This window comes from Loxodonta africana, chromosome 11 (genome assembly GCF_030014295.1).
Source record: "Loxodonta africana isolate mLoxAfr1 chromosome 11, mLoxAfr1.hap2, whole genome shotgun sequence".
In the NCBI taxonomy this organism is placed as follows: domain Eukaryota; kingdom Metazoa; phylum Chordata; class Mammalia; order Proboscidea; family Elephantidae; genus Loxodonta; species Loxodonta africana.
This window is the reverse complement of record NC_087352.1, coordinates 5,179,892-5,291,136: the sequence shown is the minus strand read 5'-3', so window position 1 is coordinate 5,291,136 and position 111,245 is coordinate 5,179,892. Positions and strand designations below refer to the sequence as shown.

Here is a 111,245-nt window from a genome sequence, read left to right as displayed (position 1 = left end):
CAGGAAGACTCCACAGGGGATGTGTGTGCTTCCTGGTGCACGGTATCAGGTGGTACCCAGTGTCAGTGTGTCCCACTATTAGGGAGGCAGATTTCTCCACCATAAAGGATATTTTCCCTTTTGCAGTTAGCAAGTAACCCGTGGGGTGATGCTTTGGATCCCATTCTCTGCCGGTATTTCCTCTAAAGGTTTGAGCATCTATTGATAATCCCTGCCTGAATCCATTACCATAGTTAGCATTTCTGAGCACTTACTTTGGCCCATTAAAAAATAAAAAAAAAAAACTGTTGCTGTCAATTCTGACTCACAGCAACCCTGTAGACAGAGTAGAACAACCCCATAGGGTTTCCAAGGGCAGGCTGGTGGATTCGAACTGCTGCCCTTTATGGTTATCAGCAAAACTCCTAACCACTGTGCCACCAGGGCTCCTTACGTTGGCTGGGAGCTTTATTTACAGTAACTAATGTAATCCTGGTGGTGTAGTGGTTAAATGCTTTGGCTGCTAACCAAGAGGTCAGCAGTTTGAATCCACTAGGCACTTCTTGGAAACTCTGTGGGGGCAGTTCTACTCTGTCCTGTAGGGTCGCTATGAGTGGAAATCGACTCGACAGCAGGGGGCTTTTGTTAACCTAATCCTTCCCATAGCCCCTAAAATGTTAGCAAGTGAGCTACCTGAAGAAGGTAAATTCCATTGTCAGTTCAACTCCTGTCTACCTTTAACCCCCCTCAACGTGTCCCCTCACTTTGAAGAAACGGTCTGTGCTTTTCCCACAACCCCTGGTGGCCTAGTGGTTAAGTGCTACGGATTCTAACCAAAGAATCACCAGTTCGAATCCTCCAGGCGCTCCTCAGAAACTCTATGGGGCAGTTCTACTCTGCCCTATATATGGTCGCTATGAGTCGGAATCGACTCGACGGCACTGGGTTTGGATTTTTCGGTTTTATTCCCACAACTGCTATTAAAAAGCCCTGCCATCCAGTGGTTTCCGACTCTTAGTGACCGCACAGGACGGAGTAGAACTGCCCCTACAGGGTTTCCAAGGCTGTAATCTTTACAGGAGCCGACTGCCACATTTTTCTCCGCGGGAGCGGCTGGTGGTTTGGAACCGCCGACCTTTTGGTTAGCAGCGGAACGCTTAACCACCGCGCCACCAGGGCTCATTTACAACTGCTTTAAAAGGACATGTTGCATGCCACTTTGAGCATTTTGCACAAATCGTTTAATTCTCAAAACAATCTCCAGAGCCAGACGCTGTTATTTCTCCGGTTTTAAAGATGAGGAAGCTGAGACTCTGGGGATTAAAACATTTGCCTAAGGTCACACAGCTACTTAGGGATTCCAGTCCAGGACTTCAGTGCAGGGCTTCAAACCAGTTGTTCCGGTTGGAACTTCTGCCGAGAATTCGCATTTTCACCCCAAATATACTGAATCAAAAAATCAAAATCTATATTTTAATAAAATCCCCAGGTGATTCTTATGTATAATAAATTTTGAGAACCACTGCTCTACCAGTGGTTCTCAGCATTGGTCACTAACCAGCAGCATTAGCATCGCCTGGGAACTTATTAGAAACGCGAGTTCTCAGCACAACTCTCAAGAGGTAGCCATGACGAGCCCCATTTAAAAAACTGTGTGTGGCTCAGAGAGGTCAAGCATTTTTCCAATGTCATGCATGAGTGAGTGGTAAGCCAGAATTTGCACCCAGGCCTAGCGTGCACACCCCTGTTGCAGCTGGGTGGGTAAGAACTCAAGGGCTGGGTTTAGCAGGCGCATGGGTAGGTGTGAGGGGCTTGCACTTCGATACGCAAAAGCCCCTCCCCGTCACAATCCCTCAGGGCAAATAGCCACGCCTCTTTCTCTCCCGCAGCCGCCGGAACATGCGCTCTGAAGCTAACCTCCCCTCCCTTCCAACCTGCCCCTTACAGGCTCCGCCCACCACCGCATAGGGCCAATCCGTGAGGTAGAGGGTGGGGCCGCCACGGAAGTAGGCGGGAGCTAAGAGGAGTCAGGAGTCTGGAGTTGTGAGCCGGAGTCAGAACCCCGTCTCCGGACCTAGGCGCCGGTTGCTGGAGTGGAGCAAGCGAGCGATGCTGCGGCCGCCGCTTCCTGATTGGCTGCCGGCGGCTAACTCTTCGTTCTGATTGGCAGCTGGTGAATTGGGTATGTAAATGAAGGGAAGAGACCGGGGGAGAGAAGGAGAACCGGCTGCGGGGTCTGTAGGAGGGTTCGATCCCGAGTCCGGCAGGTGCGCGCCGGGGCTGCCCGAGATCTAGATTCACGGGCCTCTACGTGTCGCCGGCCTGGCCTGGCCGGGTGAATCACGCCGCAGCCCGAAAAGGGGGCGGAGGCGCCGGCTCCCTGGCTCCGGCTGCGTGACTCACCCGCCCCCGCCGCCGCCGCTTCGGGAGGAGCTGCCTCCTCTGCCTTCCGGAAGCGAGTAAGAGGCCCGGAGGGCAGAACTGCCCGCCGGAACGGCTCTGGGGGCCAGGCAGGAACGAGAGCCCGGACACGGGGCGGTGTAAAGGGTCCTGGGTTCGGAGGGGCCGAAATCTCCGAGGGAATGCGGGCCTGGGCGCCGCTAGGGGGCGCCGGGGCCCCGGAGGCGGAGCCGGGGGTGGGGGCTAAATTCCTGCGGTTCCGGACTCCAGGGTCTGTGGGACAGAGGGAGAGGACCCAGTCTTGGATAGGATGGGGGTCGCTCTTAAGGTCCTGCTCGGCAAAGGCCCCAGGGATGGATCCTGCAAACTGCCTGAGTCAAAAAAGCAGTCGGGCCAGGGGTCCATAAATCCAGGGATCCACCTGGGGAGGGTCTGGGTCCTGAAACTTCTCTGTGACACCCGCCCCCCACGCGCTTCCACTCCCCAGTCAGGATTTCCCGGCAAGTCTTCCCCGCTCTGCATCTCAAATATATCCTGAATCGGTCAACTTCCTTCCGTGTCCACAGCCACCTTCGTTTGCCCCAAAGAGTTACAGCCGCCTGCCTGTGGCTTTTCGGGACACACACACTATTCCTTGCAGTTCCTGTGAGGATCTTCTGAAAACACCATTTCCTTCCCTGCGCACACCCTTCGCTGACTTCCCAACACACAAGGAAAGCCAAACTCCTTACCTTGTCTTATATGGCCGTCAGTGACCTGGCCCCTCCTACTGCCCCCACCTCATCGCCTGCCATCCCACTCCGTGTGCACCAGCCACACCAGTCTTTTTCAGTCCAAGCTTATCCAGCCTCCGGGCCTTTCTTTGCCCATGCTGTTGTTCTGTCTTCCATGGTTCTTCCATGGCTGACCCCTTCTTGTCTCAATTGTCACTTCCTCGAGGACCCTTCCCTGACCACCCCCTACCATGAATCTTTAAGTGTCTTCCTAGCACTATTGGTAATTTTCCTGTATTTGACACAAAGTAGGCATTCAGTAAACACCAGATTTAACTGTGTGAAACAACCACTTCTGTAAGTTAAAAAAAAGTTGGATAATGACCATTTTATATAGTTCAATGAAGAACTAAATAATGGTTATTTCTAAGAGTACTTGTTAATAAAAGTAATTACTGTGTACCAGTCACTGTTGTAAGCCTTTTTGTATCTCATTTAACCCTTAAAACTATGAGGTGAATACCATATGTGAAAAGTTCCCTAAGGTTAAGTGACTTAAGAGAGGTTAAGTGACTTGCCCAAAGCCACACAGTCAGCAATTGTCAGAGCCAGGATTTGAACGTTTGCTTTCTATAACTGAAAGACTCCTTCCTCCCCATAGACGATGCTGAGCAAGGGCTTGAAGCGCAAGCGGGAGGAGGAGGAGGAGAAGGAAACCCTGGCAGTCGATGCCTGGTGGCTGGATCCTGGTCACCCAGACGTAGCACAGGCACCCCCCACCGTGGCCTCCAGCTCCCTCTTTGACCTCTCGGTGCTCAAACTCCACCACAGCCTGCGGCAGAGTGAGCCGGACCTGCGGCACCTGGTGCTAGTTGTGAACACGCTGCGACGCATCCAGGCATCCATGGCGCCTGCGGCTGCCCTGCCACCTGTGCCCAGCCCACCTGTAGCCCCTGGAGTGGCCGACAGCCTGCTGGCCAGCTCAGACGCTGCCCTCTCAGCCTCTATGGCCAGCCTTCTGGAGGACCTCAGCCACATTGAGGGCCTGAGCCAAGCCCCCCAGCCCCTGGCCGATGAGGGGCCACTAGGCCGCCCCACTGGGGGAGCCCCGCCCAGCCTGGGTGCCTTGGATCTGCTGGGCCCAGCCACTGGCTGTCTGCTGGATGATGGACTCGAGGGCCTATTTGAGGACATCGACACCTCCATGTACGACAGCGAACTCTGGGCACCAGCCTCTGAGGGCTTCAAACCTGGCCCTGTAGAGGGTGCAGGCAAGGAGGCGACTCCAGAGCTGGACGAGGCTGAGCTGGACTACCTCATGGACGTGCTAGTGGGCAAACAGGCACTGGAGCGGCCGCCAGGGCCGGGGCGCTGACCCCCAGGGCTGGGAGGGTTATATTGTGGCTGAACTGAGCCTGGTGGCTGGACCAGCTCTCCTTGGACAGACACAGCTGGCTTCTCTGGTACAGACAGAGGGGCACGGGCCAGTTTGGAGAGACAAAATCCAGTCCTGGACAACTTCACATCCGTCCTCCCCTTTCAGGCAGGAGGGGGAGTCCAGGTTTGGCCCTAGTGATGGGTTAACAGGGCCTGGTGGTTGGAATGTGGGTGGACCAGGCCCAGTGCTGGACTGAATCCCCTGGGGTCATCGCCTGGGATACTTCTTCCCTGATGTGGGAAGAGACCCCAATTAGTTTTTGAAATTAAAACCAGCCCTGGGAAATCTCAAGCCTGTGTTTTCTTTGTGTCTGGGCTAGTGTACGACAACATTTACTGAGTATGTACTGTGTGCCTGGCACAGTTCTAAGCACTTGTCACGTGTTAACGCATTTGATCCTTATAACAAACCCATAAGATGGGCATTATTAATACCCCCATTTTACATACGAGAAAACTGAGGCTCCAGGAGGTTGTCACTTGAGGAGGTGGACTTCAAACTATAAGTTCTACTGCTTTATTGGTCCAGAAAGCAAACCATCTAGATCTGGTCACTGACCCCCTAGACCAGCTCCCCAGAACACACTCAGCCAGGTTTCTCTGATGTGCCTGTGTGTATGTGTGTGTACTGGGTGGGTGGGTGGTTGGGGCTCCCCAGGCCACTTTTTAAAATGAAATCTAGTCCCCACCTGGAGCCTGTGTGCCTTTGGAGGGCTAAAGAGGGTTTTCGAGATGGCCCAGAAATAAAAGCACGAGGCTGGATGGAGCCTCTCCAAGGAGCACGAACAGACAGCTCTCCAGGAAAATGCTGAAAGAAAGGGAGACTCCAGCCAGTTCTGAAAAAATGAAATCCACTCCCCCGTCTCACATCTCTCTTCCGGCAGGGGGTAGGATACCTGGGAGGCAAACTCCGAAATAAAGCCACCAGGCTAAGTGGCTGGACTGAGCGGCCCCCCAGGGGCAGGCCGTCGCGCTTTCCTTCTGGAAGAAACCCAGGCCCAAGGGAGCTAGGGCCACCTGCCTGCCTGTGGGACGGTGTCGTGCTGGCCGGAGCGCGCCGGGTGTCTGCGGCCGCCCCCGCGGTCCAGCCGCATTCCTGGCCCGGCTGGGCGGGGCCGCACACTCAGAGGCCTGGCACGGGCCCCGGGCCGCGTCCTTCCTGGCGGCTGTGGGGGCAGGGCAGCGCCCGGGCGGAGGGGGCACAGGGACAGCTGGACGGGGGCAGGGAGTGAGTGCTAGAGGGCTGGACGGTGGCCTGAGCGCCCGGCTGACCCTTCAATAGGGGGAACGGCAGCAGGGCCGAAAGAGGGAAATCAAAACTGTCGGCCCCAGGAGCTCCCCTCTGGCCGGAAGCTTTAGGGAGGCTGAGGCTGGGGTGGAGCTGGGGCGACGGAGAGCTTCGGGCCGGCCCCTCGGGCGGGAAGGGGCGGGCAGAGTGGAGCTTCCTGGAGGAGCAGAGGAAGTTATGCCCATTTCTGGAAGTGGATGAGGCGGGCCGGGGAGGGAAGTGGAAATAGTCCGCAGGGAGCTGGTGCCCAGGCTGAGGGTCTGCGAGGCGCCTGACTCGAACCCTGGACAATGGCATTGATGATCACTTTGGCCCCGGACCCAGACCTTGGAAGCCTAGGCTGAGCTCAGCAACGCCCCCTGGCGCCCAGTCTGGGCACCTTCGGCTCTCTGGAGATCTGTCCGTTGGTCAGGGGTCATCGATGCCCTCTGTTTACAACATCTTAGGGGCGTATTTCTGATGGTTGCTGGTACCAGATTGGACGGTCCGTGACATCTGATGCAGACAGCCTGCCCATCTGTCAAGGATACTCCAGTCTTCCTCTGTGCCTGCCTGGTGCGTGAAGCCCTCTCCCCAGAGCTTTTGTGTACAGTTGCACAGGTTGCACACTGCACATGGGCTCCATATTTAAGGGGCTACCACGCATGTCGCAGGCACTGTACATTTTTGTATTTATTACAACAGCTTTCTAGCAGATGGAGGTCAAGTACCTTGAGGAAGAGGCATCTCTTTTGCACAAAAGCACCATATGGACTACATTGTCTCTGGCTCCTTCCCCCTGGTGCACTCAGGTTTATGAACAGCTCATGCCAGAGGACCTGACCATCCCTGACCCTGATGGCTGTGCAGGTCCCCTGGCTCTGATGCGCTCCTCCATGCTCAGGCTCGACCCCAGAAGGCCATGCCAGCCACCTAGGCCAGCAGATTCCAGAGCCCACACCATTCCTAGCTGAGCCCTGGAGCTGCTGTCGCTTTTCAGAGGGCCTCTGTGTATTCCTGCCTCATTCCACCCCCCAGGCCAGCTCCCCTGCATGGGCACTCACAGGGACTCCGGCCACCCATTCCTCTCCCCCAACACTTGAGAGAGCTGGTGACCAGCTGTCCTTTCCTCCCTTTCCTCTCCCCATTCAGCAAAGGTTTATCAAGTGCTTACTGTGTGCCAGGCCCTTTGTAAAAGGCAAATCAGTCTCTCCCTGCCCGTGTGCCCTGAGAATTTACCCCAACCCTCTGGGATCTGGACCCTGTGCCTTCCAAAGCTCACTTTCCACCCCTGTCCCATTCATCCGTTCAACGAGCATTTACTGAGCACCTACAGTGTGCAGTCCCTGTGCAGAAATCTAATGATGCTTGGAGATATTATCAAAGCAGTAAACCATATAGCAGTTTGCACTTGACAGCCAGACTGCCTGAATTTGAACCTCAGCTTGACATTTCTGTGGCTGTGTGACCCGGGCAAGGTACTTCTCTGGGCCTCTGGGTTCTTCTGAGTTAAATGGAATGGTAACAGTATCTACCTCCAAGGGCTGTTGTTCTGAGAAAGAAGAGCTAATAAAGCTTGGTGCATAACGAATGCTCAATACATGCTGCTGCTTCTTATTAAATAGCTAAACCCATTGCCCCATTCTGACTCATAGTGACCCCATAGGGTCTCCAAGGCTGTAAATCTTTACGGAAGCTGACTGCCACATCTTTCTCACAAGGAGCAGCTTGTGGGTTGAAACCACAGAACTCTCGCTTAAGAGCTGAGGGCTCTAACCATTGCACCACCAGGGTTCCTTATTCAATAGTTAAAAAAAAAATTACCATCTAATTGATTCCAACTCATAGCTACTCTGTAGGACAGAGTAGAACTGCCCCATAGGGTTTCCAAAGAGTGGTTGGTAGATTGGAACTGCCAACATTTTGATTAGCCGCCAAGCTCCTAACCACTGTACCACCAGGGCTCCTCCATAAAGGTTACTGCCTTGGAAACCCTATGGAGCAGTTCTACTATGTCCTACAGGGTTGCCATGAGTTGAGATCGACTCGAAGGCAACAGGTTAGTCTTTCTGGAAGCTGATTGCTACATCTTTCTCCGTGGGGCGGCTGGTGTGGGTTCAAGCTGCCAACCTTTCAGTTAGCAGCTGCGTCACTAGGGCTCCTTATTAAAAAGCCAAAACCAAACCCACTGCTGTCGACTCAATTCCGACTCATAGCGACCCTATAGGACAGAGTAGAACTGCCCCATAGAGTTTCCAAGGAGCACCTGGCAGATTTGAACTGCCAACTTCTCGGTTAGCAGCTGTAGCACTTAACCAATATGCCTCCAGGGTTTCCAGGCTCCTTATTAGATAACCCAAAAACCAAACCCATTGCTGTCGAGTCAATTCTGACTCATAGCAACCCTATAGGACAGAGTAGAACTGCCCCATAGGGTTTCTAAGGAGCAGCTGGTGGATTTGAACTGTTCATTAGCAGCTGAACACTTCACCACTGTACCACCAGGGATTCCCTTATTAAATAGTCACCTAAATTAAACTGCTACTACAATGAATACTTGAAGGAGAGGGAGCACTGTGCTCTGAAATCCTTTAATAGTGGTGTCTGACCCAGCCTGGGGGCATCAACCTTGGGGAGGGCTTCCAGGCAAAGGTGACTTTGGAACTGAGGGGGAGCCATCAAGTTGGGAGTGTGTTCCAGGCAGAGGGAACAGATTGTGCAAGGTTATGGAACATACCACCCTTTCAGGTATCTTAAGCAGCTAGGTTTGGCTGGAATGAAGAGCAGAGCAGTAAGCCATGGGGGCTGCAGGGACTGACAAGCACCAGGGCACCCAACACCCTGGATGGTGGGCTTTACTCCAAAGGCACTGGGGAGCCATGAGGTAGAGACCCCTCTGATTGCTGTGTGTGGATGAGGTGTAGGGGGAGACTGGAGACCAGGAGCCCAGTGGGGAGGGCGGGGGGGGGCGGGCCAAGGGGAGGGTAAGAGGCTGTGGGGCTGATGGGAGGGGTGGAAGAGGGGTCCAGGGCTGGCTCTAGCCGGGGGATCAGGGAATGGTGAGGCCACCTGTATATTAGTCATCTAGTGCTGCTATAACAGAAATAAAACAAGTGGATGATGGCTTTAACAAAGAGAAATTTATTTTCTCACAGTACAGTAGGCTAAAAGTCCAAATTCAGGGCGTCAGCTCCAGGGAAAGGCTTTCTCTCTGTTGGCTCTGGAGGAAGATTCCTTGTCATCAGTCTTCCCCTGGTTGAGGAGCTTCTCAGGCGCAGGGACCCTGGGTCCAAAGGACACACTCTGCTCTCAGTGCTGCTTTCTTGGGAGTATGAGGTCCCCAACTCTCTGCTTGCTTCTCTTCCCTTTTATCTCCTAAAAGATAAAAGATGGTGCAGGCCACACCCCAGGGAAACCCCCTTTACAATGGATCAGGGAGGTGACATGAGTAAGGGTGGTGTTACAATCCCACCCTAATCTTCTTAACATAAAATTACAATCACAAAATGGAGAACAACCACACATACTGGGAATCATGGCCTAACCAAGTTGATACATACATTTTGGGGAGACATAATTCAATCGATGACACCATCTCTGAGGCTGGGACCAGGAGGAGAAGCAGGTCTGGGGTTGGTCCTGGGGCCAGCGAGGGACAGAGTGGGTGCAGACACCCAGGGGAAGCATCCAGGAGGTGGCTGGATCTCTGAGACTGGAGCTCTGTGGAGAGGGCAGGGGAGCAGAACTGGGCATGGAAAATAAAGGATGGGGGTGAGGAGGACATCGGTTTCCCTTGCTGGCCTGGGTGGGGCCTGGCAGTGAGGCAGGGCAGGGCAGGCACTAGCTGAGCCTCCTGCTTGGCTCAGTCTGGGCCCAGAGAGGGTGGTCCCCGATGGAGAAGCTTCCACCTCCTCCCCTAGCCCCTCAGGATGTCCTGTGTTTACTGAGGTGGCCTTGGCCGGAACCAGGACCTGGTACCACCCCTAAACTTAGCTTCCCTGGCCACACCCCCTTGGGTGAAGGAAAGCAAGATAGAGACAAAGATAGAGACAGAGAAAGAGAGGAACACAAAGAGAGAGAATGAGACAAAGAGACAGAGACAAGGAAAAAGGGCAGAGACAAAGAGAGGAAGAGAGACAAAGAGAGACATGGACACACAGAGAGACAGCCATTTCTGATAAAAACTCACAGCAAACTAGGAATGGAAGGAACTTCCTTAACCTGACAAAGGGCAGCTACAACAAGCTTACAGCTACTACCATACTTAATGGCAAAAGACTGGACGTTTTTCCCCTAAGACTGAGAACAAGCAAGGATGTCTGCTCTCTGAGACAGGGAGAGAGAAAGAGAGTAAGCACCATCCTCCCTTTTCTCTTAGATCCCCAGCAGAGACAGGTGGGTTTTCTTCCCTGCTCCGGCCCTGGCCTGTAGCTCTCAGACTCTTTCCCCCGTCAAATGCTTAAAAGCTCAGCTCTGACTTCGTCCCTCCCACAGCTCCCCAGGACCCTATGGTTCTGTTTACCCCTGGGCCTCTCAGCTCCCCCTCACACACTCACATTAACCAACTTTTCAAGTGTGCCCACCCACTTCAGAGCCTTTGCACAGGCTGTTCCCACTGCTCAAAACACTCCCTCCTTCATCCATCACCCACAGTCTTGTATTAACACCTATGCATCCTTAAGGTGCCAGTTCAAATGTCACCTCCTCCAGGAAGCCCTCCTGGGCCTTCCCGATAGTACCAGAGCGTCAGGGCCCTCTTATAGACTGGGGTCCACTTTTGATGGCACTTAGCTCAGTGTGTAATTAGACATGTGTTTCTCTGATCGCTTCCTTAATGTTTGTCTCCCTCCCATCCCCAGACTGTGAGTCCCATGAGGGCAGTCATGGTCATTGCTGTGTCCCCAGCACAGCCCAGCACAGAGGTAGACACTGGAGGTATCAGTGACTGGCTGGTGAATAAATGTTAAATGAGGAAGAGATGCTTAGGAAGGGACGTGTTTGACCCTGGGGAAGCAGTTGTGAACAAGGACATGGTCTTTAGCTCCTAGACATCTCTTCATTATTTTAGTTGTTGTTGGGAATATACACTGAACATGCATCAATTCACCAGTTTCTACATGCACAGTTCAGTGACATCGATGACATTCTTCATGTCATGCAAACATTCTCCTAATCCTCCCCTATTAACATAAGCTCACTCCCCCCAAGGTTCCCATCTAATCTTTCGAGAGCTGTCGTTAATTTGATCCCATACAGGTAGTTCTTCAAAGAGCATATGCTCAAGGCAGACATTCTTTACTAGTTAAGCTAAACTATTGTTTGGTTTTAAGAAGACTTTAGGGCATATTTTTGGTTTAAGGTTTAAAGATTATCTCAGGGCAATAGTTTCAGGGTTTCATCCAGCCTCCATGGCTCTAGGAAGTCTAGAGTCCATAAGAATTTGAGATTCTGTTCTACAATTTCCCCCTTTTGATCAGGATTCTTCTAGCTCCTGGACATTTCATATGTGCTGAATTCTCTCTGGAGTCAGGTCCTTTGCCCACAATGTTCCCTCTGCCTATAAAACTCTTCCCTTCCCTCTTCTCTTACATAGCTTCCATGGGTCATTCAAGTCTCAGCTCAGATGTCCCTTCCTCCAGGAAGTCCTCCCAGACCCCCCCTTCCTAGGCTGGGGCAGGTGCCTCCTCTGGGCTTCCACAGGCTTCTGGGATACCCCATCAAGGTCAGAACCTCTTTGGTCTGTGTGTCCCCAGTCCTGACCCCAACCATTCTGGTTTGTCTCCCTGTTGGGTCTGTGAAAGCAGACCCAGGTTGTCTCAGTCACACTGTGCCCCTAGCATCATCCAGCCTGGGGCCGGGGAAACAACCAGGTGCTCATTGAACGTTTGCTGACATTGGATAAAGGACTGCTCTCTGTTTCCTCCTCCTCAACAGTCAGGTTTTAGCTCAGATGTCACCTCTTCCAGGAGTCTTCCCTGAGCCTGTCCCCCGGGCTGCATTTAGGTCTGTCAGGGTCCCCAGTGACCAGCAAAGGGCCTGGCACCAAACAAGGGTTTGTGAATGAATACATGAACAAATGAATGTTTGAATGAATCAATGAATGAGAGAGAGAGAGGGAGACTGCAAGAGGGTGAGGGTCTCCTCAGGCCCATCAGCAGCCTCTGGCCACGTTGTCCTGTCTACCCCTACAGGCAGGAGGGCTCTGGCCAGGTTCCAGCCACACCCCACCCCTTGGAGACTGCCAGGGCTGGAAGGCGTTTCCCACCGCTCAGCACATTCCGGCCTTCTCCAGCAGCCGCGAGTGGGCAGGGGGCATTTCGGGGAGAAGTGGGGAGGCCCTAGCATTCTGGGATTCTGCTAACCCGTTCCTGATCCCCTAGTCCCTTGGGAGTAGGCCCCAAGCCCTTGGTGAGGGGTAGGGGGCAGGTCCATGGCGGGAGCAGCAAGCTGGTGTGAGGGGCGGGGCTGCCGACTGAGGCAGGGGCCTGGTGCCGGTGCCTGGCTGGACAATGGGGCTGAAGCTGCTGACGCGCACTTTGGGGGTAATCCCCCAGCCTCCTCTCAGCCCTGGCCCCAGGCCTGGACTCAGAGTGCCCAGCGCAGCCGAGGCGGCGGCCGGGAGGGTGCAGGGGCATGTGGGGGTACTTGTGCTCCCTGTGCCGCCCCCCGGGGTCTGGTGAGTCAGGGTGAGCTGGGGACAAGCTGGGGGCCAGGGGATTGGGGTGAGGCCCACAGCGTTGGCTTGGGAGTTGGACAGGTCTGGGTTCAGACTCTCGGGTGGGTACCTTGGGTGGCTCTCTTACCCCCTTGGAGCCTCCTTATCTGACACAGAGGGGATACAAGAGCATAGTGGGCTCTTGGGGCTCTGGATCCTAGCTCCACCACCTCTTGGCTGTGTAGCTGCAACTTGGACATACTTCGCCCACCTTTCACCTTTGATTCCCAGAGCAGAGCTTTAGGTGCCCAGCATAGTATTTTGCACATCCTAGGTGCTCCCCAAAATGGCAGCTCCATTAAACAGAGAAGTGGAGCTCCTCCAGGCCTGGTCTCATTCAGGCCAAAAGCCCCTGGAAGTCTAGCCATGTCCCCTAATTTGTGTGAATAACAATAATACAAAATACTTGGGAGTAGCACTCACTCTGTGCTAAAATCAAGCCAAACCCGTTGCCGATGAGTTGATTCTGAAAGGACAGAGTAGAACTGCCCCACAGGGTTTCCAAGGAGCAGCTGGTGGATTCGAACTGTCAGCCTTTTGGTTTGCAGCTATTTCTCTTAACCACCGCCATCAGAACTCCCACTCTGTGCTAGGCACTGTTTTAAGTTTTTAGTCTGTTTTAACTGGTTTAATCCTCAACCCACCTGGAGGTAGGCATTTTTACAATCCCTGTTTAGAGGTGAAGAAACTGAGGCCCAGAGAGATGCCATGGCTTGCTCAAGGTCACATAGCCAGAAAGTGGCCAAGCTGGGATTTGAACTGGGAGATAGAGTGGAGGGAGCTTATCTCAGGGACCCCGGGAACCCACGGGGCCATGCCCGGGTCAGGGAGCCAGGACAAGGTGGTGATGGGTGCTGAGTCTCCAAGTACATGTAGTGACATGCAAACCCCTGGGGAGGAGCTCATGGTGGAAGTCTTAGACCAGGCGAAGGAGAGGTGGCTGACTCTTGGCTCCCTGCCCTCTGGAGGATGGATGTAGCTGGCAGAGGGGGCTGTTTGTTTCCCTGCCACCCACTGCCTGGTGACGTCACGCCCTGGCAGCCAATGGCTGGGGTCTTCCCCTCCTCCCTGTTCCCATTCCTTTTCCCCCCCAGCCTGGGGCTGGGACCCAACAGACGGACTGGAGCTCTGGAGGTGTCTGGAGGCCCAGCGGTAAGGAATCAGCAGGCCGGTCCTCTTTGGGCCGGGCTGAGAAGTGGTGGGAATGAGATCCAGGGTCCTGGGAGGTGCTGGGAGGGTGCCTGCAGCTCAGGAGGAACAGGCTTTGGAGCTAGGCCCAAATTCCCATCTCTGGTTCTGTAGCCTTGGGCAAGATACTCCACCCCTTGTGCCTCCATTTTCCCATCTCTAAAATGGGATCACAGAGGCCCCCTCACAGGGCTGGTGTGAGAGTGAATGAGTTGTTGCTTATAAAGGGCTGGGGCAGTTGGCTGGGTTGGGGCAGGTTTTCTAGGCCCTGGAATAGGGGGCTGCGCCGGTTGCGCTGCCTGAAGTTCTTCTTTGGTGGGGGAAAGTGGGGGTCACTGGGGAGCAAAGGCTGGGCATGAGACAGAGAGGTAGACACTTCCCCCATATACACCCTGTTGCTGTCAGAGACTAAAGAAAACCAAACTCTTTGCCGTTGAGTCTATTCCAATTCATAGTGACCCCATGGGACGGGGTAGAACTACCCTATAGGGTTTCCAAGGCTGTAAATCTTTATGAAAGAAGAAGCAGGCTGCCACATCTTTCTCCCACGGAGTGGCTGGGTTCAAACTGTTGACCTCTCAGTTAGCAGCCAAGTGTTTAACCACTGCACCACTATGGCTCCTATGAGAGACTAATCCACTGCTATCGAGTTGATTCCAACCCATAGCGACCCTATAGGACAGAGTAGAGCTGCCCCATAGAGTTTCCAAGGAGTGCCTGGCAGATTTGAACTGCCGATCTCTTGGTTTGCAGCCCTAGCACTTAACCACTATGCCACCAGGGTTTCCTGTCAGAGACTAAAAAAAAAAAATTAGCTTACTTTAATTGAGCACTTACTATATCCTGGGACTATTCCAAGTGCCTTAAGTCTGTTGTGTACTCACAAATCCTTGCAGCCACTTTTATTGTCTCCATTTTACAGATGAGGAAACTGAGGCCCTGAGAGGTGAAATCCCTTGCCTAAATACTCATACTAAGGAAGTGCTGGAGTGGGGATTTTAACTGAGGCAGCCCAAGGCCATTCCCTTAACTTCCAAAAAAAACCAACCAAATTCACCGCCATCGATAGAGTTGAGTCGATTCCTACCATCCAAGACAGAGTAGAGCTGCCCCACAGGGTTTCCAAGGAGCGGCTGGTGGATTCAAACTGCCAACCTTTTGGTTAGCAGCCATAACTCTTAACCACTGTACCAGGAGGGCTCCTAACTCCCTCCCCACCCAGTAAATGGCCTCAGATGGTGTCCAGTGGCCTGGGTGAGTCAGGTGAACCCCCCCCCCCCCGCAACTCCCATTGCCAAGGGCACCAGATCACAGGCTCTGAGTGGGGAAAATTCCCAAACGAGGCTGGCAGCAGCCACTGTGGGGAAGAGGGCACAGAAGGCAAACCCTGGGGATTCCTCAGCAGGACCCAAGCCCCAGCCCCTCCCCCCAGCCACTCTGAAGGATACAAGTGGCATCTGAAATAGGTAACTGAGCTGTACCTGCCCCAGAGAGCTGTGGCGAGGATTTAACGAGGGCGAAGGCAGGGAAGGAGCTTAGCACATAGTAAGAGCCCCAGAAACGGGGATTGTGAGGGTTCTGGGAGCTCAGGCATGTACCAGGCCAGTGCCACAGTATGCACTCAAGAAATGGAGCACCAGGGGGGCTTCCCCTACAGGCCTTCCCCAAACACAAGCCAGGGACCCTCCCCCCAGCAGTACGCCCACTCCCTCTTCTGCCCAGTGGGATGGGCAGAGCTGGGAACAGAGAGTGCCTGGGGTGGGGTGGGTTTCCTTCCGAAGCTGCCCCCACCCCACCTCAGAAGCTGGGAAAGTGGCTCAGGAAGGCCATCGTTGAGCTAAATATAACCTGGGGCTGGGCGGCTGTCCCAGGGAGGGCTGAGGAAGGAGGGCACTCTGTCTTGCCCTGGCCTGGCTGAGCTTCCGGGGCCAGGCTCTGGGTGTGACCCCTGCTGCCTGAACCTCGAGCAGGGCGCTTGTGGCCCAGGAGACCCCCTATTCTATCCTATCCCCCCCACCTCCAAGTGCTAGGTTTCTGCCACTCCCAGCTCAGGAAGCTATGGTGTGCCATGGTCCTGGTTAAAGGGACAAAGAGTTAGCTTTTCAGACCTGGGTTCAAATCCCAGCTTTGTCACTATGAGTCTCTCAAAGCTCATTTACTCATCGTAAAATGGGGTCCTGTGAGACCACATTCGTAAAGTACCTGCCCAGTCCAGGGCTGACACTGACAAGGCCCCTCTAAGGATGCCTCTTTCTGGCACCCCCAGCCCCTGCTGTCCAACCCCGCGCCTGCCCCTGCAGCCCCACTGGGGTTACCCCAGTGCCCAGAGTCTCCAATACAAGTTATGTGTGGTGTAGGGATCAAGGTTTTTTTTCTGTCCCTTCCTGGCTGTGTGACCCTGGGCAGGTCACTTCCCCTCTCTGAACCTCAGTTTCCACAGTCACCACATCCAGGGTGATTTTGAGGCCTGTGGGTCGCAGCACAGGGCCCAGTTCAGAGGAAATACTCCAGACGTGGGAGCTGGCCCCAGAGAACTCTGTGCCATGCTTGGAGGGGCTGGGGGCTCAGAGTGGTAGCGGAGGAAGATACAGAGACCAGGACTCCCTAGGAAACCCAGGGAGGACCCCTGGGACACGGTGGGGGGCCGGCGGGTGGAGCGGGTGCAGCAGAATGTTGTGGGGGGTCCCTGTGTCCTCTGTCCAGGTCGGTAAGGGAAGACTATGAAGGGCCATTGTGTGGCTGGGGGTGGGTGGAAGCGGGTGGAATGTGACTGGGCACAGCAGATGGACCATTGTTTGGGGGAATGTGCCTCGTGAGGCCTGACCTTTCCCTGTGGAGTGGGGGCTGGCAGGCTGGCATGCCAGGTGGGGGCCGGGGGGGCAAGCCCTGAGTCGGGGAGTGGGGGGGGGGGGAGGCAGTATCCGTCGCCATTTCTCCAGAAGGACCTGGAGGGAGGCTGTGTGTGAATCCCAGCTCTGCCTCCTTCTCACTGTGTGGTCGGTCTTGGGCCAGGTCCCTTAGCCTCTCTGAGCCTGTTCCCTCCTCTAAAACGGGGAGAGGGTCTTCTGTGGTGAGGCAGAAGGTCTTAACCCAACCCACTGCCCACTGCTGAGTCAATTTCAACTCATAGCGACCCTATAGGACAGAGGAGAACTGCCCTATAGGGTTTCCAAGGAGCAGCTGGTGGATTCAAATTGTCAGCCTTTTGGTTAGCAGCTGAACGCTTAACCACTGCACCAACAGGGCTCCGGTCTTAACCCAGGGACTAATAAAGAGTACTCACTCAACACCCATTGTGATTATTATTACCTGTATAGGGGACTGGAGCTTTCAGACAAGTCCAAGTCCCGGCTCAGCCGTCTGTGACTTGGGCAAGTGACCTCTCCTCTTTGAGCCCCAGTCATCTCCTCTGTAATGTGCTCAATAATAGTGCTGACTTGACAAGGCTGTTCCGAGGCCTATTACATGCCGTGATGCCTGTGGGGCACTCGGCCCAAGGTCATGACCACAGGACGTTCTTAGTAATAACAATAATGGCAAGTATTCATAAGTGCTTACCATGCGCCAGGCAGCTTGTATTTATTAACTCGTTTGACCCTTATGACAGCCCTGCAAGGTAGGTGCTCTCATTCTCCCCGTTTTACAGATAAGGAAACTGAGGCACAGAGACGGAGGTGGTTTGCCCACTGGGAGTACACGGGAGTGGCTGTAATTATTTTATGGTGAATTTGGCCCCCCCGGGTCAGCCAAGGTGGGTGGGTGTGGAGGTTCTACTGCCAGACAGGTCTAGTGTCCATTCTGACTTTACCATGTGCTGTGTCACCAGAGCAATGGCTCTCAGGAAGCAATGGGGGTTGGGGGGAGGGGGGTGAGCCGATAATACTGTTTGTGTTATTCTTCTTAGAGCCCCGGACTCAGGAGGCCCAAGGAGCACGGGGTGACCCTGAGGTAAGCACCGGCTGATGCCACACGCCCTTACCTGCCTGCCCCTGGCCTGGCTGGAGCCTCATGCCCTGGTCTCTCCCTGGCAGGCAGCAAGACTCCAGAGGAAGGGTGTGAGCCCTGCAGACGGCTGCACGGCACCCCGGGCTGGGCTCCTGCTAGGAGGGGGTGCCTGCGCCCAGGCAGCGGTGAGAGCGTAGTTGGGCTGGGGGCCCCTTTCCGCTTCCAATACCCACCCTGACCTCACCCTTTAAGCCCAGCCTCCAGCCCATCCTCTCCTGGCCTCAAGCCCCCATCCCTGTGCCCCGCAGGCTCAGAGGCAGCTGCTCCATGCAGAACTGAAGCTGGTCCTGCAGCAGAAGGGGGAGAGGAAGCAGGAGCCTGGGGCCTGCGTGACTCCCAGCAGCACCATGGAGGCCAGGAGCCGCAGTGCTGAGGTAAGCAAGACCACCCCTGTGATGAGGGCTTCTGGGGCCTGGAGGGGGGCTGGTAGTGCCAAGACACAGGTCAGGGCAGCAAGGAGATACTTTTCGGCTTCTCTGTGCCTCCATCTGCTTATCTGTGAAATGGGAATAGCAACAGGGTCTATTTCATGGGTCACTGTGGGGGGACAAGGAGAATAATAACATATGTAAAATGCTTAGCACAGTACCTGGCATAGTCTAAGATTAAAGAAACTAAGTCATTGGAGCATAAAGGAGTTAAATTAATGCACTGAAGAAAATCCAGCAGAGATCCTTCATCAAGAAAGGCAGTATGGCGTAGGGGTTAAAGACCTGGGCTGTGGACACAAGGGCTCAAAGCCTAGCCATGCCACTTCAGCTAAGCAGCCCTGGGCAGGTGACCTCACCTCCCTGAGCCTCGGTTTCCCCATCGGTGGAATGGGGCAATGGTCCCCACTTCAGGTGTTGATGACTCACACTTGAGTCATCTGCATAGGGCCTGGCACCTAGAAAGCCTCCTTTCATGCTAACTGCTGTCACTGTTACTATGGTAGACTATGGGCATTGACTGGGTCCTAAGTATAGCAGGTACAGAGTGGACCTACTTTTTACAGGAGCCAAGCTGGGGCTGGGGGAGGCAGGCAGATGGTAAAGCTCTAGGAATGTCACTGCCTACAGGATGGCCTACGGGCTCTGGGATCACAGACCTGAGGTCAAGGCCCAGCGGCTTAACTTGCTGGGTGGCATTAGGCAAGTCACATCACTTCTCTGGGCCTTAGTGCCCCCCTGTGTGACCGCTCAAGGCTGTGGGGAGGATGAAACGAGATGCTACACACACAGCCCAGGGCCTGCTAAGCAAAGCGTGCTGGTGACAGCCATGTTGCTCCCTGCTATGATTCTTATTTCTCTTCCCACTTTGCCCCCACCCAGCCCCTTAGTCCCCCCAGGGCCACTGCTGTGGAGCATCTATCTAACCCAGACCTGCCTTCCCCTTTCCATGCCCTGGGCTCAACTCCTGGGCCTGCCTGGATGCCGGGCCCATTACAGCGACTCCTCAGATTCCCACTGCTTCGAGTGTCAGCTCACAATCAGAGACCCCTTCCAGTACACCCATGTCACTCAACCTTACAGCGGGCAAACAGGCCCAGAGAGGGCAAGGTTCTCCCCCAGAGGTATACAGCAGATTGAGGTTCCAGATGGATGTGGAACCCAGGTCTCTCACTGCCTCTTCTGGGAAGCTGTGATGTGAACCCCAGCGTGCTGCTGGGCCAGGGCCAGGTCAGCACCATTTACAGTAAATGCCAGGCATGCCACGTCTGCTGGTCCACCGTTTATTACCCACGCAGCCCCCTTTGACTGGATTCCCTCTCCCATGGGCGTTAGGCAGGTCTTGGGGTCAGAGCCCACAATAGTGCACAGTGTCACACACATTCAGGCTCCACTGAGGCCAGTCTCCCCCCTCACACCCCATCCCGCACCAGAAGGCCCTTTCCTTGGAATCTCATTCTCTCCCCACCCCTTGTTCTGCTGTCACTAAAGCCCTTCCCTATCGCTCAGTCTGCCTGTGAAATATATGTCCCCACCCTTTCTCTCACCCTAGCTCTGCACAAACACCCTGGCCACACCCCTCTCATATCTTTGGCACCCTTCCATACTCCATTTGGAGTCCCTAGGTCGTGTAAATCGTCAAGCGCTTGACTACTAGTCAGATGAGTGGTGGTTGGAACCCACCTAGAGGTGCCTCAGAAGACAGGCCTGAGGACTTGCTTCCCAAAGGTCACAGCCTTGAAAGCCCTATGGAGCAGTTCTACCCTGCACACCAGAGGTTGTTATGAGGCTCAGTTCACTCCACGGCAACACGGACATACCTCATTTGGCCCCTCTTCTTTGGCCTGGTTCTCTAGCTCCATCGTCCCAACCAGCCCCGCCTCTTGAGAGAGCACAGCCCTACCCCTATCTGGCCCTGCCTCTCTGACTCATCTCAGCTTCCCTGTTGTTGTCAGGTGCCCTCCAGTGGGTTAGGAGGCATAGCGACTCTCTGTACAACAGAACAAAATACCGCCCAGTTCTACGCCATCCTTACAATTGTTGCTATATTTGAGCCCATTGTTGCTGCCGCTGTGTCAATCCATCTCGTTGAGGGTCTTCCTCTTCTTCGCTGACACTGTATTTTACCAAGCGTGATGTCCTTCCCCAGAGACTGGTCCCTCCTGATAAGCAGTACAAAGTAGATGAGATGAAGTCTCACCAACCTCACTTCTAAGAAGCATTTTGGCTGTACTTCTTCCAGGACAGATTTGTTCGTTCTTCTGGTAGTCCATAGTATATTAAATATTCTTCGGCAATACACAATTCAAAAGCATCAATTCTTCAGTCTTCCTTATTCATCGTCCATCTTTCACATGCATATAGAGCGACTGAAAATACCACGGCATTAGTTCAGGCTCATCTTAGTCCCCAAAGTGACATCTTTGCTTTTTAACACTTTAAAGACGTCTTTTGCAGCAGATTTGCTCAATGCAATACATCCCTTGATTTCTTGACTGTTGTTTCCCTGCGTGTTGATTGTGAAGCCAAGTAAAATGAAACCCTTGACAACGTCAATATTTACTCTGTTTATCCCTCTAGCCCCCCCTCCCCCGCCCGGCCCCTTCTCTTCGACTCCGCCCTTCACCCCGCCCCTTCCGACGGTGGCCCTGGGGGCTCCGCAAGCCCCGGGCGCGGCCAAGCGGTTGAACGGTTCCTCGGTCGGAGCGGCCCACGCGCACGCTTAAAGGGGAGATGCACGAGTGGCTGGGCCCAGACGTCCTGCCTGAGCCACGCCAAGGGGCATGTGCCCCGAGGACCCCTTTAAGAGTCGTTTTTAAGCGCGATGGCGGGCTCTGGGCGAGGTCCGGCCCTAGTGTCCCATGGCGACCCCTGGCGGCCCTCTACAGGAGCTGAGGAGGGCAGAATTGGTGGAGATCATCGTGGAGACCGAGGCGCAGACCGGAGTCAGCGGCATCAACGTAAGCGGCGGTGGCAAGGAGGGAATCTTCATCCGCGAGCTGCGTGAGGACTCGCCTGCCGCCAGGAGCCTCAGCTTACAGGAAGGTGGGCGGGGCTGGGGGTTGGGGGCCGAGTCTGTCCCAAGGGGCGGGGCCGTCCTGTGGGGGTGGGGCTAGGAATCAAAGTTGCCTGCGCCGGGAGCTAGGCTGAGACTGGTTTCCGGGCATATGGGCGTGGCCTGAGATCAGGAGGCGGGGCTAAGGACTTGGGGCGGGGTTTTGTGCGCCAACATTGTATTGTGATTGCTCAGAGCCGGCTCTCGAGAGCCATTGTTTGGGTTTGAATCCCAGATTCGCTATTTACTAGCCCGTGCTTTCTGAGCTTGTTATCTCTAAAATGCGAATAATTCTAGTACTTACCTCTTAGGGTTATGACGTGGATTAAATGCGTCAGTATTTGAAAACACTTAGCATATACATAAGTCGTTCATCGTAAGCACTAAGTGCTAGTTACTGCTTTTGTAGTTGGGACAGGAGAAAAGGGGGTGGAGTTAACAACTTGGACGAGGTTAGGAGGGGAGCTTAGAGATGTTTTAGGAAAATGGATGAGGCTGATGTGATTTATTCATGCAACAATTATTTATTAAGCACCTTCTTTTTCCAGACATAATTCTAGGTGCTTGGGCTGCAGCAGTGAACAAAAATGACAAGAAATTTAAGCAAAAGTATAGAATTAATTGGAAGGTGATATGTGCTACAGATGCCAGGAGGGAGGCTACATTTTTAAATATAGTGGACAAAGAAGGGTAGAAAGGCCCAAAGGAGGTGAGGGAAGAAGCTATGTGGCCATCTGGAAGAGCGTTCCAGACAGAGGGAACAGCTGGTGCAAAGTCTTCTTCAAGGTGGGAGTGTTCCGGGCTTGTTGGAAGAATAGCAAGGAAGCCAGTGTGGATGGAATAGATTTAGTAAAGAGGAGAGTAAGAGATGAGATCAGAAAGGTAAGGGGAAGGGCAATTTTTAGAGGACTTTATATATAGGTGTTGTAGGGTAAAAACATCACAAAATTTAGTAAAGCAAAAATAAATTTTTATTCTGCATATATTCAAAAAGGCAAAAGTGGGAAGCGGACAAGCATGCTGCCCGAGCTCATGTCTGCCCGAGTCCAAGGAATATTACAGAATAAGCAAGAATGGGAAAATGGACAAGCATGCTGCTAGAGCCATGTCTGTCTGAGTCCAAGGAATATTACAAAATCATCAGTATATATTAACATTACAAATGGGTAAAATCATTGAAAGGTTCACCTTTTCACCAATTGGCTAAAAACTGTTCGATCAATGAGTCTACATTTTGCGTCATCTTTTTATTTTTAAAATTTTTTATTGTACTTTAGATGAAGGTTTACAGGACAAACTAGTTTCTCATTGAACAGTCAGTACACACATTACTCTGTGACACTGGTTAACAACCCCACGATATGTCAATACTCTTTCTTTTCAACCTTGGTTCCCTATTACCAACTTTCCTGTTCCCTCCTGCCTCCTAGTTCCTGCCCCTGGGCTGGTGTGCCCCTTTAGTCTCGTTTTGTTTTATGGGCCTGTCCAATCTTTGGCTGAAGGGTGAACATCAGGAGTGACTTCATTACTGAGCTGAAAGGGTGTCCGGGGGCCATACTCTCAGTGTTTCTCCAGTCTCTGTCAGGCCATTAAGTCTGGTCTTTCTTTTTGGGTTAGATTTTTTTTACATTTTTGTCCACTTCTGCGACCCTCTACTGTGATCCCTTTCAGAGCAGTCAGTGGTGGTAGCCGGGCACCAACTAGTCGTACTGGACTCAGTCTGGTGGATGCCGTGGTAGATGTGGTCCATTAGTCCTTTGGGTCAGTCTTTCCCTCATGTCTTAAGTTTTTTTCATTCTTCCTTGCTCCCAATGGTGTGAGACCAGTGGAGGATCCTAGATGGCCACTCACAGGCTTTTAAGGCCACAGATGCTACTCGCCAAGGTAGAATGTAAAACATTTCTGTTATAAACTATGTTGTGCCTATTGAGCTAGATGTTCCCTGAGACCATGGTCCGCACAGCTCTCAGCCCAGCAATTCAGTCCCTCAGGGAGTTTGGATGTGTCTCTGGAGCTTCCATGACCTTGCCTTGTGCAAATTGTGTTGGCTTCCCCATATTGTGTACTGTCTAACCCTTCATCAAAGTTACCACTTATCTATTGTCTATTTTCCATCCCCACCCCTACCCTCCGTGGTAATCATCAAAGATTGTTTCTTTTTGTGGGTAAACCTTCTCATGAGTTTTTACAGTCCTTTTGTGATTGACTATTTTACTCAGCATAATGTCCTCCAGGTTCATCCATCTTATGAGCTGCTTCACAGATTCATCATTCTTCTTTATCATTGCATAATACTCCATTGTGTGTACGTACCACAGTTTGATTATCTAGTCATCTGTTGATGGGCATCTAGGTTGTTTCCAGCTTTTTGCTGCTGTTGAATCATCTTAATAATCATTGGTACCAAAACCAAAAACCAAACCCAGTGCCGTCAAGTTGATTCCGACTCATAGTGACCCTATAGGACAGAGTAGAACTGCCCCATAGAGTTTCCAAGGAGCACCTGGCGGATTCGAATGGCCGACCCTTTGGTTAGCAGCCGTAGCACTTAACCACTACACCACCAGGGTTTCCATCGTTGGTACAGGTTTCAGTAATGACAGAAGGGTCTTCGTTGGTCCAACAAATTTCCTATTCACTAAATGCTAATAGAAAAAGTTAAGAGTGGAAAATCCTTTGTGTTCTGTTTGATTGGTTTATGTGAAAGGTTTCCTAAAAGATGTTTTCCAAGATCAGGGCCCAGTTGATGTGTCCTTGTGAGTCCAGCTCCAGCTAGGTCACATTCTAGGACAGGGAATAATGGCTCCAATATTATCTCCTAAATCATAGGTCATGATGAGGATTTTGGTTTTTATTCTGGGAGGGTTGTAAGCAGAGGGACATGAACTGACTGTGTTGAAATGCTTCATTAACAGTAGAGTGTTGGGAGCAGAGAGACCAACAAGGAGGCTAACTACTGTGATTATTCAGGAAAGAGATGATGTTCAGGACCAAGGTTTGGGTTCTGAATGTATATGAAGGGAGAGCCTTCAGGACTGGATATGTGATGTGATGGAAAGAGAAGGGGTCAAGGATGTGTCCAGGGATTTTGACCTGAGGATGGAGTTGGTAGTCTTGCAAATGGGAAACATGGGCTGGAGCTGATTTGGAGAAAAAACAGGAGTGCGGTTTGGGTCTTGGAAATGAGAGGTGTCTCTTGGACAGCCAGGCAGAGATGTGGAGGGCCAGTTGGATATATGAGTCTAAGGTAGAAGGGGAGAGTGCTGGGCTGGAGAGACAGACTTGGGAGTGGTCAATATATTTAAAAAAACCCCCAAAAAACCAAACCCATTTTTGTCAAGTCGATTCCGACTCATAGTGACTCTGTAGGACCCCGTAGAACTGCCCCATAGGGTTTCCAAGTAGCGGCTGGTGGATTTGAACTGCCCACCTTTTCCTTAGCAGCTGAACTCTTAATCACTATGCCTAAACACCTGAATCCGGATGAGCTTCTCAAAAGAGTAAGAAGATACCATGTAGATGGAGAAGAGGCCTGAGCCCTGGGGCACTGTATCTTTAAGAGGTCAGGGAGACGTGGTGGAACCATCCTAGGAGACAGAGAAGGAACTGCCAGGAAGGCAGAAAGAAAACCTGAGGAAGTGGCAACTTGGAAGCCAAGTGAAGCAAGTGAATGAAGGAGAGAGACTGAAGTTGGGTCAAATGTTGAGTGGTCCAAGCAGGTGAAGTCTGGGACTTGATTATAGGATTTAGCTATGTGGAGGGCACTGCGGGGGGGACCTTGAGAGGAGCAGTTGAGGTGTGTGTTGGGGGGAAGACAGAAGTGTGGTTGGAGCAAGGTCAAGAGAGAGGGGGAAAGGGGAGAAGTGGGAACAATACTGCTAGATGAGTCAACGCATTTTGCTGTAAAGGTGAGCTGAGAAAGAGGGAGAGTGAGGTCAAGACACTTTTTTTTTTTTTAATGGGAGAAGTAATGGCATGTTTTTACATTGATGGGAATAATGTAAGAGAAAGGGGCAACTGCTGATGAAGGGGAGAGAGGAAAGAACTGCTGGAGGACGTCCCTGAGAAGGCAGTGGATGGTTGACCTGAGCTAGGGATTAGGGACAGGAAGGAGAGTGGAGTAATCGTTACAGGACCAGGGGGTTGGGTAGATGGGGTGGGAGCTTCTAGAAGTTTCCTTCTGATTCTGTTTTCTCAGTAAAGGAAGCAAAATCAGCAGCTGAAATATGAGAATAGGGGGGGAACGTGCCCTGGGGTCGCTCCAACTCAGTGACTCTATAGATTGGGAAAGGGGTGTGAAAAGGTTGGGGGTGGTGCGCGACCTGAGTGGGCGTGGCCTTGTTCTGTGGTGTGGGGAAGAGGGGGCCCTAAGGCCGGGGATATTTGCGGCTCCGCCCTTTGCTCTGGGTGGGCAGGGTGGACCCAATTGGGGTGGGGCCTCAGTGCCCTGGCTCCAAGGACATGGGCGAACCAGGCCTGGGTGGAGCTGGGAAATGCCCAGCTTTCCGCCTCCACCTTGCCCACAGGGGACCAGCTGCTCAGCGCCCGCGTGTTTTTTGAGAACTTCAAGTACGAGGACGCTCTACGCCTGCTGCAATGTGCGGAGCCCTACAAGGTCTCCTTCTGCCTGAAGCGCACTGTGCCCACTGGGGACCTGGCGCTGCGGCCCGGGACTGTGGCTGGCTACGAGATCAAGGGCCCCCGGGCCAAGGTGGCCAAGCTGGTACGCGTGCTCAGCCCGGCCCCGGCCCTGGATTGTCCCGGCGACCCCATCTCTGCGCCGTGAGCCCCACTCCCCACCACCGTGGGCCAGTATTGTTACTAACCTCACCGCTAATCTCACCTTTCTGCCTCTGTTCTCCTTCCCTAAACTCTTCCCTGGGGAGGAGGGTCCCACTGTCTCCAGACTATGGCCCTCATCCATTTCGGAGAGGCAGCCCTACCTAGTCCTGAACTGGGGTACTGGGAACCACAGAGGCCAGGTTCAAGGCTGAGTGTTACTCACTTGCTGCTGAGTGACCCTCAGCAAATTTCTTTCCCTCCCTGTGCCTCAGTTTCTCCATCTTTAGAACGAGGGTGTTGGAGAACATCCTGGGCAGAAACCTAGAAGTCTTGGGTCCCGGTTCCTACATGCCCGTTGACCCACTGTGAGATTCTGAATGAATGCCTTTGCCTTCCTGGGCAGTAATGGGGAAATAACAGGCAGGAAGTGGGGATGGTGTTTTGGGGGACAAGACCCTCTCACCCAACACATCCCCGTCCTGGTACAGTACCAGGTGGGGCTCCCCCTGTCCCACTGCCTCCCGCCTTTCTCCTCTCTCCCCAGAACATCCAGAGTCTCTCCCCTGTGAAGAAGAAGAAGAAGGTGGTGGTGCCTGGGGTCATGGGGGCCCCTGCAGACCTGGCCCCTGTTGACGTCGAATTCTCCTTTCCTAAGTTCTCTCGGCTGCGTCGGGGCCTTAAAGTCGATGCCGTCAAGGGCCCTGTCCCAGCTGTCCCCGCCCGCCGGCGCCTCCAGCTGCCCCGGCTTCGGGTACGAGAAGTGGCTGAGGAGACTCGGGCAGCCCGGCTGGCCGCTGCCGCTCCTCCCCACAGAAAGGCCAAGGCTGAGGCTGAGGTGGCAGCGGGAGCCCGCTTCACAGCCCCCCAGGTGGAGCTGGTGGGGCTGCCAGGCGTCGAGGTGGGTGTCCCCCAGGTCTCAGCCCCCAAGGGGCCAGGGGAGGTGGCTCCCTCAGCCGTGGGGATTCAGGTCCCCCAAGTGGAGCTGCCTCCTTTGCCTTCACTACCTACTCTGCCCACACTTCCCTGTCTGGAGATCCGGGAAGGTGCTGTGGCAGTGACGATGCCCACTCTGGACGTGGCAGCACCTACCGTGGGGGTGGACCTGGCCTTGCCCGGCACAGAAGTGGAGGCTCGGGAAGAGGCACCTGAGGTGGCCCTGAAGATGCCCCGCCTCAGTTTCCCCCGCTTTGGGGCTCGGGCAAAGGAAGTTGCTGAGGGCAAGGTGGCCAAGGAGAGCTCTGAGGCCAGGGTGAAGGGGCCCAGACTTCGAATGCCCACCTTTGGGCTGTCTCTGTTGGAGCCCCGGCCTGCTGCCCCTGAAGCTGTGGTCGAGAGCAAGCTGAAGCTGCCTACCATCAAGATGCCCTCCTTTGGTATCGGGGTGTCAGGGCCTGAGGTCAAGGTGCCCAAGGGGCCTGAGGTGAAGCTCCTCAAGGCGCCTGACATCAAGCTCCCGAAAGTGCCCGAGGCGGCCCTGCCCGAGGTGCGACTCCCGCAGGTGGAGCTCCCAAAAGTTTCCGAGATGAAAGTCCCAGAGGTGAAACTCCCCAAGGTGCCGGAGATGGCTGTGCCCGACGTGCGGCTTCCAGAAGTGCAGCTGCCGAAAGTCCCCGAGATGGAGGTCCCTGAGATGAAACTCCCGAAGGTGCCTGAGATGAAGCTCCCTGAGGTGAAACTCCCCAAGGTGCCCGAAATGGCCGTGCCCGAAGTGCACCTCCCGGAAGTGCAGCTCCCGAAGGTTCCGGAAATGAAGCTCCCTGAGGTGAAGCTCCCCGAGGTGAAGCTCCCCAAGGTGCCCGAGATGGCCGTGCCCGACGTGCGCCTCCCTGAAGTGCAGCTCCCGAAAGTTCCGGAAATGAAGCTCCCCGAGGTGAAGCTCCCCAAGGTGCCCGAGATGGCTGTGCCTGATGTGCGCCTCCCGGAAGTGCAGCTCCCGAAAGCTCCGGAAATGAAGCTCCCGAAGGTGCCCGAGATGGCTGTGCCTGCAGTGCGCCTCCCGGAGGTGCAGCTGCCAAAGGTGTCCGAGATGAAACTCCCCAAGGTGCCCGAGATGGCCGTTCCGGATGTGCGCCTCCCAGAAGTGCAGCTGCCAAAAGTCTCAGAGATGAAAGTCCCCGACGTGAAACTCCCCGAGATGAAGTTCCCGGAGATAAAGCTCCCCAAAGTGCCGGAGATGACTGTGCCTGATGTGCCCCGCCTGGAGGTGCAGCTTCCAGAAATGCCCAAGGTTCCAGATGTCTGTCTTCCGAAGGCCCCGGAGGTGAAGCCGCCCAAGGCTCCAGAGGTGCAGCTCAAAGGTGCCGGGGCCGAGAACGCTGAATTTGGCCTCAAGATGCCCAAGATGACCATGCCCAAGCTGGGGAGGCCAGAGTCCCCGCCACGAGGCAAGCCAGGCGAGGCCGGCACTGAGGTCTCGGGGAAGCTGGTGACACTTCCCTGTCTGCAGCCAGAAGTGGGCGGTGAGGCTCGCGTGGGTGCCCCCTCCTTCACACTGCCCTCGGTGGAGCTGGACCTGCCAGGGGCCCTTGGCTTGGAGGGCCAGGTGGAGCGGGCAGAGGGCCCTGGGGTGGCAGCAGGGGTGGGGGAAGCAGGCTTCCGGGTGCCCTCTGTTGAGCTTGTCGTTCCACAGCTGCCCACAGTGGAGGTTGAGGAAGGGCGGCTGGAGGCAATGGAGATGAAAGTCAAATCCTCCTCCAAGTTCTCCCTGCCCAAGTTTGGACTCTCAGGGCCAAAGATGGCCAAGGCGGAGGCTGAAGGGGCTGGGCGAGCCACCAAGCTGAAGGTATCCAAGTTCGCCATCTCGCTCCCCAAGGCTCGGGTGGGGACCGAGGCTGAGGCCAAAGGGGCAGGGGAGGCAGGCCTGCTGCCTGCGCTTGATCTGTCCATCCCACAGCTCAGTCTGGATGCCCATTTGCCCACGGGCAAGGTGGAGGTGGCAGGGGCCGACATCAAGCTCAAGGGCTCCAGGTTTGCCCTGCCCAAGTTTGGGGTCAGAGGCCGGGACACTGAGGCTGGAGATCTTGGGTCAGGGTCGGCCGAGCTTGAGGGTAAGGGCCGGGGCTGGGATGGGAAGGTAAAGATGCCCAAGCTGAAAATGCCGTCCTTTGGGTTGGCTCGGGGGAAAGAAGCAGAAGTCCAGGGTGGGCGTGCCAGCCCAGGGGAAAAGCCAGAGTCCACAGCCAGGCATCTTAAGCTTCCCGAGGTGGAGCTGGCCACGCCGGGGACCGAGGAGGAAGGGCGGGCTGAGGGGGCAGCAGCTGTTAGCCGGGCGTGGCTGTCAGGCCTGCAGGTCTCCACGAGCAGGCAGGTGGGCACTGAGGGCCAGGAGGGGGCGCCGAGGATGCGCTCACTGGGCATCTCCCTGCCCCAAGTGGAGCTGACCAGCTTTGGGGAGGTGGGACTGGGTACCACCTCAGGGCAGCAGGCTGAAGGTACAACCCCTTCAGCAGAGGGCACAGCAGGCTACAGGGTCCAGTTGCCTCAGGTGACCTTGTCCCTACCTGGAACCCAGGTGGCCGGTGGTGAGCTACTGGTGGGTGAGGGTGTCTTCAAGATGCCTGCTGTAACCATGCCCCAGCTTGAGTTGGATGTGGGGTTGAGCCGTGAGGCACAGGTGGGCGAAGCAGCCACAGGCGAGGGTGGGCTGAGGCTGAAGGTTCCCACGCTGGGGGCAGGAGCTGGGGCGGGGGCAGAGGGGACTCAGGAGCAGTCTGTAGGGGCCGAGCACGCCTTCCGCCTCTCACTTCCCAACGTGGAGCTCTCACCACCCACCGTGGGCAGCCACGCCGAGTACCAGGTGGCAGAGGGCGAAGGGGACGCCGGGCACAAGCTTAAGGTGCGGCTACCCCGGTTTGGCCTGGTGCGAGCCAAGGAGGGGGCCGAGGAGGGAGAGAAGGTCAAGAGCCCAAAACTCAGGCTGCCCCGCGTGGGCTTCAGCCAGGGCGAGGAAGCCGCTGGGGAGGGCTCCCCCAGCCCTGAGGAGGAAGAAGAAGAGGGCACAGGGGAAAGAGCCTCAGGGCGTCGAGGCCGGGTACGCGTCCGCCTGCCCCGTGTGGCCCTAGCTGCCCCTTCCAAGGCCTCCAGGGGACAGGAGGGCGAGGCAGTTCCCAAGTCCCCTAGTGGGGAGAAGTCTCCCAAGTTCCGCTTCCCCAGGGTGTCCCTGAGCCCCAAGGCTCGGAGTGGGGACCAGGAGGAGGGTGGGTTCAGGGTCCGGCTGCCCAGTGTGGGGTTTTCAGAGACGGGGGCTCCAGGTCCCACCCGGATGGAGGGGGCTCAGGCTGCTGTCGTCTGAAGCCCCTGGCAGAGGAAACTCGCCTCCTGTCCCCCCTCCCTGCCCTCCCTCTGTCTTGTATGTGAGATAACCAGCACTAACTCTGAGAGGGTGGGAGGGGGGTGACTGACCAGGGCGGGGCGGCGGGCATGAGTGCCTGTATCTCGGCCACACCATGTGAATAAAGTAATCCAGAGGTAGCAAGTGTCTGGTCTCTGTGTGTGTTGTGGGGCGGGGCGGGGAGTGAGGAGGGTGGGGTGCGTGGAACAAAAAGAGCCCCAGAGCCACATAAACCAGAGACTCCATCGGCCTGAGACTAGAAGAACTAGATGGTGCCCGGCTACCACCTGACAAGGAACACAACAGAGTGTCCCTGACGGAGCAGGAGAAAAGTGGGGTGCAGAACTCAAATTCTAGTAAAAAGACCAGACTTAATGGTCTAACTGAGACTGGAGGAACCCCAGAAGACATGGCCCTCGGACTCTCTACTAACCCAGAATTAAAACCATTCCTGAAGCCAACTCTTCAGACTTAGACTGGACTATAAGACAAAAAATGATACTCATGAAGAGAATGCTTCTTAGTTCCAGTAGATACACGAGACTAAATGGGCAGCTCCTGTCCGGAGGCCAGATGAGAAGGCAGAAGGGGATAGGAGCTGGCTGAATGGACATGGGAAATCCGGAGTGGAAAGGAGGAATGTGTGGTCACATAGGGAGAGCAACTAGGGTCACATGACAATGTGTTTAAATTTTTGTATGAGAAAGTAACTTCAGCTGTAACCTTTCACTTAAAGCACAATTAAAAAACAAAAACTAGGTGGCCTTAAAAAAAAAAAAAAAAGAGCCCCGGAGGGAAAGTTTGAGGGGGACTTGAGCCTGGCTGGAGGGGAGCCTTTGGTATAGGGGGGACAAAGGCCACCCCTGGTCTAAGAAGATTCAGGGTGACCTTGGGATAGACTGGGGTGGGAGGCTGGTCTAGCCCTTCATCAGAGCGCAGCTGTGGGACCCCTCTGTTGGGGAATCCACATGTCCTAGGGAACTCAGTCACCCTGGGACAGGCCCCAGGGGCCCTAAGAGCAGATCGATACCCACTGTCCTCTTCCCGGCACCTCCCTGCCGCCAAGGGCGCCTTCGTGCAACCTGGCCTTCCACTTCCAGTCTGGCTGGTTTGACTGCCCATCCCAGGCCCCACCCAGGTAGGCCCCTTGTGCCCCTCTCCAGAACTGTGGGCTCAGAGCCTCCACCCTTGACACCTGGCTGCCTCTTAGGATTAGGCACCAGGGTCCTTCAGCCCCTGTCAGCGCTGGGCCTCAGCTGCCTCCCCACACCCCAACTAAGGATCTCAGCTGCTAAGCCCTCACCAGGGCATCCAGACACCCCCATGGGTCCCTGCCACACCCCTGACTGGACTAAGAAGGCATGTTCTCCAGTTCCAAATCATCTCTCCCCCACATCTGTCCTTCCCACTCTCTTCAAATCTTCTGTCCTCACCCACCGCCCCCCCATCCCAGAGGATGAGGCCCCGGCCCTTGAATCATCACAGACCCCCCTACTCAGACCTTTCTTTATGGGGCACACCCCTCCCCAGCCCACCAGCATTTCGGGGCATCCTCCCACCACAGCCCAGATCTGTCAGCAGTGGCCTCTCTGTGGCTATTCTGGGAGCTCCCTATCTCCCTGTCCTGCCTTCTCAGGGACCTTCGTCCTGAAAATTTCCACTTTCTTCTTAAGCTCCTTGGGCCCTCAGGCCCTCCTGGCCCCATCCACCGTCACACCCTCCCCGGGCTTCCGCTCCTCACCTTTGTGCTGACAACTCCCAAGTCCACGTGGGATCCGATGGCCTCCCAAATGCCTCCGCCAGGATGTCTCCTGGAAACTAGGAGGTTGTGTGAGCCAAGCTCCGACCCAGACTGCTCGGAGTCAAAGTCTGTCTCTGGCATCCTGTTGAGTGGCCATACCCACCCGTCGCCACTGAGTCAATTCTGACTCATGGCGACCCCATGTGTTACAGAGGAGAACTGCTCCACAGGGTTTTCTTGGCTGTAATCTTCACAGAAGCAGATCGCCAGGCTCTGGGTGGATTCAAACCGCCAACCTTTAGGTTAGCTGCTGACTGCACACTGCTTGTGCCTGGGTGACCATAGGCATTCTCAAAACTTCTTTGTGCCTCAGTTTTCTCTTCCATGAAATGGAACTATTGAAATTAGCTACATGAAAGAGAAGTCTCTGGTTCTTACTAGTATGTTTGTGAGGATTAGATAATGGTTGTAAAGCACCCAGTATGTGGTTAAATGTTTTGGTGTTAAATTTCCTAATCTGATCTCAGCATCTTCTCTCTCAACCTGTTCCTTGTCCGCCGCCACCCCATCTCAGAGACCACAAGCCAGAGCTCTGGGCCTCTTCCTGGATGGCTCCCGCCTTTCTCCCCAACTCATCAGTCCCGCAGCCTGTCCTCTTGGCCTCCTGAGTGTCTCATCCACCTCCCTCTTCCTCCCTCCCCAACCTCACCCACCTGAACCCTGCCCCGGCCTCCTTCCCAGCCTCTGGGCCTGCACACTTGCCCCCTGTCTTAGTCATCTGGTGCTGCTATAACAGAAGTACCACGAGTTGATGGCTTTAACAAAGAGAAGTTTATTCTCTCACAGTTCAGAAGTCCTGATTCAGGGTGCCAGCTCCAGGGGAAGGCTTTCTCTCTTTGACCTCTGAAGGAAGGTCCTTGTGGTGCATCAGTCTTCCCTGGGTCTGGGAGCATCTCAGGGCAGGAACCCCAGGTCCAAAGGACATGCTCTGCTCTTGGTGGTATGAGGTCCCCATGTCTCTCTGCTCGCTTCTCCCTTTTCTACCTCAAAAGAGATTGGCTTAAGACACTGCCTAATCTTGTAGGCCTCATCAATGTAACTGCCGCTAATCCATTTCATTACATCATAGTGATAGGATTTACAACACATAGGGAAATCACATAAAATGGTGGACAATCACATAATACTGGGACTCATGGCCCAGCTAAGTTGATAGATATTTTGGGGGGACACAATTCAGCCCATGACACCCCCTCCAACCCACCCCTTCTTCCCAGAGGAGTTTTTTGACACTCAAATCTGACCCTCCCCTCCCTTGCTCAAAGCCCTACCATGGCTCCCCAGTTTCTCAGAATAAAGCCTAAACTCCTCAGCTGGGGACTCAAGACCTTGTACAACCTGGCCCTGCCCAGCCACATGGCAGCCACCAACTGTGGCGGGTGTTTTCTAAACATAGACTTATACACACAAATGCTTTCAAGCCTCTGTCCATGCCATCCCTGTAGCCAGGAAAGCCTGCCTTTCCTCACTTCTGTCTGTAGGTACATACCGTACCTGTATGCCCAAGGTCCACATTTGTTCATCTCTCTCAGTCAACCCTTCACCTGTCAGCCTCTCCGGCGTTCCGCTACTGCGTGGGGGAGGGGGCCTGCCTGGTACCCCCCCCCCCCGCCATTCCAGCCAGGTCTCCAACAACAGAACCAGAGCCACTCAGCAACGCTGGAACTCATTCAGGGAGGCCTGGCGCCCCTCATCCCAAGCCAGGTGGGCTTCGGGGGAGGGGTGCAGCCCCTGGCAGACTCGCAGTTTGGCCGAGGGGGTAGAGGGGTGCCAGGGAGCCGGGGGCGAACCTCGCAGGGGGAGGCACGAGTGCGGTTGTCTTTCCCCCATTGGGGGGGCCCCGGGGCCGGCGGCGGGGCGGGAGGCCTTGGCGGCACAGCCTGTGGGGGTGGGGTGGCGGCAGGGCAGGGGCTGGCACGGGGGGCACCATGGCCACCATCCAGTCAGAGACCGACTGTTACGACATCATCGAGGTGCTCGGCAAGGGCACCTTCGGGGAGGTGGCCAAGGGCTGGCGGCGGAGCACGGGCGAGATGGTGGCCATCAAGATCCTCAAGAACGACGCCTACCGCAACCGCATCATCAAGAACGAGCTGAAGTTGCTCCGCTGCATGCGAGGCCTGGACCCCGAGGAGGCCCACATCATCCGCTTCCTCGAGTTCTTCCACGACGCCCTCAAGTTTTACTTGGTCTTCGAGCTGCTGGAGCAAAACCTCTTTGAGTTCCAGAAGGAGAACAACTTCGCACCCCTCCCTGCCCGCCACATCCGTACGGTCACCCTGCAGGTGCTCAGAGCCCTGGCCCGGCTCAAGGAGCTGGCCATCATCCACGCTGACCTCAAGCCTGAGAACATCATGCTGGTGGACCAGACCCGCTGCCCCTTCAGGGTCAAGGTGAGTGGCGCTGCCCAGGGCAGTCACGTCCCTCCTTCTTGTCTTCTCCCAGCTTTCTGAGGCCCTGGAGTCATCTCTTGGCATTGGGGCCTCCCTTGTCCTCACTCCTGGCACGGAGGTCTCGCCAACCCTGTCCGTGATGCCTCTCCCATATCCCGGCTCCAAAATCCTATCTCCCCATCCCAGACCTGAGGTCACCCCTGTTCCCTGTCCCAGCCCTGAGGTCTCCTCTGTCCTTGTTCCCTTCTTATCTCAGCTCCTTTGGCCTAGTCCTGGCTTGTGGGGCTGACATTCTCGTGGGGGAGATAGCGTTCCCAAGAGAAACGAGGAAACTGTTGCGTGTGAGTGAGGAGGAAGGATAAAGGAGGGAAGCAGGAGGCATGGGGAGAGGGTAGTGGTGTGTGGGACTTGGGACACGATGGTCAGGGAGGCCTCACTGAGAAGGTGGCCTTTGAGGGAAGTCCTGGAGGGAGGTAGCCATGCAGACATCTGGGGGAAGAGCCCTCAGGCGGCAGGAACAGCCAGTGCGAAGCCCCTGAGGTAGGAGTGTGCCTGGTGTCTGTATCTGAGGAAGAGTGAGGAGGCTAGTGTGGCCGAAGCATAGTGAATGAGGGGAGTCGGGGAAAGGATATCAGGGAGGTGAGGGGGCTGGATCATACAGGGCCTGTGGGTTCTGGGGGTACTTTGGCTTTACCCTGTGGGAGATGGAGCTGCAGGAGAACGTTGAGCAGAGGAGGGAGGTGATGTCCTTTGGCTGTTCCCAGGTCCCTCTGGCTGTGTGGGGGGCGGGGTGTGGGACCAGTGAGGAGGTGACAGAACTAGTCCAGGCGGGAGATGAGGGTGGACAGGACCAGAGAGAGGAGTGGGAGGAGGAAAGCGGGCTGGATTCTGGGTAGATTTTGGAGATGGAGACAACAGGATTTGCTGAAGGATCACATATGAAGTGTGAGAGAGGAAGAGAGGGCTCAAGGGGGACTGAAAGGCTGTCGTCCCGAACAACTGGGAGGGTGGCAGTGACACTGCCCATCACGGACAGCTTTGTTCAACATTTACTGAACACCTGTGCTGGCCAGCCACCAGCCCCCGGGTTCCCTTTTCCCAGTCCTGACCTCATACCCTGCCCACGCCTCCCCCGTCCCTGCCCGACCCCTCTGCTGATGGCTCTGTCTCTGGTGGTTGGTATGAACTAGGAGCACCATGAGGGCAGGCCTGAGGCCATCCGAAGCACTGCCACGTCCTCAGTATCTCTCCCAGTACAGTGCGGGGACACAGTTAGTGCTGAATGAATGTCAGAAACACAGAGACAGAGACAGGACAGACCAGATCATTCTGCCCGAGAGACGGAAAGACAGAGACCCCAGGACGGGGAGACTCCCACAAACACAGTAGGAGACAAGACAGATCCACAGCACTTAGCCATTGTTGGCACCACTACCGTGTTTGTGGAATGAATGAATGAACGTTGACTGAGCGCCCAGGGTGGTTCAGCCCCTCAGGGGTTCAAGCCCCGGCAGTCTGGCTTCAGAGTCCAGATTAAAAACGATCTCGTGATGCTGCCTTCTGCAAATGGACATTGAGGGATAGCTGAATGAAAAGCAGAGAAACTCAGAGAGGCAGCTGAGGCAGGTACGGAGAGAGAGTCGCGGAGATTCGGAGCAGGAATGGCAGACAGTTCCACCCAGAGGTGTGGGAGAGACAAAGGCTTTCAGCCGTTCCGTGCTAGCTCAACAGGTGTTCATCATCACCTGTCATGTGCCAGGGGCCTGTGGTGGCTGTTACCAGTGCTTGAAGATGAAGACAGGAGAGGACCTGGGCTTTGGGGACACACAGCCTTTCTAGTGGGTGGGTACAGAAACGGAATCAGAGAGAGACACTGAGAGATGAGAGACATCAACAAGCTACGTAGAGGCAGTTGTAAAGAAAGAAGGAGAGAAAGAGATACAAACAAGAGACAAAGAAATAGAACCACAGGTATGTAAGCCCATTCACTCAGTCAGTCACTCCTATTGCGTCCCTGCTGTGCACCAGGGACTGTTCGATTCTGATTCATAGCAAACCTATAGGACAGAGTAGAACTGCCCCAAAGAACTTCCAAAGAGCGGCTGGTGGATTCGAACTGCCAATCTGCCGGCCTTTTGGTTAGCAGCCGTAGCTCCTAACCACTGTGGCACTGGGGTTTCAGAGGAATAGAACACGGGATGGGAAGTTGAGGGTGCAGTTTTTGAGAGGATGGTCAAGGGGGGCCTCATTGACAAGGTGACATTTGAGTGAAGACCTAAAGGAGGTATGGAGGGAGCCATGTGGATATCTGGGGAAGAGCATTCCAGACAGAGGGAACAGCCAGTGCAAAGGCCCTGAGGTGGAAATGTGCTTGCTTGTTCAAAGAATAGTGAGAAGGCTCATGTTGGTTAGGGCAGGGTGAGCGAGGGGGCAAGTGGGAGGAGATGAGGGGTAGGGCAGATTGTTGGAGACTTGAGGACCACAGTGAGGACTTTGGCTTTTATCACAGGAGGTGGTAAAAGCCACAGCAGGGTTCTGAGCAGGCAAGAACGTGCTGTGACATGGGTGCTCACAGGATCTCTCCAGCTGTGCATGTGGAATGGACAGAGAGGCCAGGGAGGAGGCTCCTACATTAGTGTAGGCAGGAGACCATGGTGGACAGGACCAGGGAGCTGTGGGTGGGATAAGGAGTGGACAGATTCCGGATCTGTTTAGAAGGTGAAGCCAACAAGATTTGCTGATAGACAGGGTGTGGGGTGAGGGAGAGAGGGGTCCTCATCCTCACAGGCATAAGTTCTGATGGAGAGACACAGAGATGGAGTCAGACACTGAGCCTGACACACAAACCAGAGACAAAGGGAAAGACAGACAGAGAGACATAAGCAGGAGATACAGACTCATGGATGCAGACAGACAAAGCAAGTGACAGATGCAGACAGACACTGGTGAGAGAAGCCAGAGCAGGCTGTGATGCACTGCCACTGCCACTCACCGGTGCCAACTTGCCTGCCTGCCCACCTACACACAGGTGATCGACTTCGGCTCGGCCAGCATTTTCAGCGAGGTGCGCTATGTGAAGGAGCCGTACATCCAGTCTCGCTTCTACCGGGCCCCTGAGATCCTACTGGGGCTGCCCTTCTGTGAGAAAGTGGATGTGTGGTCCCTGGGCTGTGTCATGGCTGAGCTGCATCTTGGCTGGCCCCTCTACCCGGGCAACAATGAGTACGACCAGGTGCGCTACATCTGTGAGACCCAGGGCCTGCCCAAGCCCCACCTGCTGCATGCTGCCCGCAAGGCCCACCACTTCTTCAAGCGCAACCCCCACCCTGATGCCACCAACCCCTGGCAGCTCAAGTCCTCGGCTGACTACCTGGCAGAGACCAAGGTAGGGGGGCAGGCAGGTGAGGGCAGTCAGCATGGGGGTGCCTCATAAGAAAAATCTAGATTAGACCTTCGTGGAGGACCAGAAGCTTGGAGGTCAGCCATGGGAGTTGTCACAGCAAGAGAGATCTGGGCGAGACCAAAGGTGGGACTGATAGTTTGAAGGTCAGCTCTAGGGGCTGCTGCAGCAAGACAGATCTGAGTAAGATTTCAGGGACTGAAATGTAGGGGTTGGAGGTAGAGGGGCTGCTGTGAGAAGGTGGACGTGTGGGTCATAGCAAGAGGGTTCTGGGTTATACCACAGAGAAAACGTGAGGTCTGGGGTTAAGTGTGAGAGTTGCAACAGAAAGAGGGATCTAAATGAGACTCCAGGTGGGACTGGAAGTTGAGGGAAGCCTCTCAGCTACCTTCCTGGCTGCTGTCATCAAATCTGTGCAGCAAGGAGTCTGGGTCAGACAGCAGGGAGGACTGGAAGTTTGGAGCCAGTGGTGGGAGCTGTCACAGCAAGAGGGATCTGGGTGAGATCAAAGGTGGGACTGACAGTTTACGGCAGCTCTTCTGACAGCTCCATGGCTGGGGGTTATCACACTCTAAGGTAGCAAGAAGGGTCTGGTTTTGACTACAGGCCCAGGCCTGGAGGCCTGGTGTCAGATGTGGGAGCTGTAGCAAAAAGGGATCTGGATTTGACTCCAGACAGGACTAGGGGTTTCAGGCAGCCCCTTTGCTAACTGCTGGTAGGGGCTTGGACACGGCTCTGGGGAGGACTGGCCAGGGGTGAGGTGTGGAACTTGGTCCATGAGAGCTGTGGGTCAGACAACAGGAGGACTGAAGGATGGCCAGGTTCTCCTACTTCCTGCAGTAGGAGGAGAGATCTGGATTAGACTAGAGACGTGTGGGCCTCCCAGCAGCAAGAGAGCTCCAAGTAAAGTCACGGGAAGAACTGGAAGTCAGGGTGCAGGTGTGTGGACTTATAACAACAAGAGAGCTCCGGGAAAAGACTGAAAGTCAGGAGTTGTATGTGGGCCCCATGATGGCAAGAGAGCCCTGGGCCAGCCCAGGGGACAGCCTGGAGGGCAGGAGTTACATCGGGTCCCACAGCAGGAGTGGATGTGGCCTCTACCCCGTGCCCCTTGTGCCCTGTCAGGTGCGCCCGCTGGAACGTCGCAAGTACATGCTGAAGTCACTGGACCAGATCGAGACAGTGAACGGCAGTGGGGCGGCCGGGCGGCTGACCTTCCCAGACCGTGAGGCACTGGCTGAGCACGCTGACCTCAAGAGCATGGTGGAGCTGATCAAGCGCATGCTGACATGGGAGTCTCATGAGCGTATCAGCCCCAGCGCGGCCCTGCGCCACCCCTTCGTGTCTATGCAGCAGCTGCGCAGCGCCCACGAGTCCACACGTTACTACCAGCTCTCGCTACGCGGCTACCGTCTCTCCTTGCAGGTGGAGGGCAAGGCTGTATCTGCCATGGATGACGGGCCACCCTACTACCGGCTGGCTGAGGAGGAGGAGGCCGTGGGCCTGGGCAGTGCGGCAGGCAGCGGGCCCTTCTTCCGTGAGAAGGCACCAGGCATGCAAAGGGCCATCGACCAGCTGGACGACCTGAGTCTGCAGGAGGCGGGGCGGGGCCTGTGGGGTGAGACCCATGTGGATGTGGTCCCTGACATGCTGGCCCCACTCAAGGCAGCTGGCCCTGGCCGCCGGGTGCCTGACTCTGGCCCTGAGCCTATCCTGGCCTTTTACGGCAGCTCCCTAGCAGGCCGCCACAAGGCCCGCAAGCCGCCCACAGGCTCCAAGTCCGACTCCAACTTCAGCAACCTCATCCGGCTGAGCCAGGCCTCGCCGGAAGATGAGGGGCCCTGCCGGGGCAGCGGCTGGGAGGAGGGAGAGCGTCGAGGGGCCTCCGCTGAGCCGCCTACCATCCCGCAGCGGGGCGGGGATGGGCCCGACATCAAAGACCTGGCCATGAACGCTGAGGTATGCCAGGTGGTGGGCAGGTGGCAGGTGGTTCTGGGACCAGGGCCTCCCCCAGGGCTCCAGGAGGGGGGCACAGTTAACCAGGCCTTACCTGCCATCTGTATTGCACTGTGTGCCGCTGGCTGAGGGTTCAACACGCACTAACCCACATTCAGGATGTGATAAGGCTCAGCACGCACCACATTCAGGATATATGGCTCAGCACACACTAGCCACGTTCAGGATGTGATAAGGCTCAGCACACATTAACCCACATTGGGGAATAAGGCTCAGCACACATTAACACACTGAGGATATGACAAAGCTCAGGACACATTAAGGTCTCAGCACATACCCGTTTAACCCCAGGAGGAGGTGATGAGGGTTCAAAACATGTGAGATCACCCTCAGGATGTGACCAAGTGTCCACTGGAACAGGAGGGCATGCATGAAGGGCAGGCCGGTGGTACTCGGGGCTAAAGGCTTCTTGGCTGATGGCCCTCTCTTCTTCTCCCCAGAGGGCAGACCCTGAGCTCTTTGACCCCAGCAGCTGTCCTGGGGAATGGCTGAGTGATCCAGACTGGAGCCTGGAGGGTGTCAGGGGGCCACAGGCTCAGGGCCTGCTGCCCCACCACACCCGGGCCACCAGCTTTCTGCAGCATGTTGGCGGGCACCACTGAGGGTGCCCCACCCCTGCCCATTGCTGGAGTGGCCTTGACTGGAGTGGCATCCTCTCTTGACCCAAACTGCTCCTCAGAGCCACCCCCAGAACCCGCAAATTATTCTTCCAGAAAGATAGTTATCCAGAAACTCCCTATTCCTCTTGCCCATGGCACATGCCTGCACGTACCCGCAAACACTGGAGGGCCTTGGGGTCAGGCCTGTGGCCCCTCGGCCAGAGGGAGGCGGGAAGGGGGCCGCCCCCTGCTGGCCCCGAGCAGGCTCCCATCCTGCTGTCTCTGCCTATTTCAATAAAGAACTGTTCAGCATCCTGCCTCACACCTGTCCTCACTGCCCCGGGCCTGGCCTGGCCCTGGCATGGGATTCCAGGCGGCTGTCATCAGTGGAACTGAAGGGAAGGGCTGTGCTCAGCGCACACTAACCCATCCCCTAAGCTTGTTCAGTGCCTAGCATGTGAGATCTACCTTCAGAGCATTCTAAGTGTTTAGCATGTACTAATCCAAGGTTGCCTAATGCTGAGGGCTCGCTGTCAGTTACACTGTCCTCGCTATGTGCTACGAGCTTGGTATGCACTCATTCATGCTTGGACATGTGAAGTGTAAGTTCACTTGCATGCTTGGTGCACATGCCAATGTTCAGCACATGCTATCCCACCCTTGGGATATGGCTGGGAACATGCTGAGTGTGCAGCACACGCTAACCCACGCTGGCTGCTTGACCAGGGCTCAGTCCATGCTAGGCCATGTGGGTCAATACACTGTGGGCTTGTGTGCGCTGCACACTAAGGGGTCAGCACACACCAGTCCACACAGGCCACACACTGAGTGCCCAGGACACGCTGGTCCACACAGGTCACATGATGAGTGCTCAGCACATACCAGTCACATGCTGCGCTCAGCACACTCCAGTCCACACAGGCCACATGCTGAGTGCTCAGCACACTCCAGTCCACACAGGCCACACACTGAGTGCTTAGGACATGCTGGTCCATACAAGTCACATGCTGAGTGCTCAGCACATGCCAGTCACATGCCGTACTCAGCACATTCCAGTCCACACAGGTCACATGCCAAGTGCTCAGCACATGCCAGGCACACACTGTACTCATCACACTCCAGTCCACACAGGCCACATGCCGAGGGCTCAACACACAGTGGTCCACACAGATCACACACTAAGTGCTCAGCACACACTGATGCACACAGCTCACATGCTGAGTGCTCAGTACACGCCAGTCACATGCTGTACTCAGCACACTCCAGTCCACACAGGCCACATGCTGAGTGCTCAGCATACTCCAGTCCACACATGCCACAGACTGAGTACTCAGGACGCACCAGCCCACGAAGGTTACATGCTGAGTGTTCAGCACACGCTAGTCACATGCTGTGCTCAGCACACTCCATTCCACACAGGTCACAAGATGAGTGCTCAGCACATGCCAGTTACACACTGTACTTAGCACACTCCAGTCCCCACAGGCCATGCAATGAATGGTCAGCACACGGTGATCCACACAGGCCACATGCTGAGTGCTCAGCACACACCGGTCCACATACTGTAGTCAGCACACTCCAGTCCACAAGGCCACACACTGAGGGATCAGCACATGCCAGTCCACACAGGCCACATGTTGAGTGCTCAGCCACACCAGTCACATGCTGAGCCCTCGGCATTTGATCTCAGTGGGCTGGCAGGTATTGAGCCTACTCAGATCAAATGCTGAGGACTCAGCATACACCAGTCTACACAGATCACATGCTACGGACTCAGCACATGCCAACCCACACTGGTCACACGCTGAGGGCTCAGCACATGCCAGTCTGCACGGGTCCTATGCTGACCGCCCAGCACATGCTAGGCCAGCAGGTCACCACAGTGTGCTCAGTACACACCAGTCCACACGGGCCACATGTTGAGGGTTCAGCACGTCAGGCCACACAGATCACACCTGAGGGTTCAGAGCGCACTAAGCTGTCCCCACAGAGGCCCATGCCAGCTTTCCCCTGGGCCCCAAGACGCTATGTCACCACTGCTCAGGCCCAGGCTGTACAGACAAGTTATTTACTTAGTATTATAATCTCGGACCCTTCTTGCCCTGGAAAGGGGGTGGGCCAGGGGGCTGGGCCCAGCATGCATCCCCACTTCTTTGGGGGTTGATCCCTCCCCCAGCTCTGCTGGGTCCCACGGCCACAGTGTCGGGCCAGTAGGGGTGGAGGTAGAGGTGGGAGAGCAGCGGGGAGCCTGCAGGGGCCACAACAGGGCACAGAGAAGCAGGAGCATGGGGACAGGGGCCTGGACCCAGGACACTTGGGTCCACAGGCCTGGGCCTCAGAGCAGGCGGCAGGCGTTGCCCACGCTGTCAGCCGAGGCGTCAAGTTCATGGCTGTAAGGGGAGTCCCAGTCCCGCACAAACACGGCCTCCAGCTGGCTCCGCAAGCCGCCCCGCCCATTCTGGGTCACCAGCAGTGAGGTGCCTGCTGTCTCTGTGAAGTAGCTGCCGGACCAGTTGGAGGTTCCTATGGGACGGGGGGCAAAGAGTCAGAGCCCCGTGGGGGTCGCCGGGCCCTGGTGTCCAGAGCTCTCCCTGTCCCCTCCGCCCCTTCGGCGGTCCTCGGGCTACTCACCGATGTAGGCAGCACGTTCAGTTACCATGTACTTGTTATGGCTGACACGGGCATATGGGATCCGGGCCTGGGTCTCGTCCGCAGGAACCACAAAGAGTTTCTGAGTGGGGAGGGAGAATGGGGAAGAGCATGAGACGCTGGGTGGGTTGAGAGAAGCCCCAGGTGTGGCGTGGGGTATGGAATGAAGTCTGTGAGAACGGGGACTCAGCTTTTTCCGCAGAATCCTCTGGGCAGAAGACGGCCTAGTGGGGTGGCAACTCAGTAAACACTCACTGAAAGGGAGGACTGAGTCGCCTCATATGCCACCCTCTTCCCTCTGGAATGGCTACTATTCACCCCCCAGATGTCCCCTTCTCAAGAAAGTCTCAGGCTGGGAAAGGTGCTTCCTTTGGGCCCCTCCGTCCAGGCCCCGACCCCCTCAGCCTCTGTCTCCCCTGTCCTGGCCTGGCCCGAACCCCTCTGTCTGCACTTCCGGTCTCAGCCCGACTCCTCTGCCCCATAATCTCCCCATGACGACACGGCTTACTCTGGTCTCTGGTCGTCCTTGTCAGGTGACCCAGGAGCTCCGTGAGGGCCATGTCCCAGCACTGCCTACACTGGGACTGAGGGGTGAGTCTGGGGCAGGCGCTTACCACCTGGATGTCCAAGTGGGTGTGGTTGTCACGCAGAGCAGCCAGGGAGAGCAGGAAGGCCCGCATGGACAGCTCCGAGTGGCCCCAGCAGCTGACCAGCAGGCGCACCTTGACGCCCCGTTCATAGGCGGCCCGCCGCAGCCCGTCGTCAACAGCTGGCCAGAACCTGAGGTGGCGGATGTGAAGGGCACTTTTGTCCATAGCCTCACCTTCAGCCTCAGGGCCAAACCTGGACCCTGCTCAGCTTCTGAGAGCCCCCGAGCCCTCCATCTCTGGCTCCCAGTATCTGCCTCCTTAAACCCCACATTCTATACACCCCATTTCTGCCACCCGGCTCCCAATGTGACCATTGTCTTGTCCACTGCCCCCAGAAAACATTCTTCGGCTTCCCAAGCCCTACTATCCCCCGTCTCTGGCCCTCAGCCCCTCCTTCATATTGCTGATCAGAAACCCCCAACCCTGCTGCCTCAAATCGTAAGACTCTCAGCCCATCCCTGTGCCCCAAACACCAAGCCCACACCCTGTTTCCAGCCCACGCTTCCTGCTTGGCACCTCCTAAAACCCTCCACCCCCACCTCACGCCTCCAGTCCTTCACCTTTGCCCTTATCTCCAGTATTCTCATCCTCTCCTCTGACCCCCCGAAATGTCACCCCTATCTCTTAGTAATCCCACCCCATTCCCGTCTCAAGCCCCCAGGTCTCTTCTGCGTCTTCCAGTGGTCACCCTGTCCATCCCCATTCCCCGGCCCCCCTTCCGGCTTTCTGAGCCTCATCACTCCTTGTCCTGTCTCCTCCCCGTCCTGAGCCCTGTCCATGCGCCTAGTGGCACCTGCGTGGATGAGAGAACTCCATGGTGGGCAGGTAGTTCATGACTGCAACGTAGATGAAACTGCGGGCGCTGTCCACCACGTTGAGCAGAGCCTTCAGGTCTGGGGTGCGACCACTTGGACACAGTGGTGGGGGTGCACTCTGGGGGTGAGGAACAGTCACAACAGATGCCCTGCCAAGGACACTGTCACAGCGGACCCCGTGTTTGGACAGCTCACTTCAAGCTGGGTCCTGTGGAGCTCAGAGTCCTCAGGCTCCATGAAGGGGAGGGATAATTGCCTTGTCCGTCTCACAGATGAGAAAACTAAAGCTCACACAGGGTAAGTGACTTGCCTAAGGTCACAAGCTGGTACATGGAGCCAGGATTTGAACTCAGGCTGTCTGGTTCCAGAACCTATGCTCTAACCAGGGGGTTCTCGACATACGGCTCCTGGTCCAGCAGCACCAGCCTTCATCCCTGGTCCAGCAGCATCAGCCTCACCTGGGAACTTATTAGAAACACAAATTCTTGGGCCTCACTGCACACCTTGTACTGAATCAGAATCTCAGGTTTTAATAAGCCCTGCAGGTGATTCTGGTGCATAGTCGAGTTTGAGAACCTCTGTTCTTATGACTTTCTTTCCCTGACTGGCTCACAGCCCGCCCCCAGTGGGAATGCCTCAGGTGCCCAGCTGGGCCCAGATCCCTCAATCCTCATGACAGCCTGTGGGGTGATAAGCGTTGCTACCAGACCCACTTTTCAGATGAGGAAACTGAAACTCTGAAAAAGGAAGTGGTCGTAGGGAACCCTAATTCCCTGTGAGTCTCGAGATTCTTACAGTAAAGGCTTTCAATGAATCATGCATGCTTCCCTGTGTCCACGCCTTTGTGCTGGGCCTTCCACAATGACTCTGGGCCTGGCTGTGGAACTTGCTCTGGCCAGTGAGTCATCAGCAAATGTGATATAAGCAGAGGCCTGAAAAATACTTGTGTATTGGAGTCAGCCTTCTGGGCACACAGCTGCCACCTGAAGCAGCCAGGGCTAGCCTGCTGGAGACGTGTGCCTCAGCTAACAGCCAGCACCAATACCAGACGTGTGAGCGAGGCCCTCTCAGACCAGCCGAGCCTGGATAAGCCATGTTCCCCACCCAACTTCAGAACAACAACAATAAGAAGAAAAACAACAAACATTCGCTAAATGTCCCATTACATGAGAATACCTGTTGTGGCCAGATGACTAGAATCACAGGAATGACCCAAGTGGCAGCTGAAGAACCTCCCAGCTGAACCTAGCCCAAGCTGTTGACCCACAGAATTGTGAGCAAATAATTTTTGTTTTAAGCCATTAAGTTTCAGAGTGATTTGTTGTGAAGCAATAAATAACTAGACATTCCCATTCCTCACATTTCTACTTTTAGGGAACTCCATCAGATAATTTCTGGCCTCTCTTCTCTACACCTCCTCCCTCATTCCTGCCCTGGGGAGGGAGCATGACTTTGGGGTACGTGGGAGAGGTTAGGAAGAAACTGGGTAGGCAAGGGTTCCTCAAGTACTGCCCCCATCTCTGCCACTTCTTAGCTGGAGGATTTTGGGCAAGTCACTTTGTTCCTCTGTACCTCAGTTTCCTTATGTGTAAACGGGACAAAAATAGCACCTACCTTCCAGGGTTGTGATGAGGATTAAATGAGCAGATCACCCAGCAAAGTATATGCATGCAGTAAGTATTCAATAAGAGCCAGATATTATTACAATTATTAATGATAGTAACATCATATATTATAGTTATTATTATTGCAAAGATAGCAGAAATAGCAGACAGGCATGTCCCGGCCAAAGCAGGTATTTTCATGTGATGGGGCATTTAGTAAGTGCTGTTTGTCCTTAACGCAGTCAGTGGCTAACCAAAAGGTTGGAGGTTCAAGTCTACCCAGAGGTGCCTCAGAAAAAAGGCCAGGTGATCTACTTCTGAAAAATCAGACACTGAAAACCGTATGAGCACAGTTCCACTCTGACACACATGGGGTTGCCATGAGTTAGTCGACTCAATGGCAACTGGTTTTTTTTTTTTTTTTGGTTGTTTTTATTATTATTGTCATTGTTTGAAGTTAGGTGGGGAAGATGGTTGACATTTCATGGAGTTCCCCTAAACAACACAAGTCTACCTGTCCTGTGTTAACAGCTGCAATGTGGCAGGGCCAGAACTCAAACTCTTCTCTATCTGGGATTTTAATTATTCTATCAACCTTCCACACTGGGCAAGATCCAGAGCTCTGGGGACCAAGGGGTACCCAGGCTGCCCACCTCAACAGTGAAAATATCCACAGCCAGAAACAGTAGTTCCTCGTCTAGAGTGCTCAATATCTGCCATGAGCAACAGCTGGCGCTACCCAGTAGAACTTTTTACAGTTTGGAAATGTTCTACACCTGCGCTGTCCGACACGGTAAGCCTCTAGTCACTTGTAGCTATGAAGTACCTGAAATGTGGCTACTGCAACACAGGAACTGAATTAATTGTAGTCATTTGGGTTAAATTTAAAGAGTCACATGTGGCGATACTGGGCAGCACAAGGCTAAACCAATGGCTTGATGCACATGAACCCAAGTGGACCTCACCCATTCGCCCTAAGAGATTGTGAATATCAGGATAGACCCATTTTCTAGTCAAAACTAAGGCCTAGGGAGGTTGAGGCATTGCCCAGGCCTCGACCAAACACAGTGACGGGGTGACGGCCAATGGTCAAGACATGCCCTCCCCACCAGCCATTGGGCAGGGAAAGATGAAAGCCGTGAGTCATGGGGTGTGGCCAGGGTGTGGCAGGGCCCCCCTCCCCAGACTCACTGCCAGATAGGCCAGAGCAGGGGTTCCGTTGAGGCAGATCTCCATTGGTGTCTCTTGATTGTAGCGGGTGTCATAGGCCCGGGGCCAGGGTGACGGGATGGAGCTGCCCGCCTGGCCCAGGAACCAGTAGGCCTCGAAGATCTTGGTCAGGTCACGAGCTAGGCAGCTGCAGTTGTACATGACCACGCCCAGCTCCTTGACCTGTGGAGGGCAGTGCTGAGATCAGGTGTAGTGGCCTGGTGCCCACAGATGTCAGAGACACCCCCAGCCCCTCCGTCTCCACACCCCACTGTGACTCAGTCCACACCCCTCTCTCCTCTATCTGGGTTTTTAGTTGTTCTATCAACCTTCCATGCAGAGCTAGGTCCAGAGCTCTGAGGACTGATGGGTACCCAGGCTGCCCACACCAACAGTGAAAATACCAATAGCTAAAAACAGTAGTTCCTTGTCTAGAGTGATCAACATTTGCTGCGAGCAACAGCCAGCACTACCCAATAGAATTTTATGCAGTGATAGAAATTTTCTGCATCTGTGCTGTCCAATATTATAGCCTTGGTCTGGCCCCCTCTCTCTGGCCCTCGGTCTCCCCTCTTCTCTGCCCCTCTGTCTTCCTCCCCCTCTCTCTGGCCCTCAGTTTCCCCCCATTATGGATTGAGTTGTGTCCCCCCCCAAAAAAAACATGTGTTGTAAATCCTAACTTCTATGCCTGTGGTTATCTCATTTGGGAATGAGTTGTCTTCATTATTTAATGAGGCAGGATTAGTGTAGGTTGAGTTAATCTCTTTTGAAAAAGCAAAGTAAAAAAGCAGAGATAGGGGAGGAGAGATGACAAGCTAGGTGAAGACTGCCCAAGGGAAGCAGCTCAGAGGAGACAAGGACCTTCCTCCAGAGGTGACACAGAGAGAAAGCCTCCTCCTGGAGTCAGCACCCTGAATTTGAACTTCTAGCCTCCTAAACCATGACAAAATAAATTTCTGTTTGTTAAGGCCATCCACTTGTGGTATTTCTGTTACAGCAGCACTAGAGAACTGAGACAGAATTTGGTACTGGGAGTGGGGTGCTGCTGTAACAGATATTTGAAACGTGGAAGGAGTTTGGAATTGGGTAATGGGTACAGGATGGAAGAGTTTTAAGGTGCCTAATAATAAAAGCCTAGATTGCCTTCAAGAGACTGTTGGTAGACTTATGGATGTCAAAGGCAATTCTCGTGAGAGCTCTGAAGGAAGTGAGGAGAGCCATAAAGAAAGTCTCTGTTGTCTTGGAGAATATATATGGGGCAACAGAATGTTGCTAGAAATGTGGATGTTAAATGTGCTTCTGGTGAGACTTTAAAAGAAAATGATCAGTGTGTGACTGGACAATGGAGGAAGGGTGATGCTTTTCAGGCAGTGGCAAATAACTTGTCTGAATTATTTTCAAATGTTTGGAGGAAGGTAGAACTTGTAAGTGATGAACCTGGATATCTGGCTGAGGATATTTCTAAGCAAGATCTTAAAGGGGCTGCACGGTTTCTCCTTGCTGCTTATAGTAAAATGTGAGAGGAACGGGATGAACTTAAAAATAAACTGTGCAAAATGAAAAAATAATTAAAAAATATGGAAAATTCTGTTGTGCAAACTAAGGACATGTGTCCTGGAATATTCACCAAGGATGTGGTTACACAATATTTTGTTAAAGTGATTAAGCCTGTGGCTGATGGATCTAACCAACTACAATGGCAGAAAACCCATCAGCTTAGACTGAAAGGGGACAGTGAAAGAAAGAAGGGAAAGAATGCTGTCTGACTCCTGGAATTCTACAGTCAGGAAACAGGTCAAAGGAGCTACATCTGTTGTTCTCCAAGAAAAGAAAAGGACCAAGGACCATCCCTGGAGCAGCTCGAAGATCAGAACTGTTGGAAGCAGCACTGGAAGCAGGGCCTTCTCATTTTCAAAGGGTGGGGCCACTGTCTCCTGGATCTCAAAGAGTGGAGCCAGAGTCTCCGAGGTTTCAAAGAGTTGGATCTTCACTAACTCGGTTCCAGGGTGTGGAGCTGCTGTTAAGTGTGCGAGGGGGATGGGACCGCTGCCCAAAACTGAGGGGGTGGGGCTACCACACTCAAGGGACAGAAGAATAGGGCCTGCCAGGACTGACAGGGTGGGGTTGCCACTCAGATGGACTAGGAGAATGGGGCCAACCAAAGCCAACAGAGCAGAGGTGCTGTCCCAGTGGGCCTAAAGATGAAGCTAAAGCCCAGAGCCAAGGGGCCTCCACCCAGAATTCAGACAGCATGGCCACCACCTAGATTCTGGAGGGTGGGACCCCTTGCTACACATGGTTCCAAAGAACAAAGGATTATTTTCAAGCCTTGAGAGCTATTGTAAATTGTTCTGCTTTGTTTTGGACTTGCTGGGTGCCTGTTATCCCTTCTTTCCCTCAAATTTTTCCCATCTGTAATGGAAATGTCTACATTGTGCCTATTCCACCATTGTACTTGGGAAACAGATAACCTGTAGTCTAGATTTCACAGGTTCACAGATGAAGAGAAATTTTGCCCCTGGCTGGAATATGCCTGAAGTCTCATCCATAATTGATTTAGATGATTCAGAAGATGAGATTTTGGACTTGGAGTGGATTTAAGACTTTGGGGATGATGTGATGGGGTGAATGTGTTTTGCAGGTGACAATGACATGCATATGGTGGGCCAAAGGGTGGAATGTTATGGATTGAATTGTGTCCCCCCAAAAATATGTGTCATAAATCCTAACCTCTACGCCTGAGATTATAATCCCTTTTGGGAATGGGTTGACTTTATGTTAATGAGGCAGGATTAGTGCAGGGTGCGTCTTGAGTTAATCTCTTCGGAGATATAGAGGAGATTAAACAAGCAAGGGAAAGCAGCAGAGATGGGGGAAGAGAGATGCCAAGCCACATGAAGATCCCCCAGAAGCAGAAGCGCAGAAGAGACAAGAACCTTCCTCCAGAGCCAACAGATAGAGAAAGACTTCCCCTAGAGCTAGCACCCTAAACTTGGACTTCTAGCCTTCCTAAACTGTGAGAAAATAAAGTTCTGTTTGTTAAAGCCGTCCACTTGTATTTCTGTTATTGCAACAGCAGATAACTAAGACACTCCCTCTTAGAAGGAAAAGTCCTGGGATGGACATGAACTTGACTGACTCAAGACAGACTAAAATCTGGAGTCAAGTTTTTGAAAAGCAGTTATTCCAAAAGTTCCTGGGTTCCTGAAAGGGTATATGCTGTTGCTTCTCCTTGCTACCCTTTATTGAGCCAGCTCCAACTCATACTTAGGACTCAGCCAGACTGTGCCAGCTATCCTCTGGGCGCTCACAGTCCCTGGGGTTCCCTTGTCCCTCTGGTGGCAAACCTGTCTCCCCACTGGAAGGGAGGACAGGCACCAGGGATGTCTCAGTCACAGCTGTATCTTCAGCATCTCCCCACAAAGTTGGTGAGATTAGAGGCGTGGGAAATATTTGTCGAATAAGTGAATTAATGTCCTCTTTCACATCACTGATTAAACTCTTCCTTCTTCCCGGTCTCATGCTAATTCCCACTGATCCTTCAGGTATCAGATCAGTTATCACGTCCTCTGGGAAACCCCTCCCTGATACCCCAGGTTGGGTCAGATGCCTCTTCTTAGCTTCCATAGCCTTCTATGTTTCCCTGTCCTGGTCCTGACCCACCTGCCTGTGCCCTGGTATCTCAGCCGCAAGGCCCCTGCCCATGCCTCCCCATCCTCGCCCACCCTTCTATGTCTCCCCCATCCTGGTCCCAACCCCTCCTCCTGCGCCTCTCCTGTCCTGGCCCTGACCACTCTGAGATGTCATGTGTGGTGACAGGCCTGTCTCTCCCATTGGACTGGGAGTTTCAAGAGATCCATCTGTTACCACCATGTTCCCAGCATCTCCCAGGACAGGGCTGGACTTGGAACAAGCACCAGGGGATGAATAATGAAGGTCAAATGCGTGGACAGGGTCTTGAGTGCCCTGTGGAGGGGCCAGCAGCTGCCATCAGGGATTGGAGGGACACCCAGTCTCCTGTGAGCAGGGGAGGGCAGTAGTGGGCTGGATTCAGAGATATTTAGGGGTGTGGCAGGAGGCAGGAAGAAAGCCATTGCAGAGACTGGGTAGACAGGACTCTGAGATAAGGAGGGAACAGTGGGAAGCTGGGTGCCCTGGGAAGCAGGCAGTGGCCTAGAAGGGCCAGTGGGCAGAACTCAAGCAGACCTGGGTCAGGGAGCGCCAGTCCATGTTGGCACTGCCAAGGTAGAAGTGGGTCTGGTCCACCACCCAGAACTTGGTGTGCAGGACGCCATGGGTCAGCTTCTGCATGTCCACCATGCGAACCTGGGCACCTGTGACGGACAGGGGCAGTGGGTGGTTGTGTCAGGGGTAGATGTGGCCTGTCCAGGCCCTGCCGTCCTGGCTGCCCCCAGCTCACCACTCTGTAGCAGAGTCTGTAGGTCAGCCTGTGGCTGGGGTCCATTGGGCTTGCTTACGGCTATGCGGACCTTCACGCCTTGGGGTGCCAGGGTCTGCAGCTGCCGCAGGACCTCCTCGCCCTGGGGTAGAGGAGAGCTTCAATGGGGCTCGGCCAGCTCGTGCCCCAGTCCCACACGGCCTCCCCACAGTGTTACTCTGAAGTTGGGCTTCAAGATTTGATTAGAGGTGAGCCTATTTGACACTGAGCCAGAACACCTAGGGACGGCTTTACAAGTTAAGATCCCAAATACCTTCTCTGTTTTAAATACCGGCTCCTCTGAACCCTCTCCCCACAACCCCCAGAGCCTCCCTGCCACTCCTCCACCTCCTGGGGACCTTCCCAAGATCCAGCATGCTTTGCAGGATGCTGGGGGCAAAGCTCAGGCTGGGGGTCCAGGAAAGCATGGGGTGAGGCATGACCACGCCAATAGTAACAACCAACAGTTCCCTGACACTACTTTGTGTCAGGCCTGTTCTAAGGCCCTCAGGCCTGAACTCAATGAATTTTCACACAGCCCTGAGGCAGGCCTGACTACAGTCCTGGCGGTGCAGGTGAGAAAACTGAGACACCAAGAGCTCGGTGGTGGAGCAGGGTTTGAACCCAGACCGTCTAACTCTGTCCGTTGTGGGAGCCCATGCTGTTCTGAACTTTAGGAATTACATTTTCAGACAATGCTCAAAGAGCCCTGCGATGCTAGTAAGCTGTAAACCCACTGCTCACAGAAAGAGGCAGCAGAGGGAGGGAAAAAGGAAGAAGGAAAATCATTGTGCTTTACGATGGAAGGAGTTTTCCACCTAAGCTATTCCTTTTCAAAGCCTGATGCATTATTTTGTTTTTTTAATTCTGTGTGAGGAACTGAAACAAGGATGTAACAATAGCAAGCCCTTGTAATTGACTGACCCTGTGCTAGGGAAATGGGTTAAAAATTGCACCAAAACCAAAAAAAAACAAAAAAACAACCAAATTTGTTGCCGTTGAGTTGATTCGGACTCATAGCAACCCTACAGAACAGAGGAGAACTGCCCCATAAGGTTTCCAACGAGTGGCTGGTGGATTTTAACTGCCAACCTCTTGGTTACCAGCCAAGTGCTTGACCTCTATGCCACCAGGGCTCTAAAAATTGCACAGATGAGCCCATTTCATCCTCATCAGGGCCCTAAAGGGCAGATGCCAGAGACTTGCCCCGTTTTACAGATAAAGAAAGGGAAGCCCAACAGGTGACATGAACTCACACAGCTGGGAAATGGTGGCCTGGCTTCACACTGGGCTGTTAGTGGCTCTGCTCTCCCATTTCTCTGTGGAAGGGGATCAGGGCTGCGTGTGGGTGGGCAACATCTGCCAACCTAATCCCTCGTAACCAAACCCGCACCCTGCCGCCATCCTGAGGCTTCCAGATGACCGTGATAAATGCCCTGGGGCCAGAGGGCCGTGTGAAGACAGCTGCTTCCAGACACCTGTGTCCAATCAGCTGTGTGAGCGAGGCCTGCTTGTCTCCTGGGCTGCCGGGTGCATATCCCCCAGCCCTGCCCCTGTGCCTGTCAGGGCCCAGGCAGCCAAGTACCTGCTGGGCAGAGGGCTCCTGGGTGTGGGTATCATTGTTGGTGAGGGTCCAGTAGAAGGAGGCGATGTCCAGGCTGCTGTGGGCACCGGCAAGCAGGCCCAGCCAGGCCTGGGTGGTGGAGGGGTTGCCCACAGAGGTGTTGGGGAAGTCAAGGCCCTCGGGAATGCTCTCCACCAGCACTGCTCTGGAAGACAGGGATGGGAGTGCACGTCAGCCATAGGGGCAGAGGTCTGCCATGGCTGTGGATGGAAGACGAGGATGGAGGTGCACGCCAGCCATAGGGGCAGAGGTCTGCCATGGCTGTGGATGGAAGACGAGGATGGGAGTGCACATGTGTGGCTGTACTCAGGATGCTCCGTGAAAGACATGTGTGCGTCCACAGACACAGATGGGAGACTGTGGCTGTGACGTCTGTGCCTGCCTGTCCGCAGATGTGGGCAGAAGGTCCTTGGTGTGTGTTCATGGATGTGGATGGAAGATGCCCCGTATGTCAACAGACGTGGAGGAAAGACTATTTGTATGTGTCTAGGTAAAGACTTTTTTCCTCTAGGTGTGTACTGGAGTTCCCAGGTGGTGTAAACGGTTAACATGCTCGGCTCAGTTGGAGGTTCGAGTCCACCCAGAGAAGCCTCAGAAGAAAGGCCTGGTGATCTACTTCCAAAAGATCAGCTATTGGAAACCCTGTGGGGCATTTCTACTGACACTCATGGGGTGTCAGAGCGGGAGTCGGCTGATGGCAACTGGTGTGTGTGGACGTGTCTGTCCACAGACGTGGGCGGACGACTACGCGTGTGGCTGTCTGTGTGGACGTGTCTGTCCACAGACGTGGGCAGACGACTGCGCGTGTGGCTGTCTGTGTGGACATGTCTGTCCACAGACGTGGGCGGACGACTGCATGTGGCTGTCTGTGTGGACGTGTCTGTCCACAGATGTGGGTGGAAGACTGTGTGTGTAGTTGTCTGTGTGTATCTGTCTGTACATAGATGTGAGTGGAACATTGTGTGTGTGGTTGTCTGTGTGTACAGGTCTGTCCACAGATGTGGGTGGAAGATTGTGTGTGTGGCTGTCTGTGTGTATGCATCTGTCCACAGACGTGGATGGAAGATCGCCTGTGTGGGTATCTGTGTGTATCTGTCTGTCCACAGATGTGAGTGGAAGATTGTGTGTGTGGCTGTCTGTGTGTACGCATCTGTCCACAGACGTGGATGGAAGATCGTGTGTGTGGGTATCTGTGTGTACGTGTCTGTCCATAGATGTGAGTGGAAGATTGTGTGTGTGGCTGTCTGTGTGTACATGTCTGTCCACAGATGTAGGTGGACGACTATGGGTGTGGTTGTCTGTGTGTACGTGTCTGTCCACAGATGTGGGTGGACGACTATGGGTGTGGTTGTCTGTGTGTACGTGTCTGTCCACAGATGTGGATGGGAGACTGTGTGTGTGGTTGTCTGTGTGTACGTGTCTGTCCACAGATGTGGATGGGAGACTGTGTGTGTGGTTGTCTATGTGTACGTGTCTGTCCACAGATGTGGACGGAAGACTGTGTGTGTGGCTGTTTGTGTGTACGTGTCTGGCCACAGATGTGGATGGAAGACTGTGTGTGTAGCTGTCTGTGTGTATCTGTCTGTACATAGATGTGAGTGGAAGATTGTGTGTGTGGCTGTCTGTGTGTACAGATCTGTCCACAGACGTGGATGGAAGATCGTGTGTGTGGGTATCTGTGTGTATCTGTCTGTCCATAGATGTGAGTGGAAGATTGTGTGTGTGGTTGTCTGTGTGTATCTGCCTCTCCACAGATGTCAGTGGAATATGCTACTGGGGCTGCCATGGGAACACATTTGTGGAGGGTGGCCACGGAGGAAGAACCTGTGAGCTTGCACTGTGGACTCTGTGACGTTCTCTGTCACCATCACTGGGTGTGGCTGAGTGCAGGCCCTGCTCAGTGCGTGTCTGAGCGTCCCTGGTGAGGGCGGACCCCTCCCCCCACCATCTGGGCCTCCTCCCACTCACTCGCAGGGGTCGTAGCAGGGAGCTGGGCGCTGGTTGGGCCCGAAGAGATGCAAGTCGCCGTATTCCCATAGAAACAGCTGAGTCATCAAGGCACCGAAGCCCACAACCGCCAGGATGAGGACCAGCAGGACCCAGCGGGCTTTCTGTGGGGAGGGGAAGGTTATCAGCCAACCCTAGAGGGTGGCCCAGCCCCTGCTGAGACAGACAGTGGGTGGCAGAGACTCCTACCTTCTCTGCAGCTTTCCACGCTTCAATCTCATTCATTGGCAGCTCGTTCGCAGGCTCCTCAGCAGGCACCTTCAGCTGGGGGAACATGGCGTGGGAGATTGTGAGGTGGCAGGGGGTTGACAGGTCCATTCGGGGGAAGTCCCCCAAACCTCCACTGTGCTCAGCCCCTCCCCACAGCCCCCATCTGCCTACCTCCTGGTACATGAGCTTAGGCTTCATCATGCCGGGCAGCTGGGGGATCTACAGAGCTGAGGCGGGAAGGTGGGTGTGTCAGGGTCTCCAAACTGCAGGGGACAAAAGCTGGGGCTGGGTGGGGTGTTCCAGCCTTTTGGAAGATACATAGGGGGAGGATCAGTCTTGGGACTCAGAGGGTGCACTGGGTCTCCTCACCCGTGATCACAAGGGGCCCTGGCAACACGCCCGCCACCCTAAAAGGAGGAAGCTGGTCTTTGGTCAGCAGATCTTTTGAAATCCTTCAAAGTCTAATCTCTTGAGGCTTTCTTCACATCACTGTGCAGCGCCTGGTCTGCCCCCCTCCCCAGTCCACCTTGCCCCCTATTAGCGCCTTCCCTTAGCCCTCTTCTGAGCTCTCATCTAGACATTCCCCAAAAGGCAGCTCTGGATGGGGTCCGTGGAGCCCCAAATCTTTGTGCCGGGACTGCCCAAGTGGCATTTTTCAGGTGGCTCTTCTATCCACATTCCCAGGTACCCACCAGACAGTTCAGACCGGGAGCCCGTGACCATCGGGGCCACCCCGCCAGCACCCAGCCCGATGCCAGTACCCCCCGACCCCAGAGGGGCCTCGGTCTTACTCGACAGGCGGCAGCTGCTACCGCGACGGAGCCCCAGCTTCTGCCCCGACCGGCTGAGCCCAGGCTGGAGGAGAGGGGGCGGAGCCTACAGAGCTCCGCCCACTGCAGCGGGGAGTCTGCGCAGTGCGCGCAAAGCCGGCCGCGCTCACCGCAGGGAGGGGGCAGGGGTGTTGTCCCCGCTGCGGTCAGGTCAGCTTGGCCCGGGTCGGGGGAGTACTTGGCTGGGCAGGGGCTTTACCGCATCCTACCTGGAAGCCTCCGGGTTGGACAGACAGACCACAGAGAAAGAAAAAAGGGACCCCCTCCATATTCCCCCCGGCTAAAAACCTTGTGAATTTTGGTACCATAGACATGCGCTACCTAATCAAAAATAAATTCATGAATAAAATTAATTTTCGAAAAGTTTATACGATAGGATGGAGAGAGCAAAGTTGAATGTGATGTACAGATGTAGCGATAAAATCAACAGAAGACGCAGCCCACGCTATGGGGAGTGGAGAGGAGCGGAGGAGAAGGCGAAGATGCTGGATTTTCTGCTGGAGCCTGTTTGGACCACAGTATTTTTTTTTTTTTTTAAGCCACCTGGTATTTTCATAGGGATTTAAAAAGTTTTATTTTTCTATTTTTGGAGATCTCGGCTTCTGGCTGGAGGGATAATCAGGGGCTCCCACCTCCCCATTCCATATCTCCCAAGCAGAAGTTAAGACTACAGCTGGAGGAATAAGTTGGGGACTCCCCTTCCCCAATTTATGTCAAGGACACACGGGCTAGACACTCCTCCCCCCCGCTCACACATACAGGGGCGGGGAGTCCACACCTAACTCCACAAAAAGAACGTTATTGAGAAGCAACAGTGTTAGAAGTGGTTGCTTTGAGAGAGTGGGGTGTGTCAGGATTGCTTTTTCACTGTGAGCCTTTTTTTTTTTTTAATTGTGAAATATAAGCTACTTAAGGTCCCTGGGTAGTGTAAGCAGTTTGCTGTCTCGACTACTAACCTTAAGGTTGGTGGTTCAAACCCACCCATCGGTGCCAATGAAGAAAGGCCTGGAGATCTGATTCCATGAGGATTATAGCCAAGAAAACCCCATGGAGCATTTCTATCCCGAAATATGTAGGGTTGCCAGGAGTCAGGATGAACTCGACGGCAATGGGTTTGGTTTTGGTTTTGGTTTATAAGCTACCTACAGAAATGTATAGGAAAACATCTGTGTAGGTTAAAAAATAATTATAAAGCAGACAAACGTGTTGCCATGTCCCAAGCTTTGTCACTTTTAAAAAGGAAAAAAATTGTGGACATGCATTACTGCGATTATGAAAAGATTCCAAAAGGGAGCTGAGATCTCCCTTCACTTCAAAATCCAGCCCATTGCTGAAGGGGTAATTTGGAAGCCCCTCCCACCAACGTCCAATTCCAGATTGTCAAGGACAGACCACACCTTTAGTGGCGTGGGGGAGGATATTCTACAGGCTGGGAGGGGTGTGCTTCTTGGCAGAGGTGCCCCCCAACGCCAGCGAGGAAGCAGAGCTTAAGGACCAGCTTGGGCATCACCATAGAGCCCCCTGGGGATTTTAGAGCCTCTTACTGCAGGGAGACAATTGGGGGAGGATAAAATGGATCCAGCAAGAAACAGCAGTAGACAGAGTTTATTTAAAACTCCAGAGGTCACCAGGAAAAACCGAAGAGAAAGTCTTAGAGGTGGCTGACCACACGGTTGTGGGGTGGGGGAGGAAAGGCATGGGGCAGGAAACATGTGCTTTTTATTTATCTGAAGGCCTGGGTGAGAAGTATTTCATTTAAGAATATGGGTTCGGAGCAACAGAGATGTAAAATTAGAGAAGCCAAGATAAATAAAAACAAAACTCAGGGAAAGGTGGAGCGGGGAGGTCTGAGGGAGGGGACTAAGAGGCCAGACAAAGGGGATGTGGTGCTAGGAAAAAAATAAATGGATTTTATGCAAATTGTTAGCCACCTTTTGGCTCTCAGATTGTACAGTAATTACAGGTCTGTAATGATGGTTATTTTTTTTTCATTACAGACCTGTAATCACTGTACAATCTGAGAGCCAAAGGTGGCTGACAATTAATGATGGTTAAGCAGTGGTTAAGCATACGGCTGCCAACCAGAAGGCCAGCAGTTCGAATCCACCAGCTGCTCCTTGGAAACCCTATGGGGCAGTTCTACTCTGTCCTATGGGGTTGCTAGGAGTTGAAGTGATTCCATGGCAACGGGTTTAATTTTACTTTTTGCTATATTTTTATCAAGGCAATCCACTTAAGGCATTTGAAACAAAAACTAGTACTAGAGAGGTGGTTTAGGCTTGATTGGCGATGCAGTTAACACTGTGGGTTCTGGAGCCACATACCTTTGTTTGAATCTGCATTGCCGCACTTATGTGGCTGTTTGACCTTGGACAAGTGACAATAGCTCTGCCTCAGTTTCCCCATCAGCAAAAAGGGGCATGATAACAATTGCGCCTACCTCATAAGGCTGTCCATTAATTCTACATGTATTTATTGAATACCTACTATGTATCTGGAAGCCCTGGTGGTGTAGTGGTTAAGAGCTATGGCTGCTAACCAAAAAGTCAGCAGTTCAAATCCACTAGCTCCTTCTTGGAAATTCTATAGGGCAGTTGTACTGTGTTCTATAGGGTCGCTATGAGTTGGAATCAACTCAACAGCAATGGGTTTGGTTTTGGTGTACTATGTAGCAGGTGCTGCTCTAGGCAGTGGGGATACAGCTGTGCAGAAAACAGACATGAAGGGAGACAGACAATAAGCAAGGTAATAAGTAAATGATAATGTTAGAAAGTAATAAATGCTATGGAGGAGGGAGAGGGGTAAGTGAGGGAGGTTGGGATGGTTTGCAATTTTAAATAAGGAGATCAAGGAAGGATTCACTGCGAAGGGGATACCTGAGGGACAACTTCAAGGGGGGGAGGAGGGAGCCATGCGGACTTCTGGGGGAAGGGTGTTCCAAGCCACCAAGGCAACAGCCAGTGCAAAGGCCCTGAGGCAGGAATGTGAGTGAGGAACAGCCAGGAGGCCAGTGTGGCTGCGGTGGGTGGAGGGGACCTGGGGGAGAGGAGGAGAAGACAAGTCAAAGAGGTGACAGGGGCAGACGGTGCAGGGCCATCTGGACTGTGGTGCGAAGTAAGACAGGAGCCAGGCTCCAGACTAAAGGTATGAACACGTATAAAGTCCACGGAGTCACTGGCATGCAATAAGTTCTCAATAAATGGGGGGAATGGTATCCAGGCTCCTCACAATACCAAAACTGTATCCTTTATCCCACCCCCAGAGGCAAGATGGTTGCATTTTTATTGTAGGCCTTTATAGGGGAACCCTGGTGGTGTAGTGATTAAGAGCTCGGCTGCTAAATCAAAGGGTTGGCAGTTCGAATCCACCAACCACTCTTTGGAAACCCTATGGGGCAGTTCTACTCTGTCCTATAGGGTTGCTATGAGTCGGAATCCACTTGATGGCAATGGATCTGTTTTTTTTTATGTACTTACTATTAAGCAGTGCTGGCGGCACAGTGGTTACATGCTGGCTGCTAACCCTAAAGGTCAGCAGTTCAAACCCACCAGATGCTTCCTGGGAGAAAGATATGGCAGTCTGCTTCCATAAAGGTTACAGCCTTGGAAACCCTGTGGGGCAGTTCTACTCTGTCCTATAGGCTCACTATGTGTCAGAATCGACTTGATGGCAACAGGTCTGCTTAGTATTTAATTAAAAAATGCACATAGGATTTTTATGGACATTAAATTATAATGAAGCTCAGGCTCCTAGCTGGACTGCTCCTTCCCTGAAATCCCAGGCTCCAGAAAAGTGGTGTGGTCTCAGCTGGAAAACTAATCTGGTGACCCCCACCCCCAGAACCCTGGATGGGGGAAGGGCAGGGTGAAAATGAAGGTCAGCAGAGCTGGGCTGTTGGGTGCTGGCATTTGTCCTCAGCCCAACTCAGGCCCTGTGTTCTCAGGAACCTAGAACTCCCACGGGGGCTCGTCCTTAAACTCTGCTTCCTTGCTGGTGTTGGGGGGCACCATTGCCAGGAAGCACGCCCCCTCCAGCCTGCAGAATATCCCCACTCTCCTTAGCTGGTGGCGCTGCCTGCCACAGAGCGTGACACCACAGCCCGCAGAAAAGGAGGAAGCAAAACCCATTAGGCTTTTGAGACTCACGTTGGGTTACAACTCCCTGAACACCCCACCCGGGGTGGGGAGATGTGATCCCTCCTCCACCACCATCAATTCTTTGGAATGGAGAGTCTGGGGTTCAAATCCCACCTCTGCCACTTCCTTGCTGAGTGACCTTGGGCGTGGGGTTTTCTTTCTCTGAGCCCTACTGGTCTCGGTGGTAAAACGGGGATCATCTAATACCCATCTGAGGTGACTGTGGGATCTTTGAATGGTTAGGGGTGTGGGCCTCAGAGTCCCACGGCCCTGGGTGCCCATCCCAGATCTGTGTAGAACTGAGGAAAAGAGCTCCCGCTTCTGAGCTTCACGTTCATGATTTGAAGAATGGCGAGATGAATGAGACCAACCTCACATTTGCTCGGAAGGATCAGTGACATCATTCATGGCAGGCAGGTAGCAAGGTGCCCAGCATGAAGCAAAGTCTCCATACCACGCGTCCCCTGGTATCCTGTACACACTGTTATCACAGATGCAAAACTTTGACTATCTGCCTTGGAAAACCAAGTTTGTATCTGATTTATCCCTCCGCCCCCAGTGCTCAGCACAATGTGTTGTTAAGTGCCCTTGAGTCAGTTCTGACTCACAGCGACCCTACAGGACAGAGTAGAACTGCCCCATAGGGTTTCCAAGGAGTGGCTGGTGGATTTGAACTGCCAACTTCTTGGTTAGCAGCCGAGCTCTTAACTACTGTGCTACCAGGTCGCTAAGAGTCAGAATCAACTCGGTGGCAACGGTTTTTTCAGCACAAGTGTAAGCGCGTGAAAAATATTTGCCGAAAGTAGGAGAATGGAAAACGTTGACAAGGCTCTTGTAGACGTCTCTCTGGAGCCAGGGACATTGCTTTTATACACAATGATGACCAGCTCGGGTTCTAAGCCCAGAGCAGAGAGGATGAGTGCAGATCATGGTATCTCTGCCTGAAAGTAGGGCTGAGAGGACGAGAGACAGGACTCAAGGTTGATTTAAGCCAGCTGAGGGTGCAAAGGTGGCTGTGGGGTCATTCACCTGCCAAGGCACACAGGAGCACAGGCTTAGTAGCAGACCACTGCATAGGAAATGGGTAGAAATCTAGGCACCTTCTAAAAGGTTCAGATGGGGAGTCTTCTTGGGCTTAATGGAGCCAATTTTCATGACTATGCAGGCCCCTGTGGACTGAACCATCAATGGTCTGTGGCCAGGCCTACAGATAACAGAACAGAGCACTGGTTTTACAAACTATTATTATTTAAGTAGCAGAGCTTTCAAAGGCCCCCTTAATATAGATGCCCTTTCTAGGGAGAGAAGATGCTCAGTCTGAAAAACAATTGAATAGGTCCAAAAAAAGTGTCACGAACAGTGAAGACTTCTGAATTGGATCTCAACAATCTAAGATGTCCCACCCCTGCTCAAAATCCTTCTATGGCTCTCCATTGCCCTCAGAACAAAGGACAAACTTCTTCACATCAAAAAAAAAAAAAAAACTTCTCACCATCAAGTAAATTCCGACTCATAGCGACCCTATGGGACAGAGTAGAACTGTCCCGTAGGGTTTCCAAGGAACAGATGGTGGATTTGAACTGCCAACCTTTCGGTTAGCGGCCGTATGCTTAACCACTGTGCCACCAGGGCTCCTTACATGTCCTAGAGGGCCCTAGATGCACAGTCCCCTGTGATCCTTCCTCTACCATTATAGCTTCAGTTCCCCTTCTCTGACTCCCAAATCTTCCTCCCCTGAGCTCCAGTTCTGGAGGTCCCATGGCCTCCTAGACACCTTCCCCAGGTGTCCCCCAGGCCCTTAGATCCCTCATATCCCAAACTGTCCTCAGCATCTCTCCCAACCCTGCTCTCCCCCGGATCCTCCTTTCACAGACAGCTATCTTACCCATCTTCCAGGTCTCCGTCCATGTGCCAGCTCCTCCCAAAAGCACCCTCTGACTCTCCCTGAGCCCTGGACTCCCCAAAGCCTGTCCACTTAGCCTACTGAGTCTCTCTCCCACCCACACCTCCTCCCATCCCCACATCCCCACCCTGGGCCTCCACCTCAGCAGCCTCTCTGGGTTCTCAGCCTCCACCCTCAATCTCTCCAATCCCCCTCCCATCTGAATTTGATTTGTTCCTCTCCTGCTGAAAATCCCTTTGTAGCTCCCTACTGTCCTCAGGACAAAGTCCCACCTCCTCACAGTGGCTCCCCCGGGCCCTGAAGGATCTTCTCCTAATAACCTCTTTGGCTACTCTCACCATCCTTTACACTCCAGCCAAACTTAATATCTTTCGGTTCCTTGAACTGAAACCACACTTTCACCACCAAACCCTCCCACAGCTGCTCCTCCAGCCTACCGTAGTTATCCCACCTCTTCACGTTTCCCACTGCTACTTGCCAAGTCCTGTTCCTACCCTTCAGTTCAGGTACCTCCAGGAGGCCCTCCCTGACCACCCAGGTTGGTTCAGGCACTCCCTTGGGCTTCCACAGCCCCTCGTACCTCCCGCGTCTTGGCCTGACCCCTCTGCCTGCCCCGACTCTGACTCCCTCCACCTGTGCCTCCCCCATCCTGACACTGACCCCTCCACCTGCGCCTCCCCCGTCTCAGCCCAACTCCTCTGCCTGTGTGTCCTCTATGGAAGCCCTGACTATTCTGGGATGTCACTGTCTGTGATGAGTCTGTCACCCCCTGGGATGGGAGTCCCCTGAGGGTAGGGTTGGGGCTGTCTCAGTCACTGCTGTGTCCCCAGCACCACCTGGCCCAGAGGCAGTACACAACAGATGCTCAGTGGCCAGTTCATTCACTTATTCATTCAATGAGCAGTTGTTCAGTGACTCCCTGCTGCCAAGCCCTGTTCTAGAAACTGAGGACACAGCACAGAACAGGAGAAAGAAATCCCTCCCGAAGACACTATTCTATTGGAGGAGCGAGAGAGTAGATAAATCAGTGAAACCTGTAGTACGTGCCTTGGAGAAAAACAAGGCAGGGGAGGGGGTGAGCAGCATCGCAGTGAAAAATGGGTGATGGCTCAGTTAAGAAAATAACAACACAACAAGTTTGGGGCAAAAGAGCAGCATTATCCCTGTTTTTTCAGATGGCGAGGCAGGGCTCCAGGGAGTCACCTGACTAGGTTGCACAGCATCAGTTGTTGGCCAGGAATTTGAATCCAGAGCTCAGTTCTGTACCAGGACACTATGCTGTTGAACCAATTCATGAACAAACAAACAACATGGCAGACGCTCCCTTCCGTGCCTCACGTGAGACCCAGCACCCGAGGGGGGCTGGATGTGGGGCAAATGGAGTAAGGCTAGTTAGGTTTTTTGAACTAGGCCCTGCTTGAAGCACTTGTTGTAGATTAACTCATTCTCACAACAGCCCTTTTCTTACCCTCACTGTTATAAGGTCACTATGAGTCGGAGTTGACTTGATGACGATGGGTTTGCTTTTTTTTTTTTTGGTTATGGATTGAATTGGGTCCCCCAAAACATGTGTTGTAAATCCTAAACTCTATGCCTATGGTGGGAGCCGTGGTGGTGCAGTGGTTAAGAGCTCTGCTGCTAACCAAAAGTTCAGCACTTTGATTCCACTAGCCACTCCTTGGAAACCCTATGGAACAGTTCTACTCTGTTTTATAGGGTTGAGGTTATAAGCCCATTTGGGAATTGGCTGTCCTTGTTATGTTAATGAGGCAGGATTAGTATAGGGTGTGTCTTGAGTCAATCTCTTTTGAGATATAAAAGAGATTAAACAAGCAAATGAGCAGAGATGGGGGAAGAGAGATGCGAAGACACATGGAGATCTCCAAGGAACCAGGAAGCAGAAGCTGAAGAGACAAAGACCTTTCTCCAGAGCTGAAAGAAAGAGAAAGGCTTCCCCTAGAGCCGGTGCTCTGAATTCAGTCTTCTAGCCTCCTAAACTGTGAGAAAATAAATTTCTGTTTGTTAAAGCCGTCCACTTATGGTATTTCTGTTATGGCAGCAGTAGATAACTGAGACAGAATTTGGTACCAGGAGTTGGGTGTTGCTGTACAGATTTAAGGTGCCTAATAGTAAGAGCCTAGATTGCCTTAAAGAGACTGTTGGTAGAATTATAGACGTCAAAGGCAATTCTGGTGAGGGCTCAGAAGGAAGTGAGGAGAACTACAGAGAAAGTCTCTATTGTCTTAGAGAATACATATGGCACCAGAAACAGAATGTTGCTAGAAATGTGGATGTTAAATGTGCTTCTGGTGAGGCTTTAAAAGAAAATGATGAGCATGTGATTGGACAGTGGAGGAAAGGTAATACTTTTTATGCAGTGGCAAAGAACTTGTCTGAATTATGTTCCAGTGTTTGGTGGAAGGTGGAACTTGTAAGTGATGAACTTGGATACCTGGCTGAGGATATTTCTGAGCAAATCTTACAGGGACTGCATGGCTTCTCCTTGCCACTTACAGTAAAATGTGCGAGGAAAGAAAGAGATGGACTTAAAAATGAACTGTGCAAAATGAAAACAAAACTGAAGATTTGGAAAGTTCTGTTGTACAAACTAAGGACACATGTCCTAGGATGTTCACCAGGGAAGTGGCTACACAATCTTTTGTTAAAGCGATTAAGGCTGTGACTGACTGATCTAACCAACTACCACAGCAGAAAACCCATCAGCTTAGACTGAAGGGACAGAGAAAGAACAAAATGAGAGAATGTTGTCTTCCTCTTAGAATTCTACAGGCAGGAGACAGGCCAAAAGAGCTACATCTGTTGTCCTCCAAGGAAAGAAAAGGATCATCCCTGGACCAGCTTGGAGATCAGCAAAACTGCTGGGAGGAGCACGGGAAGCAGGAACTTCTCTGTTTCAAAGGGTGGGGCCATGGTCTCCTGGATCTCAAAGGGCAGGGTCAAAGCCTCCTAGTTTTCAAAGAGTCAGATCTTCACCAATTCGGTTCTGGAGTGTGGGGCTGCTGTTAAGATGTGCCAGCAGGATGGGGCTGCTATGCCCAAGGGGTAGAAGAACAGGGCCTTCCAGGGCCAAAGGGGTGGGGTCACCACTCAGATGGAGTAGGAGAATGGGGATGCCTAAAGCCAAAGGAGTAAAACTGCTGCCCCAGTGGGCCTGGAAGGCGGAGCTGAAGGCTAGGTCTGAGAGGCCTCCACCTGGAATCCAAAGAGTGTGGCCAAGATCCTGAATGTGGAGGGCAGGGACATTGCCCTGATAGTCTCAGAGAACACAGGATTATTTTCAGTCCTTGAGAGCTAATGTAATGTGTTCTGCTGGGTTTTGGACTTTCTTGGTGCCTGTTATTCCTTCTTTCCTTCAATTTCTCCCATTTGTAATGGAAGTGTCTACCTTGTGCCTGTTCCACCATTGTTCTTTGGAAACAGACAACCTGTAGTCTGAGGTTCACAGATTAAAATGGATTTTGCACCAGGATGGTATACGCCTAAAGTCTCACCCATATTGGATTTAAATGATACTGAAGATGAAATTTTGGACTTGGAGTGGATTTAAGACTTTTGGGATGATGTGATAGGGTGAATGGGTTTTGCATGTGGCAAGGACATGAATTCTGAGGGCCAAAGGGTGGAATGTTATGGGTTGAATTGTGTCCCCTGCCCCATAAGTGTTGTAAATCCTAACCTCTGTGCCTTGCGGTTATATTCCCATTTGTGAATGGGCTGTCTTTGTTACATTAATGAGGCAGGATTAGTGTAGGGTGTGTTTTGAGTCACTTTCTTTTGAGACATAAAAGAGATTAAACAAGCAAGCAGAGGACAGATGGGGTAAAACAGATGCCAAGACACACGGTGATCTTCAAGGAACCAGGAAGCAGAAGCTGAAGAGACAAATACCTTCCTGCAGAGCAGGCAGAGAAAGCCTTCCCCTAGAACCGAAGCTCTGAATTCAGACTTCTAGCTTCCTAACTGTAAGAAAATAATTGTGTTTGTTAAAGCCATCCATGTGTGATATTTCTCTTATAACAGCACTAGATAACTAAGACACTCACTTTACAGGTAAGGGTAGTAAAGACCCAGAGAGGTTAAGTAATTGGCATGAAGGGACACAGCCAGGAAACAGTGGAGCCAGGATTTGACCCCAGGCAGGCTGCCTCAGAGCACCATGTGTAGATAGTGATAGCTACCTCTCCTGTCATTTACTGCCTGCAGATCTGTAGCTGCCCTCCCTCCCTCCCTTACAGCAGCTGAACCCAGAGGCATCTCTGGCCTCTCAAAAAATCCACTGGTGGCCTCCTCCCGCCTCCAATTTTTTTATAGGGATATTTGAAGCTTTTTCCAAACATAAAGGATATATGAGTACAGGTTTAAGAAGACTCTGGTTCCCCTTCCAATCAAGCTGCCTCTTGCCAACCCATCCTGGGTAGAAGTCTGGAGCTGTCGCTGCTCCAGGTGATGGCTTCATGTCGTATCAGATCATGTCCCTCTGCTCCAAATTCTCCCATGGCTTCTGTCTCACTCCAAGTAAAAGCCAACGTCTTCTTCATGGCCTACGAAGCCCCACACCTTGCCCTTGTGGCCTGTTTGATCTCATCTCCCACCCCTCTCCCCCTTGTTCATCTCTCTCCATCCTCACTGGCCTCCTCGTTATTCCTTAAATATTCTGAGCACACCCTTATTTCAGGCCTTTGCATTTGCCGTTCTCTCTCGGCTTAGAATATTCTTCCCCCAGATAGCCATGTCACTCTCTCCCTTCCTTCAAATCTTTGCTCAAATGTCACCTTCTCAGAATAGGCTATACTATTTAAAACCCCCATCCCATCTCCCCCAGCCCCCTTCTACACGCTACATAATCAACTTACCTTTTGTTCCTTGTCTCTTACCCCACCTAGAATGTAAACTCTTCCAGGCCAGGGTTTTTTGTCTGTTTTGTTGACTGCTGATGGTCCTAGTGTCTAGCACGGTGCTGGGCACACAGTACACGTTTATGAAAGACTTGTGGAATGAATAAATAGTGTTTTCATTACCATTTTGCAGATGCAGCAACTGATGCATGGGGACATTGAATCTCCTGCCCGAGGTCACGCAGCTATGTTATTGCGAAGTGCGGGAACCAAGAGTGGAATGACTGGTACTAACTGCCTTGCTAAGACCAGCTGAGTGAATAAGATACTTATCTCCCCATCTGGGATTCAGGGTTGCTGAGGTTTGACTGCAGTGTAGGGGGATCTGCCTCACCTTTTTGTATGCTCAATTCTAGATAGTCAAGGTGTGGGTCTAAGTGACTCACAAGCTCCCCTCCCCTGCCTCCTACAAAGCCCTCCTCGGCTCCAACAGCACTGGCTAAAGGCCTTTATTTTTGTGGGTGGGGGCATCACTCAGTCCAACAAGATAAAGAGATAGGGATGAAGTACTTACATGAGCAAAAGTTTGTGATGAACTATGGGCCACCCCCACAGGTATGGGGACGTGGCAGAGGTGGGGGCAATGTGGAGATCGTGATGTGGGTATGGCGATATGGCAAGTGTGACGACAGCACCCAGAGACAAGGAGAGGGACAGCGAGGAGGTGGGAGCGCCCAAGCTGCTATGCAGTGGATGGAGGTGATTGGATGGGGGTGATGGAGGGTGACATGGTTAAAAAATACAAAAATGCCACGTCAAGCTGAGCATATCACACGAATAAACTCCAGGAGTCCTCACACTCCTGCCTGATGTAGAAGTCCTTGTGTGCATTTTACAGATGAGAAAGCGGAGGTTGGACAGGTGTGATAAGGTAGCCAAGGTTACACAGAGGTTCAGTGGTGGAGCCGGGATTCCAGTGCACCCCAGTTAATGGGCCCTAGTACCCTGTATGGTGGCGAGTACGTGAGCGGTGACTCGGGGAAATGACAGTGACATGGAGGGGAGAAAAGCAACTGTGAAGCTGGGTGGCTCTTTAACATGAGCCATGGATGGAGACTGTCAGAAGCAATGGTGACATGGGAGTGAGGGAGGCATAGGAGGTGAGGATGGCATAAGTTAAGTGAAGGGTGACAGTGATTTAACGAGAGAGATGGTGACAGGAGGCGTGCGAAGGTGACATGAGGGTACGATGACGATTTAAGACAAATGAAGACTTCATAAAGGAGAAACGGCAATTAAAGAGGGCGACAGGAGAAGGCGATGAGACTTAATGGGGGGCGATTGCGACGTAAGGTGGCAGAGGGGACTTAAGGGAAGCGAAAGCGAGTTAAGGCGACAGTGACATGAGGAGAGCCACGGCGACAGAAGGGGACTGGTGACGATTTAAGTGGAATGCGATATAGCGAAGGAATGGCAACATAAGGGGAGGGATGCACTTTAGAGGGGAACAACACAAGGAGGGCGGCCAAAGCGCTGCACCCGCAGATTGCACAGTACCTGCGCTCCGCGTCTCCCACTCCCGTGCCCAGCCCCGCACGCACCTTGCAGGCTCGAGCCCCGCCCGACCTCCCGCACACCAGCTGGACTGCGGGGCGGCGGGGGCCAGGTAGTTCGTTTTCTCATTGGCCGCTCTCCTCGCTAGTGGGGGCGGGGCGATGTGATCACGTGACGGCCGCTGCAGCCTTCTCGCTGGTGGCAGCTTGAGGGGCTAGAGCGGCCGTAGGCGAGTCAGCCTGGCTTCCGGCGGCGGGGCGGTGCTTCCGGGGCGGGCAGTCAGGGCCGAGGGAGGAGGGTGTGACAGTTGGCGCCGCCGGGCGGGAGGGCGGGCTGCGCGAGTGGGCGCGGGCCCCGTGGGCCAGGTGAGGCGCGGGCCGGGGGCGGTGGGACTGGGCCGGATGCGGTGGGGATGGGGGGTGTCCGGCGCTGCGGAGTCCCAGTCCTGGCTCCTCTGTGTGGCTCCAGGCAAGCGACCTCTTTCTCCGAACATCAGTTTTCCCTGTAGAATGGGGGTCAGAATCCGACTGTAGCACTCATCCTCATGGGTGGATGTGAGGAGTCCAGCTCGTGTATGTCGGAGCCCCTAGCTCAGCGCCTGGCACGTAATGCTCACTTCGTTACTATCATTGTTAGTATTGAGGATGTTTGCGCTTTTGAAACCATGGGCCTGTGACTTCACCTCCCGGAGCCTCAGTTTTTTCATCTGTACAATGAGAGATAATAGTCCCAGTATCGCTGAATCGTTGTGAGGATTCCGATGAAGTGTGCATGTAAAGCCCTTAGCACAGGGCCTGGCGCAGTAGAAGCTCAATGGGGACCTTTATAATAATGATTTTGAGAGTCATCGGTGTAGCTGGGGATCCCAAGGAAGTAGAGGGAGGGAGGGAGGGAGGAAACTCAGACACAACAGTAGGAAGCACTTGGAATCTGGAGTCCGGCAGTCCAGCAAATGGAAATTCTGCCGGCTTTACCATTTGACCAGTTTTGCTGTATTTTGTGAGTTTTCTTTAAAACGATTGACACATGTTCCTTCAGGCAATCAGTTTGAGAAGGAAAATCGGCGTTGCTACCTTGGATGGAAAACTTAGCGTTGCTGGCCGTGAAATGAAGGAAGACTTAAACTGAAATACAATGGAAACAGTCCAGTCCATGAAATTGTTGGAAATTGAAAGAGAATTGAAAAGGGAATAACTTGTACTCTGTGATTTCCATGTTGTCAAATCACATGGACCATGTCAGTTATCTTTTACTCAGTTCCCAGCTCACGCTTTGCAGACAACTCACACTAAACTAGTGTCTGTCTCACCAAGTCTGTTTCCTCTTTTCCTAGCTCCCAGAAGACTTATTTAATGCACACTTAACATAGCACTTACCATCTGCCGAGCGTTGTTCTAAGGGCACTTTGTTTGTGCACTCGTGACTCAGGGCAGCTAACAACAACAACAACGTCATTCTTATTTTACAGTGGAGGGACATGAAGTCCAGAAAGGTTAATCCGCTTGCCCAGAGTCACAGTTAAGCCAAAAGCCATACCTGTTGCCGTCGAGTCAATTCCAGCTCATGGAGACCCCAGATGTTACACAGTAGAGCAGCTCCATGGGGTTTTCTTGGCTGTAATTTTTACAGAAGCAGATCTCCAAGCCTTTCTTCCACGGTGCCATTGGGTTCATTTGACCCGCCAAACTTTAGGTTAGTAGATGAGTGCAAGCCCTTTGCACCGCCACCCAGGGGAGTGAGTCACAGCTGGGAAGTGGTGAAGTTGGGATTTGGCTCCAAGCCTTCTAAGGGACAGGGAATCTGGTACACATGGTCATTACTTGATTTGGGGGAGCTGTCACTTTTCTGTTATTTTTATAATTTTCATTTTTCAGAAAGTCAGCACTGGACGTGGGTTTTTAAGATGGCAGAGAGAGGAAATCGAGCCCAGCTGGGAATTCTGCAGCGCTAGGGGGAGAATACAAGTATTTACAGGATTCTGGTAAGCATTAACGGAGACCTTGCAAAGACAGACCGCAGTGCCTGGCTTGTAGTTGTACCTCAGTTAGCACTAACCACAACCAGTGCACTGATGTGGCCTCAGGGCCCGGCTCTGCAGTCTCTTGCTGTGTGACTTTGGACTTGCCACTCTTATCTGTAACGTGGGAATTGCTTTTCCTTTTTTCCCAGGGTGGGTGTGAGGCGTTGCTGAGATGTGTATATACTTGGTACCTGTCGTGTAGTAAATGTTTAGCAGGAGCTACTGCGTGGGCATTGGAGAACTTGTCAGGGAGAGCTTGTTTTTGAATCCCTGTGAAGCCACTTGTTAGTGGCCTTTGGCATGTGACACTACCTCACTGAGTCTCAGTTTTTTCATCAGTTAAAATGGGGCTAATGATAGCCCTCACTCAAGGATGTTGTGAGGTGTCTGCGTGACGCTTGGCTCGGGCCCTGACGCGTAGTTAGTGCTTGGTATGTGAGAAGTTGTTGCTTTGTGTGACTTACTGTGGCCTCCCCATGCCCCGCTCTTTGAAAGATGCCTGTTATGTTGTCTTTGTCCAGCAGTAAATTCCAGAAGGGAAAATGGACCCAAGGAAGTCAAATACAGGGCAGAGTGCTGTTTCTGGTCATGTTCAGCAATGAGAGATGGAGCAGAAGCCAGAGAAGGGTGGAGTGAACTCTGCTAGGGGGTTGAGGAGAGAGTCTCAAACATGGAGGGGTACTTAGGGAAAGTGTCACAGAGCAGGCAGCAGCTAAGGAGGGTGAAGGGGAACCTGGCAGGAGGACAGGAGGGGGTAGGTGTTCTAAGTACAGGTGACATCTTGTGTAAATAGTGGGAGGCAGGCAAAGCACCTGGGTGTCAGGAGGAGGCAGGGGGCTGAGACTAGGCTGTAATATAATGGTAGCCAACAGTTGTAGAGTACTTAGTATGTACCAGTCAGTGTCCCAAGTGCTTGACACACAGCAGTTCTCTAAGGTAAGTGATGTTTGTAACATCCCAATTTACAGATGAGGACACTGAGGCCCAACTGGTGAAATAACTTGCTGAGGTCACACACCTAGTAAGTGGATGGACCGGATTTGAACCCTGGCAGTCTAGCTCCAGGAGTCTTTACTCTTTTTTTTTTTTTTACTGTGCTTTAAGTGAAAGTTTACAAATCAAGTCAGTCCCTCACACAAAAACCCATATACACCTTGCTACACACTCCCAGTTACTCTCCCCCTAATGAGACAACCCAGGAGTCTTTACTCTCAACTGCTCTGTTATACCATCCAAATGGGGCCGGGGTGGGGCAGATTGTGTAACAGTAAAGAGACAGTGCTGGGACAGAGGGCCTCCTGCACACTGCCGAGCAGGTGGCTGAGGGGTGAGGGAAAAGGATCAGGTTGGGGGCTAGGGTAAATAGAGGGGAGCAGAGTGAAGGGAAGGGACGGAGGTGGTGGAGGAGAGGGTCTGGGGTAGGGAGGAGAAGGGAGGCTGAGTGGAAAGCTAGCTCAGGCCAGGGCAGGGCGGGTAAGTGGTCTTGGAGTCAAATGACTTTGACTCATCACGTGAGAAAGTTACTTCCTTTAGTTCCCTTTCTTCACCACCGTTAATGTCAAGGAGAAAGCACCTGCTAATCTTATCTCCGTGAACGCTGGTTTTCCATTTCTTCTCCAGGCCTCTCATGACTGCTGGCCCTGCTCCCTGGCCTTGTCTCCTCCCATTCCCCTTGCTCATTCCACTGCAGCCGCGCCGGCCTCCTTGCTATTCCTCGAACCTGTTGGATATGCTCCCGGGTCAGGGCATTGGACTTGCTCTTCCTTCTCCTGGGGACACTCTTCCTCCGTCAAGTGCATGTGTCACTGCTTGACCTCCGTGAAGCCTCTAAAGATCACGTCAGAGAGGTCTTCTCTGACCACGTCTTTAAAATCGCAACCCTCGCTTCCCGGGCCCTCCTCAGTGCCCTGATCCTGCTTAGTTTTCTCCATGATACCCAAAGGGCGCCTAACACTCTGTAGCACTCACTTATTAATCCTGTTCATTCTGTCTGCCCGCCCCGCTGTCTCCAGCTGGATGTTTCTGTTCACCTTGTCCGTCTCTGTGTTTTTGTTCAGCGCAGTATGCCCAGTTCCTAGAACAGTGCCTGACACCTCGTCGGTTCTCAGCACAGAGTTCTCACACGGAGGAATGAAGGGGTGTTTATGGTCAAAGTCTTGGGCCAGGTTGTCCTTTTTTCTGTCCCTCTCCTATTGCGGCCAGACCTTTTGGGGGGTGTGGTATTGGAGCTGTGGACATTTGCTGTCCCTGGGCCCTGTCGCAGGGCAGATGCGATAGCAGTGGTGGCGGCTCTGCCCCAGGCTGACTTCCTGCCAGCTGCTCCAGGCTATTCCTGGGCTGTGAGCCCCCAGCCTGGGAATGTGCCCCTGGCAGACAGACAGGCAGACTGGCCGCGGGCAAGGGACGTGCTCTCAGAGCCGAGCCGGCGGCCACTCATGGGCTCTCTCCCCTCCTTCTCTCTTTCAGGCTCCAAGGAGCAGCATCGGGGCCAGGGAGACGATGGTCTCTGTGACTATGGGTGAGTTGTGGCCTCCTCTCCGGAGCCCCCTCTCCCCACTGCCCTTTTTGAGGTATGGCCTTGGTGGGGGAGATCGGGTGGGGGAGGAGGGCCAGGTCACTGGCAGGAACAGCTGTGCTCTGAGGAACGTGGGGGTGGGGCCAGGCCGCTCAAGGCCAGCCCACCCCCTCTCTGTATCTGGTCTCCTGACGGACCTCGCCTTATGATGTCCAGCAGGTCTTCCACATGGTCTCTCAGAGCCTCGGTTTTCTCACCTGTAAAATGGAGGTAGTAACACTCCCTACATCATGGGATGTTACGAGGATTATGTGTTATCATGTGCAAAATCTGGGGCACGGTCTTCAATGAACCTTTACTCTTAGTGTTTTTAGCCAAGGCAGACAGATTAATTGGTAGCTTTTGAAATTTTTGAGATTTATTATGGAGCCCCAGTGGCGCAGTGGTTAAGTGTTCAGCTGCTAATGAAAAGGTCAGCAGTTGGAATCCACCAGCTGCTCCTCGGAAACCCTATGGGGCAGTTCTGTGCTGTCTTATTGGGTCACTATGAGTCGGAATCAACTCGACAGCAACGGGCTTTTTTTTTTTTTTAAATCACCATGTTCTCTTTAAGCGCTGTCTTTGGGGATTGCCAAGGCAGGGAGGTTAGTTGGTGGCTGTGGAAAATTTTGAGATTTATTCTACAGGTAGGAAAGTACACAAAATGTATTTGTGTGGTTTTAAGAATAAAAAGCAGACATCTGAGTACATCCTTCATGATTTCATTTATGTAAAGCTCAGTAACAGGCCAAACCCGTCTATGCTGTTAGAAGCTGGTGGTTGCCCTTGCAGCAGGGTAGTGACTAAAAGGGGATACGAGAGGAGCTTCTGGGGTGTCAAGAATGTTTTTGTTTCTTGATTTGGGTGCTGGTTATCTGGGCGTATTTGGTTTATGACAGTTGAACGATTGATGTGCACTTGTTTGCATGTATCCTGGTGGCGCAAACTGTTAAGCTGTCAGCTGCTAACCAAAAGGTTGGTGGTTCAAACCTACCCAGCAGCTCCACGGGAGAAAGACCTGTGATCTGCTTCCATGAAGATTACAGCCGAGGAAACCTTATGGGGCAGTTCTACTCTGTAACACTTGGGGTGGCTGAGTTGATATCGACTCAATGGCACCTAAAAACAACACACAAAGGTTAAAAAAAAGCACCTGCCTGTAACTGTCCAGGTCAAGAAATAGGATATCACCAGTTCCGCTGAGTGTCCCATCCCATGCACAACCCCATTCTTCCTCCAGATAGGAGAAACCACTCTCTTGTGTTTTGTGATCGTCTTTCTTTACCTTTCTTTATAGCTCTGCCGCCAATGGAAGCATTCTTATTCAATAAGACTCTGGTTTTGAACTCCTAGGAATGAGATCAGGCCGCATGTCCTTTGGTGTCTGGTTTCTTTTGCTCGACACGGTGGCTGTGAGAGCCGTTTGCGTTGCCGTGTGCAGCACCACAGTCCTGGCTTTTTCACTGCTGTATAGTGTTTTCACTGTGGGTGTGACCCCCTTCTCTTTACCTGTGCTACTGCTGATGGAGGTGCATTGTTTCCGGGTATGTCCATCACAGACCCACTGCCATGCCTCCTGGTGTATACGGCAGGCCAGGCAGCGCCATACCCCATCGCTCCCAAGACACACAACATAGCACATTTAATAGCTCTGAAATGGGCCGTGTCCTACAGCTGATGCCCTATTTAATTGGCAGCATTTTTTCTTTCTTAGCAGTACATAAAACGGTGGTGTGTCCCAATGTGGGGACTTTCGCAGTTCCTTGGACAATAAAAAAAAAACCAAACCTGTGGCCGTTGAGTCGATTCTGACTCATAGTGACCCTGTAGGGCAGAGTAGAACTGCCCCATAGAGTTTCCAAGGAGCAGCTGGCGGACTCAAACTGCAGATGTTTTAGTTAGCAGCTGAGCTCTTAACCACTGCACCACCAGGGCACCACCTTGGACACTAGGTTCTAATAATCTTGTGCTGAAGATTGTAGGTTTTGCGTCAAGCCAATAGTCACCCCCAATTTCTGTGTGTTTTTTTTTTTTAATTCTCTTGATTACAGCTTATTTGATATATAATTCATTTGCCATGTAATTCTCCTATTTAAAGTGTATAATTCAATATTCAGTTGTTTCTATTATATTCACAGTTGTGCAGCTATCACTATAATCAATTTTAGAACATTTTCATCACCCTCCCCCCGAAAATCCCCATACCCATTAGCAACCATTCCTCTTCTCCCTCACATGCCTTCCCCCAGACCCCAACAACCACGACCCTGCTTTCTAGTCCCTAAGATTTGTCTATTCTGGACATTCATATAAATGGAGTCCGCCTGTGGTGCTTTTTGTTGCTTAGACAAAGGTGCCCATTTCGGCAAGTGAAACCCGGGGCCCCAGGGATAGTGCCTGTGCAAGCTAGATCAAGGCAACTGTTTCTTCTGGGGCTGGTGGAGGAAGTCTTGAGGGTGTGAGTGCCTCACCTGCCACAGTCCCTGAAGGCCTGGGTGGGCCAATGCCCTGGGAGTCAGGCCTGCCACCGGTGGGCAGGGGTCTTTTGGGAGAAGTGTAGCCCTCAGGCAGGAGCCCGGGACTAGGCATCGGTGACCTTCACCTGTGCCCTGCACTGCCACCCAACCCGTGTCTGACCCAGAGTGAGTCTGTTTCCTCACTCTAAGCCTCACTTGTCTCACTAGCAAAATGGGTGTAATGAAACCAAATTTTATCTAATCAAAAATATCATGGCTTGTTATATGTACTGTTAAATCATGTGCTATATGAAAGGAGAAAAAAAAAGTTGTGCAATTTAACTGTGCAGACCATTGCTTGTGAGGTCAATCCCAATTTCAGAGATGTTAAAACGCGAAAAAAAAGATGTTCTATCTGAAATCAGTGAGCTCACGTAAAGCCCAGCCTGCCACAGAGGGTCCGCTCGAGGGTCCCACCCGAGAGGCCAAAAAAAGGTTTGGAAACAATGAAGCTTCATGGGAGGGCCCTGCCCGATCCCGGCCTTGGCTCCATGTGTAGTGATAGCAGCAGTAGTAGTAATAGTAACAACGATAACGCTAATGACAGTAGCTGGCCGGGGTTGTGGATAGCCCTTGGGCTAGACACCACTGAAAGCCTTTACTGTGGGTTCTCTCACTGAAATCTGCTCAGTGACCCGAGGATGTTGGTGCTGTTACCACTAGAATGTCAGCTTTGTGAGGACAGGGACTTTGTTTTGTAGCCTGTGGTATCCCCAGTGCCTAGAACAGGACCTGGCATATGTTATCCCTGATTTACAGATGAGGAAACCAAGGTACAGAGAGCAGTTAACAACTGGCCCAAAGTCACTCAGCCAATGAAATAGCAGACCCAGGATTCGAACCCAAACTCCAAAGCCTTTGCTGAGGCTGCTCTCTGGGGCAACACTCTCCTCTGGCAAGGAAGGGGGTTGCTGAGGCTTGTGGGCCAGCTCTGGGACCCCTTTTTCCACCCACCTGTGGATCTCGTCGTTCTCTGGGCCTGGGCAGGCTGGTGGGGACCGTGGGAGAGGACCCAGAGGCCCAGCCCCCTCAAATCAGCCTTTGCCTGGGCAAACGTGACAGTCGCTGCAGGTCAGGGCTGCGGCCAGGCAGGGTGGACAGGGAGGGAGAAGGGTGGGAGTTCAGCGTGCTGGCCTGGGAGCTTTGCCTCTTGTTAGGGGCATGTCCTGGGGTGGGTTGTCCCACCTCTCCTGCCTCAGTGTCCTCGCTGGCAAAATGGAGAGGGGACGTGTCTCGATACTGCTTAACTCGTAGGTTGTAAGGAAGCCTTGGTTCTCCCCTGCCGTGTGAAGCACTAAACAGAGCTTGGCATGACACAAGCATTTAATTTGTGGGAATTACTGCCATCGTGGCTTAGCTGCAGCTAAGCTAAGCCAAACAGAATAATGTGAGTAATGAGCTCTGTCCAATCCCCCAGCCACATCTGAGTGGATCCAGTTCTTTAAGGAAGCCGGCATTCCTCCGGGGCCTGCTGTCAATTACGCCGTGATGTTTGTGGATAATAGGTGAGGTGGCGGAGGGGACAGGGCTGAACCTGGGGACAAGGGTGCCAGTGGGGAGGCGGGGAGCTGGCTGACCAGGCCCGTCCTGGCCCGCTGGGGGCTCACTGCTGCCTCCCCTGCAGGATCCAGAAGAGCATGCTGTTGGATCTCAATAAGGAAATCATGAATGAGCTGGGCGTGACTGTGGTGGGAGACATCATCGCCATCCTCAAGCACGCCAAGGTGGTGCACCGCCAGGTGGGTGCTGCCGCCTGGGGCTTCAGGATGTTCGTGGGTGATAGCGACAGAGCTGGCAGGAGTCCTAGCAGTAAAGGCAGACTGACCTGGGTTCTCCGGCTGCTTCTGCCATTTGCTGTGTGACACTGGGCAAGGTGCCTAACCTCTCTGAGCCTAACATTCTCCATCTGTTAAACGTGGTGGTTTTGAGTATTAAATAGGAGTAAGGTATATAAAGTCCTAGCACAGTATTAACTGCCCTCAGTAGGGCCTCAGTAAAGGCAGTCTGTAATTATTGCTAGTTCTCATCTTCCTCCCTGTAAGTGTCATCACTAGGACCCTTCTCTGCGCTCAGGCCGGGAGCTCTGTACGTGTGAACCAGATGGTGACTTGGCCAACGACATGGCCCTTCCAGTCCCGGCTCCTTACTTACAGACCTCAGACCAGTGGTTTCCCTTTGCTGAGTGTCTTGAAGCGAGCTTTCCACACAGGCTGCCGCACAGGGTGGCTGTGGCCACTCGCTGCACCTGCCAGGCTGGGACGACGTGCTTGTGAAATGGTAATGGCTGACACTTACCAAGCAAGTGCTTACTGCCGCCTGTCCGGCACCATCTCCACCTTTTACACTTTAAAAAACCAAACCAAACCCATTGCTGTCGAGTTGATTCCAGCTCGTAGCAACGCCATAGGACAGAGTAGAACTCCCCCGTAGGGTTTCCCAGGAGCAGCTGGTGGATTCCAACTGCCGACCTTTTGGCTAGCAGATGAGCTCTTAACCACTGCACCACCAGGGCACTCATTTAATCCCTGCCCTCTGACCAAGAAGGAAGCTTACTCAAGAGCTGAACTCTTAAGCACTGCACTATCCAGATAGCAGCTGCTGTGGCTATTCTTGGAGCCCTGGTGGCACAGTGGTTAAGAGTGCCATTGCTAACCAAAAGGTCAGCAGTTGGAATCCGCCAGCTGCTCCTTGGAAACCGTAGGGGGCAGTTCTGCTGTGTCCTGTAGGGCCACTATGAATTGGAATCTACTCAATGGCAATGGGTTTTTTTTTTGTGGTTATTCTTATCATTGTTAGTATCTCCCTCCATCCCAGGAATGGGCCTCCTTCCTCTCCAGGACAGGACCCCATGGTGAGGACCTTCTCATGCCAGGGACAATATCTCAGTTGTCACGGAGAAGGTCACCGAGCAAAATGTTTTCTTTAAACTTTGATAGTTTGGAATCATTTTAGATTTATAGAAAAGCCACAAAAATAGTACAGAGAGTTTCCATAGCCTCTTCACGCAGCTTCCCCTAAAGTTAGCATCTTATGCAACTGTGGTACGTTTGTCCAGACTAAGAAATTGATATTCATACAATACTCTTAAACTAGACTGCAGACTTTGTTTGGATTTCATCAGTTTTTTTCCACGAATGACCTTTTTGTGTCTCAGGGTCCAATCCCAGATCCCATATTGCATTTATTTGTTGTGTCTCCTTAGTCTCTTTTTGATCTCTGACAGCTGTTTTTTTTATGACTTTGTCAGCTTAGAAGAATACTGGCCAGGTATTTTATAGGCTGTCCCTCGGTTTGGGTTTGTCTGATGCTTTCTTACAGCTAGGAGCGAAATGCTTTGAAATCTTTTCTCCAGCAGCTCAGGCTCTGACATCCTCTCCCTGCCCCCGCCCCACATTGCTCAGATCTCTAGGTTCCCAGTTCCCCTGCGTCATGCCCTTCCCTCATGGTAACCCAGGTGCATATTTTTCACAGGACATGTGCAAAGCTGCCACTGAATCGGTGCCCTGCAGCCCCAGCCCCCTCCCAGTGGAGATTCGCCGTGGCCCCTCCAGCGGTGAGTCTCTTCCACCAGGCCTGCTTTCCCATTCTTCCACTCATTGTTCCACCGTGCTGGCGAAGGGACACTCGTGGTGGTCCCTGCCCTCCCGTAGTTTGCAGAGGTGGAAGCAAAGCCCTCCGAGGCCCTCTTTTAGGGAAATCATAACCTGGGTAGTGAGTGGCTATACAGGTAGTAGTGCCCAACCTAACGGTGATTTTCCTTCCGAGTTGTAAGTCAGTTCTGACGTAAGTCAAATACCTTTTATGGATTGGCCCATGCCTCTTCTTTGTCGATTTTACAGCAGTCGCTCCTTTAACTGCTTCCAAAATCCTATTCTTATACTTAATTCTTATCCTTGTTGAAGTAGTCAAATGAGACAGTCCTTCCTCACGTGCTATTTCACTGACTTTCCTTCCGTTATCACAGGCCTTAATGATCTTCATCTTTATATCCGTGTCTAGAGCCTTCCTCGCCTTCTTTTTTGGCTCACAACTTTCAGTGATGTGACTTCGTTTGCTAGACGTGTAGCTGGGGGTGTAAGCCGTGCAGGTGTTACGGTTACAGAAACTTGAAAACTTGATCAACAGCTGATGCTTCTTATGGTTCAGACGCTGAATAAGATCATGCTATATTTTTTTTTTTTTTATATGCCTGGTCTACAATGACGCTGGTGTCAGTGTTGTCACAGTGAAGCTGGAATCGTAACGGCTACTGGGCATGCGGGCAGTTCAATTGCCATTTGTTGTTGATGTTGAGCACGGCCCAACTTTCTGTCCCTTAGGACTCCCGACACCAACTTCACTGTACACCAGGCCATAGCCCGCTGCAGGGCTGCAAGTGAACATCTGAGAGCAATGACATCAGCAAGTTGCACACTGCAACGTTGTATATAGTACATATTGCTAACAATAAGGTGTAGCAAAAAAATAAAAAATGGGCAGTCTAAGCAGGGTTCATTGTATATATCTGAAGTTGGGGACTACCTGTATGTATATTTATAATTTTGTTTTTATTAATAGTGTGATACCTCATGGAGTCCCTGGGTGGCACAAATGGTGTCTCAGAAGAAAGGCCTCGTGATCTACCTCCCCCTCCCCCAAAATAATCAGCCATTGAAAACCCTGTGGAGCACAGTTGTATTCTGATGCACATGGGCCCGCTCTGAGATCGGCTTGATGGCAGCTGGTTTAGATGATACCTTATTTTTTTTTAATAAACTTTCGAAACTTAACATACATATCAGCTAACCTTTGCAGCCTGACAGTTGCTGTCGAGTCGCTTCTGACTCATGGCGGGCCCACGCGTGGCGGAGTAGAACTGAGCTCCAGAGGGTTTTCGATGGCTGATATTTTGGAATTAGATTGCTGGGCATTTCTTCTCGACACCTCTGGGTGACCGCGAACCACCAGCCTTTTGGTTAGGAGCCGAGTGCCTTAACTTTGCACCTCCCAGGGGCCTCCGCTGCTTAACAAGCCACACCAAAACCATGGCTTAAAGCACAGACGTTTATTTCTAATGGTTTTGCGGGTGGCTGTTCAGTTTTGATCTGGGCCAGCTCAGCTGACCTCAGTGGTCAGCTGGCGGCTCAGCTGGGGCTGGGCGTTCTGGGATGGCCTCAGTCACACGTCTGGGGTTGACGCAATGTCATCTGGGGCAGTGGGGTGACCTGGCCACTTGTCTCCCATGCTCCAACAGGCTTGCCAGGGCTCATTCACACAGTGGTGGTTTCAGGGTTCTCAAAAGCAGTCCAAGAGGGCAGGCCCCAAAGTGCAAAACACTTTCTAAGCCTCTGCTTGCGAAACGGTTGCTGTTGTCCCATTGGCCCAGAGACAGTGTGGGTGGGGCCTGCCCAAAGGTGTGAATGCAGGTAGGCTGAGCAGATTGGGGTTCATTTCTGCCACCATCGTCCACAACATACATACAGAAAACAGCTCTGGTCCTAGCAGTACAGCTGAGTGACTTCTCACAAACGGAGCACCCATGAAACCAGCATCCAAATCCTGAAACATCACCAGCCCCCAGAAGCCCCCCTGTACTCCTCCCAGTCACTACCCCCTCTCAAGGGCACCCACACTCCCGATTGCTAACAGCATAGGTTAGTTTTGCCATTTTTTTCAACCCAACTCAAATGAAATGAGATACCTTGTCCTTTTCATACCATCCCCTGTTCTTGCCCCTTTCCAGCTGAAGCCAGACCCACGCTGCTCCTTGGCCAGATTGACTGACGCCTCCCCGAGTCCCAGTTCTATAAAGTGGGTTTCCAGTGGACCCTGTCTAATAGGGATTTTGGGAGATTTCAGTGATACTGACCATATTTTCAGTTTATTGTTGTTTACTGATGACTTACTAAGCGCCAGAAGCCGTTTTAGGCACTGGGATACAGCAGTAAACAGATGTCTCCTCACGGAGCTTACAGTCTTGTGGCGGAGGCCATCACTAATAAGGAAAAGTAGCAATGTCCAGCGGCCCTAAGGGCTGTGAAGAAGTAGTACAGGGTGAGGGCGGTAAGATTGACAGGGTGGTCAGGGAAGCTTTGTGCAAGGAAGTGCCATCTGAGAGCAGATGGGAGTGAAGAGACAGAGCAAGCCCGTTGGTCTCTCAGGGAAGTGCGTTCCAGACAGAGGGAGCAGCAGCAGGTCCCCAAGGGGCACATGCTCAGTGGGGAGCAAGATTCAGGAGAGTAGGTGGCTGAAGCAGAGGGTGAGGGCAGGGGTGAGGTCAGAGGAGTCAGGCCCAGGAATTGCTCAGCAAGGCAGGTCCTCAGTATATACTCAGTGGCTGGGGAGGTGTGATAAGAACCAATCTGATGAAGCACCTCAGGGAAAGGCTCCCCAGGCGGAGAGGGGTGGGCTAGTTGCTGAAAGATGAAATGCACCCACCCCAAGGGTGACACCACAGGGTGACACCAGCTGCCCCTCCCCCACTCTGCCTAAGGGCTGTCTTCTCCATTTTGGCACTGAGACTGCTGGATCCTGGCCTCCATCCTGGAGCCCTGCCCGACTGGACTCCCCTTTCCTCCCTGCAGCCGCCTCTCGAATGATCGCCAACAGCCTGAATCGCGACTCCCCACCCGGCACTCCCCCCAGGCGGCCAGACACCAGCACCTCCAAGATCTCCATCACAGTGTCCAACAAGATGGCAACAAAGAGCGCCAAAGCCGCTGGTATGGAGGCTTGAGGGTGGCGGGAGAGGCTGAAGGTGATGTGGTTGGTACAAGATACCTGGGGTTCATACCCACGTTACAAGGTGCTTTGAAGTCCAGGGTGGACGGTGTTTGGATTTCAGTCATCTCTGGAGCCCTGGTGGCGCAGTGGTTAAACATTCGGCTGCTAACCAAAAGGTCGCTAGTTCGAATCCACCGGCCACTCCTTAGAAACCCTTTAGGGCAGTGTCTACCTGTCCTATAGGGTTGCTATGAGTCGGAATTGACTTGATGGCAATGAGTTTTTGTTTTTGTTTATTCTGTGGACTTAGTCAAGTCTCTGCCCCTCTCTGGGCCTCTCCTCATCTGTAAACTGGGGAGTGGGAATACCCTGCCCAAGAGGTTGGTTGGAAGCCCTCAAGACGTATACTTAAACTCATGTGTGCTCAGTGGCTCAATTTTTTTAAACAGATGTTTATTGAGCCCTGCAATGGTGCCCGGCCCTGTGCTTGATGCCTGGGGTAAAAGGTGAAGAAGCTACCACCTCCTATTGAGGTAGAAGTCAGACATACCTCCACTCTTCAACTTTTTCACCATTTTTGACACCAGCTGTCCCTCCCACGGTGTTCTCTTCCTCTCTGCTCAGTTCAATAATTTGTTGCAATGGCCACACAGAACTCACAGACCATACTCATAGTAATATGGTTTATTAGGGAAGTAACAGACTACAACTGAGGATCAGAATCAGTCCCAAAGTTGGAAATAACAGGAACAACTCAGGAGCAGCATACAGTTGTCAATCAGGACAGCTTCCAACCAAAACAGCTCTCAGCTCCTTCTCAGCTGTGCCTGAAGGCAGGCTGTGCTTCTTGGCCAGGCTAGCAGGACCTTCTCTTGGCCATGCTAGCCTCCTCTTGGCCTCTGTCCTGCTTGGGCAAGTGTTATAGCTCCTCAGCTCTTCTGACAAGTGCCTGGAGGCACCCCACTCTACCAGAAAGCCCCCTGCCCAAAGGTGCTCAGCCATCTTGCTCTGTGGGCCAACAAGCCCACTGCAGATGTCTCGTGCCAGTCTCCTAGTTCCTGCTGCTTGCACTACAGCACCAACTTGTGGTATCTACAGTGTTAGAGCTTTTTCTGTCTCCTGGGTCTAGGAGGTTCTCAGTGTAAGGACCCTGGGTCCAAAGAATGTGCTGCGCTCCAGGCTTTTTTTCTTAATGATAGTGAGGTCCCCCTCAACCTCTGTGGGACTGACTCTTTGGTAAGCCTACTCCTCCTACCAAGACCACGCACTGACCAACCCCCTCGGTAGGACATAGTCACCTAATTTGCTTAGTAATCGACCAATCCCCATAAAGGCTCTGTGCACCTTATTTGCTTAGTAAACTGTCCAATCCCTTTGGGGGATTGTGACCTGGCAAATCATCTTGGCAGAACTACAAACCCAGGGCCAGGAAGGCTATATATAAAGAGAAATCCATTCCACTGCAATATCCCATCCTTGTATATACTTCACCAGGGCTTCCGATTGCTGCAATAATAAAGCCCAAACTCCCCTGCAGGGCCTTACAGCACCCTTCATGACATGGATTCCTTTCTCATATCTCCCTGCCTTGCCCACTGGCTCAGCTCCCGTTGAGGCTCCTTCCTCCATGGGGCCTTTGCTCTGCTGCTCCTTGCTGGGAGCATTCTTCCTCCTCACTGCTTTCTGTGGTCTCAGCTTCAGAGCTGGGGGTGGAACTCAGCCTTTGGGCTCCGCAGCCCCTCCATGCACCTGTGCCATTGTTGGACCCATCCCCTCAACAACGATCTTGTGTTCACAATGCACACTCGAAGCTGAGGCCCAAGAGACAGCTACATTTTTCTGATGCCCCGTGCCTTGCCCCGCTACCCGCATCAGGCAGTCTCCCCTTTGGCTTATGTGTCTGGAAGTGAGTGCCTCATGCCTTCCAGCCTTTTGAATTTTGTGTCATGAGCAAGAAGGTTAAGATTAATGTGTAAAGCATTAAAAAGATGATGAGCCCGGGAGGGACTGGCTCTCTTACCCCATGACACATTGGAAGGGATTCCTTTTTTTTTTTTCAATTGAGGTAAAATTTTACTTATGCACGATGCACAAATCGTAAGCACACAGCTTAATTTTGACGAAGTGAACACATACATGAAACCACTGCTAGAGGGAGCTCTAGAGCCTCTCCACCACCTACAGGTTTCCAGTCTGAGGGCACTCTGGCTGGGTTGGGGTGAGGCCACGCCAGGCAAGGACAGAACCCCAGGGAGCCTGGGAGCGGCCGCAGCTTGGGGATTCTGAGCACCTTCCATGACCTCTTCTTCCCCAGACTGCTGAGCTTCTGGGTGGTTCAGACTCGGGGTGCGGTGGTTGGGGCGATAAGGGATTCCAGCCTTGCACAGCTTTGCCTGGTGTCCAGCCCCAACCCGGGAGAACATTCCATCCTGGGGGGTGCTGACCCCCTCTGTCTTACCCGCTCCTCAGCAGCCCTGGCCCGCCGGGAGGAGGAGAGCCTGACTGTTCCCGCCAAGCGGCGCCGGGTCACTGCGGAGATGGAGGGGAAATACATCATCAACATGCCCAAAGGCACCACCCCCCGGACCCGCAAGATCCTGGAGCAGCAGCAGGCAGCCAAAGGTACCAGCTCACCAGGGGCACGCTTTGGGGTGGAGACTGCGTTTCCTGCCTGCTGCATCACACAGGGTCGCTCACAACCTGACAGGCGTTGGCTGTAATGGGGGATCCGGGGGACCTTGGGCTGAGGGGGCAGCAATGGTGGCTATAGGGGAGGGGGAGATGACACCTTTGCCCCCTCATCCTGCAGTTAGTGTACCTGGGCTCCTCGGTTGCTCAGTTGGCACCTGTTCCCCGAGGGGCAGGGACAGGAATTCAGTGAGGTTCTGCCTGCAAAGCAAGTGACCCCAGCCTGCCCAGGAAGTGGAAACTGTCGTTACGAGCCGGTGGGGTCTGGTTGAGACCAGACCAAAGCTGGGGTTTATGACTGGGGCTACGTGGATGGCCTTCCTAGCAACAGGATTGTTTTAGAATATCGTGTATGTTCCCATGGGAAAACAGTCAGGTGATACAGAAACATACACGGTACAGACTTTCCCCTCACTCCCCTATCCCACGCCTGCTGTTAACCCTCGAAGATCAGCATCTGTGACTGGTACACACCAATACCTATGTATACACGTGTTCAGGTGTTTCTTTTCAAACACAAATAACATCTTCCTGTAGTATTGTTGGAAACCGTGGTGGTGTAGTGGTTAAGAGCTACATCTGCTAACCAAAAGGTCAGCAGTTTGAATCCACCACGTGCTCCTTGGAAACTCTATGGGGCAGTTCTACTCTGTCCTATAGGGTTGCTATGAGTCAGAATTGACTCAATGGCAGTGGGATTTTTTATGGGTATGGTATTGTTGTGTGATGTTTTTTATTTATCCAATACATCTTAACGTCTTTTCATGTTGCGCATGTAAATCTACTTCATTCATTTTTTTTTATTGTTCCAAACATGTAGATCCATTCCGTTGCCATCGAGTCGATTCTGACTAACAGTGACCCTGTAGGACAGGGTAGAACGGCCCCATCGGGTTTCTGAGGAGTGGCTGGTGGATTTGAACTGCCGACCTTTTGGTTAGCAGCCATAGTTCTTAATCACTTTGCTACCAGGGCTCCAAAAATATAGATAACACACTGAAAACCCATTGCCGTCAAGTCGACTCGGACTGAATTAGATATGTAAAGAATGTGGAATTGGCAAATGTTGTGTGTTTACATACATATGAACACCCAGCATTTGCCAGTTCAGCATTTTGCACATGTACAATTCCTTAATTCGTTGTTTTTTAATGGCGGCTTTGTATTTCCATAATATTTATATACCCTGATTTTTTTTTTTTTTTTTATTAAACATTGTCCTACTAATGGCTATTCTATTTGTTATCTGGGGAGAGGACTCAGACCATCCATCGGATCCTCACAGGTCTGTGACCCAAAAAAGAGTGAAAGGAGCAAGTATGAGTTAAGAAGTCCCCTGCGCACACACCTGCTGACTTGTGCTGTCTATAGGAGTCTAGCTGTCAGTTTTAGGTGATACTTCTCAGATGTGACATTAGTTAGATGCATGTGGTCGAGGTCAGTGTCAGCCCAGAGTAGAGATACAAAACCTACCTCGGCACGGTGTGTCCCTGCTTATTCAGGGCTGACAGGGGTCTGGGGCTGGCCGTGCCATCTGCTCCCTTGGTGTCTCCACGCAGTGCTCAGCCCAGACCTGGCCCCTTGGCCACCAGCCGGTGCTGGCTGACTGCCCACTTCCCTCCCAGGTCTCCACAGGACGTCCGTGTTTGACCGCCTTGGTGCTGAGACCAAGGCAGACACGACAACAGGGAGTAAGGTGAGTTGGAAATGGGGAAGTAACTTGGGGCTCTGTCTTAGTCATCTAGTGCTGCTCCAGCAAAAGTACCACAAGTTTATTCTCTCACGGTCTAGGAGGCTAGAAGTCCAAATTTAAGGTGCCAGCCCCAGGAGGAGGCTTTCTGCCTGTGTTGGCTCTGGGGGAAGGTCCTTGTCATCACTCTTCCCCTGGTCTAGGAGCTTCTCAGTACAGGGACCTGGAATCCAAAGGACGTGCTCCCCTCCTGGGTCTTCATTCTTAGTGGCATGAGGTCCCCTATGTCTCTACTCGCTCCTCTCTTTTATATCTCAAAAGAGATCGGCTTAAACCAAAAAAACCCCAAACCTGTTGCCAGTGAGTTGATTCCGACTCATAGCAACCCTATAGGACAGAGTAGAACTGCCTCACAGAGTTTCTCCAAGGAGTGCCCAGTGGATTCGAACTGCTGACCTTTTGGTCAGTAGTTCTGCCTCATTAACAGAACTGGCTCTAATCCTGCCTCCTTAACATCAGAGAGGTTAGGATTTACAACACGTAGGAAAGTCACATCAGATGACAAAATGATGGACAACTACACAATCCTGGGAATCGTGGCCTAGCCAAGTTGTCACATATTTTTGGGGGACACAATTCAATCCATAACAGGCCCTGAAGTTCTTGCCGTCCCAGATTTTCATCATTCTCCGAACCCATGCAGCCGCCTCTCACTGCTCACACCTCCAGGGCTGCCTCAGCTTCAGTCCCATCTTTGTACAAGCCACTCTACATCTGTCACCTGCCCCCCTCTTTCACCCAGTTTCCAGATTCCTAGATGTCTGCCCCTGGATGTCCCTGGGTCCCTCACACCCACTCTGTCCCAAACTGACCTCGGCATCTTCCCCCAAACCTGTTCCTCTCCTGGGCCCCATCTCAGGGACGCCCCGCCGTCCCCATTCCAGTCAGTCCCCATGTCTGATGACTGTTTATCTCTACCTCCTTGGCTGCCCCCTGCCTAAAGCCTCGCTTTCCTCTTGCCTGGGTACAGCGCGAGCTGCCTAACTGAGCCCTGCACAGCCGTGCTCACCCTGCACAGCCACGCTTGCCCTGCACAGCCGCGCTCGCCCTGTACAGCCATGCTCCCCCTGCACAATGCGCGCTGCCCACAGGGCTCACCACCCTCCCTCGAAGCTTCCTGTGGCTCTCTGCTGTGCTCAGGTTCAAGTCCACCTTCTCGCCCTGGCCTGACGGTCCCACAGTCCCCAGGTGTGTCAGGACATACACCCTGGAGCCAGCTGCCCAGGCTCTTTGTGCCTCAGTTTCCTCACGGTGCAGTACCCACCTTGTAGGGCACATGTGAGGACGAGGCGATGGAAAGCGCACAGAGGGCTGGGCTGTCTGTGTGTAGTGAGCATCTTTAAATGTCGTCTTTGATTCATCATTGCTCCAGCCGAGTTTCCTCCCCTGAAGCCCTTGTTTACCAGCGTTCAACCACTCTAGCTTCTTCTCACCTCCTAGAATCTTACCCTGATAATAACACCCAGGATCCTGTGGCATGAAGATCCAGCCACGTAAAGAGCTTGGCACAGTGTGAGTGCCCAGTAAATATAATTACCCTTCCTGCCTTTTCTCTGCTAATTCATCCTTCAGGGGGTAGCTTAAAAGCTGGTGCCTCGGAGAAAGCTTCCCTGAACTCCGAGAGGAGATGAAGTTTCCCTGTCTCCTGTTCTCCAGGACTCCATTTTCCTTCATAGAATGCACTGCTGTTGTCATTATAGAATTATTTCTGTCATTTCTAGTGGCGGGTCTATTTTCTCTGCTGGACTGGGAGCCCAGCAAGGGCAGGGTCTGGGGCTGGCTTGTTCATCACTGTCCCCAGCACAGGGCCAGTGACAGAATTGGCACTCAGAAAATGTTTGTTGATGAATGTCCAAATTAACCTTTTCACTCATGTTCACCTTAGACCTTTGCAAACTATCTTCGCTCTGCTTGGCACAGTCTTTCTCCTTCCTCTCTTTATTAAACTCTCTTTCGTTCAGTGTTCCGATCTCACAATCTCATTTCAGATGTTCCCTCCTCCAGCGAGCCTTCTCTGAACTTCCAGGCCAGGTCAGGCACTTCCTCCCCTATCACAGCTCTGACCACTTTGTGGGGTGTCACCGATGGGTATTTCTCCCAACTGTGAGTTCTGGGAGGCCCGGACTGCACCTGTCACAGTCACTGCTGTGTCCCCAGCCATGAGGCCAAGCACAGAAGAGGCAGCTCTCTGGGAGTGTGTGTTGAGTGACTAACCTGTCCTGTCCCTGACCCCACAGCCCACAGGAGTCTTCAGCCGCCTGGGGGCCACCCCAGAGCTGGACGAGGATCTGGCTTGGGACAGTGACAATGACAGCAGCAGCTCTGTCCTGCAATATGCTGGCGTCCTGAAGAAGCTGGGCCGGGGTGCAACCAAGGCAAGCCCCCAGCCAGCACTGACTGTCAAAGCCAAGGCCACCAGCTCAGCGGCTACAACTGCCGCCCCAACGCTGCGGCGCCTGGCGCTTCCCCCACGCCCTGGGGTGGAGAAGAAGCCCGAGTCCCTGTCCAAAGTCAGCATCATCCAGAGACTGGGCAAGGCCGCCCTTGTGCCCGAGGCGCAGGACAGCCAGGTCACAAGCACCAAGAGTAAGTCCTCGGCTGAGGTCAAGGTGACCATTAAGAGGACTCTGGTGGGGCCCCGGGGGAGCAGCTCCAGCGAGAGCCTTGGTGCCCAGATGGACCATGCAGGCACCGTGAGCGTGTTCAAAAGACTGGGCCGCAGGACCTTCTAGCCCCTGTGTGGGGCGGGGCATGGCGGCAGCACCCCCAGCTGCTGGCCCCGGCCCCTCTACAGCTCCTGGCTCCGCAGTCTTCCGCGAAGGCTTGCTCACCCGTCCCTGCCAGCTTCCGGATGACACTGCTTATCTCCCTCAGGCATCCAGGCGGGGCCCCAGTGTCCTGGGAATTCACCCCAGAAGTTTTCTTTAGTCTGGGACGGTCATCGTGGCCTGGCCTTGCCCACTCTGGGACTTCCCCTTCTCTCGGTCCCCTCTATTCTCTCCTCTCTAGCTGTGGCCTTGGCAAGACCCACTTCTCTACCTTCCCCAAGGGCCACGTCCCTCTAAACCCCTCTGCCCCCCTCAGCAGCATCTGCTGCCTCAAACCCCAGCCACTCTGTTCTCTGCCGCCCTGGGGGCATCACCTAGAGGGTCTCCTGGACCCCCTGCCCTGACGTCTCTCTCCCCCCACTCCTCTGCACCTTCCTCTGCTGCTTTAATGCCTTCAGTCTCTCCTTGTCTTCACTCTGTTCATTTCTTTTCTGTTTTCTGTCCCTGTGGCAAGGCCCGACTGTCCGCCGCATCCTGCCCGGCCCGCCTGAACCTCCGGCCTCCCAGCGGCCCCCTCGTCGTCGGTGGCGTCGAGCCTGTAGAGACTGTTAGCCGCCCTCCGCTACCGGGCTGGAGGGGCCTCCCCAACCCTGAGCCATACCCAGGGCACCTCAGTTTCCCTGCACTGGGCATCTTTTTCTCTGAAAGTCTGTGGTGGGTGACGGGCAGGGGCCCTGGGAAGGGAGGCCAGTGCTGAGAGAGAAGACAGCTGTTTTAATATATTTTTGTGACTTTCAAACTGTTTCCCTCCCCTTCTTAAGGGTGAGTTGCAGAATGTGTTTCACACAAAGCACACTGGGGAGGGGGGCTGGCGAGGGTTGGGTGCTGTCTGAAGGTCCACCCCCTGCACATGCGGTCAGGGCTTGCTGCGGGCCCCCGAGACATGGCGCTAGCTCACCATTCTGTGAGCTCCTCCCCCAAGAGGAACAAGTTCCCAAGGTTCTGTCACCCTACACCCCGCATAGATGTTACCTTTTCTGCCATTCTGCCTGTTGCCTCTTGGGCCCTCTTGTGAGGCAGTGGGTTTCCGTATGGATGATTGCTCTTTCACTCACGGCCGTACACCCCCTTCTCTGTGCCAGGCCCTGTTTGGTGCCAGGAACCCAGCAGTGAACAAGAAAGGTCCCCGCCTGAGTGGCCGACTTCTCTAACGAGGGAGATGGGTGGTAAAGTAACAATGCTGCCCACAAAATCGGAGGGATGAGTAGAAAGTACCCAGGGCCATCCAGGTTTGGGGAGTGGGAAAGCCTTTCAGAGGGGTGATGTGTAGGCTGTGGGAAAGCCTTTCACAGGGGTGACATGTAGGCCGAGCTGGGAAGGAGGAGCTGGCTGTGTGACATTCAGGAGGTAGGGTTCCAGGCAGTGAGACCACAAGGCCGTGTGGCTGGGTGCGGTAAGTGAGGGGCCTGCTGCGCAGGTGGGGTGGGTGGGTGGGCAGGAACCAGACGATCTGGGGCAGGGTAAGCCAGGCGGAGGACTGGACATGATCCTGAGAGCATGAGGAGCTTGGAGGACAGAAGCAGGGAGCGATGGGACATGAGTTACCTTGTATGAAAATGGCTGTGGCTGCTGGGAGAAGAATGAATTGCGGAGAAGGTGGGGTGGAAGCAAGGATCCCAGGGAGGAAGCCGCTGGAGAAATCCAGGCAAGAAATGCAGGTGGCTGGGCGTGAGCTGGTGGCAGTGGGAAGGAGAGGCAGATGGACCCAGGGCGTGTGCTTGGAGGACGTGCTGACGGGTTGGAAGTTGGGGCCAGGAAAGATGGCAGTCAAGGATCACACCTAGATTTGAGATTGGAACAGCCGAGGGAATGGTGCCGTTGGTGGCCGTGGGGACTGGAGAGGGGGGAGGAGGGCATTCTGTTCCGATTGGGTTCAGTGGGAGGAGCCCGCCCCAGTCCATGTGCAGGTGTTGAGCAGGCCTCGGGGGCTCAGGGTGCAGCTGTCCCCAAAGCCCTGGGCCTGGTAAGGAGAGCTGTAGAGAGCGGAGAGGGCCCAAGGGGTGTGGGGCCCTTTCCCCATTTAGAGAAAAAGGATCTGACAGGAGTAGTCTGGGGTTTGGAGGAAAACTAAGAAAGCAGGTGAAGATGAGGCGAGAACTCAGCTGCCTATTTCTGGTTTTCCAGTAATGTCATGTAGGGAGACCACCGTGCGTCAGGCAGTGTCGTGGGCACTGGGCCTGGTGTAGCAAGTACTGTGGCTGGACGTCAGCGTGAGGAACAGTGGTTAGAGCAGAGGGCCCAGGCCAGACCTCCAAGGTCCGGCCCCCGAAGAATTGCAGATGACAGAGAGCTCAAGCAGACTCTGTCTGTGTCGTGGGAGCAACCACAGCCCCTGTCCCTGCTGAGTAGTCATCTTCACTCGTTGTTTTCTGGCGATGTCTTCTGGTTCCACCCCACCAATAATTGTAGCCACTGCTGGGGTTAGTTGTAGGAGTTCCAGTTACTAAATTTAAGAGCAGATCCCAGTCTCTTGAAGGATAATAAGAACTATGATGATCTGAAAACATAGATAGCACCCTTAACAGGTAAGTCTTCCCTGCAGCAGGTAAGTCCTTTCACTACTCTTTACAGAGGCACAGATGGCGGAGTGAACCGCCAAAGGCCTGACTCAACCAGCAAGAGGTAGGGGTGGGCTTGACCTCAGGGAGCTGACCCCGGGATCCTCCCCTGAGCCCCTGTCTTGCGCTTCCTCAATTGCAGGTCAGAAACAGGGCCCTCCTGCAAAGAGTAGGGGGTCCCAGGATGGTGGTTTCTGGACCCTCGAGTTACTTATGTGTACATGTTAACCACCACCCCATCAACTAGTCCTAAGAAGTATTTGCAGTTCTGGGCTGTCGTGCGCCTTGAGAGCCATGTCCGTTCCCGCCACTGTCCAGGCGAACCCGAGCTGATGCCGCTTCCATCTCCCAGCCGTTTGAGAGCCAGAGCGGTCAATCCATTTGACTTAACAGCTCCCCCAGACCAACTCCAACACCGTGTGGTATTTGAGCATTAATACATTTGCATGGTTCAAAGTTCAAAAGGTACATAAGGCTTTACAGTGAAGTCTCTTCCCTTGTCTTCTAGCCCCCAGTCCCCTCCCCAGGGCCACCAATGTTACCGTTTTCTTGTGTAATCCTTCCAGAGTTGTGTCTGTATGTATGTGTGTATATGTGTGTGTATATTCAGAGTAACATGTAGTATGCACATACAAGGACACACATCTTAACAGCCTATTTAACCAGGCCCCTTTCTAAGGGAACTTGGGTTGTTTTCGATCTCTTGCTATTATTATAAGCAGTGCTGCAATGAATAAACTTTTTCACGTGTGGGATCAATTCAGGGGTGAATTTGAAGAACTCCAAGTATATCGTTTAAGTGCAAACACTGGTACAATGGATCAATAGCAGCCTGAACCAGGCTCTCCCGCAAGATTATCGGAGTGCTCCAGGGCGATTTATTTATACATTTACCACCCCGTTCCAAAAAGGAATTCAGAGCAGCTAGAGTCTTAATTGGAGGCTGCTGGAGGAAGCTGGTCGGGGAATGCTAAGAGCTAACATTGACTGACCACCCCCTATATACCAGGAAGTACTGAACAGCTTTGTTGAATTGATGGGGCTGTTGAATCCTCAGGGTAAAGGGAGGAACTTCCTAGTCTCATCTCATAAACAGGTGTGGCAATGGAGGCACAGAGGGCCCAGGGCCCGTGCTAAATTGCAGAGCAGGTCTGAGCCAGGCCAGGTGGATGGTTCTTTTTGGATTGTGATCTTGGTTGAGGTCGCCTCAGGTCCCGTCACATCACCCTGGTACCTACCTTACTAACGGATGCCAGATAAGATGGGAGCGCAGTACCTGTGGTGGGCAGCCAGGGCGCCTCTTCCTCGGTGCCCAAGCCTGGTGCCACTGAGGTGGTCCAGCCATTGAGCTTGACCCCTCCTTCAGGGATCTGAGCTGACTCTGTTGGTGAGCGCTGCTCCTATAGACTTGCCTTTGAAGGCCTGACGGGTCAGGAGACAAGAGATATTTTCCTGCACTTTACCTGCTTTGTGAATTCCAAACCAGGGCTTCTCAAATGTCATCAAACAGTGCTAATGTCTCTATTTTTTTTTTTTTAACAAGAGACTTAATTTTTTTTAGAATAGTTTCAGATTTACAGAAAAAGTGAGAAGTTAGTGCAGAGAGTTCTCATACACCCCACACAAAGTTCCCTTCATTAGTAACATCTGACAGTATTAGTATGGCAATTTGTCACAATTAATGAACCAACATTCATCAGTTAAAATCAGTTGCCATCAAGTCGATACTGACTCATAGCAATCCCATGGGTATCACAGTAGAACTGTGCTCCAGAGGGGTTTTTTTTTTTTTGTACTTTAAGTGAAAGTTTACAAATCAAGTCAATCTCTCATACAAAATTTATATACACCTTGCTATATACTCCTAATTGCTCTCCCCCTAATGAGAGCACACTCCTTCCCTCCACTGTGTATTATCCTGTCCATTCGGCCAGCTTCTGACCCCATCTACCCTCTTTTCTCCCCTCCAGACAGGAGCTGCCCACATAGTCTCATGTGTCTACTTGATCCAAGAAGCTCACTCCTCACCAGTATCATTTTCTATCCCATAGTCCAGTCCAATCCCTGTCTGAGGACTTGGGAATGGTTCCTGTCTTGGGCTAACAGGAGATCTGGGGACCATGACTTCTGGGGTCCTTCTAGTCTCTGTCAGATTATTAAAGCTGGTCTTTTTACCAGAATTTGGGGTCTGTATCCCACTGTTTTCTTTCTCCCTCAGGGGTTCTCTGTTGTGTTCCCTGTCAGGGCAGTCACCGGTTTTAGTTGGGCACCATCTAGTTCTGGTCTCAGGCTGATGTAGTCTCTGGTTCATGTGGCCCTTTCTGTCTCTTGGGCTCATAATTACCTTGTGTCTTTGCTGTCTTCATTCTCCTTTGTTCCAGGTGGGTTGAGGCCAGTTGATGCATCTTAGATGGCCGCTTGCCAGTGTTTAAGACTCCAGACACCACTCTCCAAAGTGGGATACAGACTGTTTTCTTAATAGATTTTATTATGCCAATTGACTTAGATGTCCCCTGAAACCATGGTCCCCAAACCCCCGCCCCTGCTACACTGGCTTTCGAAGCGTTCGGTTTATTCAGGAAACTTCTTTGCTTTTGGTTTAGTCCAGTTGTGCTGACCTCGCCTGTACTGTGTGTTGTCTTTCCCTTCACCTAAAGTAGTTCTTGTCTATCTACTTAGTGAAAACTCCTCTCCCTCCCTCCCTCCCCACTCTCATAACCATCAAAGATATTTTCATCTCTGTTTAAACAATTTTTCGAATTCTTATAACAGTGGTCTTATACAATATTTGTCCTTTTGCAACTGACTAATTTCACTCAGCATAATGCCTTCCAGATTCCCCCATGTTATGAATGTTTCATGGATTCATCATTTTTCTTTATCGATGCATAGTATTCCGTTGTGTGAATATACCATAATTATCCATTCATCTGTCAACAGGCACCTTGGTTGCGTCCATCTTTTTGCTGTTGTAAACAGTGCTGCAGTGAACATGGGTGTGGATATATCTGTTCATGTAAAGGCTCTTATTTCTCTAGGATATATTCCAGGGGGTGGGATTGCTGGATCATATGGTACTTCTATTTCCAGTTTTTTAAGGAAGCGCCAAAACGATTTCCAAAGTCGTCATACCATTTTACATTCCCACCAGCAGTGTATAAGTGTTCCAGTCTCTCTACAGCCTCTCCAACATTGATGATCTTGTGTTTTATGGATTAATGCCAGCCTTGTTGAGTGAGATGGAATCTCGTTGTATTTTGATTTGCATTTCTCTAATGGCTAATGATCGTGAGCATTTCCTCATGTATCTGTTAGCTACCTGAATGTCTTTAGTGAAGTGCCTGTTCATATCCTTTGCCCATTTTTTAATTGGGTTATTTGTCTTTTTTGTAGTTGAGTTTTTGCAGTATCATGTAGATTTTAGAGATCAGATGCTGATCGGAATGTCATAGTTAAAAACTTTTTCCCAGTCTATAGGTAATCTTTTTACTCTTTTGGTGAAGTCTTTGGATGAGCGTAGGTGTTTGATTTTTAGGAGCTCCCAGTTATCTAGTTCCTCTTCTGCATTGTTAGTAATGTTTTGTATAGTATTTATGCCATGTATTAGGGCTCCTAGCATTGTCCTTATTTTTTCTTCCATGATCATTATTGTTTTAGATTTTATATTTAGGTCTTTGATCCATTTTGAGTTAGTTTTTCTGCATGGTGTGAGGTTACTCCATAGAGTTTTTAATGGCTGAGTTCTCAGAAGTAGGTCATGGGGCCTTTCTTCCAAGGTTCCTCTTGGTGGACTTGTCCTGCCAACATTTCAGCTAGCAGCCAAGTGCACTAACCATTTGTACCACCCAGGGACTGCATTAACTAAAGTCTGTACTTTCTTCATATTTCCTTAGTTTTACTAAAGATCCCATCAAGGACACCATATTACAGTTACTGTCATGTCTGCTTAGACTCTTGGCTGTGGCAGCTTCTCAAACTTGCTTGCTTGTGATGACCTTGACAGTTGGGAGGAGTACTGGTCAGGTATCTTGTGGGATGCCCCCCGCCCTTGGGATATGTCATGGTTTTTCTCATAGTTACAGTGGGGTTATATGTTTTGGGGAGGAAGACTACAGAAGTAAAGTGCCGTTCTCATCCCACTGTATCAAGGATACTATCAACCTGATTTATGACTGTTGATGTTGACCTTGATCACCTGGCTGAGGTACTCTTTGCAGGTTTCTCCACTGTGAAGTTACCCTCCCTTCCCCCCTTCCATACTGTACCCTTAGGAAGGAAATCACTATGCACAGCCCACACGTAAGGACTGGAGGGTTATGTTCCGCCATCTTGAGGGCAGAGTATCAGTATCAGGGTAGATAATACATTATTTGGACTTTTTCTGCATGGGAGATTTGTCTCTTCTCCCGTTTATTAACTTATTCCATAATTTTCATCAGTATGGGCTCATGGATATTTACTTTACATGTTGGATTATAAGCCAGTCCTACTTTATTTTGTTGCTCAAATTGTTCCAGCTTTGGCCATCGGGAGCTTGTCAATTGGCTCCTGTGTCCCTTCGACGTATCCCCATCTGCCCAAAATAATTGTTTGGGCTGTAGCCTTCCCTGTGATTGGTCTATCTTATGCACCTTGCAGGGATTGGTCAGTTTACTATTCAAATAGGGTCCATAAAACCACCCAATAGGATTAAGTGACCTTGCGGGAATTGGTCATTTTCTGGCCCAGCTGGGAGGGCCATGCCTTGAAATTGATTTAAAAAAAAAAAAAACAAACCAAACCCATTGCCATCGAGTCAATTCCAACTCATAAGGACCCTATAGGACAAGGGTAGAACTGCCCCATAGAGTTTCTAAGGAGCACCTGGTGGATTCGAACTGCTGACTTTTTGGTCAGCAGCCATAGCACTTAACCACTATGCCACCAGGGTTTCCTGAAATTGATAAGGATCTTGCTTATTTAAGCAACCAACTTGACAGGTTTTCCAAAAGAGGCAATGTGAAAGAGTGGGGGGAACTGCCTAAAACAGCTGTAATAGGCTCAAGAGCTGTAACACTGAAGACGGTGCAAGACGACAACAGCAGTGTGAGCGGCAGGAACTACAGGAGAGAGAGAGCTGAGCGCCTTTGGGCAGGAGACTTGCAGGCAGAGAGGGGTGCCTCTGGGCACTTGTCAACAGGTCTAAAAGCTGTAACACTTCCCCGAGCAGCTAGAGGCCTGGGAAGTCCCAGCCGCTGAAAGAAGGGCCTGCCGCGGGCACAACCAAGAAGAAGCCGAGTGCTGTCATGGTTGGAAGCTGTTTCGATTGACGAAGTTGATCCTGATCCTGAGTTGTAGCCTGCTGTTTCCCTAATCAATCTCATAACTGTGAGTATGATCTGTGAGTTCTGCTCGGCCATTGCAACAAATTATCAAACTCAGCAGAAAAGTAGAGAGTGCCATGGAGGGGGACAGCTGGTGTCAGAAATAGTGAAAAAGTCAGAGAGTGGAGGTATGTCTGACCTGCACCTCATAGGGACCAGCTTTGTGCTGACTGGCCATTCTCATCCCTCCTCGTGGATGTAGATGAGTTCTTCAGACTCAACATTGCACCATTTTTGTTTGTTTGTTGGTTGGTTCGTTTGTTTTTATCAGCACTTTTTTTTTTTTTAACTTTTTGGAGCTACGAGATGCTCCAGGCTCATCTTGCATATTTCCTGCCCCAGCCCTAGAATGAACCATCTCTTCAAGGAGCCCTGTTTCCTTTTATTGAGGAATGGTGTTAGAAACCAAGAGCTGGGCGCGGCATGTGTTTGTTGCTACTAGGGCAACACCTCCTTTATAACAAGTGAAATCTTAATATGGATCCCCAAAATAGAAAGCATATTGAAAACAGAGAATCAGTAATTTATTAGTATGTATTTTAATGTTTATTTATATTATTTTAATTCATGCAAGCCATACAAAATTCAAAGGTACAAAAGGATATGCAATAAGATTGTCAAAATTTTTGAGAAGTCTCATAACACCAAGTACTGGAAAAGATTTGGGTAATAGAAGTCTGTACACTGCTGATGGAATGTAAATTGGTACCAGTCATTCTGGAAAACAATTGGTAGTTTGTGGTAAAGTTGAAGATGACATACCCTCCAGCCCAGCAATTCCCCTCCTAGGAGTATGCCCTGGAGAAACTTTCACATACACACAAAGAATGTTCACACAGAGCAGGAGAAAATGTCGAACAAAATTCAAATTCACACAAAAATGGACCAGACTTACTGGTCTGACAGAGACTGGAGGAACCCTGAGACTTTGGCTCCCAGACATTCTTGTAACTCAGAACTGAAGTCACTCCTGAAGTTCACCCTTCAGCCAAAGATGACACAGGTCTATAAAACAAACAATAACACGTTACTTCCATCATGTAAATGAGACCGGATGAGAAATACCTGCCCACGAGCAAAGACGAGAAGGCAGGAAGGGACAAGGAAACTGGTTGAAAGGAAATGGGGACCTGGGGTGGAGAAGGGGAGAGTGTTGGTTGACACATCGCGGGGACTGCAACCAATGTCACAAAACAATTTGTGTATAAATTATTGAATGCAAAGCTAATTTGCTGTGTAAACTTTCACCTGAAGCACAATAAAAAAAAAAATTTTAGAGAAGCTCTGTTTGTAAAGTGTAAACTTGGAAACAATCTAAATGTCCATCAACTGGAGAATGGATAAATTGTGGCATAATTCTTCCAGTTATCTAATGCGTAATAAATCACCCCAAAACTTAGTGGCTTAAATCAACAATCATTATATCTTACAGTTCTGGGGGTTGACTGGACTCAATTAGACTCTTATGGCTTGCAGTAAGACAGTGGCTGGGGCTGGTGTCCTGAAAACTTCACATCTGGTGGTTGCCACTGGTAGCTAGCTGGGAATGCAGCATGGGCTGTCCTCCAGAGTACCTCCATATGGCCTTTCCATATGACCTGGGCTTCCCTACAGCATGGCTGCTGAGTTCCAAGAGCAAGCTTCTCAAGATAGCCAGCAGGAACTGTATTGCCTTTTCTAACCTAGCACTGGAAATCACATTGCTGTCCCACCTAGATGCAAGGGGAAGGAGCATAGACCCCATCTCTCAATGGGAGGAGTATCCATGCCTCCTAAGAAGAGCAAGTGGGAGATTGCGTTGCCGCCATCTTGGAAAATACAGTGGCATGCTATACATCAATGAAACTGAACTAAAGTTGCATATATCAACATGAATAAACCTCAAAATAGTAAAAAAAAAGCAAATTGCAGAGAAATACATATAGTTTTAAAATATACAACATTATGCATTGTGTTAGTTATCTAGAGCTGCTATAACAGAAATACCACAAGTGGATGGCTTTAACAAAGAGAAATTTACTTTTTCACAGTCTAGTGGTCTAAAAATCCAGATTCAGGGTGTCAGCTCCAGGGGAAGGCTTTCTCTGTCAGCTCTGGAGGAAGGTCCTTGTCATCAATCTTCCCCTGGACTAGAAGCGTCTCTGCGCAGGAACCCCTGGTCCAAAGGATGTGCTATGCTTCCGGCACTGCTTTCTTGGTGGTATGAGGTCCCCAACTCTCTGCTTGCCTCCCTTTCCTCTAATCTCTTGTAAGATAAAAGGTGGTACAGGCCACACCCCAGGGAAACTCCCTTTACATTAGATCAGGGATGTGACCTGAGCAAGAGTGTTACATCCCACCCTAATCCTCTTTAACCACAGGCGGAAATTATGATTTACAACACATAAGAAAATCACAAAATGGAGGACAACCACACAATACTGGAATCATGGCCTAACCAAGTTGACATATATTTTTGGGGGACACAATTCAGTCCGTGAGATGCATATTGATAAAGAATATGTAAATATGTACTAAATGTATAAAATGCATGGGAATGATAAACTCCAAATGTAGGACCCTGGTTCTCTCCAGGGGAGGGTGGGGTGGGAAGTGACTGGAGCAGGGCGCATGGGGAATCAACAGTATAGTCATGGTTATTAAGACAGGTGGTGGCCACATGGGTGTTCATTGTATTATTCTTATGCCTTTTCTTTTTATCTCAACAATTAAAAAAATTCTCTCTCCTACTCTGGATCCCTAAGCCACTGGTTTCTCTGTCCAGAGACGATCACTGTTACTAGGGTTTTATGTATCCTTCCAGAGATATTCTGTACATTTACAAGAGTTGTTGTTGTTAGGTGTTGTCGAGTCGGTTACGACTCACAGCGACTCTGTGTACCACAGAACGAAACACTGCCCAGTCCTGCGCCATCCTCACAATCGTTGTTATGCTTGAGCCCACCGTTGCAGCCACTGTATCAGGCCACGTCGTTGAAGGTCTTCCTCTTTTTCACTGAGCTCAACTTTACCAAGCGTGTTGTGCTTCTCCAGGGACTGGTCTATGTATATATTTTCAGCTCAGATGGCAGCATATATGATAGCTTTGCATTTTGCTTTTTTCACTTAATCTATCCCAGAGATCATTTTTAAAAACAGCTTTACTGAGCTATAATTTACACACTGTACAATTCACCCAAAAGCCAATTCAGTGGCTTTTAGCATATCCACAGAGTTGTGTAACTAACACCACAGTCATTTTTAGAGCATTTTCATTATCTCAAAAAGAAACCCATCATCCCCGTGGCTCTGGGGTACTAATCTGTTTTCTATCTCTGTAGATTTGCCTATTCCGGACACTTCATGTAAATAGAATCATAGCAATATCCTGGCACTTTGTGACTGGCTTCTTTCACTCAGCACAATGTTTTTAAGACTCATCTGTTTTGTAGCATGTATCAGCATCTCATTTATTTTTATTGCTGAATCATAGTCCATTGGATGAATATAGGGAACTCTGGTGGTGCCGTGGTTAAAGCGCTCAGCTGCTAACCAAGAGGTCCCCGACTGGAACCCACCAGCCACTCCGAGGTAGGAAGATGTGGCAGTCTGCTTCCTTAGAGATTTACAGCCTTGGAAACCCTTTGGGGCAGTTCTATTCTGTCCTATAGGGTTGCTAGGAGTCAGAATCGACTCCACGGCAGTGGGTTTGGTTTTTGTTTTTTTTTTTCAGTTTGTATGCATACACCTACATTTTGTTTATCTATTCATCAGTTGGTGAACAATTGAGTTGTTTCCACTGTCTGGCTATTGTGAATAATGCTACAGTGAACATTGGTGTTCAGGTTTTTGTGTGGGCATATGTTTTCATTTCTCTTGAGTATATACTTAGAAGCGGAATTGCTGGATCACATGGTAAGTCCGCTTCACCTTTTGAAGAACTGCCAAATGGTTTTCTAAAGTGGATGCACCGTTTTCCATCCCCACCAGCAGCGTCCGAGGGTTCTGATTTCTTCAACGCCTGTTGTTATCTGTCTTTTTTATTATGGCCACCCTAGTGGGTATGATGGGCTCTGGTGACGCAGTGGTTAAGCATTTGGCTGCTAACCAAAAGGCCAGTAGTTCGAATCCACCAGCCGCTCCTTAGAAACCCTATGGGGCAGTTCTACTCTGTCCCATAGGGTGGCTATGAGTCGGAATTGACTCAAGGGCCGTGGGTTTTTGGGTTTTTGAGTGGGTGTGAAGTGGCAGCCCACTGTGATTTTTATTTGCATTTCTCTGATGGCTAACAACGCTGACTGGAAAGAGCTTCCTTTTAAAATGACTAGTAGTCTCTTGTGCAGATATAACCAACTGCTGTTGAGTCGGCTCTGAGTCATGGCAGCTGCGTGTAGCCAGAGTAGAACTGTGCTCCAGAGGTTCTCGGTGGCTGGTTTTGGGGAAGTAGGTCACCAGGATTTTCTTCCGAGTGCCTCTGGATGGACCTTTCAGTCAGCGGCTGAGCGCAGCAACCATTTGCACCACCCACGGACTCCTGATGTATTTAACCAGTCGGCTGTTGTGGACAATTCGGTGGTTTCTGGGTCTTTTTCTATCACAATGCCTGGTGTGTATACCACATTTTTTTCTCAAGTGTGAGTATATCCTAGGAGTAAATCTGTGGGTCAGAGTATTGCGTTAGTGTGCGTGATCGTTGAGGTTGTGTGTCAACTTGGCTGGGCCATGAGTCTCAGTGGTTTGGCAGTTATGATGTAGCTTGGCAGTCATATAATGACGTGATCCCCTCCGGGATGAGATTTGATATAATGTGATCGATCACCTCCATGACGGGATCTGCTGTGAGTAGCCAATCAGTTGGAAGGGAGTTTCCTTGGGGGCATGGCCTGTATCCAATATAACTGGACCTCCTGGCAAGGCTCGCGGGCTTTTGCTCTTACTGGATCCTGCCGCTGGCTCCTGTTCATCTGAACTCCAGTTTTGGGACTCAGGATAGCAGCTTACTTGCCATCTTGTCTGCCGATCTTGGGGTTTGTCAGTCTTTGCAGCCTGTGAGCCAGAGCCTGATGTCTGACCTGCCGGTCTTGTGTTCGCCAGCTCCTGCAGCTACGTGAATCAGGAGAAGCTTCTATCCTGACCCATGGATTTGGGACATTCCAGCTTCTACAACCACTTGAGTCATTTTCCTTGATATAAACCTCTCTCTAGGTATTTATATAATTTTCTTGTTTGCTTCTCTAGAGAACCCAGCCTAAGGCAGTCTGGGTTTGCTAGAGGAGCAAAACCAGTGAAATGTATATATAAATATAGAGGGAGAGATTTACATCAAGGAAATGGCTCACACAATTGTGGGGACCAGCAAGTTTCAAATCCCTGTGTCCACCGGCAGACTGGAAACCTCTCCTGGCTCGTGGGGCTGCAGGGGCTAGTGAATCAAAGATCTGCAGGTCAGGCGGCAGGCTGGAGACTTCTGCAGGCTTATGTTCCAAGAATCGGAGGTCAGACAATGAGAAGAGTGAAGGGTTGAGAGACCAAGCTTTGCCAGAACGTCCATTTATATAGTGGAGGTGGGCCATACCCCCAAGGAAACTCACCTTTCAACTGATTGGCTGCTCACATCAGATGACAAAATGGAACGTAGTTACAGTCTATTACCTTATGGGTAATGTCATGGGAGAGCACCTAGTTCCAGAGTCTGCCAAACCGCTGAGAATCATAGCCTAGCCAAGTTGACACATAACAGTAATCATCACAGGTGTGTACCTGTTTTGAAAGTTTGAATTTATGCCATTTGTGTATTTAAAAGTAGATGTTGAGAATAATCAGACTTGTTCGATGAACATTCTATTTTTCCCTCCACTGCTAATGGTTAGGAGGGTCAGTCACATCAGAATGAGCAGCAGTTTATGTCCATATTTTATTTTGGCAAAAGCATGAATAACTCGAGTGATTTTTCCATTTGTTTAAGCCTACATTCATCATAGCGTAGTTTTGCTCTAAAGCTGCCTTTTGTCTCCCTCATCTTTTACAGAGTGCTTGCTTCTAAATTACTGGTATAGGATGTTCTGGTGATCATTTGGCCTTTCTTGAAAAAAATTTTTAACAGCTTTATTGAGATATAATTCGTGTATTATGAGATCACCTGTTTTAAGTACACAATGCATTGATTTTTAGTAAATTTGTAGAGTTGTGCAACCATGTCATGGAATGAATTATGTCCCCCCGCCCCCAAATGTGTATATCAACTTGGTTAGGCCATGATTCCCAGCATTCTGTGGTTGTCCTCCATTTTGTGATTGTAATTTTATGTTAAAAGGATTAGGGTGGGATTGTAACACCTTTACCAGGTCACCTCCCTGATCCAAGGTAAAGGGAGTTTTCCTAGAGTGTGGCCTGTACCACCTTTTATATCTCAAGAGATAAAAGGAAAGGGAAGCAAGCAGAGTTGGGGACATCATACCACCAGGAAAGCAGCACCCGGAGCAGAGTGCGTCCTTTGGACACGGGGTCCCTGCACCTGAGAAGCTCCTCGACCAAGGGAAGATTGAGGACGAGGACCTTCCTCCAGAGCTCACAGAGAGAGAGAGCCTTCCCCTAGAGCTGATGCCCTGAATTTGGACTTGTAACCTACCAGACTGTGAGAAAATAAATTTCTCTTTGTTAAAGCCATCCACTTGTGGTATTTCTGTTACGGCAGCACTAGATAACCCAGACAGACCATCACCATAATTCAGCTTTAGAACATTTCCTTCCCCCAAAAAGATTTCTCGTGCCTACTTGGAGCCAATCCTCGTACCCACCCCCAGCCCCAGGTAGCCACTGCTCTGCTTTCTGTCTCTATAAATTTGCCTTTTCCTGACATTTCCTATAAATGGAATCATACAAAATATAGTCTTTTGTGTCTGGCTTCTTTCCCTTAACATACTGTTTCTGAGGTTCATCCCTGTTTTAGCACGCATCGGTAGTGCCTTTGTATGGCTGAGTGGTATTCCATTGTAAGGATATACCTGCTAGCCAAGAGGTCTGCAGTTCGAATCCACCAACTGCTCCTTGGAAACGCTATGGGGCTGTTCTACTGTGTCCTGTAGGTTCCCTAATAAAAAAAAAAACCTGTTGTGGCCGAGGTGATTCTGACTAATAGGGGCCCTAAAGGACAGAACAGAACTGCCCCATAGAGTTTCCGAGGAACGGCTGGTGGATTCGAACTGCCAACCTTTTGACTAGCAGCTGTAGCTCTTAGCACTGAGCCACCAGGGCTCCACAGGATAGCTCTGAGTTGGAATTGACTTGATGGCAATGGGTTTGGTTTTGGTTTTTGCTTATCTGTTCCTCAGTTGATGGATATTTGGATTATTTCTACTCTTTGACTAGTGTGAATAACGCTGCTCCGAACGTTAACTAACGTACAAGTCTCTGCGTGGACATACATTTTCGTGTTTCTCAGGTAGATGCCTAGGACTGGAATTGCTGGGCCATATGATAAATTTATGTTTAACTTTTTATGAAAACTGCCAAAGTATTTTCCAAAGTGGCTGCACCATTTTACATTCCTACCAACAACTGACAGTAGACGAAAAAGAGGAAGACCCTCAACGAGATGGATTGACGCGGTGGCTGCAACAATGGGCTCAAGCATAGCAACAATTGTGAGGATGGCGCAGGACCGGGTGCATTTTGTTCTGTTGCACACAGGGTCACTATGAGTCGGAACCAACTCGACGGCAGCACTCGACGGCAGCGCCTGACAACAACAACACCAACAATTTATGAGCGTTCCGGCTTCTCCATGTCCTCATGACCACTTGTTATTCTTTTTTTAAAAAATAATTTATTATGCTTTCTGTGAAGGTTTACACAGCAGTTTAGGTTCCCATTCAATAATTTGTACACAAGTTTTTCAGTGACGTTGGTTACATTCTTCATAATGTGTGAACATTCTCATTTCTGTTTAGGTTGGTACATTTCCATTTATCCAGTTTCCCTGCCCCCTTAGCTTCTCATGTTTGTTTTAAAGTTACTGTTGACTGGCCTCATATAGGTGATTTTCTAAAAGAAGCACAGCACTCAAAGGTGATAATCATTATTTTTTGAGCCAATTTGTTATTTAGCTACAAGGTGACCTCAGGGGCTAGTGTCTGTTCCAGGTCTGAAGAATATTGTTTGATCTTCTTAATAGTGTGTTATGATTAAGAACTTGAGCTCTGCAGCTCTGTGATCTTGGGCAAATTACTTAACCTCTCTGTGCTTCGATTTCCTCGTTTCTAAAATGGGAACAGGAATAGCACCTACCCTGTAAGATGATGATGAGGATTAAACGTGTAAAGAGCTTAAAACAGTGCCCAACACACAGTGTTATTATGTAATTTGGTCTCTGAAATAGATGATTTTCAGCACCAGCGTTACCAACCCCACTTAAAGAATCTTTTAGTAACACTCCTATAACCCGTTGCCGTCGAGTTGATTCTGACTCATAGTGACCCTATAGGACAGGGTAGAGCTGCCCTATAGGGCTTCCAAGGAGCGTGCTCTTAACCACTGTGCTACCAGAGCTCCAACACTCCTATAGGCTATAAAAAAGATGTTCGGGTAAATATTTATTTTAATATAATTGCAAACTTACAGAAAAGTAGCAAGAATAGTACAAGGGATTCCTGTTATACTCTTTAAATAAAGTTTTTAGTGTGCATTAGGTGAAAGCTTACATAGCAAATTAGTTTCCCGTTCAATAGCTTGTACACAGAGTGCTCCATGACATTGGTTCCATTCCCCACCACGTGCCTGCCCTCTTCCCATGTCTATTCTAGGTTCCCTGTTTCCTTTCGTCCTGAATTGCTACCCCTTCCTGCCCTCTCATCTTTGCTTTTGGGCAAATGTCCCCCTTTGGATTTTGTATAATCGATTGTTCTAAGGGACACATTCCTCTCGGGTGTTGTGGCTGATGGGTGGTCTCTGGGAGTGGCTTCAGTTCCAGCTCAGAAGGGTGTCTTAGGGCCATCGTTTTGGGGGCCCGTCCTACTCTTTACCCAGATTTGCCAATCGTTGACAATTTGCCCCATTTGCCTTATGGTTCCCCCTCCCCTTCCCCGTGCACACACGTAATATACACATACATGCCTATCGGTTTTTCCAGCCTCTGGAGTGCTGTCGGAGAACATCGTGCTTCTTTTACCTCAAAACCCTTCAATGTCTATTTTCTGGGGACAAGACCATTCTCCCACTTGACACTATACAGTTATCAAAATCCAGAAATCTAACATAGATACAATACTGCTATCTAATCCACAGTCCATATTTCAATTTGGTCGATTGTCCCAATAATGTTCCTTATTGCCATTTCCCCCCCACCAGCTCAAGTTCCAGTTCAGGATCACGTGTTACATTTAGGGGTCATATAAGTGTTCCTTTTTAAAAGGGAATTAAAATGACAGCACAAACCCATTGCTGCCTAGCATATTCTGACTCATAGCGATCCTACAGAACAGAGTAGGAGTGCCCCATAGGGTTATCTAAGTCTGTAATCTTTATGGAAGCAGACTGCCACATCTTTTTCCGTGTGGAGTGGGTGGTGGGTTTGAACCACTGACCTTTTGGTTAGCAGCTCAGTGCTTAACCACTGTTCCATCAGGGCTCCTCAACTGCACAAAAACCAAAAAAAAAAAAAAAAAAAAACCCAAACTCATTGCTGTCGAGTTGATTCCAAGTCACGGTGACCCTACAGGACAGAGTAGAACTGCCCCATAGGGTTTCCAAGGAGCAGCTGGTGGATTCAAACCGCTGGCCTTTTGGACAGAAGCTGGATGCCTAACCATTGCACCACTAGGGCTTCCAACCGCACAAAAAGGTTCTCCAAATTGCTCAGGGAAGGTTGATACGTGCAGGTCACAGAAGGGTTCCAGCAGGGATGGCCGGCTCATGTGGCGCCATCTTGTGGCAAAATTGTGGGAAGAGAGTTTATGAATCACCCCGGCGGGCCTTCCGTGAGATTGTTCCCTTTTCAATGATGTTGGTGGTATTCACACAATCTCAATTTTTCTTAATAATGCAGGAAACTATGTTTTAAATATTTCACTGTTTCAAATCCACATACCTTACTTAACTCAGCATAAAATGGGACTTGTGCTGTGTCTCAAATCCAGACCCACACAGGTAAGTCCAGTGCTGTGGATAAAAAGTGGGCTCGGACTGAGACACCTTTGGGAATGCATCTGGGTGCCACAACATTCTGGCTGTGTGATCTCTGGCGAGAGACAGCCCCTCTCTGGGCCTTCGTTTACTCTTGCAATATAGGCCTCACTGGGGCTTCTATTCACAGGATGGTGGGGAAGCATTTATCAAGGTCACGGATATAATTCCTAGCACTAGGCCTGGTAGGTGGGGATTTTTTAATGAAAGGTTAAAACCCAAACCAAACCCGTTGCTGTTAAGTCGATCCTGACTCATAGCGGCCCTACAGGACAGAGTACAACTACCCAATAGGGGTTCCGAGGCTGTAAATCTCTACGGAAGCAGATGCCACATCTTTCTCCCTTGAATGAAAGGTTAAGAAATTATTATTACTATTCAACTCTTTGTGGGCAAACAAGCTCAGATCTGGAATAAAAATCAGACCAGTACAAGGACTTCAAGCTTCTTAATTAAAAGCATATTCATTTCTTCAACAAATATTTCTTGATTCCCAAATCCCAACTATGTGCCAGGCATTGTTCTAGGTACTGGGAATACAGTGGTGCCCAAGGCAAGGTCTTTGCACTCATGGAATTTATATTCTGGTGTTGGGTGTAGACAATTAAAAAATAAACAAAAAGATCCTTTAGTGTTAACTGTTAGGTAGAGAATTCTAATATGCTAAACAGTGTCAGCAGGGCTTCTTTGGCTATGGGGTGGGAAGAACTCTCTAACACGGTAGGATTTAAACCAAGTTCTGCAGGACAAGAAGGATTAGTCATGCCAAGATCAAGGTCAAGAGAATAGTAAGTGCCAAGGCCCTGGGGTGGGAACAAGCTTGTCTTTTTGGATGAACAGAGGTTGGTGTGGCTGGAACACGGTGGTGAAGGGCAAGAGCAGTTGAAAGTGAAGTCAGAAAGACAGGCAGGGGGTGGATGGCACAGAGTACTAAAGGCCTCTGGCTTTTATTCCATGTGGGGTGGGAAACCATCTAAGTGTTTGGAGAAGATGTCCTTGTTGTTAGCTGCCATCACATTGGCCTCAACTCATGGTGACCCCGTGCACAATGGAACCAAAAGCTGCCCATTCCTGTACCATCCCCATCATCAGTTGGAGATTGGACCGTTGTGATCCACAGGGTTTTCACTGGCTGATATTCAGAAGTAGATTGCCAGGCCTTCCTGGCCTGTCTTAATCTGGAAGCTCCACTGAAACATGTTCAGCATCACAGCAATACGTAAGCCTCCACTGGTAGGTGATGGCCGTGCATAAGATGGATCGGCTGGGAATCGAACCCAGGTCTCCTGCATGGGAGGCGAGAATTCTCACATGGAACCACTGCTGCCCTCGTTGGAGCAGGTCACCAAGGTGTGCAAATCCAAGCACAGAGAGGGCAAGAAGCTTCATCCTAAGGTCTGCACAAAAGTGCATTAGCCGAGCGTGACCACTTAAACATTTGGGGAATCTCTGGTGTGTTGCAAAAGTTGAATGTGCACAGTGTCTTCTATTACAATTTTGAACGAGTTAGAAACATATTTTTAAAGAAAGGACATTGGAACCAACATTTACAGAATCCCTGAGGCTTATCTGTACTTTTGCCAAACATATAAAATGACTCTAAAAGGATCTTCCCAACTGTAGCATCTGGGATGGGGTTTTAAGAAATTCTGGCTGAGGAATCAAAGATATTATTTCCACACTTCTTCATAATGTGAGAAACTATTTTTAAATAGTTTAAATAAGAATAAAAAAACTTTTTTTTTTTAATGGTTAAAGACTTCTTTGAGAATCTGATCAGCGCTATGGCCTTTCTCTCCAGACAATGCTCTGCTTAGGATGGAGAGTGTTTAGATGTTTACCTGTGTTTTACTGACTATGCAAAGGCATTCGAGTGTGTGGCTCATAACAAATTATGGGTAACATTGCAGAGAATGGGAATTCCAGAACACATAACTGTGCTCATGCAGAAGCTGTACATAGACCAAGAGTCAGCTGTTCAGACAGAACAAGGGGGTACTGAGTGGTTTAAAGTCAGGAAAGGTGTGCATCAGGGTTGTATCATTTCACCACATTTGTTCAATCCGTATGCTGAGCAAATAATCCGAGAAGCTGGACTATATGAAGAACACAGCATCAGGCTTGGAGGGAGACTCATTAACAACCTGTGTTATGCAGATAACACAAACCTTGCTTGGTGAAGGTGAAGAGGACTTGAAGCACTTACTGATGAAGTTCAAAGACCACAGCCTTCAGTATAGATTACACGTCAATATAAAGAAAACAAAAATGCTCACAACTGGACCAATAAGCAATGTCATGATAAACGGAGAAAAGACTGAAGTTGTAGAAAATTTTTTTACTTGGATCCACAATCAATGCCCATGGAAGCAGCAGTCGAAAAACCAAATGACCTATGGCATTGGGGAAATCTGCTGCAAAAGACCTGTTTAAAGTGTCAGAAAGCAAAGATCACTTTGAGGACTAAGGTGTGCCTGACCCAAGCCATGGTGTTTTCAGTCACCTCATATTCATGGGAAAGCTGGACAATGAATAAGGGAGACTGAAGAACTGATGCCTTTGAATTACGGTGTCGGCAAAGAATCTTGAATATACCATGGACTGCCCAAGAATGAACAAATCTGTCTTAGAAGAAGTACAGCCAGAATGCTCCTTAGAAGCGAGGCTGGTGAGACTTCATCTCATCTACTTGAGACACGTAATCAGGAGGGACCAGTCCCTGTAGGACATCATGCTTGGTAAAGTAGAGGATCACGAAAAAGAGGAAAACCCTCAAGGAGATGGATCGACATAGTGGCTACAACAATGGGCTCAAGTGTAACAGTGATTGTGAAGATGGCACAGGATCGGGCAGTGTTCGTTCTGTTGTACGCAGGGTTGCTACGAGTTGGAACTGAGTCCATGGCACCTAACGACAACAACAGGACAAAGAAAGGGCGATTTTGCTCAAATCTCCTGATCGCCATGTGGCAGGGAGGGTTCTCTTCTTCCCTAGCTACCTCCACCACTGCCAGAGAGAGACTCCCCAGACCTGATGGGGATGGAGGGGCAGTCTCCCATTTGGGACTGCTAAGAGGTCTCTTAATAGGAGCCCTGGTGGTGCATTGGTTAAGTG

General features: G+C 51.6%; 5 protein-coding genes and 1 long non-coding RNA gene across 18 annotated transcripts; 4 read left to right on the top strand and 2 right to left on the bottom strand.

The window, feature by feature from the left end:
- The first annotated feature begins 2,052 nt into the window (after positions 1-2,052).
- On the top strand, positions 2,053-4,821 carry SERTAD1 (SERTA domain containing 1). The gene is made up of 2 exons (XM_003420780.4): positions 2,053-2,161; positions 3,754-4,821. The coding sequence occupies exon 2, from the start codon at positions 3,757-3,759 to the stop codon at positions 4,465-4,467; it is 711 nt and encodes a 236-aa protein (XP_003420828.1). The 5' UTR covers positions 2,053-2,161; positions 3,754-3,756; the 3' UTR covers positions 4,468-4,821.
- A 4,014-nt stretch (positions 4,822-8,835) lies between these two features.
- On the bottom strand, positions 8,836-20,725 carry LOC135232760 (uncharacterized). Of its 3 annotated transcripts, none has more exons than XR_010323310.1 (3): positions 19,953-20,725; positions 9,357-9,516; positions 8,836-9,171 (listed from the first exon to the last, which is right to left on the bottom strand). It is a non-coding gene; the product is annotated as an uncharacterized LOC135232760 (long non-coding RNA). The 3 variants fall into 3 exon arrangements; XR_010323308.1 differs by having other exon boundaries at positions 8,837-9,171; positions 9,357-9,541; XR_010323309.1 differs by having other exon boundaries at positions 8,844-9,171; positions 9,357-9,541; positions 20,168-20,724.
- PRX (periaxin) lies at positions 17,570-33,859 on the top strand. 2 transcript variants are annotated; one of them, XM_003420779.3, is made up of 6 exons: positions 17,570-17,647; positions 17,731-17,829; positions 17,953-18,078; positions 21,021-21,177; positions 25,714-25,910; positions 26,514-33,859. In XM_003420779.3, exons 3-6 carry the CDS (start codon positions 18,052-18,054, stop codon positions 30,258-30,260), a joined length of 4,128 nt encoding a protein of 1,375 aa, XP_003420827.3. In that variant the 5' UTR covers positions 17,570-17,647; positions 17,731-17,829; positions 17,953-18,051; the 3' UTR covers positions 30,261-33,859. The 2 variants fall into 2 exon arrangements, with proteins under 2 accessions (XP_003420827.3, XP_064149731.1); XM_064293661.1 differs by having other exon boundaries at positions 17,626-17,829.
- A 169-nt stretch (positions 33,860-34,028) lies between these two features.
- Positions 34,029-42,564, top strand: HIPK4 (homeodomain interacting protein kinase 4). Its single transcript, XM_064293662.1, has 4 exons — positions 34,029-34,493; positions 37,522-37,878; positions 39,019-39,852; positions 40,350-42,564. Exons 1-4 carry the CDS (start codon positions 34,029-34,031, stop codon positions 40,509-40,511), a joined length of 1,818 nt encoding a protein of 605 aa, XP_064149732.1. The 3' UTR covers positions 40,512-42,564.
- Positions 42,561-56,622, bottom strand: PLD3 (phospholipase D family member 3). Of its 2 annotated transcripts, none has more exons than XM_064293664.1 (12): positions 56,506-56,622; positions 55,886-55,977; positions 55,694-55,768; positions 55,466-55,608; positions 53,459-53,642; positions 51,856-51,976; positions 51,642-51,769; positions 47,418-47,618; positions 44,601-44,740; positions 43,772-43,937; positions 43,140-43,239; positions 42,561-43,031 (listed from the first exon to the last, which is right to left on the bottom strand). In XM_064293664.1, the coding sequence occupies exons 2-12, from the start codon at positions 55,913-55,915 to the stop codon at positions 42,844-42,846; spliced, it is 1,476 nt and encodes a 491-aa protein (XP_064149734.1). In that variant the 5' UTR covers positions 55,916-55,977; positions 56,506-56,622; the 3' UTR covers positions 42,561-42,843. The 2 variants fall into 2 exon arrangements, with proteins under 2 accessions (XP_064149734.1, XP_064149733.1); XM_064293663.1 differs by having other exon boundaries at positions 55,886-56,018; positions 56,506-56,618.
- A 12,677-nt stretch (positions 56,623-69,299) lies between these two features.
- On the top strand, positions 69,300-91,447 carry C11H19orf47 (chromosome 11 C19orf47 homolog). 9 transcript variants are annotated; one of them, XM_064293654.1, is made up of 12 exons: positions 69,313-69,358; positions 70,462-70,685; positions 70,868-70,974; positions 73,480-73,531; positions 77,501-77,588; positions 77,708-77,822; positions 78,157-78,360; positions 79,555-79,636; positions 82,647-82,784; positions 85,255-85,407; positions 87,099-87,169; positions 89,461-91,447. In XM_064293654.1, exons 4-12 carry the CDS (start codon positions 73,513-73,515, stop codon positions 89,953-89,955), a joined length of 1,365 nt encoding a protein of 454 aa, XP_064149724.1. In that variant the 5' UTR covers positions 69,313-69,358; positions 70,462-70,685; positions 70,868-70,974; positions 73,480-73,512; the 3' UTR covers positions 89,956-91,447. The 9 variants fall into 9 exon arrangements, with proteins under 9 accessions (XP_064149726.1, XP_064149724.1, XP_064149729.1 ...); XM_064293657.1 differs by lacking the exon at positions 69,313-69,358 and having other exon boundaries at positions 69,876-70,685; positions 89,461-89,809; positions 90,506-91,447; XM_064293656.1 differs by lacking the exon at positions 70,462-70,685 and having other exon boundaries at positions 69,300-69,358.
- The last annotated feature ends 19,798 nt before the right edge of the window (positions 91,448-111,245 follow it).

What these genes read in the sequence shown, in the direction of transcription:
- SERTAD1 (XM_003420780.4), top strand. Translation starts at nt 3,757, where the DNA reads ATGCTGAGCAAGGGCTTGAAGCGCAAGCGGGAGGAGGAGGAGGAGAAG.
- PRX (XM_064293661.1), top strand. Translation starts at nt 17,662, where the DNA reads ATGCCACACGCCCTTACCTGCCTGCCCCTGGCCTGGCTGGAGCCTCAT. An exon ending in GTGCCTGCGCCCAGGCAGCG is followed by an intron (nt 17,830 to 17,952) that starts GTGAGAGCGTAG and finishes TGTGCCCCGCAG; the next exon opens with GCTCAGAGGCAGCTGCTCCA. An exon ending in GAGCCTCAGCTTACAGGAAG is followed by an intron (nt 21,178 to 25,713) that starts GTGGGCGGGGCT and finishes CCTTGCCCACAG; the next exon opens with GGGACCAGCTGCTCAGCGCC.
- HIPK4 (XM_064293662.1), top strand. Translation starts at nt 34,029, where the DNA reads ATGGCCACCATCCAGTCAGAGACCGACTGTTACGACATCATCGAGGTG. An exon ending in GCTGCCCCTTCAGGGTCAAG is followed by an intron (nt 34,494 to 37,521) that starts GTGAGTGGCGCT and finishes ACCTACACACAG; the next exon opens with GTGATCGACTTCGGCTCGGC. An exon ending in ACTACCTGGCAGAGACCAAG is followed by an intron (nt 37,879 to 39,018) that starts GTAGGGGGGCAG and finishes GTGCCCTGTCAG; the next exon opens with GTGCGCCCGCTGGAACGTCG.
- PLD3 (XM_064293664.1), bottom strand. Translation starts at nt 55,915, where the DNA reads ATGATGAAGCCTAAGCTCATGTACCAGGAG. An exon ending in AGGAGCCCTCTGCCCAGCAG is followed by an intron (nt 51,977 to 53,458) that starts GTACTTGGCTGC and finishes CCTCTACCCCAG; the next exon opens with GGCGAGGAGGTCCTGCGGCA. An exon ending in ACTGGCGCTCCCTGACCCAG is followed by an intron (nt 47,619 to 51,641) that starts GTCTGCTTGAGT and finishes TGCCCTCCACAG; the next exon opens with GTCAAGGAGCTGGGCGTGGT.
- C11H19orf47 (XM_064293656.1), top strand. An exon ending in TCGCCGTGGCCCCTCCAGCG is followed by an intron (nt 79,637 to 82,646) that starts GTGAGTCTCTTC and finishes TCCTCCCTGCAG; the next exon opens with CCGCCTCTCGAATGATCGCC. An exon ending in GCAGCAGCAGGCAGCCAAAG is followed by an intron (nt 85,408 to 87,098) that starts GTACCAGCTCAC and finishes CTTCCCTCCCAG; the next exon opens with GTCTCCACAGGACGTCCGTG.